Raw genomic sequence first — 107535 nt, 5'->3', positions numbered from 1 at the left:
TCTAAACTTGGAAATATAATCAGTTGATGTTTATTCCAAGAGTGAAAAAAAAGAAGGCAGGTAAAAAAAAGTTATCCTAGCCCCCCTAATTAAAAATCAAATGGTAACGCCCTTAAAGACAAATAAAAATGTGTGAAAAGGTTGCAACTACTGACGGCCAGTTTGCTTTAACTTCTTTACATATATAGCCCATATTAATGAAATATTTTTCTCGAACAGCTTTGTTACGGAATGCGAAAAAGCACATGTAAAATAAAAGAAAAGAACCTAAACTGACTGATCAGGACCACTATTAAATTTTGGAAATTAATATTCTTATTTATTTAGATAAAACTCTCTATTGGATAATTTTATGAAGATTGATTTATATACAATTATCATTCACAGTAGTCTTTTACAGTTTTTTTTTAATATCGAAGCACATTGCTATTGTCCGTTAAATGATATAGATTTTTATAATTAGATCATCGAACTTTGATTACCCAAATGGCAATAACTATACATGCTAACCGGCTAAACATTCGAATTCGAGTTATGTCCCTTTTGACGTTTCCACACAATTTTTACATTTGAGTCAATGTGAAATTACCAGAAACACTGTTCACAGAAAGTCAACTATTTGACGAGTATAAACATGTTTAATCATTAAAATAGGCATGAAATTAGCTGTAAGATACCGTAACGGCCTTATCTGTCATAGTCATATTTTGTAAGACTTCGAACGTTCATGTCGTTTGCGTTCAAAGTTTTCATCGGATATGTTTTGTACTACCCTGTATCAATGCTGAACCACGAAAGGTATGTACCTACAAAGTCTTATATTATAGGACTATGTCTGTCAGTGCGATATGGTGGCAATATAACACAAGAAATTATAATACATCTGTATAAAAATTACTTTTGAAATGAGGTGGTATGATTCCCAATGAGACAATTGTCTTGAACATGCATGAAATATTTGCCACTGGATGTAAGGCAACATACAATCCAATGAACAATACGCATACTGCGTGGTCGGTTTTGAAAGGACCAGAACAGGACAAATATGATATAATTCAATTGAGAAAACCAACGGCTTAATTAATAACGGAACAATTTACGAAAACACATTTGGCAGACATGAACCAACAACACCACAAAACTGCAGGCTCCTGACTTGCATGGACTAGAACATATACGATATGACGGAGTTAAACATGTGTCTGAGCGCTCAACCATCCCTGTACCTGGGACAGTGGCGTTGTATCACAACATATGAGAATAAACTATAAAAATCAGCTGAAAAGGCTTAATTAACTCGTCATCAGATCGATACAAATAAAAGCATCACTCAAACAAATACACACAGAGAACGTGACAGGGTATATGTATATCGTTCAATCATTAGGCAGCAACCATTTGATTTTCTGGGGGGGGGGGGGGGGGGGGGGGGGCTATAATTTTTTTTTGGAAAAAAAAGTTTGTTTCCAGTTTTTGGAGAAAAAAATAAATTGTTTTTGATTCTGAGAAAAAAAATTTGTTTGTTTCACCCTCAGCTGCCACTATATGTAATGCTAAAATTGAAAGAAAAAAAATGTTTTCGACTTATCGCGGAAAAAAAAAAATTGTCCAGAAAAAAAAACCCATAGCGCCCCCACCCCCCCCCCCCCCCCCCCCCCCGCCCCCCGAAAATCAAATGGTTGCTGCCTTAATGAAAACAAAATAGACCAAAAAAAATCAGAGAGTACTTGCAATTACTGACAGCTAGCTGAAAGCCAATAACAACTACTTAAAGAATAATTTGAATAAGACTGAAATATCAATCAGTACACATCCAACATCTCATGAATTTAGAGTAAATATCCCATTTATTGCAATGGTCAGAGAAAAAATGATCTCGTGCAATGCCAAACTATAATAGGTACAATGTATAGAAAGATTGTGGCATCGTGAAAGTACGCATGTGTTATATCTAGTATGTTTTCAATTTGCTGATAACAAAATCAATAGGTATACATAGAAAAATAATATTCAAAATTTTAATTAGATCTTAATATATATATGTATAACCTTTACACACATTCGATAAAACTGTTGATTAGTCTTGCTTGTCTCTGACAACATTAGCACTGGTTTGATAAGAAACTGTTATGTAGGTTTATTTTAATTAGTGGAACTTCAATTTCACTTTCACGAAATTGTCCGACTGATTTTCCTTTATAGAAAACGATAACAGACTCCAACATATTTAAAATCGTACTAGGCACAAAATAACCCAAATTGTACGCTTAAACGATGGGAAAATAAAATGTAATCTTTAATTAAGCCCAATAACTAATAAGGTTTACTGAACTGGTGAGAGTGTGTTTATTCCTCACTGGCTACAGATTCTAGGGGAGGGTTGATATCGCGCCAAACATGTTTATCTACGCCGAATGTTTGCGCTCGTGAGGAACCTTTAACCTTTGGTATTCTTGTCTTTTTTCTTAATTTTGGTTTATTTGCATGTTTAAGAGTTAAGTTCATTTCGATGAACTAGTATATATTATTGTTTAGGGTTCCAACTGAAGCCTGACTCCGGCTACGGGATTTTTTCGCTGCGCTGCAGAACCATTGGTTACTGTGGTGTTTTATGTTCTGTGGTCTGATTGTTGTCTCTTTTAAAAATCCACGTTTCGTTTCTCTATTCTACAAAGACTGCATATTTTATGAGTGTATTTGTCAGCGCAATGTATAATTATGGCTTTATTTAGCTTTTCATAATTACTCAATAAATCATTTAGATTGGTGGAGAAAGTCTTAGCAACAGGAAAGATCACTATAGCTCAAATATCTGAACCACTTAGCCATCGATGTACCAGTTACAAGATATGCTAATGGTAACATACATGGGTTTTTCGTTGTTGAGAGCTGTACAGTGGCTTATAATTGCTTAAAACTACCTCATTTACATTTTGGTGGACTGGATAGCTTTTTGTCATTGGAAATTATACCCCATCTTCTTTTTTATATGTCGTAAACCGCTGAAGAAATTCAAATAGTTATAAACAGTAGAGTTGTAGCAAATTCATCTATCATTTAGTTTAGTAATACATTTGTAACGTATAATGTTTTATGGGTAAGGGGTTTGTTGGTAGCAACTTCTCATACATTTGTGGTTTGCTTGTCATTGTGTCGCGGATGTGGGTATGTCTACATGTAAAATTTTTTACATATTTATGTTTTTGTTTATAAAAATTTAATTTTGTAAATACTCAAATCTAAAATGCAGAACTTTATTTTTATTTTTTATTTATCAACTGTTTTTTTAAACATGAGAATATGGAGAACAAAACACTTTTTTTTTTGCTATTGAACAACTATTCCAAAAACCATCTGAAAAGATGTGAACACTTTCTGGTCGATGTATGCTTTGAAAAAGCCAACCCCCGTATAGTAAACACCCCTATGCAGATTGACTAACCGTGAAACAATTTAAAAGAGAAAAAAACCACATTTATTTACATTGCAACAATACACTAAGACTTCAAAACATGCATGACAACCATTTGGTATTTTAAGAAAACTTAAGTTTCTTGATACTATAGCTACAGGACCATATGGCTTTGGACATGGACTTATAGACTTACGTGTTTGTGAGTTCTCAATCTTCTCATCTTCATGTTAAAGGATCATTTCAAAGTTGTGCCTGCCGGTTATAAGTTTTCTCTTTAATAGTACAATCATAGTATTTCATAGAGTCTGGATAGGGTTTACAGAATAGTATATCATAGAGTCTGGATGGGGTTTACAGAATAGTATATCATAGAGTCTGGATGGGGTTTACATAATAGTATATCATAGAGTCTGGATGGGGTTTACAGAATAGTATATCATAGAGTCTGGATGGGATTTACAGAATAGTATATCATAGAGTCTGGATGGGGTTTACAGCATAGTATATCATAGAGTCTGGATGGGGTTTACAGAATAGTATATCATAGAGTCTGGATGGGGTTTACAGAATAGTATATCATAGAGTCTCGATGGGGTTTACAGAATAAATAATGATAAAAAATGAGCAGAATAAAGGACAATCGAAATAAACAATAGAGAATAATGATAAAAAAAATGAGCAGAATAAAGGACAATCGAAATAAGCAATAGAGAATAATGATAAAAAATGAGCAGAATAAAGGACAATCGAAATAAACAAGGGAGAATAATGATGAAAAGAAGTGGCGGAATTGCTTTGCGGAGGATGCATGCATAACAGGAGATGTTTAACGTCCGACAAATCGGTCTAACTTGCTAATATCCGAGTTCAAGTGTTTGTCACAGTTTTTAACCTTAATTTGTTCTACTTGTTGATTTGAACATCTGTAAAAATACAGTTGTCTCAGATGAAATACGTACACCCGTAAACAATATGTTTGCCTGTTTGACCTAAATATCATCTCAATGCTCATTTAACCTTGTCTTAATTACCACAAAACAATCAGTAATTATCATGGCAAATGTCTGATTGAATCTGATAAACTTAAATTGGTTACGTTATATCTCGATTTAAAATCTCTTTGAAGTGGCATTGCTGTAAGTAAAATATGTAAATAAAACATAATTATTACATCAGGCAGACATATTACAGGTCAGGGTGCAAATAGTGACGTCAGTGACGGGAGTCATGTATGATATTGCAAAATTATTGGTCACCGGCAAAAATTGAAGCATCTCAAATGCGAGCTTCACATAATTAAGTCTTTTGTCACGTTTTAGAGCCATCATCGATTTAAAAAAAATTGAGAATGGAAATAGGGAATGTGTCAAAGCGACAACAACCCGACCATAGAGCAGACAACAGCCTAAGGCCACCAAAGGGTGTTCAATGTAGCAAGAAACTCCCGCACCCGGAGGCGTCCCTCAGCTGGCCCCTTAACAAATATACATAATTATACTAGTTCAGTGTAAATTGACGTCATACTAAACTCCGAATTATACACAAGAAACTAAAATTAAAAATTATACCAGACTAACAAAAGCCAGACGCTCCTGACTTGGGACAGGCGCAAATTTGCGGCGGGGTTAAACAAGCTTTTTTTGAGATCTCAACCCTCCCCTATACCTCGAGCCAATGTAGAAAAACAAACGCACAATAATACGCACAGAGAAACTCAATATATAAAAGTATATTTAATGTATACATTGCGTGTCAAAGATAAGTGCGTTTTGGTTATGATATTTCTGAGTGTCCTTTTATTGCAAGCAAACATATTCTGCCAATACACGTCATGCGCGAGAATAGTAAAATATATATAGTAACTGTTTCGGTTGCGTTTAGGTGTCAGACCACCAATAAAAAATCCCTATCTGTTCAACCAAATTATGCAATTTTCACATTTTTCTAAATATGTTACCTTACGTTTAATTCAAAATAAACCAGGTATATCGTGAATTGTACATGTATTAGCTTTCTACATGTCAAGTTTCAACCTACCTCTAAAGTCTTATAAGAAAAGTCTGAACACAGGTAATACCAAAATAACTCCTAGTTTCTGGCAAATTTGAACTTAGTATACAATGCAGCGAATTGATCCTGATATTTTAATGCAAACTCATAGACAAGTAAATTTTGGCTCAAAATGGTTTAAATGTTTCTCTTTCATAAAATGTTTCATTTCTGTAAATTTGTTGGTTACTTTAAGTAAAGAATGACACCAACAGCACTATTTTGTAACAGAGTAAGGCTACTTTTACATAGTACGTTCTAAATTGGAGGGCGTAATTGGTGGTCTGACACCTTTACATTTTGTAAATGTATAACACTGTGTTTTAGTTTGTTACTGTGGGCTTATTTCAATTTATGACTTGTTTTTTTTTTTGCTAATTTGAATTCTGTTTCTGATGGCCTGATTTATTTGCTTCCTTTCTAATTTATGTTTTTTGTCTACGATTTATATTTGCTTTGGAGTTTGTTGATAATTTTGGTGAATTGTTTTATGTTTTTGTTTGTATGGTGTATGCTTATATGTACTGATTGTATGTAAATACAATTCACTTACTTTTATTTCAACCAGATCGAACCTCTCATGCACCACTACGTATATAGAGACACACTATGAAAGAAAATAAAAATGGTATTACTAATGTCTTGTAATCTTATTTTAATTGCTACACAAATGTCTCAAGAAATTTTATTGAACATGTGTAAACTATTGAAGGAAAAAGGGTTCTACTCTTTATAAACTAGATTATGTATATAAACTAATCAAAATCCTTTCATCTTATATCCGTCGATATTCTTTTTAATATTGCATGTTATACATTTAATTGAATTTGTAAACATGAATGTACCCAAGGAATGATATTCAAATTGATTATGATATTAAACCAGTTAATCGAGCAATTTGATAGTCTTCTTTGACAGAGTATGATAGCCTACATTCCCTGCAGTGAACAAAAAGCGAATTTCAGACTTATAATTAATATTGAAATTCGGACACTCTAATATGATTTAATTGATATTCGCGCTTTACAGGGGATATGGGCTCATATTCTCTGTGTGAAAATAAAGGCAACAGTAGTATACCGCTGTTCGAACGTAATAAATCGAATGAGAGAAAACAAATCCGGGTTATAAACTAAAACTGAGGGAAACACATCAATAATTAATGGAAACAACGAAACAGAAATACTAGTTAAGGTCAACAAAAAAGCAAACGAAAATGCAACACAATTACTATTTTCCTGACATGGTACAGGATATTTTAAGAAAACATTGTGGGTTGAACCAGATTTTGTGGCTACCCAAACCACCCGCTTTTATGGCAATGTTAAATATAACACTAAAATGATAACATCACATGGAAGGAATACAATACAAATAAATGAAAAAATATTCAGGATAGAGAAATACACAAATTAACAATACAGTAGATTATTACGACATGCTAATAGTTATTAAAGGTACCAGTCTTATAATTTAATACGCAAGACGCGTATTTCGTCCACATAAGACTCACCAGTGAAGCTCATATCAAAATATTTATAAAACCAAACAAGTTAAAAGTTGAAGAGCATTGAGGATCCAAAATTCCAAAAAGTTGTGCCAAATACGGCTAAGATAATCTATGCCTTGGATAAGAAAATCCTTAATTTTTCGTAAAATTCAAAGTTTTGTAAACCAGAAATTTATAAAAATGATCACATTATTGATATTCATGTCAACACCGAAATGTTGACTACTGGGCTGGTGATACCCTCGGGGAAGAAACGCCCACCAGCAGTGGCATCGACCCAGTGGTTTAAATAGTTATCAAAGGTACCAGGATTATAATTTAGTTGCCAGACGCGCGTTTCGTCTACATAAGACCCATCAGTGACGCTCATATCGAAATATTTATAAAGCCAAACAAGTACAAAGTTGAAGAGCATTGAGGATCCAAAATTCCAAAAAGTTGTTCCAAATACGGCTAAGGTAATCTATGTCTTGGATAAGAACATCAAATACGGCTAATGTTATTTGCCTGGGATAAGAAATTCCTTAGTATTTAGAATAATTCATACTTTTGCAAACAGTAAATTCATAAAAAAATGACCATATAATTGACATACATGTCAACACAGAATAAAAACGAACACGTAAAACATCCTCAGCACACAAAATCAGCACAGCAGAACCACGCATTGTATGATGTATATAATTCAAATTAGCCTAACAGATCAGTGGAAAGAAAACGTTAAAAAGTTTTTTTTTCATTCTTTGATTTTTTTGTGAACTCCAAGATTATAAGATGCCCTATATCCACTGCTTCCGAATTAAACACCTGTTTAGGCTTACATTTTCATATAAATTTTGCAAAAACTATGTTGCTGCTGCTTATGACAAAGTCACATTGCATGCTCTTTTGTAAATGTTTAATTTTTTTAGGCTCCGTTTAGTAATATTTTGTTCTTTATTACTGCTTTTTGTTGATGTCACGACCCTATGTCGGCTCTTAGCACTGTTGAGGAAGGAAAATTATTGAGAAATGACTATGATACAAAAAAAATCCCCCCCCCAAAAAAAGACGTTCCTGCAGTTTGATTATAGTTATTTTTCTGTGGGTGTCCATATTTGGTATTTAATAATATTCAATCCCAAACTCAATATCAAGTTACAGACCAACACAATGCTTAATTTAATTACTAATATCTTTATCTGTATACACACTATTTCATTAAAAAAGATAGTACGATTCTGACTCTAGATTATATTTAAAATACATGATTTTAATCCCTTTTGTCAGTAAAGACATAACACAATTATTAAATAACTGGTTAACCAAATCTTGTTTGTTTAAGGTATTAATTCAGATCAGTTTAAATTAAGAACGGTTCTTTAAAGGCGTACCCGTGTGAAAATGTGTATTACTGATTTTTGAAACGGTTTTATTTTTATGAAAAATCTGCAAATTGAGATAGACTTTTAAACAAATATAAATTTTGAATTTTGAATTCGACATTGCTTCATGTACATCCTCCCTATCACATGTTTTGAAATATATTTTCCTCTGTTTCATTTTCTAACCCGGATTTGTCTTCTCTCATTCGATTCATCACTTTTATACAGAGGTATGCTACTGTTGCTTTTTTTTTTAGACATTCACATGTCTGGTAGCTTTTTATTTTTACCTATACTGAGTGCAATTTGAACCAATTTCTTATGACATAATGTCACCTATGTCTGCGTTGTTCAACTACATTTCATTATTCCGTTTGAATGGTTTAGGTTAATCTGTAATTCATCACATGATGTATAGTGGAAAGATGATGGAACACCTTGCAGATCAGCTGGTCATTTTGTTAGATTATATCAGGTAAACTTATATAAAACTACTATAACTACGGAAATTGTGAACCAATTTTGTTGCTGAAGGCAACCTTCTGTAAAGTGTGTAACATTGGTTTAACTTCAAAACAAGAGTTGTAATCCACCCACATAGCTGCACAATCGATCTGGAAACTAGTAAAATTGGTATCAAAGGTAGTAAAACATGTGAGAAGAGCTTGTAAAACAACTCCAAACCTTTTTGCAAACCAGTATTGTGCCAGAACTTCTATGTTGACATGACTTATCAATGATATGGTCATATGAATAGATTAACTGCAAATTAGTTAACAAAACTTTGAATTCAAAATACTAAGGGTTTTCTCCTCCAAAACAGATTATGTTTGTTTGTATTTGGCAAAACCTTTCAGACATTTGAGTCATAAATGCTCTTCAACGTCGTATACTTTATTTAGTCTTTTTGATTTTTGATTGGATTGTCACTGATAATTATTTGTTGTTGTCTTATTAAGTAAACTCCAAATGATGTTTTATCCATATCAGAAAAGTAACGTCTGAGCTTCTTTGTTATTGTTGTTTTGTAATTTGTCTTTTTTTATGTTTAATTGTGTATCTTGTGTTGTTCTATTTTGTCTCTTAGGTTGTTGTTGTTATTGCATAGTAATGTTTTGTAGTTGTTGAATTTCTCTTTAATTTGTTGTTGTTTCAGTCTCTTTGTTGTTATTGTTATATTATGTCTCTTTTGTTGTCTAAACAATATAAGGCAAATAAAACAATAACAAGACACCATTACAAAATTAATGAATTTTATTTACATTATGATTGAAAAAATAATGAATAAATATTGATAATTATTATTTACACCATATTGCATAGTCTACATGTGAATGTATATTAAGTCTAAAAATATTTCAACACAATCATAAACTTTTGGCATTGTATCTACAGCTTTGAAACACACTCGATATAGTCATTCCGCAGTAAGTTAATCACAAATGAAATTATTTTAGTATATTTTCTAATCTACAAATGATGACAAAACAAGCAATTTCAAATTTAAAAACAGAAAAGGAAAAAAAAAGGTGTATTTTACGAATTTTTGTATTTTCAAATAAAGGAACTGACTTTTTAGTTTAACATATACAGAGTAACAGAGGTAATGTTGGTAATATTTCAAGTATTACACAAGAACATTGAAACCGTGAATAGAGGACGCCTGGCACAGACAACATGTATAGTCAATAGAGTATTTTTTCCATTGAAGTTTACAAGAATTTTATTACAACATATCTTTTTTTAATAAATTGAGAAAGGAAATGGGGAATGTGTCAAAGCGACAACAACCCGACCATAGAGTAGACAACAGCCGAAGACTTCTTCTGCAACAAACAGGAGATTTATAAAAGGCTAAACACTGTTTACTTTCTTTTCTTAAACTTATAAGTATATTATAAAAAGAGTATCTCCGACGCATAGCTAGACCGAAATCATCATACTCTTTCCATCAATCTTTTTCAACAATCTTACTTGTAGCAAGTTCTTTGGAATCATTTCACCCCCTTTAAAATGTAAAATTCTTGAATTAACCACAATCCAAACCCTCCTTATATGGACTTTTTATTATTTCGCCTTGTAGTTTGATACAAATGATTACGGATACTATATATAACATGATTTTTGTTTTGTAAAACAGACTTTAACTGACACCTCTGAAAGTAATTAGGAGTAATTTGAAAAAAAGGTTATTCTTTTTTTATGAAGAAAAGTCATTACTCTTAAAAGATAGTGATATACATTTAAATGATATATTTACAATTATGAATCATTTACTGTTTTCTTTGAGATCAGAATTAGTTTATGCAAGTAAAAAAAATACACACGTGAAGCTGTTCAAACAAATGTGTTACTAATTACAATATGTTCTTCAGGAAGATTGAGGATCAAAATGGGGATTGGATTATAATCTTTTCAAATGTGTACTTTTTGTTACCTATAGTTATTTTGCACAAGTTTATGAACACTTGTATTTTTCTCTGTAGTGCTTGAACAAACATAATTAACAATCTATATGCAGTGTGAAACCTTTAGAGAATGATGAAATGTTTCCCTTCAAGATGAAACAAAATGTGTTTTAAGATGAAATACATTATCATATCTTATCACTCAAAAGCTTCAAATGATATCTGTAGTATTTAGTTAACAACTCCCACATCAAAACAAAACCTACATTACGTATGATAATAAACACAATATTAATTTTTATAGAACATATTTCTTTAAGCCATGAACATGCATGATGTAAATAAAATACCAAGTTGCACACATAAATGAACGATAGAGGCTAATGTTTCTTGAAAAAGGTATTGAATTGACAAGATATCATATTGGTAAGAAAATTGTGTACATTTTTTATAGTTGGATATTGGCAATAATGTATTTATCAATTTTAGATTTGATACTGTAATTACACACTTGAACACAAATCATTTCCTTTGTGCTGTGTACATTTTTTTTTTAGTTGAATATTGGCTATAGTGTATTTGTCAATTACCAAATTAACACTGTTATTACACACTTTAATTAAAATTGTTTCCCTTTGCCAATGACTACCAACTTTTGACTCCGGATTTTCTATTTTTTCCAAGGTGGTGGTAGGATTGCATAGTAATTAGTCAGGTAGGATTAACCCATGAATAAGGAAAAGCAAACATATAATCGGTGAGTTTTGTTGGGAAATATTACTATTTCCAAAGATTTTGTCGTGTATAGAAAACATCAAATAGTTAATTGACCCCCTAATTTGTACCAATCAAAAGCTTGATTTAACTTCTTTGAGTTGCTGTTACTTGACCGTGTACAAAGGTGTCTTACCACAGAGAGAGAAATCGGTCGAAAAACATAAATTCCAGAGTCAAAAGTCAATAATATGAACAAAACACTATCGTAGACTTAATCTTAATCGGACTAAATTTTGCTTTTCCTATTGCTCTTTTTTTGTACAATAAAAATAAAAGTATATATATATATACAATGTACAGAAAATACAATAAATTATAGAACTATCACAGATTCGGACCAGGTCTTGCTATAATTCGACATTGCAGAATCTATTGCATTTTGGGTAATATTTTCAAAAGTGTACACCAAAACGTCATGATTGGTTGAAAACGGGCAAAACCATAGACATTGAACCAATGTCGTGACGTTGTTTTCATTTTGGGATACGAACAATGAAATAACCCAATAGTCCTTTAGATTCTGAAACGGCCATGTTAATATTTAACTATACATATACAAATGGGTGCAGTCATAACCTGTACAGAAAGTTAACTTGATGACCAGACATATTTACTGATCTGACTGATCCAAAAGCTACACAAGTTCAACTTTAAAGCAGACTGTTCCTTAGGCGTTAGTAAAAAAAAAAAGAAGATTACGGTCAGGTTTACAATTGAACATTTTTTCTCGTTTGTTTGGTCTAAATGTATCAAGTTAACTTTCAAACTGACAAAACGTCTTTTGTGCAGGTTATGATCGCATCAATCGGTACGGAAGTTTAATTACCCGAAACGTTATTTTTAGGTTATTTAAGACAAAGTTATATAAGCTTACAACCGGCATAAAGATAACACAAAACAAATTCAATATTATAACTTAGTAAGCAGCTTTCAAAAGTGTTTTATTGCAAAGTCTAAAATGACCCTTTTGTCTCTCTTAGGGATGGGTTGTTTTGAAATCATTATATTTAATATACGGGGCTCTTTAACATATTGCTATATTTTACATTTTCCATTATTTTGTTATAGCCAAATTTGTGCGTGAGATCGGCGCAGTTGATTGAGAATTATCTGAAGCATTTACTTAATACTATGGATTCATTTATTTTCGTGGGTACCAAATTTCGTGGATAAAAGCAAATTTGTATGTTCGTGGATTTCTAATTTCATGGTTTTGCAAACTATTATTATTATTGGAATTTGTGCATTAAAACATGTTTATACTATTAATTATTTTTTTGTAAAGATACATTACATGCTCACTTGGCACAGAAACCATATCTTTTATTTTGTGTCGCCAAAAATATAAAAACAAATTCCAATTATGATTCGACCATTACATTTTCGGGTACATATAATAATTTTCAAACCAGTAGCCAATATTAGATGTATCAACAAAATTAAGTTATCACAGAGCGATACTTTAACTGTTATATATATATAAATCTAACAATAAAATACTGACAAAAAACTAAACAGCTGTATAAATACTATTTGTTAATAAAATAATCAAACAACTATAAACAATACATATAACGCAAAGATCTATAAATAAAGCGGACATAAATATAAACTCTTGGGGAATGATATATAAAAGTTAAACAAAAAACAACAATTAAGATGGAAAAAAATAAACGACACCAGAAAGGAGAGTTAAATGCCAATTGCACTAACCAGAATGGTTTGTTATGCCCTTCAGTTAAAATGCTGTTGAAATGAAAACTGTCAATCTCTTAAAGAATATACATATTATATATTCTCAAACAGCCAATGCATTACATCTGTGCCGAAAAACAACCAATCTGTACATTCATTTTACCCTTTTTAAAATTTACAAAAAGTTGGAAAAATCGTATTGGTTTATCACCATAGTAAAAAGATAAGATAAATATTCATCTTCATTGTGGGTATTTTTCAGATACACCACCTAGTATGTGATTTTTACTTAATATTCCCGACTAATGGGGATGAAGTCTTAATCATATATAAAACTTATTATTGTAACAAAGGACACCGTACCGATAACAAATAACACTGGCAAAAAAAAGACAATAACTATTTCCTCTTATATTTTTTTTTGTAATAATGTTTTACTACAAATATGCATGAAGTATTTTGTAAGAGGACAAACTATTGTTTTTATGAGGGACCTACAGAATTTCGTGTGGACGGAATATTCATATTGATAGGTTGCCGCTCTGACTTTATCATTTCTTGCGATAACAAATTTCACTTTTGTACACAATTTAATCCAGGATATTGTTGGGCAAATTTTACAATGACATAATATCTATTTTCAAAATTCACCTGTCTCCCATCAACATCGCGAATGAAAGTCCATAATAAAGTGTTTGATGTAACAAGTTAGGATTCTGGAATGTCTAAGACTAAAAATAGTGTTGGGATATAAAAAGAAAAAAAAGAAAAAAAAACGAAAAAGCGTACCAAAAGATTGAATACATCTTTAAACAAACGAACATTATGGTTTACGTTTTTAAAATCCAATTGAATACTAGACATAATTAACGCTTTAATTAATCATTCTCCAGAAAAATTGAGAACAAAAAAGTATATCATATTCTGCATTTCTCTCCATGTTTGTCGATCAAACCCAAATGAAAATATTGTTGTAAAGAATCAGGCTAAAAGCATTTTAATGTTATTATAGCGTTTTATAAGACATTAACCGATATCTATAGCCAAACAAAATTCATTGTTACTTATTGACGACTTAAACAGCGTGAAGTACAATTTATTTTGAAGATTACGCTTTTTTCTAGTACACTTGTTCGATACCTTTATGCATTTATAATTTCGTTCGCTTTACGTCAGAATAGAAATGCACTGCATACGTTTGATATTGTGTTACATGTTTGATGTTTTAAAAATGTTCAATACATCCCCTGAAGTAACATGCATTGTCTAACAATTTTTAAAGCTTACAAATCAAGATGACATAGTTATCTACCATGGAAATATCTACAATAAAAAACGGTGCAAACTTAAATTATAGATATGTGTAGACTTTACGCAACTTTCAACATATGAAGACTTAGAAATTAAAAAGTAAAACCCACCCAATTTCTAAACATTCTTTACACATGAGACAAGGAATAAAACTAATTACATATACTACTGAATATCTCTAGCCAGTTAGAGTTGCGTTCATTTTTTTCTCGCCAAGAGTGTTTTCTTGATTAAATTTCAAAGCACTCAAACGAGTCTTTCTAGATTGTAGATACTATTTAAAGACAATGTGGGGTCTAGTATAACGCCAAAGAGGCAGCACCCTAATTGCACAAAGCCAAAAATTAGTGGTGAAAACATATTTTTCTACAACTTTATGTAATTTAGAAAAACTGATCGCTACCTTATAGTTATTATCAGAATACACTCGTAGTTTCTATGACAGATCTGCATTCGGAATTTGATAGACATAAGAAGATGTGGTATCAGTGCCAATGGGATAACTCTCCATCAAGTCACAAAAGTAATAGGTCAAAGTACGGTCTTTAACACGGAGCCTTAGCTCATAACGAACATTAAGCTTTAAATGGCCCCAACAATTAGTAGTATAAAACTATTTAAAAGGGGAAAACCAAATGTCTGTTCTAACCTGTATACATATTAAAAAGGAAAACTATTGATAACTGCATAATTGTTCTAAGGCATCAATAGTTATAAAGTAGTCACTTAAACAGAACTTCGATTACACTAAAAGGTTTTGTAGTAAATGATTGATTTCGATGTCTTAGCTATAATGGCATATAATACTCATTTGATATTGAACTGTTGAAAAATAGCAAACACGATATTGAATGTTATATGTATAATGAAATCATCACATGATGAAATAATGAAAAATATTTTTGGCAATACAGTATAGCACATATATCTGGGGACACACATAAACACTGATCCATTCAATCAAAATCTAGTTCACAACCTTATTTTCTAACTACATGTATTAAAAACAAAACATATATTTATATATAGAACAAAAATGGAATAGCAATGTACGTAAGCATGTATACAGTACATACATTAATCGTTGTACTTATATCATTACTTCAATGGTTGGTTTTTGGATAAACTTGCATGTTTCTATTCCATATTAAGACAGATGTCATAATATTCAATGAGCAATTTCTTAACAATTTCATGCGATTGTCTAAATATACTGAGCATGATATTCCGACTCAAGGGACACTCAATTACTACTGAAATTTTGGAGTGGAGCCTTGGTTTCTAAAATTATTTTCACCAACTTAACGTTTACTATATTCAAGTGCCATATACGTGATCAAGCCTTGTTTCACAATATTATTATATTTTACTCGCTTCGGCTGTACTTGAGCTAAGGAAATTTTCATGTTGATATATAAATTTTATGCTAATTACTAATCTCTGATTTGAGATGCAATATCAGTATGAATTTGTTTTGGCACAATAGTTAAATCAACTACTCTGTATCATTTTAAATGAAATGGGTGAATGTTTATCATGGAATATAAGTCATGCTGCTATCTTGCTACTCATGAACATTTTTCAATGATGCATAGTTTAATTGCTGCAACAATGTTTTGGCATTGATCATGTCTGTGATTAAATACCTGGAACTAAGATAGTTCAACCAATAATGAATTCCCCCTAATTGCCCATAATTAAAAATAAAAACTAAACTGTTATGAACATAAAATAATTAAAAAAGGAAGAGATAAACAAATATATGAGCAAACAAAACGCAGACTAATCTTTTTCCTCCAAATATTATTTTGCTTCAAAGCGGTTGGAATCTGGTCCCATCATTCGAGTGCACCATATCATACCAATTCAACACTCTTATTCTTATGAATGTTATTGTACATGCATCTTATAAGGCACAATCGTATGAGTTAAGTCACCGGACATACTCTTAAACGGGACGGCATTCTGTTAGTGAGATATTTCTCACTTAGTTATATCACGTGAAATCAATTTCGTTTTTATCTAGTAAATTTGATTAAATCACACTGAATCTGCATTTTCAATGTTGCTGTTATCGTCTGCGCTTTGTTTATATTTTTCTAAGAAATCTCGGTATAAATATCTGATGACCTCTGAAGCTATTACGTCATTGGCATTGTTACTTATTTGACGTAATACGAAAATACCATCCTGTTTCAAGAAGTCCTTTACAAAGTCTGCTCTGATTCGTCTATCAGAATCAGTCTTTTTGTGAAGATCGTTGATTTTAAGATACTTTCGTATGTATGAACGCCGATGATGAGGCAAAAGGTATCCATAGAGATTAGTCAAACAACCAAAACCATTTGCAATGGCAATAAAAACCATCCAAAACCACAGAAATATAAATATTTTTTCGTTGAAAAGATTAACAGGAAGCACACATTGTACAGTCCATCGTTGTAAATTTGTCATCTGACGAATTTCGAAATCACAGAGAGTAACACGTGGGAATCTAGGAGAATAGGTCCAATCTTCTCCTTCATAGAGCGAATTTAGAACTTCAAATCCGTATACACTGTATTTTGATCCCATAAATGAATTCATCAAATACATCATTACAATCGAGTTTACCAAAAATAATATCTTGTATACCATAGCCACTGTTGTTAGATAATTTCCAAAATGACGTCCGCAAAGAAAGAAACAGACGTTTCCTATCTGCGTACGCAGGTTCGGACAAAGACCGGCCCTATGTGGTGAGGCAGATTTCAACCACTGTCCCATGTATTTGGATATATGCTTCAATTTCTTTTCCCGATCCTCCGGTGCAAGGTATTGTGTATCACGTGCCATCCCGTTAATTTTATCTATGCTGATCCCGGAATATGAATTAAGAACTTTGTATATTAATCTGGGAACCTTATAAAACATTGAGCATACAAGAAGAATAAGTGGAACCCATTGATAATATGTAAGTTCCTGTTCTCTACGTTGGTCGTACTGAGCAGGGATTTGATTCTGCATGGGAATATAATAAGTATTCGAAACCCAGCATACGAAATTTGTATAATCGACTCGATTTTCCGTAAAGTCTGTCGGACACCAACATTCTATTGGATCGCCGACATATTGACTTGTACTCACTATTACCGTAAATATCACTAATAGCATCACAGTATATTTGTGATTTAATCTATCGATGAAGTCATCGTCGTATGTACCTCGTATTCCGACAGCTTGACCGGCAGTACCTAAGACATGGTCTAACCTAAATAAAGAGAAAATGACAAAAGTTAGGAATATAGATAGAAAACAAGAGTCTAATTAAGTTTCATTCGTGCTTATTCTATCGATCAAATAAGAAAAATATAAAATGTATCGAAGAAGCTTGATATTAACCAAAGACAATTTATGCCAAAACAATTACAAATTTTCTACTACCATTTACCAGTTGTATGATTCGCACTTTTTAGAACAATTACTTTGATCACCGATTCTTTATAACTTTACATTTATATTCTGGGTACTTTTAAGAATAAGTTCTCAGCCTGCGTAATAAAATCCGTTAGATTCTGAAACGAACAATATAATTTGTATTTGATGTATTTTGTGCACACTTTCTTTTCAAGAGTATCATAATGAACCTTTTTTATGAATGCAATGCTAAATCAAAACCCATAGAGTTAAATAAATATCTACATTAGCGAAGGTTTTGGCGTACTTTTAAAAAATCAATCACGGTGATTATTAATACAAAATTGTCATTAAAACTCCTAACTTATAAATCTTGTAGAAATAGAAGTCTTCAAAATACGATGACGGTTTAAAACTAAGGATGTAATTCTGTCTTTATATCATTTAAATAGCAAAAGATTAACTTACCTAGCTCTGAAATAAAAAATTAATAAACAAAATGTAACATACAAATACGGTAAAATGTCGATAGTCACAATCAAAATTGACAAAGCTGTTAAATTTTCGAAAAAGAAAAAAAAATAATTATAATATAAAAACCAATAATTTCAAAGAATTTTTGGCATCTTCCTTTCTTTTTTATCTATCGAAGTTTCACAGATACTCGTATACATTGAAAATGATCAAAGAGCACACACTAGGCACACACCATTTATAAGACAAGCTTGTTAATTCAGCAGAAATATTTAGTTTTGACAATAGTCAATCAAATGGTTAGATTGGTGCAAGAAAATGATTAACAATAAAGCACACAATTTCTAAATAACCTTAATTACATGACTAGCACATGAATTTTTAAGAAGGTTGATAAAAAATCTATTGGAAACACCATACTTAATACTGTGGATTCATTTATTTTCGTGGGTATCAATTTTGGTGGATTGAAAATTGTTTGCTTTTTTCTGGATTTTTGATTTCGTGGTGTTGCCAATTTCTGCTTACAAAGCCTAAAGAAAATTTTAATAATGAATCCACAGAATAGTGTTTTTTCTCAAACCCAAATCTACACCAATAAGGTAACACGTAGGTTAATTTACAATTTTACAGTACAGTATTTGAATTGGATATGACTTTATTTTTAATTTTTATTTAGATCATCACTTGCTTTGGGTACTGATTCGTGTCATCCAGATAAGCGGCAACAGTTGGTCCTCCAAGTGTCATTCCTGTAAACAAACAAGACCAGGGTATACACAAATGTTACTAAATAGAGATCTGCCTTACCACTTAGTAGTTTAGTGTATGTGTTGATATTGGATTGGGAATCCAGTTATTGCATTTACATGTAATATTAATCCCTTTGCACCTTGAATGCGAGGACTCATACACAGTGGTAAAATACACATGTTCAGAAATCGTTATCGATAAAGATAAGAAAGGAAGCTTCAATTGAATAACTCTACAATAATTATGCTCATCAAAAAGAAAGTTTACATATGGTTTATTGTCCAAAAAGGACAAACGAATTAGATGGAGACGATACCCAAAGAGATGCGAAAGATACCAAAGGGATATTCAAACTCATTAGTAAATTCAAATAAACTGACAAACTCAGGGGTAAAATAGAAAAGACCAACAGATAAACAATTGTGCATAGAAAACATGGTAAAGTAAAGATTGATCAACATACACCCAATCAAAAACTGGTTTGATCTCAGGTGTTTCGGATGGGTAAGCAGATCCTGCTATACATGAGGAATTCTTCGTGTTGCTCATGTTAATTCAAACTCCTAAACGAACATCAGAGTCCATTCATTGCAGAACAACTCAATTCAATTTGATAACTAAAATTTTAAAAGTGTACGGTAATAAGATTAATTTCAATTCTAAAGATTTCGTAGAAGAAAACAACAAACATATCAACTTCAAGTAAAAGAAGCGTAAAAGCACAACATAAGGTAAATTAAGGACAAAATGAACCCTATCAACATATGTAGGAAGATGAAGCACATATTTAAGGATACTACATTGTTTACATTTATGAGTTATTTCAAAAACCTGTTGCGTTAAAATAAATGGGGTCATCGGCTCCCCATTTTCCTTTTTTTTAAATGTGAACCCACACCGTATGGCAAGTCATGAAAAATTCTGCGAGCCTTTCACAGAGATGTCTTATATCTCATTTCAAAATGGGAAGAAAAAGATACTGAAAGGAAATTATGGCATCTTTTGTAAAGTACTATTTCTCAGGATTAAACACAGACTAGGAATTTGTTCCTGCGTGTTGTATTGTTTAAGACAAAATTTTACGGTAAATCTATTTCTATATATCTGGGATATCAACCCACACCATTAAGCATGTCAAGACAAATTATGCAAGCCTTCCACAGAGAGGCCTTATTTCTAATGTCAAAATGAGAAGAAAAAAGATATTGAAAGAACATTATGGCATCTTTTACGAAGTACTATTTCACAGGATTAAACACAGAGTAGGAATGTCTTCCTGCGTGTTGTATTGTTAAAGACAATATTTTAGGGTAAATCTATTTCTATATATCTGGGATATCAACCCACACCATCAAGCATGTCAAGACAAATTGTGCAAGCCTTCCACAGAGAGGCCTTATTTTTGATGTCAAAATGAGAAGAAAAAGATATTGAAAGAACATTATGCCATCTTTTATAAAGTATGACTTCTCAGGATTCAAAACAGGCTATCAAAGGAATGTGTTCCTGCATGTTGAATTGTTAAAGACAAAGTTATAGTAAATGTATTTGTATATATCTGGAATATCAATTATTATAGCGTTTAATCTCAGTGTTCTATAATCAATGAACCGCTGTATGCGGTGCAAATATTAACAAAAGAGAAAAAAGCAGATATATAATAAATATCTATATGCATGCTAATGACTAGTTGTTCGATCCAAATTTATTTATTTTACAAAAGCTGTCAAACTGATTTATTTACGCAATAATTATATAATTGAGTAATTTGAGTAAATATTCTTGAACTTTAAAGATCTTGGTATAGAAATGATTGTCAAAATGCATTTTAGGACATAAACTCTTGGGAATTCTAAAGAATCATATTCTGCTTCAAATGAAATTTATGGCTATAGAAAATTAATAAGTCATGCAATTTAGGTGTAAATTCGTATGAAAAGAACTTTTCAAATATGGCCAGGGCTAGAAAAGTATCTTTCGTGAGGTATTCGTTTTTGCTTAATTCGCGATTAAGGCTAAATCTCAAAAGTTACTGTCCCGCTTATTTGATCTTTCAGGAAGTTCGCTTTATTCGAAAGGTTAAACTCACGAACGCGAATTCAATATTTCATAAATTTCATAAATTTCATACATTTAAAAATAAATAATTCTAACGAATGACAAGATATAACTATCCGGATATAAGTAGGATTTTTCTTCTAAATAGAATTTTGTGATTTTTTATTTTTTTTATGTCATGTTTTTCGGGGTTTTTTTTTGGTCGTTGCGTTGTGTTTTTCCTCAAGTGTTTTTCAGTTTGTTTGCTGAGTTTTTTGGTATATTAGTATTCCGCCGCTTTATATAGACAATCTTTAGCTCCATATCTAACACAGTCAGGAGCTGCTGACGGACAATCGTTAATGAAAACATTCTCAAAATCATCTAAACGCTGGGCTAGGTGTTCTCGTGAATGACAGTGAGTAGCGGGGATTCGGATTGAAGACCGGACTTTGCCGTTATGAAGATCAGGAATACAAGCGATGTCCATTTGCTTTGGGTTTTGTTATGTGCGTCTGCTAGAATCTCCATATGTCTTCTTTTTCATGTCGTCGATCGCACTGTAAATGCACCTCTCATGTAAAGCGGAAACCCCAGGTTAACTGATTAACGATAGTTGTCATGTAAATAATACAGACGTTTTTGAAAAAAAGAAGATACTTGAATGTGAAGTAGACTTTATTTATTGATACCCTGTGCTTTTAGAAAATCAAAATACAAAGAAACATATGTAATTAAGAAACGAAACATAAACTTAATTATATATTCATCTAAATTTATTTTATCCGTGTTACATTTCTTTTAACAATTTTTCTTTATCTAAATTTTAGCGAAGTAATTCTGATTTATTAATTACGGCCTTTATACTCAAAGTGAAGACATTAGTTCATTCTTCTAACTGAGAATTTTTATGTCTTTACAAATGAGTTTTCAACTACCCTTTCAAATTTTAGTATGTAGTTATCAGGTATATAAGAAAAGCATGAAAAGCAACGCTTTAAAAAGTAAATATCGATCATGCAGTGAATAAAACATCTGTAGTGTATTTGTTTAGTACTATACGTTTAAAAAATTTCAGAATATACTTATTCACATTGGTCTCATACAGATATCTGTGTGCGAGTTAAAAAGAATCTTTTCTATCCATTATGTCACTGCATATGTATACATATTGCAGGATGTCTGATTAAATATTAATAGTACATTTTAATTTATGCACTCAACACCGAGGTTAAACAACAATTAAAAATTTCTCCTGAATCTATTGAAAACACCTAACTTACGATTATCAAGTAACCTAATTTGTTTGTTCATTATTCGAAGTGTGTAAAGAGGTTTTGTAAGTGAATTACTGTTTTCTAAAAAGTATACATTTTCTTGGCATATTTTCCCAAGGTCCTATATAAGCCAGACAGTACATCTCACTAAATGTACTGTATAACTGAGGTGTAATTGACAAGCAAAAAATTGACGAACATAAGACGTAAGACCATTATAGAAAAATAAAAAAATTGATAAGTTCTTTTTCCCTATATAGAAATTAGAATCAACAAAATTGGGGAGTTGTTTTAAGCACTACAGTTAAAAAAAAAATGAAAATAACATGTTCTTAATTGCATGTTTTTCTGGATTTTCTTTCATAGGCCTTAGAAGTGTTAGAGTGGGGCGCACGTATTCGCCGTTTTATGATTTTGAGGTGTAAAACTTCATAGGATAGCCGAAATGGAAGAAATATGCCGGTAAATTCGATTTTTATAACAAATATGATTAATTTTTAAACTACGACAAAATTGCCGCACTTACCACAAAGGACCGAAAAACTGACAACGATTTGCGGCCAATTTCCTGAATGAAAAACATGATTTCAAAAGAAATATTTCTTGGTAATTCATTGACTGATTGTCCTAAATTTCAGTTCTGTACACCTTTGAAAAATGTCTGCTATTCGTCTATAATGAAATTGATTTGGGAAATTTTGTTGAAAGCTGCAGTTATTTGGGTTTAAAAAGATGTATAAAAACGGCGAATATGTGTCCCCCATTGACAAAACATCAGGCAATTTCAAACACCCTTTAATCTAACTTTTCAAATGATTATTTTCAAGCTTAAGAATATTTTGCATTTGAAGTTATCTTCATATAGAAATATCAGCATACTTCAAAAAACCTATAGACCTGAACATAAACTGTAGAAAACATAGAAAGATATGGCGAAATTGAGCACCCCACTCTACTCATATAAGTAATATATCAAATAGCCTTGTTTTTAACTTTTTTCTGTCTAGGTAATTTTACAGTTACTTGTTTAAAAATGCCCCTGACTGTCTAATGCATTTTGAACAGACAAAAATACATTCGAAAAACATGAAAACTACATATTCTTAATTTCATGCGTAAGAAGAGCTTTTTTCAGGATAAACCTTCACGAGAAACGCTTAAAGCCCATTTATTGAAAACAAAAAGATGTATAATACCGAAACAGTTGCAGAGTTAAAACAACGTTTAACAAATGCGTGATATAATAATAATTAAAATTCCGCAAAAATACGTGAATGATTTTGTCATGAAATACTTTACTTCATACAGATAAAAACGTTTTATTGAAGCATATTCCGTTTCTTGCACCATTTAAATTAAGAGAAAATCATTTTAAAAATGGCATATCGAGGTAGGTGTTGTTTTTTGTTTCTTTTTATTATGATTTATTAATCGAACATTGTGGGTTCTATTGATTCAATATAGCGGATCAATACATCTTCTTACTAGTCTGAACATAGACTAAATGGATCTTTATTGACATCAAAATTCCCGGAGTGGATAAGAATGAAAATTGACTGCAGGACTGATGATGACTAAATAAATGTATTAAAGATGTTTAAACCAACATGATCGTTTCATTTCAAAGCTGGTTTACTGGTAAAAAAAAAAGAAACGTTATTAAGATTTTGTCTAGCAGTATTTCATGTTGCGTTCATTTAAATATTTTTTGAAATACAAACACAAACAAATAAGAACCAGTTCAATATACTTAGCTCAATTTTACTCTTTCAAACTACGAAACCAAGCTTTTCCGTCAAATCTTCATGTCAAAACGATTTACGACTCATTTAGACGCATTATTTAATAGAATAAGCAAGCTAAATGTAATTTTTAAAAGTAACTCTCAGAAATCGTGAACGCCCTGTGCTGATTTATTTAAGTTTCTTGTTTTCACTTATATAAATGAAGTCTTTGAGACATATAAAACAAATTGATTGTTTTCTATTTATTCAATCAATGTTAGATAAGTAATATTAGTGCGAGGAAGAAGCATTGTGTACATTTTCGTTAAATATTTGTCGTCTTATTTTTTCGCTACATTAGTGTCAGAAGAAAGTGTGAACATAGCGACAGGACAATTTGTATGCCAAGACGATTCATTTGTCAACTTATAACTGTTCCATGACAAAATATAATTTTCTACTTTGAGAAATTTACTAAATTGCAAAAAAGAATGTATAAATATGCACAAAAAAAGGTACATCCGTTATAAAAAAAAAGAAGATGAGAAAAAGGAATCGTTTTGTTTAAAATGTTTGGAGCAAATACATCCTCAACAGCCATATTTGTTTCACTTTACTTAAATTTATTTACAAGCTCATGAAGAGGAAGGACACATTAATATTAGCATAAAAATCCTCAATCCTTTGAATTCTCGCCTAGTTTATATGTAGTTTTATATTTGCCCACCCTGTCCGTTAAGGAAGATGAAATAAAATGAAAATATTATCTTAATCACTTACATATAAGTAAAACTCCCCATGAGTTACATATCCACAACTGATATTGCATGAAGGTATCTTAAAGACAACTGTATTAACTACTCAAATAGTTTGATAATCTTTTGAAAACGGTAATGTGACATAATCACAAGTTAAACGTATAAATGCATATATTAAATGAATTGGTCTTTTTGTATGATAATTCTGATCAGGTAGTTTATGGCCTACTTATCTATGACACATACATATAGATGAGTGTTAATATATCAACCAAGGCGATTATACAAAAGGCGAGGAATTGTGTTAATTACTTGCAAATGGTTCAATGTAGCCACCTACATTTAAAAAAGTAAGGAATTTCTTTCCCCAGGAATAGATTACCTTAGCCGTATTTGGCACACCGTTTCGGAATTTTGGGTCCTCAATGCTCTTAAACTTTTTACTTGTTTGGCTTTATAACTGTTTTGATCTGAGTGTCACTGATGAGTCTTATATAGACGAAACGCGCGTCTGGCGTATTAAATCATAATACTGGTACCTTTGACAACTATTTATTTACAGTAAAACAAATAGAAGCATTACTAAATGACTTTTAGGTCCTTTCATTCGCAAATTATTAAAAAGGCATGTACATTTTCAGTAATTCATTTTGGTCATTGATGATTTCCAGATATTTGTCTATTAGTCTCTCAGTTATTTCCTCATATGACCCCCAACATTTTTAAAGTGTGTTCTACGTAGATATAACAAAGACAAGCATTCAAAAGTGATGACACATGTTGAACAATATCTGCTCACCATTCCAGAGCACCATTTTTTGGTTGGTTTCGTAAGATTAAATCTTTAGTTTTCTAGGTTGTGCTTTAAATATTCTTTTATCTTTTTTTTTGTCATGATGTTTCTCAAATAATGAGTTTAAGCAAATTATTTTTTGGGTATCTTCCACCTCTTTCTTTAAAAAAAAACTGCATTTTACAAAGATGTTGATGATATACTTATAGAATAACTAATTGAAAAATTCAAATCGAAAAAACCTTCACCGAGTGACCGAACAACACATTAATTCACGAATGCGCGTAGCGCATGAGTTAGTTATCAGTGTTGTTCGGTCACGAGTTGAATATTTTTCGATATTTGAATTCTATATTTAGTTATTCTTTTTATTACAATTGCAAATGGCTTTTTCAAAGAAATAAATGCAAAACATGTAAGGAACTATATTGTTTTTCTACGCATTCACAATTTGTTTTGATTCGCCGTTATCGACGTCTTGACAACGCCTATTGTTGTATGACGTCAGAGAGTGAAATAACCACGTTTATTTCACATGCGGTATTATAGGTTTTTATTTAACTGGGAAATCAATGTAATTCATGGCAACCAATGTAATAAAAAAAATATTATTTATTCTATCTTTAACGGTTGTTTTTATCAGGTATATTTTGATACATCCTCAGAAGAATCATACATTTTAGTAAAGGCTCCACTGTTACAAAGTTATGGAATTTTGTGTTTATAACTTGGTTATTATTACGGTACTATCATATGCAAACTATACAAATGGGATATTCATCTAGCTAAACCAAGTAAACCAACGTGTATTCGGTACATGCCAATACTAAGTAAGGAATTAGTTTTTATTCCCAGTCGTCCCTTTGTTTGATATAGTCTAGTGTCTTGTTTTGTAAGTATTCTTAAGGAGTTCCCCTTTTTGAATTTAATCTTTAATATTATTATTTTGGCTATTGCAGTTTTAAAGGGCAAGTAAATATTGAAACAAAGTGATTAACTACAACTTATCCTATTTTTTAAGAATTCCGGCTTGGTGGTTTTCTTGTTTCCTGGAAAGAATTGAGAAACAAAAATAGGTATTATTATGGATTATCTTCTTCCCAAGCTATTTAAGATTGTCTGTTATGGAAACACGATTTTACAAAATTGAAAAAAAACACAATAAATGAATCTTTGTTTCCTTTATTTTGTTAAACAAACAATCTTTTCTAAATTTTCTATGTGGATTACATTCCGTTCTGTAGGTAATTTTATTTGGTTTTCACATACCAAAAACCTACAAAAGTATCAATGATTAACATCAACTTTAACTGTCAATCAGAGGTGACAATTTTTCAAAAAAGTTATCTTTTTAAATACTTTAAAGGTATAGCACATAAGGTGTTAAGAAATCTGGCCTACTTGTAGTCTTTGCAGACAAATGAATGTATTCACTTTAGAATACAAAAGTTAATTACATAAACATTACCATACTTTAACCATATTATCCAGGAACTCAATGTCAATATTCATATTTCAGACAGGTAAGTTAAAAAGCAATTCTTTTAAAAATATATTCTCAATATAGTTTTCAAAATCATTTCCGATTGAATTTTTATTACACACCATTAAAAAATGTCATCATAAGAAATTTTAACTGAAAAGTAAGAAAACAAAATAACAGCTGTACTTTTTTACAGAGAGGCGACATAAATCAAAGAGATATTCTAACTCAAAAGTTGAAGTCAAACTACCACCGCCACGGTCAACAGAAACAATAAAAAAACAACAACAATAACACGAAATACAGTCTTCATACACAACATGAAACTAAAAACAGAGTAACACGAACCACACCTATACACAGGGGCGATCGCAGATGCTCTGAAAGGGTAAGATGATCCTAATCCACGAAGTATATGTAAGGTTTGATCAGTAACTAGAAAAATCAATGTCTGAACAGTACTTAATCGACAAGAGCACTTCATGCACATTGCGAAATTTTCTGTAAGCAATGCTTTATTAATACTCTACTGGTTGAAAACAATGTCTCAATATTATCAAATTTTGAATTCATTAATACTTTTGTCTTATCTAATTATCAGTAATAAACCTGGATATACCTTTCAAACTATTTTGTTAGATATGTAAAGTTCAAAATAAACAGTTCAAGGTTAAAGTTCATTAACTAGAATTGACTTCTCGGAGCCAGTGATATTTTTTGTCAGCCTTGCAATGTTCAAAAGTATTTTCTTCTCTGCTTAGACATTTCTGTTTTGATCAAATTTGCTGCAAGTGTCTGTACCATGTCAGGAATATGACAGTTGATCTGTTTGGGCCTTAGTTTTGCCACTTGATTAATGACTTTCTGTTTTGATTTTTCATCGGAGTTCAGTATTTTCGTGATTTTACTTTTTAAAGGTTATATTGTGCAAGAATATAATATAGTTTTATATATGATTTATTCATTTTATCTGCGAATTGGAAATCATTCATGTGTGTCATTCAAATATTCGTTTTGAAAATTTATAAACAGTGTACATTCCATTAAATTGACACAATAAGCAATAAAATGTCAATACATATTATTAACTATTACTCCCCGAAAGTTACCATATTGTGTCTTATTATAATGATGTTTCTAAGATAATGAAGTAGAAGTAAGTCATGTACAATGTAAGTGTTTTGTGTCTGTCTAGATTCTAAGTGCAAAACGACGATAAAACAGCATATATATATATATTGAGTGCAATGTATAAATCTATGTTCTAGTATGAACGTATTTCGGGTGTCATGTAATGCTTATATTTAGACATAATATGTGACCACATTTATCAAGATGTTGTCAGGGTAAAACAAAATGGCAAGACAATACAAATTCATTATTCGAAATAAAACTGACAAAACTATGACAAAAAAATGAAAACGACCAAACGTCACGAGTTGTAGACACTGTTCATGTGTCGAATATTTATATGTACTCACTACATTTGTTTTCACAAGTCATCAACCTGATGTTCAGTGGTTATCGTTTGTTGATGTGGTTCATACGTGTTTCTCGTTTTTCATATAGCTTAGACTGATGTTTTTCCTGTTTAACTGGTTTTACACTATTCTTTTTAGGGGCCTTTAATAGCTTGCTGTTCTGTGTGAGCCGAGACTACGTGGTGAAGACCGTACTTTGACCTATGATAGTTTACTTTTACAATTTTTTACTTGGATAGAGAGTTATCCATTGGCACTCATATTGCATCTTCTTACATTTATATATGTTTAAAGTTCTTTAATTACTATTCCTTAATTTGCATTTATTTTTATATATACAAATACATTGAATAAATGCTTCTAAAAGACATTCGTTTCTCACTAATAGCCAAATATAAGATGACAGAAAAGGTTAAGGAAATAGAACCAATTTTCAACCTTCCGTAAAAAGTAACTTTAAGGAACTAAGTGTAAAGTAGGTGCCAACATTATTTCACCAGACGTCTTTTAAGTGAGGGTCAAGACCGAGATAAAAATCGTACAATTTTTTAACACTTATAAGATTCATTGCTCAAGGCGTGTGTAATTAGAACTGACTAAACACATGATTGTTCAAAAATGTATGGCGTTTATCTTAAAGAATGACGTATTCATGAATACATCTGTTACACACATGTTATTGTCCTAGATACACAAGAGACAACATTTGTTTACTGATGTTCAAATCTTGTAAATTTGTTTTAAATATACAAAACTAGCGGCAAAAACTGAGGGAATAGGCCGAAATTACTGATATCGGTGGCATCAACCGGGTACAACGTGTTTATCTACATGGAAAGTTGTAGAAACTAGTATCTCAATGTAAAGAATGTCAACATGATCAATGAAAGACATTATATAAATTATGTCCCGAATTTTGAAAAAGACAGTCAAAATGATTATTTCAATAAGTGAAACGGTTCATATATTTTTTTCTTTCAAAATAAAAGTATTTCAAATGAACTGAATGGCTTACCTGTTCTTGGTCTCTATATAAACCAATTGTTGTGTTTTGCCAAAACATATGGAAAGTATCACCCTCTCTCACAACAATGACATTCAACCCATCATGTGTACACACATTCACTTTTATGTAAATACATAATGGAATAATATCTATGTATTATTGGACATGTCAAACATACCGCCATTTGTATATGAAAGATGGATGATATTGTTGGCAAGAAGTCCACGTCGATCGTAACATTTATGTATTTGAAGATTTTGGGGGTACACGTCAGAGATGTTTTTGTCATCCAATGGAGCTTTACTGACAAGATAAACTGTTATATACGTATAGTATTGTTTAAAGTTAATGATTGAAAACTTAATGTACTAGTGGTATGACACTGTGCAAACTCGGACAATAGTTTTGACAACAATTAGGATAAGATGAACTGATTGTTTTTAAATCCACAGGCCATTAGACACATTAGTATCCAAATGTAACACAATTAATTGTAATTATGTGTAAATCAGATATTGAAATCATAAAATGTGTTTAATATAAAAATTTATAAACATGTGATTAACATTTTGACAGTTTGTATAAAATTTATTGAATGCATGTAAAATCCAACAAACTTTGGTATTCGGTCAGTGATGCTAAGCTACTTTATACAAAATAAACAGGTCATTTGTTGCTCATTCCTATGGTGGGTACATTAAAAGAGGTTGGTTTATATGCAGAGGAATACACAATGAAAGAATAATTTAATTTGGTTAATAGTGTCTTATTGGACTTTTTTTATACATGTTTAATGATTTCAAGGCATCGACTTTACATTTACTATTGTCATATCTTTTGTAAAAAGTTAGAAACATAACTGCATTTTGGGGTGTAAAACTATGTTAACAAGACATATGACCAAACACAAAGCAAAGCATTACCATCATCATTTTGTTCTATGCTTATCTGGTAAAGCGTTATCTTTCCTGGATGATTATTGAAAATGTCATATTGCAGGTATCATAAGACATATAATTTTCCAATCTAATTAATTAAAGTTTTCAGTACTTGTTCTCATTTTCTTTCGCTGATCCACGTGCGACATATAAACAACCAAACGAAAATGAAGAGCAAGTGCCAAAACTTATTTTAACTAGAGTGCTAAATTTCCACTTTGAGTATTTTCTTTTCTAAATGAATTCTGATTATAATGAAGAAGGGAACTCAAACATGCATAATGTTTTCAAACACTTTTAACTAGATTAAATTCATTGGAGAGAATAAACAACTCTGATGTTATGTTTTACTTTTCTGATAAACAAGGATACATACATATACAAATGCATTCCTACTCGATTGAAAATATTGAAAATACAAAAAGGGTCTTAAAAACGTAAACGGAACACAAGATGCACAACTTGGTATGCTTCAAGAATAACTTGACCTTTCAAAACACTAAACCACAACATCTCGAGTAGCAATGACGCTTTCTTGAATCAAAACTACGACAGCCATGAGTATTCAGCAACAAAGTATGAAGGATTCGGATTGACACAAAGGCTAAGTAATTAAAAGAGGGACGAAAGATACCAAAGGGACAGTCAAACTCATAAATCTAAAACAAACTGACAACGCCATGGCTTAATATGAAAAAAAACAAACAAACAACAGCACACACGACACAACATAGAAAACTAAAGAATAAACAACACGAACCCCACCAAAAAACTAGGGGTGATCTCAGGTGCTCCGGAAGAGTAAGCAGATCCTCCACATGCAGCACCCGTCGTGTTGCTTATGTGATAACAAATCCGGTTAATAGTCTAATTAAAGTACATATGCATTCATTTTATAAGTATAATTCTGTTCTCATTTAGAAATTTAATATATTTAATATATTAAATAAGCAATCAGATATAAAATTTTACATATAAATCATCGGGGGAGATTTGAAAGTTTTATTTAAACGTAGTGTGTCCAAAACGTATGCAAATATAAGAAGTTTTTTAAAGGTATTTCGATATTGAAATATCATTTGATTAGTAATAATTTAAAGTATTGAAATTGCTATTTAAAAGGACAAAGCAAATATGACATAAACGGAAAATAATTCAGTAGGTTTTATTTTATTGTAACCTGTAGATATGTAAATATAAGAAACACCTCAAAGTTTATAATCACAAAGACACCCACATTGTCCTTTGTGAGAAATGTAGGTAATAGCCTTGACGATTCTATAATAAACACATGCTCAAAACCATTTTCACAAATCATTCCTATCAATACAATTAGTTCTTTGTCATGATCAGATTAAAATTGAATATTTTGTTTTGAAACTCACAAAACGCTTTTAAATCTGTCTTTCATTTGATCAGATGTAGTACTGAAAATTATACTTATCATGCGGTAATCTACCTACAGAAAAGTCATAATTGGCCAGACTGAATAATGATTTATATTTGATCTATTTTATCTTGTACTTGGTTTACTCTTAGTTTATTTTATTTCTTTTCGAAGAGACTCATTCAATATGAAAATAAGGCGAAGAGGTGTGATTTTCAAGAAGATAACTATTCACCAGCGATTTTAGGACGATGATATAAACAACTATTGATTATGCCAACGTAAGACACTCAACAATTCACAGATCCGACAAACATAAAGTCAGCTATAAAAGGTCGTCGTATTCATACGACAAAATGTAAAACAATTCAAAATAAAACAAACAACTAAAGCCATATGATGCTATAATTGTTTAACACAGATGAGAAACTCCAAAGAAAAATCAATTCCACTTGTCATTCCTGTTGCAGTTATTTAAGAACTTGCTTTGACTACAGACGGCAGCATAATAATCTTTAGCAATATAAAAAGCAAGTTTAGTACTTCCAACGTCTAGGTAGTTTTAATTGTCTGAAATAAGAATACCACGTATCTTAATGAACAGGTTTTCAGTATGCCTAAGTAAAACTATGACTCCAATCATTATGCTAAGAAAACATAACTGATTAAAACAAAGATCCCCGTTTACATGGGAAGAGGACCCTATTTCACTTTTCCTATGTATCAGATTTCAGTATGAAACTAGTGTTCCTTACATGTCCATTAGCCGTGTCCTTATGTTTCTGTTTTGAGCATTACTAAGAGTCGGTCACATTTCCTGTAACCGTCTATCACTACGACAAATACAATATGGTATATATCCCCGATTGAACATTAAAAAAATGCTTTGCTATTGTCAAAAGCAGATTACGTCTGCGTTTTTTTTAATCCATTTAGATACAATGGATTTTGAAATATGTTAACAATTCCATTTCAATACAATGTGTTGTGAAATCTGCATTTACGATTCCATCTTATAGAAAGGGTTTTAAATCTTCGTTTACGATTCCATTTCAATACAATGATTTTTTAAATCTGCGTTACGATTCTATTTCAATACAATGGATTTTGCAACCTCATTCTGCGTTTACGATTTCATTTAAAATCAATGGAGTTTGCAATCTGCGTTTACGATTTGCAATGGCGTACAGCAGATTTTGATCATTGTTACCTGTTTCATCTGCTTTACCGATAGTCGGTAATAGGATGTGGGTTATAAAACTCGTAAAGTACGAAAATGTTTGGTAAATATAAAAAAGTAGCAATTTTCGATATCCAGAGATAGTTATAAATATACCACATGCATTCTTCTTTTAATTAAATAGCTAAGAGAATATATGATCAGCAAAAGCTTTTGTTCTTAATATCCAATTTGTGTTTATATTATTACCTACTTTAATTATGTCTCGTTTAAACAATGTAGCTTTTTATATAACTTTGTTATGCAACTTCAGATGAAAGATGTGTTCGACTAATTTCTTAAACATAAGATGCACTTCAGTATATAATGATTCTTAAGCAATATGTCATAAAACACTGACTAAGATAACAAAAATTTTCCAAAGCAAACAATAGATCTTTGTAGCCTTTTTTCATTGCATGTAACATAAAAAGCTGTCTCTACCACACAAGTCGAGTACACAAATCGCACTGAAGTTGAGGTATTGAAGTATTATGGTCCAACTTCTCTACCACACAAGTCGAGTACACAAATCGCACTGAAGTTGAGTTATTGAAGTATTATGGTCCAACTTCTCTACCACACAAGTCGAGTACACAAATCGCACTGAAGTTGAGGTATTGAAGTATTATGGTCCAACTTCTCTACCACACAAGTCGAGTACACAAATCGCATTGAAGTTGAGGTATTGAAGTATTATGGTCCAACTTCTCTACCACACAAGTCGAGTATACAAATCGCATTGAAGTTGAGGTATTGAAGTATTATGGTCCAACTTCTCTACCACACAAGTCGAGTACATAAATCGCATTGAAGTTGAGTTATTGAAGTATTATGGTCCAACTTCTCTACCACACAAGTCGAGTACACAAATCGCATTGAAGTTGAGGTATTACAGTATTATGGTCCAACTTGTCTGAATTTAATTATTAGTTATATAAAGTATCAATTACATCAATATGGTATCGGTAATTTTATTATTTTTAAAGAGATTAAACCAAAGCATTCAAACTAATATCATTGGTACTTTTAGATTATATAACCAGGGGCCGATCCAGGGTCCGGGGATTAATTGCTTGATTGATTGGTGTTCGATGCCACTTTGGATATATTGTGGCGGTCAATGATACTGCTGGTGCCTTTTTTGTATTGTCAGAGGAAGCAGAAGTGCCCGAAGAAAACCGCAAAACAAAGGCAGGCAAGCTCACAATCTTTTTCACTTCGGATTGAAGTTGAATGCATCTGCCATATATGCAGGGTTCGAACTCACAACATAAGACTTAGTGTTAATAGTCTAATGATACAATAGTTAGACATCTCAGCCCTAGAATCGATTCGCTTTTAAACCTTTCCCAAATTATCCACTGACGTATAACTGTATTTAGTGTCAAAATAAAAAGAATGTGATAGAAAATGAGACACAAAGACGATATATTAAGATTTATGAACAAAAATATTATCTTTTCTAATAGTTGTTATCTGTGAGATGATTTCCTTTTGTGTTTTGAGCTTAAACTTTACTCTCAAGTTGTATTATCGACCATGTTCAAAAATAGTTTAGCAAAACTAATAGTTTAGGAGACGAAAGTACCAACACCCTATTACCTGTACTGTAGATGCTTTAGATAACATTGATCATAATATGTTAGTTTTTAACATATTATGATCAATGTTAGCATCTACTGTATTGTAATGACAATTGGGACAGCAGATAAAAATCTACTGTACATTATTGCAAACACAATTGATGTGAATGCGATCAGGAACATATACCCTAATTGCACTAGAAGATGTATTGTGAACATTATCTAAACTTGACACCAATACTTTTCTCACATACATCTGTACTGATGATGCATGTAAAAGAAAATAATCAGATCATCAGTTTATATGTCAAAAATAAATCAGTGAATTTAACTCGGATAAAGTACAATGTATGTTCAAAATAGTATAATAATAGTTCATCTTATGCCCTGTATAGGTTTAGGTATTATATGTCTGTACAAAGTTACAAACTTTAATTATATTTGCAAAGCAAATACATAGTTCTCATTACTATGTTCTTCAAACTTCTCAATCATTTTAATTGAAACTTGTCGTTTTGAAACTGAAACCTATTTTTTTTTATAATTTAAAACCTCCACGAATACTTATTTTTTTCATACGGCAGCCTGATTTAATACAGGTACGACTCAAATTAATTTAAAAAGCTTTTTGAAGTGTACGCCTGAAACAAGATAATACCGGGTAAAAAGTCTGTCATGTAACGCCGCAACTTCCCAAAACTAACGTTTCAAAACGTGTCAACGCCTGTTTGTTTAAATCCAAGATTTTCAAACAGATCACCCCTTCACCCTCCTCTACTACCGAAACAGCTATCAAATATAGATGTTAACAAATTATCAGAACACAATTTCACTGAATCTGCAATTTATACACTTAAGAGAATTAAGGATATAAATTGAACGGTACTGTCTTTACTTAAAAGAGGAATAGCTACAGGTACATACATATGAATGAGCACGAGAGAGTTTGGAGTTATTTTATGCATAATCAATCATGAAGGGCAAACGGGCATTGTTTGCGAAGTAACTGAAAGTTAAAAAAGAGCATCATATCAAAAGGAAAAGTAAGGAACGACCAGTTAAATCTACCATCAGTATTGTTTTCCATCTTTCTGAACAAATATCTATTTCTTTAAAGTTTAATACTCAGTTTCAAAAATCCTCATTGATATTCAACCGGAAAAGGGGTAGGAGTTCGTCCATTTGTATTTGATTTTAAAGAAAAATTAGATGAAATGAATGGTATTCAACTATCTGAAGCTGTTTGTGTACCGTTCATTATATGTTTACACTGTCTTAAATCCAGTTCGTCTTTGATTGTGGCCTTTATCTTAGATAGGTAACTATCATCAGCACTAGTATACATAAAATTGTACCAGAAAAAAAACTTTCAAAAGAGGGACGAAAGATACCAGTGGGACACTCAAACTCATAAATCTAAAATAAATTGACAACGCCATGGCTTAAAAAGATAAAAGACAAACAGAAAAACAATAATACACAAAAACAACAACATGGAAAAATAAAACTAAAGACTTTACAACACGAACCCCACCAAAAACTGAAGACTTAACAACACGAACCCCACCAAAAACTAAAGACTTCACAACACGAACCCCACCAAAAACTGCAGACAATTTTAACAATGCAATACAAAATGAAAAAAATAAGGATAAACAAAATATAAATTACTGAAACAACTTAAAAAGAATAAACCGGATTGTTATGCAAAGACTGCTCACGTTTATTATAAAATTACATAGCAATTATTTTGTTTTACGATTCCTTGTACAGGGTTGAGCTCAATATTGTAGCTGCTACGTAGTCCTACGTAGATTTTGACTATTGAACGTGTAGCTATATAGACTAGTTGTTACATAGATATTGATAGCGGCTACGTAGCTGCTACGATATTGAACTCAACCCTGCTAACAACATTGGACGTGTGCAACATGTGATGCAGAACAAACTTACCTTTCCGGATCACCTGTTTTTTGTTTTCTGTAGTGTTTGTGGACTATTGTTTATGATGTCGTCATTTTCAGGTGTTTTTTTCAACGAATTTGACAGCTTTTTCTTTACTTTAAATATGACTTGATTCTTCTTTCGATATATCCTGCCTCTTATTGATATAAGTGACGTATGATAAGACTAAGATACGGTTAGGATTGTATAAGAATACGACTTGCACGCAACGAATTAATGATACAGCAATAGAACTGTCTTGAAAGCTATGCCATTTTGGTAGGAGAATACAAATTTCAAAAACTGTTTTATATGTTGTGTATTGTGTCATATCGAATGTAACAGTTGTTTTTTACTTTTGTATTTATAGGTCAGAAAAATTGTATGACATTCGAGAAAAAAAACCACCTCAATAACAAGAAATTTATTAAACTAATATATGATTGTGCTGTTTCCGTCGCTCACATTATTTTCAATTTTGAATTCAACATTATTCAAGCGCTATCAACAGAGCTGATTTCATGCCACTTTTCCCTTACTAAATAATGTATCATAGTTGTTTATCCTGTTTAAACAGTCTTTTATGTATTTTTTTCTTTTTTAATTTTACAACAATGTTAACAATATAACACGAACCTTGTTTTCGGTTTTAATGTTCCTTCGCCGTGGCCATACACTTCCCGAGCTCGCATTTTACAGAAATTCGAAAAAATAAAAACCCTTTCCGTCGTCCATTTTTACTCTTACGGAATTAGATAATTATAGCGTATTCGATTTTTCGATTACAAAGAGCTATTCTGTATCTTTATACACAGAACAATAGCTAGAAGGCACTTTTAGAAACAATTCTTCTAAACAAAAAGACACTATTAGTTCTATGTCAATATTTGTTTATCTAAGCGAAGTTTTAAAGTAATGTATTTGTAAATGAAAAGGTAAAAAAACTTTAAATATTGATACATTTTACAGTGGTCGATCTTTCCATTTGCTTTCTAATTTGAACCTTCAAGAAATATAAATGAAGTAGCTACAAGGACAACAGTATGAATAGGCATGAGTTATTCAGTCAAATTTTAATATTGAATTCTTATAAGCAAATGAGATTTGATATTAGATTTAGACAAATGATTCATTTAAGTCTTTCATAATCTGTGAAAAAAATGGCTGAACGTAAAATTAGTACAGTAGGTTTGGCGCTTTATCCGATCACACACCAAAAAAAAAATGGGTTCAGTTTTAGATGAATAAAAAAAAATAGGGTTACCCAAGTACACGTTAATACTGGTGTCCTATGCCATGAATTTGCTAGTTGTTGATTCTTATGATATCTTTATATTTTTGTCATCTTGAAAATTTGTGGTAAACAGCACTGTCTTTGGTATTATCTGTTTCACTTATTCACAGTTAATTTACTAGAGGTGATCTAGAGCTAGACATATGGAATGAACACTCTGGTTGTAATATAAATGATGTGTACTTATCACTAGAATTTACCTCCTCGAATGACACGACGGGTTCTACATTTGGAGAAGGTACTGCTTACCGGAAGTCTGTTTTCGTTGGATAGTTGCGCAATCTTTGCTTTTCTGATTAATTTTTTGTCATTGTTGAATTTTGTTTTCGTAGTTTTTGTATTGTTCATAGTGTTATTATTGAAATTGTCAATTTGGCTCTTCCTTCTTCTTTTTACTATTAGCTAGGGATAGACTCAAGATGCATATTACCTCTAAAAGTTGTGTTTTTGTTTATGATTTCGCTATCTTATTGAGGTTGTAAATGAAAAGGTAAAAAAAACTTTAAATATTGATACATTTTACAGTGGTCGATCTTTCCATCTGCTTTCTAATTTGAACCCTCAAGAAATATAAATGAAGTAGCTACAAGGACAACAGAGTGAACATTAAGGTTCGTGTTATATTGTTATATTGTCTTTTTTCATGTATTTGGTTTTGATGTTATATTTGTTATTCTCGTGGGATTTTGTCTGATGCTTGGTCCGTTTCTGTGTGTGTTAGTTACATTGTAGTGTTGTGTCGTTGTTTTCTTCTTATATTTATGCGTTTCCGTCAGTTTTAGTTTGTTACCCCGATTTTGTTTTTTGTCCATGGATTTATGAGTTTGAACAGCGATATACTACTGTTGCCTTTATTTATATCCTATATTTCATTTGATCCATGCATAGATACAATTCAGTTTGCCAAACAGATCTTCGCTATAACTGTTTAAAAATATATACTAGTATCTGTACTCATGTTGTTCTTTCATTTATTTTAACATGTTATCTAATTTCCACATGTCCTAAGCATCTGTGTCTATATGTATGTAAGTAGCATTGATAATTTTTTTTTTTTTTTTTTTTTTGCTGAACCAAGTTTTAAAAATTATCTTATACATCGCGATAACACATGTATACATTCGTCAAAACAAAGTTTTACGCAAATTGGTTAAATTTAGCATCTAAAGCAATTGATACCTTCAATCAAACTATTTTAAAATTTATTTGTAGTAATTAGTTTGCTGAGGTATATACTTCATAGCGTGGTATCAGTCTAAGGAGTATGATAAGATAAAAACAAAAGTACTTCTTCTTGGCAACAAAATGTTGTGTGATTATCTTGAAATATTGATATTTAACAGAAATTTAATGTTTTGATGTTATTTTCTTAATATAAAAAAAAATAAGATGATGTGATATAACTGATTAATAACTGCCAATGAGATAACTTTGACATGGATATAAACAAGTATAGTTAATTGTACGGCCTTTAACAATGAAAAAAAAACAATACCGTTTAGTCAGTTCGTACATTATTTGTAACAATTTTCCACAAATATACGTTTTAATTACCTTTAAAGAACAACGACACGTGTTTTTAGAATAACCATCATCAGATATGCTAAGATAATCGAAGTATTTCAAATATTGCTTTATTTAAATATATAAATGAAACTTAGATGAGGATCGGAATAGGGGCCGGGGATAAGAGGTCTTCGTTTTTTAAGGATATTTTACTCTGTTTGGCCAATTTTTCCTAATTCTTATTTTTTGTCCGTTATTGCTTATTCTTCCTATTCGATTATCCCATAATTCTCTATTCTTTTTAACTTTCTTGCCTATTATTCTGATTTCTGTAAACATCGTTAAGACCCCCTTTCAAGCTATTGAACCTGGTTATTTGCAATATTACGATTTTTCTTAAAATTAACAAATACACAAATTTGAATGTTATTGTTTCAGGTCGTTTGTCGTCTTTGAGAATAAGTAAACATTTAATCAACCATGCTTTTAAATTTTCCAATGGCTGACCTTATTTTAAGTCCATAACCATAATGGGTCTATTATGGTATGATTTTAGCGGTTCAATGGACTTGTGCAAAGAGCAATGATTTATAACTATTATCTATTTCGATCCAAAACACATATTATTGATTTTTTTTCACAAAGGTCTTAAGTTTGAATATTTTCCTTTAGAACTAAGGACAAAAGCAACATTTACAAGTAATTTTGTAAAGCTTTCAAACATTTCAAACAAATATTGGCCCTTAATGTACAGAAATAAATATGCATTGATATTTCTCAAATCTGAGTTATTTTGTTGGATAAGTATACATTCTTTATGATTATTATGTAAACATCAAAATTGGTTTTAGCATAAATAGATATACATGTATACACAGCTTTTGTAAGGTTTGAAAAACATGATATATATTCTAGCCAGGTACGAACTCAAGACAAATTAAACTAACAACAATTTTTAGAGTAAAACATTCATAAACCACGTTCCCAAATTATTTATTTAATTTTTTTTTTTTTTTTTTTTTTTTTTTTTTTTTTTTTTAAATTTATGATTTGTTATGGGACACCCTCCATCTCCCCCAACGATTTGGATAAAACCATAGAAGAGTTTCAATTTCATAATTACATTATTATATTAAAATGTTTGGACCTACTGTTTCTCTTTTAGAGCAGTTAGTTTTACAAATAAAAAATAAGGAAATAATCAGACAACCCCACTGTGCCCTAAACTAAGAAAGTGGGAATATATATATATACATAAATCTGTGACGATGAACTGATCACTGCTAACGTTGATGATTAAGGAAAGCACACGGATCATTATTAACACTTGGTATGCTATACATGTGTGTTCATGTTAATGTGTCCTTATATATTTATTCAATTCTTTTCTCAAGTAATTTAATAAATCGCTTTTTAAATTTTCCATTATATCTTAAATTTGCCGCCTTGATCTATATTATTATCATTACATACAATAGTTTCTTCTTAATTGAACCTGAAAACCATTAGAATTAAAACCTTTAAATGTATTTTCCAATACCGATTAACTTTTTGTCATAAATAATTCTTTAATAACTGGATTGCAAAAATATATGATATGTAAATATTTAGTTTATCGAGATGGGATCATACTAAACAACTGGTATTTATAATCCTTTTTTATCCTACTTGACTACATATGTTTTCTGAGTGTGATTCACATAAATATTTATCCTCTACATTGTGAAAATTCTTAACTTCTTTCTAAATACAAAGTTCAAGTCCAAGTAGAATAAAGAATGTTTTCAAATAGCCATACTATTTTGCCTTGACTTCAGTTTATATAACCTCTTTACAACACTGCAAATTAAAATAGAATAAGATGTGGTATGATTGCTACGGGAGCTACCATTTACTCTTGTTTTGTTTTAACCTATTATGTGCCAATTGAATTAATGTCTTCGTCAGTTCGTATAAGTATAATGCCCCCCCCCCCCCCCCCCCCGAAAAAAACAACAACAAAAAAACAAACAACAAAGAACATAATTGTTTGAATTTGTTTCCCTTATTACACCAAAATCTTTAAAAAAAATATACTTATTTTGTCTGTTTCCTTTTTTTCACACATTGTGGTCTATACAAGTGAGAGGTTTAGCTAACTGAAAAAGGCGTTTTCTAGATCCGAAAAGGCTCGCACCTAGTCAGGAATGTTACAGTTGTCCCATTCGTTTGATGTTTTTGAGTTTTTGATTTAATAAATGTCTTTCTGTAAAGAATTATCCTAAGAGTTCGGTATTTTTGTTATTTTACTTTTTTCCATCAAAAATTTCTTGCATTATATACAACACAGCTGGAATCAACAGATAACCAAACATATATTCAATACTATATGTGTGTTCAGAGCACCGTTAATGTTTCGTTTCTTTCATCTTATAGAAAAAAAACTGTGCAATCATTAGTTCATGATAATTACGAGAATGCTTGCTGACAGACTGCAGGTTGAACGATCAGATTGAATTCTTTCATGTAAATATAAAGTCAATACAGTGGCGGTGAAAACTTTTTATAGCGTTGGGATGGATAGGACATATTGCACAATTAAAGCCTCTATATGAGGAATAAAGCCTCTTTATGAAGTTGATACGGGGTTATATCGACACAAGAGAATCATATTGACTGGGGACAAAGTCCAAGGTCGATATGCTTCTCTAGGTCGACATATTTTCGTATTGACCTCAACCAAAGGCTACAATTGGTATATTATCAATCAATCACGACTATTGCACGAACAATGTAAAATTGGCGATGTATTTTAGTAACAAGCTGCATCCCCATTGCAATATACTGCTTTTGACTACGAAAAGCGTAACACAAGATCAATTGACGTGTAAACTGAATAAGTACAAACGAACATATAATGAAGTCTTAACGTATCACTAATCCTTCAAAATATTAGATTAATAATATGCAACATAGTATATGAAAGAAAGTCTCTAGGACCATTTAAGTTTTCTCTACTTTACATGTACAAGCAGTTAGCAATCACCCCTAATTGTTCAATTTCCACGGCTATGGGGTAATATAAATTCTAAACGCTCTGATCTATATTTTATTTTAATTAGATGATCTTTCTCATTTATACATAATTATGTTTACCTCTTTAAACTAATGTGCGTGACTAAGTTTTGATATTTCAATCTCATCTTCGGTCCAACAATACAAGACTCTATCAATCCTATGACATACTATTTAAATGAGATCACTCAAGGTTAATTGTAATGTAACATGAACCTATGTCAACCTACGGTATAAAGATGCTATCAGTACATTTAATTAGGTAAAGTATACAGTTTTTGTGCAATAAGGTATTAATAATTATCAAAGGTTCTTGTTGGTATTTGAATTTCAGACATAGTCTCTTAAAGAGTTAACCCCCACACATAAATGACTGAGGACTTCATTAACAGATGTCCGTTTTACGTTACAAATATATAAACTCTTTGCTCTTTGTTTTGTTTTAATTTTTTAGATACAGACAGACATTTATGTTTTTACATAGAATATTACCATTGATATTATCTACGCATGGAACATAAAAGAGGATGAAAGGATGGGGCCGGGTAGTTCATTTCTTTATTTTGTATAACATCTTTCTCTCTTTTTTTTTACCATATTGCCCATTATTCTCGTAGCACTTATTATTCCCTACTATTCTCTATTCTTTATTGTTATTGCCTATATTCTTAACCTTTCGTCGTTTATTCATTATTCTATAAACCTCACCCTGACCCTCATGAAATTACCATAAACAGAACAAAAAATTATTTTTGTTCTAAAAAAGAACGTTGTCCTCCTAAATTATTCCATATTCGTCATCGATTAATTTGCATTGAGAATACATATATCAGGGACATAAATCATATAAAGCCTCTCCTCTTGTCCATGGTTCTAAAACAGTTTCGTTTGAAATATGACTTACGGTTAAATATGAAAATACATACATGTATTTGGTGAACTTAAGAGGAAAAAAAGCCTCTTTAAAAGGATGAATACATGAGGGTTTATGGATATCAACCCAAACCGTAAGAAGAGCTCAGAATCACCTCGGGTCTATGTATACAACTTCGCAATCTAACAACACGAGGTATCAAACAACAAAAATACGAACACAAAGAAATACGTGAGCCAACAGCGAGAAAAGGGCATAGGTTGAACAAATTTGTAATAACTCGGCCGATTTCAGATTGAGAGAAGCAAAGTCCTTCTAAGTTTTCCGATTTAGTTTGAACAAAGATGCATAGCAACGAAAAATCACGTGTGATCTGAATGTAAAGTACAACATACCATTGGATTATTAACAAATATTTTTTTTCATCCTAAAGAATCTAACAATAATATAAAAGATTGGAAAAAATATTGATTTAGTGTTATGTGAATAATCATCGCCAACTAAAATTACGTAACTGCCTTTAGTTAAGACATCAAACCAATTGAAAACAAATTAATATATTTATTTATTTGTTTATGAAATATGAAATACCTGTAAATCAAATCAGGCACAAGCATTCCTCTGCCCATTTTTTTTCCATTTTATTAGCCATCAAGGCAATAAAACTTAAGATAATGTTGTGATTAATCAAATTTCTGACCGGTTTTCTAGTCGATTAAAGATTAGTACTTCTGTAAAATATATCTAATAGTGTTTATGTCTAATATCTGTGATTGTTTTCCACATTTTGATATTTGTATAATGTTTATCAACATAGTATACTTTAATAAAATATTAAGACAACCAATTTTGTCAAATAATAGTAATTTAAAAACATTAATATAAGTATATAGATGTTCAAGGACAGGGCATCTTCTAGTGAATGCAAATTCCCAATCTTACATGTAAATGTTTATGAATAAGTGATATCTTAATAAGCCATCAACTTCAATATACATTTCAAACTGACTGGTCCGTCAAATGAAATATATAATATGCAACCGGTGAATATAGTCGCAGAGTATTTTTAAAAGACCTTTCTCTGAGCTTATTTTATTCATATTTGACCTTCAGTTAATAGAAATTCTAGATTATAAGTTACTGAACATCCAGTGGCAAATATTGCATGCATGTTCAGGACGAAAACAAATTAAGGGAGCTACCATTTGATTTTTATAGGTGGGGGGGGGCTAGGATGAAATTTGAAAAAAATAGGCAGGACAGGAATTTTGAGTAAAAAAAAGGCAGGATAAACTAAAAAAAAAAGGCAGGACTGAATAGAGTGAAAAATAAAAAGGCAGGACAGAGATTACAACTAAAAAAAAAAATGCAGGACAAAATTTTTCATCCTAGCCCCCCCCCCCCCCCCCTAAAAATCAAATGGTAGCTCCCTAACAATGAAAACAATAGGCAGATTAATATCAATAGAACCCATCCGTGCTGAAGGTCGGCGAGATTTGGACTTCAACTGGAAAATTAGGATGAACGTGATAGAGACATACATTTTCCTTTGCGACAGGACACCTACAGACCCCACGTGAGTTGTTGAAGTATTATTAATGTACAGAGAGCGTCGTACTCTCTTTACATGAGTCATCGGACTTAACGTCCGCATTCTGATCGGACGTGGCTGAGTACTTGTACATCACATACAGCTAAACAGAAGTCCCACTTCGGCAAGGGTTTTACTACCAGTCGGAAGAAGACCGAAGTGGCTATATTTCTGTTCCTCACTCATACTCACACCATAGAGCAAAGGTGAGAACGCTGCTTTTTAATGATCCGTAGTTAGGTACTGGGGATAGTAATAGATTCTGCAGGTATACAGTCTGACCAATTTGAGATTCATAACATTATTTTACTACGGGTCGTATGAAAACCTCATTTTGATCCCCAAGTCACACTCTTGGAATGAACTTGGACGATTTATTCTTGAATCTAATGAGTCGTTATTAGAAAGATGCCATGAAGATGATAATTAGAGAACTACTCCAAAAAACAGTTGAAGCCTCTTTAATGACGCACTTGCTAATTTATGTACCTGTCTGAATATTTTGAGAATTTGCGGTTAATGAGAGTTCAGATACTTAATTGACAGACTCTGTACAAGAAGACTTTTATGTTTTAGAAGTAACTAATGAGCTGAAGACAAAACATTATGTAATATTACTTAAAGCATTCTAACAATTGTTTCTTGGAACAAACACATGATTATCTTTTCAAAATAGAATGTAAAACAATGAAAATAGTGCTTTGTTAGTTTTGTACTTTTCTGAATTGACCCTGAGTTTAAACCGAAACTGTTGAAAGCCAAGGGTGTATAAATATTTGATACGGGTATATGCTAGAAGGCACAACTTGCCTAAGCGAGATGAGACCTTTAATTTGTCCTTAAATATGTCTCAATATTAACGAACAATTCAATAAAGGTATGCTATAAATGATGTCAGTACCAAATTACTAATAGTAATTATTTCCGAGGTTTTATACACTAGAAAACTACCATTCCACCCGCAGCGGTATCAACCCAGAAAAAAACTTGAAAAATTCATGGGTAAATCACATTTATATTTAAACGATAACTTAGACAGACAACTCCAAACCTGGCATTAAGAGAATTGGTCTTTGAATAGGCACATGCAGGTTGAAATGAGCACCATACCATGCACAGTGAATGATTGATTGTCTGTTGCTTATTGCACGTTCAGTGGCAAATATTTGATGTATAATATCAAAAATATATTAGCAAGTACATGTATTACAAAATGTACAGTTTGAGTCGGTTTTAAGCTCTTTACAAAACAGGTAAAATATCTGTCATAGAATTGTTTTAATAAAACATATCGCATCTCCTTATCTTCTTAGATAGAGAGTTATCCAAGCAGTTTATAAGTATTTGGAAGAAATTTATACAGTTTCGATGTAAGCTAACGGACATAAACACACGTGCACATATTTTCATTGATGACACTTATGAGAAGCATATATATATGAAGTTCACTGACCCTTGTCCATTAAAAAACAGACATCTACTTAACACAACATCTGATATGATCGTTATCTTCATTTCCTCCCTACTGGTCCCATCAAACAATTATATATCATTAACAATATCATATATTTCCAATGACCTTGACATCATATTATTAAAACATCAAAAGTGAATGAAGCGATTAAAAACAGTAGGAACAGCTCGATTAGTTATCAATATTGTAGACAGCAGACGACAGAGGAAGCATTTCATACATTCTTTTCTTTATCGTTGATCTCGTCTGATCATGATATATCGAGTCGTTATCAGATCCTTAAATATCTATCGAGACGATGTCAGATCATCTAATAACTAACAAATCGATTGACGACCACTGTAAAAATATCGAGTCGATATCAGATTATTCAATACCATCAGGTTGATGTCAGTTCAATGAATAACTATCGGGTTTATAGTTCATGTCAGATCATTCAATCAATATTGAGGTTGATGTCAAATTCTTTATTATAACGAGGCGGTATCAGACCATTCAATAAAGCCATTCAAAACCTATTTGCTCGATATTTGACCATTCAATAACTAATCGAGTCGATGTCAGATCATATAATGCCTACACCATCGATGTCAGAATGTTCAGTAAGTATTGAATTGATGTCAGACCATTCTATAACTATCGAGTCAATGTCAGACCATTCAATGAATATCTAATCGATATCAGATCATTCATTATCTATTGAGACGATGTCACATCATTAAATAACTAGTCTACCAAATCGGTGTGATAGCAATGTATAAGTATCGAATTGATGTCAAATCATTCAAAAACTATCGAGTCGAAATCAAATCATTCAATGAATATCAAGTCAATGTCAGGTCAGATTATTTATTAACTATCGAATCATAGTAAAATCTTCAATAACTATCGAGTCAATGTCAGATTATTAAATAACTATCGAATCGATGACGATTATTAATTAATATCGAATTCTTGTCAGATCATTCAATAAATATAGAGTTCATGTCAGAGCATTCAATAACTATCAAATCGATATAAGATCATTCAATACTTTATAACTATTGAATCGATATCAGACCATTCTATAACTATCGAATTGATGTCAGATCAATTTCAAAAATGACTACTGAGTTGATGTCCTTCATTCAATAAGTATGAAGTCGGTGTAAGGTTATTCAATGACAATCAAGTCGATGTCAGAACATTCAATAAATATCGATTCGTGTCAAATAATTAAATAACTATTGAATCGATATAATATAAAAATGAAGATGTGGTATGATTGCCAATGAGACAACTGTCCACGAGACACCGAAATGACACAGACATTAACAACTATAGGTCACCGTACGGCCTTCAACAATAAGCAGAGTCCATACCGCATAGTCAGCTATAGAAGGCCCCGATATGACAATGTAAAACAATTCAAACGATATCATTCAATATCTATCGATTGTGTATGACCTGCAACACATTTCTATCGATTATATCAATTTGCGTCATTTCAAATGTACCTTTAGAACGTGCGTTTTACGAATGATACACTGTATGATAGAATTCAATTACGTAGTGATTTAATGGTATTTTGAAACACAATTTGAAAAAAAATGTTTCTTTCTTTCTTTATCGTTCTTTCTTTTCATTTGCTTTATTTCACCCTTAACATATTGCTAACAGATGACGTCTTTTGTTGAACTTGTGTACTTCAAAAGAACAACGTTTTTACATATGAAATTTGCAATAACAACTCAAGAACATTAATTGCATGAGAAAAAAAAAACCCATATACTTCCGTTTTATTGGAATAATCTACTTGAGTGAAAATTACTTTAATGATTGCAATACGAAACGTGTCAAGGCTCTTTCATTGTGTTTATGCATTGATCACTTAAATATTTCATTCGTCACTGGTTCAAATGCAAGAGATAAAAGCCTCAGCGAAAGAAGAACCGAATCAAACAGCTATAGCCTCATCAATATGTAATTACAGAGAATACAAAACAGACGTCTTCTATCATATCTTATGAATTGTTCAAAAAGGTCAAGCTGATTTCAACATCTTGTTTTAATGTACTCCTTACGTCAATGGTGTAATGAAACGATATAATGGTTTGCCTCGCATAAATAGAGGATTTTGCATGATAAAGACAGACTGAAATTTTCACGTGTAAATATCTAGTGGTTCTAAACGTTCAAGGAAAAGCCCTGTTTGGGACATGAATTAAACTTTCTCAAATAGGGAATTTTTCTAAAAGCAAAGGTACAGAACAGTGATACTATTCAAACGAAAGAAAAGGGAAAAAGAATAATATTTTAGCTTAAATATATTCGATCCAATATACTAGGACTATAGCAGTTACAATATAAAATCAAGAACAATTTAAAACCAAAAAATACTCATTATTAGTACAATATTTTTTCAATGTCTCAAACATTTGAAGAATATAGAATATAAAAGCAAGAGAAACCTGAAGCAAGAAATCCTATTCACCTTATTTTTTACCAAAGTATAGTCGATAAAACGTTCATTATAGATTCTATAAGTATGAATATTAAACTAAGAGAAATCCGAAACAAAAAATATTCATGATATGCATCAACATACCCAATGAACCAATTTAAAGACTATATATACAGAAATACCAATATAAAACCAAGATAAATCGGAAATAAAAATAAACATAATTATCTTAAAAATATAACATCACATTTGATGCGTGTAAATATATTCCATGAACCAATTCAAAGACAATAGAAATACCAATATAAACCAAGAGAAATCCGAAATAAAAATAAACATATCTTCAAAATATAAGATCTCATTTGATGCGTCAATGCATTCGATTAACCAATTCAAAGACATGAAATACCAAGAGAAAACCATCCGAAATAAAAACATGCCTATCGTTAAAGTATAACATCTGATTTGTTGCGCGTCAATATGAATTCCATGAACCAATTCAAAGACAATAAAAATAAAAATACAAACCATAAGAAATCGAATATAAAAATAAACAACGTAAACGTATAACAACTTATATATGATGCGCGTCAATATGCTCGATGAACCAGACATATAGATATACAAATATAAAACCAAGAGAACTTCGAAATAAAAATAAACATATCGTAAAAGTATTACATCTCATTTGATGCACGTCAATATACTCCATGAACCAATTCAAAGACAACGATAAAACCAATATAAAATACCAAGAGAAATCCGAAACTAAAATAAACATATATCGTAAAAGTATACATTGTGTAACATCTCATTTGATGCGCGTCAATATATTCGATGAACAAATTTTAAGACTATAGAAATATAATATAAAACCAAGGGAAATCCGAAATAAAAATAAACATATTATTTGATACGTGTGACTGTCAGTTTATTTTATGAACCAATTCAAAGACAATAAAAATATCAAAATAAAACAAAGAAACCTGAAACAAAAACAACACATACATGTATCAACAACACAATACATCAACACCTTCGTCCAGAAGAACAATTGATTTGACGGTTTTTTGTGTTGGTACATACTGCAATGAACCTGATGTTAAAAATAAACACAAAATAGCGTGAAACTATTAAGAGATAGCATATCATAGAGCCAGAGGTGAGAACGCTGCTTTTTAATGACCCGTAGTTAACAGGTACTGGGGATAGTAATGGATTCAACAGGTATACAGTCTGACCAATTTGAGATTCAAAAATTGTCAGTCGGCAACGACTGCTTTAGAACACATTGTTCCAAAAACGTGTATTTATTGATTGCAGCGACTCTTAAACATTTTAAATGTTACAGCTTTTTTTACGCTTATACAACAAATAGCAAATACAAAATTCAAAATTCAAATAAGATAACAATTGTAAGCTCAAAACGGTCAGGTTGTAATGGCGTTTAGTGGAAGATATCCCAAAATGTGTAGAAAAAATAGACGAGGATGAATACCAAACATTTTTTATGTCTAGATAGAATGAAGCTTGACACATAGTTCTTTAATTAATTGGATGATTTAAAGAAAGGTTATAAATATTATTATTTTTATCTGACTCGCCATTGTTTATATACATTGTACGTCTAAAAGTTGGGTCATTTTATTGCAATTACATGTAAAAGCATTTGATCGTATATAAACGGGTCAGCAAATTAATACTCATATTGTCAATAAACTTTTAAATGACCGTTGCCTATAGAAGAGTTAAGAAACATAATCCATTTAAGCAATAGGTCAACCATTACTTAAAATATATACTATATAAACAGACTGACTTAATAACAATTCTTAATTGATTTTCTCATACAAAAAAAAACCAAGTTCTTTCCTTAGACAAACACATCAGAACCATATACATGTATATGGCTGGAAATATATTAATTCCAAATTCACCGAGTCTATGCGTACCAATTGTTTACGCGAAATTAATAAGCAAATACTAATGCCTAAGGAAAGAATTAAAAAAATGTAGAAAAAGTAGGGTCTCTCAGCAAGTTGATCTTCTTATGGTCAAGCATATAATAAATGTAGGATTTCGAAAATAAACGAATGGAATATTGGTTAAATTATGCATTGCAACTGATTTTGTTCATTGTTGAAGATTGTAAAATGGCCCTTTTTACTTGTAACCATTTCATTTTAACTCTGTAATATTTGCGACTGAACACTTAACAGGAATTTACTTAATCTTATTTATCTCAGTACTGTTCACCAAATCCTGTCCACTTTAAACCATGCAGCATAAATGTAATAACAATCTTTCTGTTTTAAGAGTGTTGCAGAAAAAAAATTAGAATGAAAATAACACTAAAAATTTCATTTATTTTATTCAAGTGAAATGCTTTTTCTTGATTTGCCTTCATTGGGAACACTCAAAGCCGAACATATAAAAACCAAAATGTATAAGAACCAAACCAGTGGGAGAGCCAATTGCAAAAACTGAACTTATAAAATAGTCAAATTCATCTAATGTCAACCCAACCAAAGAGTAGAAAACAGCCGAATGCCAAAAACAGAGTCTTTAACACAGCGAGAGTATCCTGCACCCGATGGCGACCTTCAGCTGGCCCCTAAGCTAAATATATACTAGTTCAATGAAAATGGACGTCAGACACAAACTCCAAAACATAAAAATGAACTGAAATTAAAATAAAAACCACAAAAGACTAACAAAAGCAAGAGATTCCTGATAAAAAATCAACAAAAATCTTGATCAACAAACATGCATGTAAATGACAAGAGAAAGTCAATAAACATATTGATTAGTATAAAGTATATTATGTCTGCATTGATCTTTCTCTGTATATAGTAATGGAGTTTTACGTCACACCGTGATGGATGTATGACGATGTATTCAAATTACACCATAGAATAGACAAATCTAAGACACAAAACAGGTGAAAAGTGTTGTGTTCGGTGTTAGTTCAAATTTGATATAAAAAGCTGTTTCAATAGAAGTTTTACACTTTTATCATAAAATAAACATACTTCATTTTTTATTGAAGTAATATTCGAACATTACATACATGATTGGTTCTATTGTCAAAAATAGTTCCAGTAAGATCCAGTAAGATCCGACAGATTATGAAAAGACCCTGCAAGAATTTTTTAATAACAATCAACAAAGTTAAAAAAAACTTTCCAAAACTTTCCAAAAAAAACATGATATGTTTTAAGAAGAAGAAAAATCCCCCTTCCTTTGAAGTTTAATGGTCGTTTCTTTATTATTTTCAATATAATATCTCATAACTAGTATGTTTGTTTCAAACATAGCAGCACATAACAAAACAAGTATTCAAACAAATATATTGCTACCCTTGCAACCAGATACTTTTAAATTTAAAGAAAAAAAATATTTAATGTTTGAATTATCGGAAATAAAATTATGATTGAAAACAACGCACCGAAAGACGCAAGCCATCATGTACACTTAAATTACAGTTAATAACATTAAGATAAGTTTTGATAAACAAAATCCATCACGTGCATTTTGTAAATTCCACTGTCGTCTGCAACTGGAAGTCGTTATAGCTTTTATACGCGTGCCGCCACGCGCTCAGACGATAAACGATGTAGTAAAACAGTTTTCTTGAAGAGCTTATGGGCAACTGAAAAAATATGAATCACTCAACTCTTATAATGATCCACACATGTCGAAAGTTGTAAAAATCAAATGTGGAGATGACAGGGATGCGAAGGTTTGAATTTGTTTGATGAAACTTCGACAAAAAGCACGTGGTTTGATCAAAGAATTGTTGAAATAAGATACATTATGGTGCGTTGGCTTATAGAATTAATATAATAATGAACGTAAAGATTGTTTTTGTAATAAATTGAAGCTAGACGCGAGGTAATTCTTATGCTCTTTGATGTTTTAAAAAGTTGCAGTACCTTGCAATTATAAGGAAATGCATCCTTCCAAAATAATTGACATATTACGTCATAAAATCACTTCTTGTGTCTCATGTTACAGGACGACTAATTGATTTTGACAGGATACCTTTTCGGGGAAAGACTGTTCATTTTCTTCTGTAACAAGGAAGCCTTATGCAAGTTTTTTTTTTACCCCCCCCCCCCCCCCCCCCCCCCCCCGCCGCCTTCTTCCCCCTTTTTATTTATTTTATGAATCGATCTTCTCCACTCAAAAACAATATTTTCGTTGACTGTATTTTCCCTTTTTCCAACCCCTGTTGCCGGCCCCGTAAATGAGATTCTTTGCATTACGTCCAGTGGCAAATATTTCAACCACATTCAGACCAAACAACAATATATTATATACCTGGAGTTGAATAAGGTTGAGGCGAAATATTAACAATTCGAAAGGTATGTGTAAAAATTGAACTACATTCAGTATCAAAAAATGAAATTCTTTATTCTGTCGAGTTAAATGGAAACAAAAACGTCCAACGTTGTTTACGCTTGTTTGATAATATCCAAATATATGTAATGTACATGTAACAGCAATAACAATTCATTATATAACCTTTATATTTGAAGAAAATTTATATTAGAAAAACTCTTTCAATTTAGTAACTTGTGACAGGTGAAGTTTATGCAGTAAATGGGAGAAAATTTGAATGATCTGAACCAGTGCCCCCCCCCCCCCACCCTTTTTCCCTTTTGTTTTTAGGGCAAAAGATGTCGACAACACCCCCTATCACAATCTCTCTTTGATGATACTAGATCTAAAACGAGATACTGCATATCACTCAGTTTTGAATATCGAATGATATTGAATGAAAATGCATACTGGACTCTTGTTAATACCAGCCTGAAGGTGCAAGATTTCACGACTTCATTCAATTTGACTTGTTGAGAAGGCTATATGAAAATCTTTTCATTCTCTGAAAACTGGTCCGCAAGTTCTATGCAAATAGCTTGTAATTAAAAAATATAACAGAGGAAAACAGCTATTTTAAAACCTGATACCTATTTTCTCCTTCACTGAAAGGATATATACATTTACTTGTCTTCATTGATGTGTTGATTTATGTAAACAGGTGTATACAAATATTAGCTAATTAGTGAGAAAAGTAGCCATTCCATTCAAGAGTATACAAATAAAAACTGTAGACATCGATAATACATATATATTCTATGGTTTCAGCAAATTTATTTAGGAAAAAATTGAATGAAATTTGAATTTATTCAGAAGTTTGTTTAGTAGAACGTTTCAATATATCCGGGGTAAATGAATATGAAAATCAAAATGTACCTAAAACATTTTCTTTTGACGGAATATCCGTCCAACATTTGTTATTAAATGTACTTTCCATAGTTCCTAAAATAGGATACAAAGAACTTCAGACTATTATAAATTTAAGATTATCAACACAATTTAAACACTACTTTTTGTTTGTTTTACATGTAACAATTTTCAGTTTTTTTAATTCAAATCCGGGTAAAGGAGGTCAGAGAGATTAGCGATCAAATTTCATTTTAAAATATTTCAGGTGATCGTAGGTGCACAATTCAAACAATGACTTGTAGCCTTTTACTAAGAAAAACGTTTGAATAAGATACATGGGAAAAACAAAAATCATTATTTCAACGAATAAAATCTCTCAAGGACATGTCAACGACGAGAAATAACTGAATAAGACAACCTGAGAGAAATAAGATGGCAAATTAATAAAAAGAAAACAATGCATTTTTATGAGTTTAGGTTGGGAATGCCACCTTCAACTTTTAACATGTAGTATGTAGCAATCATTAAGCAACCCTATTTAGAAAATTATAAAAAGCAGACTTATAAACTACGACTGCATATGTGCTTAAAAGACATGAATATAAAACTTGACAGTATCAATGAGTATTAGCGTTTTGTAAATAAAACGCATCCTTAGATATAGGAAGATGTGGTGTGAGTGCCAATGAGACAACTCTCCATCCAAATAACAAATTTATAAAAGTAAACCAGTATAGGTCAATGTACGGCCTTCAACACGGAGCCTTGGCTCACACCGAACAAAAAGCTATGAAGGGCCCCAAAATTACTATAGTGTAAAACCATTCAAACGGGAAAACCAACGGTCTAATCTATATAAAAAACGAGAAACACGTATAAATTTTCAAACAGAGATCCAGTCGCTGACGTTATAACATAATGTTATGTGCATGACACTTAAGATCTGCACATGAATATTCAAGCCCATCACATGCATAAACAAACTTAAAAAGAAACATTCCTCCCTCAAACACTTCATTTACACACTTTTTATTGTCTTGGAGTGTTTTCATGTTTTTGCAATCAATTATATAAATAAATGCACACATGCATGCAAATCAAATTGCACAACTCAATTCAAGACGGTGATATTATTCTAGATAGGACACGTTTGCCAAAACTTAAGAACCCATGTAAACATAAGAAGTACTTCGATTGATCTGATTTCAGACACGTTGTGATTTTAATCTTCCATATAAGCTATATAAACAAACCTTCAATGTCAAGAACAGTAGATTGCATAATTGAAAAATGCAGAGCTTATAACAAAACATTTTACTACTGTATATACATTCTAAATACCACGATCTGAATGAATAAGAATATAAGGTATGAGTACCAGGGCAATGAGACAACTCTCCATCCAAATCACAATGTATATAAAAAGTTAACAATTAATCTAGTTGAAAGTACGGGCTACAACTCAGAGCATTGACTCACACCGTACAGCAAGCCAAAAAAGGGGCCCAAAATAACCAGCGTAAAACGATTCAAATCTAAATACAAAACGAGACACCTATGAACCACACCAATAAACGACAGCAGCTGAACAGCGGACGCCTTGGTCTGGCTTTTTGCTCTTGTTGCTTTAAGCCTTACATAATAATTGAGGTAAATTTTATATACCCACAGTACACAGGAACCGACCTTTATACCCTTTTCTAGATTTACATTCCAAGGAATAGAGGATCATCTAAAGGAACAAATTAAATCTCAATCGAACGGCTTAATCACGACACGTGCATGTAATTAAGCGGCATACTATAGTGTCATCCTATCACTTTGAACTTGTCTTACACGTGCACTGACAAGACATTTTAACCTATGTACATGTGTTATTGTCAAGCATGATTTCGTTATTTTAACGATCACCAGATGCTTAAGCCATTGCAGGTAAGAAAATATGTGTAGTGTATTAATTAAACATTCAATGCTTCGTTCAAAACTATTGAACACAAGCATGGATGTCTGCCGGGAACTAGCTTATAGAAATAAGAAGATGTGGCATCGTTGTCAATAAGACAGCTCTCCATAAGAGACCAAAATGACACAGAATTTAACAACTAAAGGTCACAATACAGCCTTCAACAATGAGTAAAACCCGCTGAATTCTATAAATTAGTTTGTTGATCATAAATATAATGCTGTAATTAAACAACAATTACATTGTAGGTGGGTAAATTTAGTTGAGAGAACTATACAAACAATATTTTGCAGATAAAATGGTCTAGTTAGAGGAAACTGGTACAGAATGTGAAAGAAGATAAAATGGTCTAGTAAGAGGAAACTGCATGGTACAGAATGTGAAAGAAGATAAAATGGTCTAGTAAGAGGAAACTGGTACAGAATGTGAAAGAAGAAAGGAATACTATGCCATGACCGAGGAAACTGTTTTATTGTACTGACTCAAAAGAAGTTATTTTTTCTTTCTCAAAACGGGAACAAAAGATACAATGTACATCTATAATGTACAACTTTATCACGGATCTAAGTATGAGATATAGATTTCTATTATGTATACAGTTGTGATGTTTATTTTGCTTCCCTATATTATATCTTGTCATAATTTCACAACTTTTGCACGTATCAGCACAGTAATAGCAGTATGATGTTTATCCAATCTGAACATTTGAATTCTTTATTACACAATCTTGTGTAGATATATACACCAGATGTTCTAACATAGATCAGGAAACAATGAATGAATGTATTTCTATAAATATGTAACATGTCGGAGGTTAGATGAGGTTATTCTGTGACATGTTAGTCGTGTATTCGGTTGCACTAAGAGAATTTGTCCTGAAAATGGAGCAATGTACTGTAGGAACAAGATGCACATAATCAGTTATTTTGCATTTTTATTTTATTTTCAAAAACACCCAATCAATAATTGTGTAAGATGATATGTAGAAATATGAAGATGTGTTATCCTTTTTAAATTGGATAACTCTCCACAAGAGAACAAATGACAGAGAAATTAACAACTATATTTCACTGTAAGGCCTTTAACAATGAGCAAAACACATACACAATGTGTGTTTATATATTGAAACACGTTTAAATTGTTGATTGATTCAATAGATTTCGTTTTTTTTTAAATCAGCTAAAATCTCGTCTATCTCTCCCTTCTGTCCTATTGAAAGAGGTGGAAATATTAAACTCTTTATGGCTCCTCGCATGAAGAAGTAAATTAGAGAAGAGGCGGGAGATACCAAAAGGGAAAAACAAAACTCATTAGTTTATAGAGACCGGCGAATCATGGCAAAAAAATTGAAGCGAAAAGACAAACAACAGTCTACATAACACCACACAAATCAAAGACAAGGCAAAATAAAAGAAAGACCGTTTTAAATAACATTACACATATCGCACAAGAAATATTTCAAACGTTTACAGTCGCACAATCTTGCATTCATTTTTCTCTCTAATTCATTTTACTTGAAATAGTTAAGTTTCAACGTATACATTCTTTTATATATATATAACTGAGAAGGACATGTGCTATTTGAAGTTTTATAGATATTTTTAACGATTTCATTTATTTTATATCTCAAAATATATCTCCGTCAATTTGTCTTTTCTCTTGTAGTAAAACTGTATAGGTGTTCAATAAGGGGTTAAACAAACAGAACAAAAATCAATTCCGTAATACTGTTTATAGAAGAAGTCACTTAATAAATATTTTTTTCTTTTAAATATGAACAAAACAATTTTCAATAAATAACAGAAGCAAAATTTGACTAGACTATGGCGTGATCAATGCTGAATATTATGAATTTATTTTAGATATTAGTAATTATTTTCAATAGGGTTTTTCATGTGCAGTACATTTGACATTTTCATATCAGAATAAATGCGTTTTTAAGTATGTTTTTACAATACATATTCAATATCATTTTCCACTGCCTGTTTACCAAAATTGCTTTGTATACTACCTGCATTTTTGACAACTTAAAAAATTGAATATGAGTGCTATAAATTCGTACTTTTTAAGTTAGTTATATAAATAATAGAACATTTAAACTACACGTTAAAATTTGCAGTGTAATTGTATATGTGGAGTTATACAGCTATAAAACTATGCGTGAAAGAGACCATTGTTAGTTAGATTTTTAAAAAGAAAATTAAATACAACACACATAAGTTAGTTACACTTCTATATACACTCAGAAAGTACTTGCCAGTCAAAAATGGTCATATTACTGCCCGTCTCAACACACAAACCGTTCCCCATTTTGGCAGTTTAGTTTATTATCACTAACTAGTCCTTAAAACGAAAAAAAATATAAAAAACTCAATCCATTTCAAACTTTTACTTCCACTGTTTGTTTTATGTATATAAGAATTTGCTAAACATAATTCTCCCGCCAGATGGCACTACTGCTTCATGGATGATTGAGCTATGTGTATTGCAATAGTTTTTTGTCTTGAGGGAATCCCCTTTGTTCGGGATCATTGATCACAAAAGCAGGAATTGGCACGTATCAGAAAAGAATTAAACATTATGGTTAATATAGTTAAGATATTAAATTTTTGTACTTGAATAGTTTTCTTTATGATCGTTTATATGCCGAATCTAATATATTCTTTGTTCTGATTTAAATGGCGTTTATCTTATTTAATATCTATGTATACATTCATCAAAATCAGATATGCTGGAAAATTGTAAGGTCAAATTTAGATTATAAATTCTGTTATCTGAGGAAGACGATTGAGGTAAATTTTTAATTTTTAATATTTGATTATCTGTATTGATAATCAATTCAAATATTACTCAATATAAGTTGATTCTGAGTCTATTCTTCTAACGTAATATTGTCCCACATTAATGTAAACAAAACAATACTTCAAGTTTGTCAATTAAGATAAAGGAGAAATATCATTTACGAAAAAAACACGCCTTGGAAAAAGATAAAAACAAAACGAAACACACAATTAGAAATGGGGGATTTTCTGGTAGGGGAAGAGGTTTCAGAAAATAACCTGAATTGGAAACAAATCTTGCTCAAGATAAGTAAAACTAAAGGTCTAAAATGCAAACACACAAATGATTGTGTACCAAAGAAAAGTAAATATTCTTGCATCGAAGCAACTGAAAAAATAAGTATGAAAATAAAAGTTCCGTCCACTGAAAATTCCCCTTTAATCCTTCCCCATTAAATATCAAATAGTCGTCCCCTAAAACAAGAAAATAAATGTAGACTCTTTGAGTAGAGAATCAAATTCATGATGTCTTCCTATTATCATAAAAGCAATTTTAAAAGTCCTTGGAAACCATAACTATAAGGTCCTCGTGACTGATTGCGAAATTCTTGTTTGTTTTGGGTAGCTCGCTGATCTTTGACATCTTTAATTTGTTAAATGAAAGAAAAAAATATACTTCTTTACAAATCGTCTATTGATACCTACTTTTTTTTACCATCAAAATTGAACGCGACTGTTGGTGTTAAACGCCATTATTAGCACGCTAGGCTATACCATGCATGGCGGCTACTTTATTGTTAATGATCTATAGCGGAGTACCTTCTTGTCTTCACGCAGCATTGAATATTTTTTGGTGTTAACACGCCACAGACTGATTCTTTAGCTTTATCGGGGCGGCTCGTTTTTGTTAAAGAAGGAAGGCGGACCACCTACTGTTTACATGCAAGATTGAAGGATTGTTGGTATTAAACGCTAACCTCAGTTTGTTGGGGGCTTTATTTTTTTATGTTAACTGAGGGAGATGGATTTACTACTTGCCTACTTCAAATTAAAACAGCATATGGCTGCCTGATTTTTTTTTAAGTTATTCATATAAGGTCATTTGAAAACTGGTCTAATATATAGCCTTTCCATATGGCCTACATTTGTACATGATGATTTATTTGGAGCCGTATTTCACATTTCAGCTAAACTAGATATAGGGAAAACGGTAGTATTTAATTTTCCCAGCATTAGGTTGGCCTTTTGTGTACCCAAGGCAGGTGAAGGAAGTCAAATTAGGAGCACTGTGATTGGATGTAAGGGTACAATATATTTTTTTATTTATCTATGAATAACTGCAGTGTGTATATTTACAACATAAATTTTGAAACCTATTGAAATATTTTGTAGAGAATTATTTGAAAAGACTTGCAAAATTTTACAAATTTGGTGCAAAATGACGGTGGGCATGGATAACATAAACAAGCTCCGTTGGAAGTTGGTCATGACACTATTTGGCTTTTATTTTTAAAACACAATAATAAAGTACTAACACAACATAACTGTTTTATCAAGGTTTTTATCTTAAAAAGTTGTAAATTTAGAAAATGTTAATATTGTCGCCTATGGCAGAATAAATAGTACCGTTTTTCCTGTAGTAAAAACATGTGATCGTCATTATCGGAATAGAAAACCGAATAAAATGCATAAGGGACAATATTTCCGTTTTACAACATACATTTACTATCAGCTTATTTTAAAGAATTACACGTAGTTATATATTAACATTGAATACAAGCAGTACTTAGTCTATAGTCTATAATATCAATTACGGCGAAGACATTAGTATAATTTACACAAAAGTATAATTTACACAAACTCATTTTGTTTTCTAAACATTATGTGCTATTTGCAAATCTTATTTTTATTTGTTTTAAGTTATGGCTTTTTTTCTCTTTTTTTTTAGGGGGGGGGGGGGGGGGGGGGGGTGCTGATTGTCATATTCTTTGTTTTATTCGTTGCCTGTCTTTTTGTCAAATAGCCCCAGAAAACATTTTGTTAAGTAAATGAAGCGGAAAGTCGTGGAAAGTAACAATTGGTTTTCTATTCCTCTCCTTAGCGTTGTTGTAAATATTTATTGATCTATAACAGTTTGATTAATTTTAGGTGATAATATTTAATGCATATAGGAGAAAAAAATTAACAGTGAATTTCGAAGGTTTATGTATCTGATATAATATCTAGAAATTATAACCCATGCTTTGCTACCAGTACAAGAACTTTTAAAAATAAATATTAAACCACTTCAAGTTCCAATTCATGTTTAAATGAACTTTTTTTTTATGCCAGAATTGCTTACAGATTTCTTTTAGTCGACTTAAGGCATACAAAGTGGAAAGAAACATTATTCAAACATAAAAGAGTTGTTTTATAGTTTTTGAAGAACTATTATTATATCTTATCAATCTTTTATAACAAGACTTAAGCGTTCAATAACTGCATATTTTTAAATTACTAGGAAAGTATTGCGAGCTGTATACACGATCTTTATTATATTGTTAAAAACGTTTCTATGAATAAAAGAAAATGTGGGATATATACCAATTAGACAGTAACACAACAGTTACCACACACCCCGTAAAAAAAAGAGGAAAAACACAAAAGTTAGATAAATAAATTAATGAATACAGATATGTGATCGCAAAAATGTTACATATATACATGTATTGCAACGCATGCTTGTACTTGTAGGTTACTATAAAAGTAAAAAATTAGGTGCTTACATGTTTTTCGTATAAAACAAAAGTTTTCGATATACAGTTGTAGTTCTGTCCTCCGTGGACAAGATAGCAAGATTAATTAGTTCTTTAATTTAGTATTCATCTTTATAACCTCTTATCAACATTTACATGTAACAATATTGGAAATTCACTTGTCCCATTGTATCTTATATTTCGTTGCACAAGTGACTGTAAATGGATGGGGGTCTTCGTGGGGTCTTCATTTCTGTATTTTGGATTTTTTTAAGACAATTTTCTCTTTTCTTTATTTTTGTTGCCAATTGTTCCTTTTTTTGATATTCTAGCACCTTAGTATTTTCTTCTTTTCTTTTATAACTTACCCATTCTGCCCTATTCATTAGTAAGTTGGTCTGTTAATCTATTATAGTCTGTAAACCTCATTCAGACCCCTCTTGCATGCTACATTACCCCCTTGACTTTGATTTACGATGCTAGTATTATACATTTGAGTTTATTTATATCTTTTTTTCTGTAAGACATAAAAGTTTTGTAAATTTACGATTAAAAATTATGTAATTCTTTTAAGCATTTGATTTTATTATATGATAATCTATTCAATGCAAAACAAATATCTTTAGACAATTTTAGTCTATAAATATTTATATTATCTAAGAAGAATTACCTCTGGCGATTCCCTTTCTAAACAATTGTATGTACCGCTAACAATATTTTGTAGGAGCATATCATGTTTCGATGGGGCCGTGCGTCCGTCCTTTCCAAATAGGGTCAACGTTTGGTTTTAAGGTAGTTTACTATGAAGTAGTACATGTAGTAACATCAAATGATTTAAAAATGTGTGTTTCGACAGTGTTAAATAAATGTCAAGTGTAAGGGAGGCAATCCAATATTTTTGTTGTATGTAATTAAGGTCTTTCCTTTTACAAAAGGGAAAGACCTTACTGTATTTCTTCTGTTTATTATTATTAGGTCTTTCAACCTTTCAGTTGAAAGACCTATAGGTTTTGTTCTGATTATTATTATTATTAGGTCTTTCAACCTTTCAGTTGAAAGACCTATAGGTTTTGTTCTGATTATTATTATTATTATTAGGTCTTTCCACTTTTCCGTGGAAAGACCTATTGGATTTCTTCTGATTATTATTATTATTATTATTATTATTTTTTTTTTTTTTCTTCCGCCTAATTTGTTTCCTTCGCTGTTTTTTTGTTTCGCAAGATGTCGTTTAGATTTTTGGAATATGATATCGAACAGTTTATACGCTTTTGAAACCAACTCGTTTAAACCGAATACTTTCCCAAATAAGAGTTATCTCCCCGAACACTGTTTTTCTTGTTATCTCTAAGGCTTCGCAACCGTATAAGAAACCGACAAATTTATTTTTCCAAATTGCTCGTTATATCCTTAGGATGTTCTGTTTTATTTTGACCGAAGCCGTATATAGATTCCATATGACAGTTATCCCCCCTTTTATGTTTGATATAAGAATTTGCATTTCTAACTGGTAAACCATAAGTGATAGAGACCTAGGGTCTTTTGATTTGAGGTCCTTGGTTCAAAAAAATGAAAATAAGGTCAAGGTCAAAGGTCAAGGTCATATTATAAATTTTGATTTTGGCTTATTTTCACTTATTTTCAAAAGCTGTATAACTTATCACCAAATTATTTTTACTAAATTGTTAGTTGCGACATGTCTAAACTTATAAATTTTGGTTGAAAGGGTGCGTAGACAATAAATGGGAGTTTTCGCCCCTCTTTTGTTTAGAATTATACGTAAAGTGATATTACTCATAAACCATACATATTAAGGAACTAGTGTCTTTAGGTTTGAGATCCTTAGTCTATGACCTTGGAATTGAGGTCAAGGTCATAGGTTAATTGGACGTTCTAGATTTTGACCTTTGCTCCAAATTCATATTTAGACATCATAAAGTCATAGGAACTGACATATCAACTGAATTTTTAATATTTTCACATCAAAATATGTTGTAAGTGGTGGAAAGACCATCAATGGTTCTCTGAACAATTGGTTTTTAATTATTTTTTTTTTTCTTCCGCCAACTTTTTTTACCTTCGCTGTTTTTTTGTTTCGCAAGATGTCGCTTAGATATATGGTATATGATATCGAACAGTTTATACGCTTTTGAAACCAACTCTGCTTAACCGAATACTTTCCCAAATAAGAGTTATCTCCCCGAACACTGTTTTTCTTGTTATCTCTAAGGCTTCGCAACCGTATAAGAAACCGACAAATTTATTTTTCCAGATTGCTCGTTATATCCTCAGGATGTTGTGTTTTATTTTGACTGAAGCTATCCGGAGACTCCATATGAGAGGTATCCCCCCTTTTGTATATGATATAAGTGATATGCATTTCTAACTGGTGAACCATAAGTGATAGAGACCTAGGGTCTTTTGATTTAAGATCCTTGGTCCAAAAAAATGAAAATTAGGTCAAGGTCAAAGGTCAAGGTCAAATTCTAAATTTTGATTTTGGCTTATTTTCACTTATTTTCATTAACCTTATAAGATATCGACAAATTATTTTTACTAAATTGTTAGTTGCAACATGTCGTAACTTATAAATTTTGGTTGCAAGGGTGCGTAGACAATAAATGGGAGTTTTGGCCCCTCTTTTATTTAGAATTATGCGTAAAGTGATATTACTCATGAACCATACATATTAAGGAACTAGTGTCTTTTGATTCGAGATGTTTAGTCTATGACCTTGAAATTGAGGTCAAGGTCAAAGGTTAATTGGACGTTCTAGAGTTTGACCTTTGCTTTAAATTCATATTTATACATCATAAAGCCATAGGAATTGACATTTTCAACTGAATTTTAATATTTTCATATCAAAATAGATCTTTATTAGTTGAAAGACCTTCAATTGTTCTCTGAACAATTGGTTTTTAATTATTATTTTTTTTTTCTTCCGCCAACTTTTTTTTCCTTCACTGTTTTCTTGTTTCGCAAGATGTCGCTTAGATTTTTTGAATATGATATCGAACAGTTTATACGCTTTTGAAACCAACTCTGCTTAACCGAATACTTTCCCAAATAAGAGTTATCTCCCCGAACACTGTTTTTCTTGTTATCTCTAAGGCTTCGCAACCGTATAAGAAACCGACAAATTTATTTTTCCAGATTGCTCGTTATATCCTCAGGATGTTGTGTTTTATTTTGACTGAAGCTATCCGGAGACTCCATATGAGAGGTATCCCCCCTTTTGTATATGATATAAGTGATATGCATTTCTAACTGGTGAACCATAAGTGATAGAGACCTAGGGTCTTTTGATTTAAGATCCTTGGTCCAAAAAAATGAAAATTAGGTCAAGGTCAAAGGTCAAGGTCAAATTCTAAATTTTGATTTTGGCTTATTTTCACTTATTTTCATTAACCTTATAAGATATCGACAAATTATTTTTACTAAATTGTTAGTTGCAACATGTCGTAACTTATAAATTTTGGTTGCAAGGGTGCGTAGACAATAAATGGGAGTTTTGGCCCCTCTTTTATTTAGAATTATGCGTAAAGTGATATTACTCATGAACCATACATATTAAGGAACTAGTGTCTTTTGATTCGAGATGTTTAGTCTATGACCTTGAAATTGAGGTCAAGGTCAAAGGTTAATTGGACGTTCTAGAGTTTGACCTTTGCTTTAAATTCATATTTATACATCATAAAGCCATAGGAATTGACATTTTCAACTGAATTTTAATATTTTCATATCAAAATAGATCTTTATTAGTTGAAAGACCTTCAATTGTTCTCTGAACAATTGGTTTTTAATTATTATTTTTTTTTTTCTTCCGCCAACTTTTTTTTCCTTCACTGTTTTCTTGTTTCGCAAGATGTCGCTTAGATTTTTTGAATATGATATCGAACAGTTTATACGCTTTTGAAACCAACTCTGCTTAACCGAATACTTTCCCAAATAAGAGTTATCTCCCCGAACACTGTTTTTCTTGTTATCTCTAAGGCTTCGCAACCGTATAAGAAACCGACAAATTTATTTTTCCAAATTGCTCGTTATATCCTCAGGATGTTCTGTTTTATTTTGACCGAAGTTATCCGGAGACTCCATATGAGCGTTATCCCCCCTTTTGTATATGAAATAAGTGATATGCATTTCTAACTGGTAAACCATAAGTGATACAGACCTAGGGTCTTTTGATTTAAGATCCTTGGTCCAAAAAAATGAAAATTAGGTCAAGGTCAAAGGTCAAGGTCAAATTCTAAATTTTGATTTTGGCTTATTTTCATTTATTTTCATTAACCTTATAAGATATCGACAAATTATTTTTACTAAATTGTTAGTTGCGACATGTCGTAACTTATAAATTTTGGTTGCAAGGGTGCGTAGACAATAAACGGGAGTTTTCGCCCCTCTTATATTTAGAATTATGCGTAAAGTGATATTACTCATGAACCATACATATTAAGGAACTAGTGTCTTTTGATTCGAGATGTTTAGTCTATGACCTTGAAATTGAGGTCAAGGTCAAAGGTTAATTGGACGTTCTAGATTTTGACCTTTGCTTTAAATTCATATTTATACATCATGAAGCCATAGGAACTGACGTTTTCAACTGAATTTTAATATTTTCATATCAAAATAGATCTTTATTAGTTGAAAGACCTTCAATTGTTCTTTGAACAATTGGTTTTTAATTATTAGGTCTTTCAACCTTTCAGTTGAAAGACCTATAGGTTTTGTTCTGATTATTAGGTCTTTCCACTTTTCCGTGGAAAGACCTATTGGATTTCTTCTGATTATTATTATTATTTTTTTTTTTTTTTTTTTCTTCCGCCTAATTTTTTTCCTTCGCTGTTTTTTTGTTTCGCAAGATGTCGCTTAGATTTTTGGAATATGATATCGAACAGTTTATACGCTTTTAAAACCAACTCTGCTTAACCGAATACTTTCCCAAATAAGAGTTATCTCCCCGAACACTGTTTTCCTTGTTATCTCTAAGGCTTCGCAACCATATAAGAAACCGACAAATTTATTTTTCAAAATTGCTCGTTATATCCTCAGGATGTGCTGTTTTATTTTGACCGAAGCTGTATATAGATTCCATATGAGAGTTATCCCCCTTTTATGTTTGATATAAGAATATGCATTTCTAACTGGTAAACCATAAGTGATAGAGACCTAGGGTCTTTTGATTTGAGATCCTTGGTCCAAAAAAATGAAAATAAGGTCAAGGTCAAAGGTCAAGGTCATATTATAAATTTTGATTTTGGCTTATTTTCACTTAATTTCAAAAGCCGTATAACTTATCAACAAATTATTTTTACTAAATTGTTAGTTGCGACATGTCGTAACTTATAAATTGTGGTTGAAAGGGTGCGTAGACAATAAATGGGAGTTTTCGCCCCTCTTATGTTTAGAATTATGTGTAAAGTGATATTACTCATAAACCATACATATTAAGGAACTAGTGTCTTTAGGTTTGAGATCCTTAGTCTATGACCTTGAAATTGAGGTCAAGGTCATAGGTTAATTGGACGTTCTAGATTTTGACCTTTGCTCCAAATTCATATTTAGACATCATAAAGTCATAGGAACTGACATATCAACTGAATTTTTAATATTTTCACATCAAAATATGTTGAAAGTGGTGGAAAGACCATCAATGGTTCTCTGAACAATTGGTTTTTAATTATTATTATTATTATTATTTTTTTTTTTCTTCCGCCAACTTTTTTCACCTTCGCTGTTTTTTCGTTTCGCAAGATGTCGTTTAGATATTTGAAATATGATATCGAACAGTTTATACGCTTTTGAAACCAACTCTGCTTAACCGAATACTTTCCCATATAAGAGTTATCTCCCCGAACACTGTTTTTATTGTTATCTCTAAGGCTTCGCAACCGTATAAGAAACCGACAAATTTATTTTTCCAAATTGCTCGTTATATCCTCAGGATGTTCTGTTTTATTTGGACCGAAGCTATCCGGAGACTCCATATGAGAGTTATCCCCCCTTTTATATATGATATAAGTGATTTGCATTTCTAACTGGTAAACCATAAGTGATAGAGACCTAGGGTCTTTTGATTTAAGATCCTTGGTCCAAAAAAATGAAAATTAGGTCAAGGTCAAAGGTCAAGGTCAAATTTTAAATTTTGATTTTGGCTTATTTTCACTTACTTCATTAACTTTATAAGATTTCGACAAATTATTTTTACTAAATTGTTAGTTGCGACATGTCGTAACTCATAAATTTTGATTGGAAGGGTGCGTAGACAATAAATGGGAGTTTTTGCCTCTCTTATATTTAGAATTATGCGTAAAGTGATATTACTCATGAACCATACATATTAAGGAACTAGTGTCTTTTGATTCGAGATGTTAAGTCTATGACCTTGAAATTGAGGTCAAGGTCAAAGGTTAATTGGACGTTCTAGATTTTGACCTTTGCTTTAAATTCATATTTATACATCATAAAGCCATAGGAACTGACATTTTTAACTGAATTTTAATATTTTCATGTCAAAATAGATCTTTATTAGTTGAAAGACCTTCAATTGTTCTTTGAACAATTGGTTTTTAATTTTTATTTTTTTTCTTCCGCCAACTTTTTTTTCCTTCGCTGTTTTTTTGTTTCACAAGATGTCGCTTAGATATAAGGTATATGATATCGAACAGTTAATACGCTTCTGAAACAGACACCGCGTAACAAAAAACTTTACCTTGTAAGAGTTATCTCCCTGAACACTGTTTTTCTTGTGTCCTCTAAGGCTTCGCAACCGTATAAGAAACCGACAAATTTATTTTTCAAAATTGCTCGTTATATCCTCAGGATGTTCTGTTTCATTTTGACCGAAGCTATCCGGAGACTCCATATGAGAGTTATCCCCCCTTTTATATATGATATAAGTGATATGCATTTCTAGCTCGTAAACCATAAGTGATAGAGACCTAGGGTCTTTTGATTTAAGATCCTTGGTCCAAAAAAATGAAAATTAGGTCAAGGTCAAAGGTCAAGGTCAAATTCTTAATTTTGATTTTGGCTTATTTTCACCTTTTTTCATTAACCTTATAAGATATCGACAATTTCTTTTTACTAAATTGTTAGTTGCGACATGTCGTAACTTATAAATTTTGGTTGCGAGGGTGCGTAAACAATAAAAGGGAGTTTTCGCCCCTCTTATATTAAGAATTATGCGTAAAGTGATTTTACTCATGAACCATACATATTAAGGAACTAGTGTCTTTTTATTTGAGATGTTTAGTCTATGACCTTGAAATTGAGGTGAAGGTCATAGGTAAATTGGACGTTCTAGATTTTGACCTTTGCTTAAAATTCATATTTATACATCATTAAGCCATAAGAACTGACATTTTCAACTGAATTTTAATATTTTCATATCTAAATAGATCCTTATTGGTTGAAAGACCTTCAATTGTTCTTTGAACAATTGGTTTTTAATTATTATTATTATTAGGTCTTTCAACCTTTCAGTTGAAAGACCTATAGGTTTTGTTCTGATTATTAGGTCTTTCAACCTTTCAGTTGAAAGACCTATAGGTTTTGTTCTGATTATTATTATTAGGTCTTTCAACCTTTCAGTTGAAAGACCTATAGGTTTTGTTCTGATTATTATTATTATTATTATTATTAGGTCTTTCCACTTTTCCGTGGAAAGACCTATTGGATTTCTTCTGATTATTATTATTATTTTTTTTTTTTTTTTTCTTCCGCCTAATTTTTTTCCTTCGCTGTTTTTTTGTTTCGCAAGATGTCGCTTAGATTTTTGGAATATGATATCGAACAGTTTATACGCTTTTGAAACCAACTCTGCTTAACCGAATACTTTCCCAAATAAGAGTTATCTCCCCGAACACTGTTTTCCTTGTTATCTCTAAGGCTTCGCAACCGTATAAGAAACCGACAAATTTATTTTTCCAAATTGCTCGTTATATCCTCAGGATGTGCTGTTTTATTTTGACCGAAGCCGTATATAGATTCCATATGAGAGTTATCCCTCCTTTTATGTTTGATATAAGAATATGCATTTCTAACTGGTAAACCATAAGTGATAGAGACCTAGGGTCTTTTGATTTGAGATCCTTGGTCCAAAAAAATGAAAATAAGGTCAAGGTCAAAGGTCAAGGTCATATTATAAATTTTGATTTGGGCTTATTTCACTTATTTTAAAAAACCGTGTTACTTATCGACAAATTATTTTTACTAAATTGTTAGTTGCGACATGTCGTAACTTATAAATTTTGGTTGAAAGGGTGCGAAGACAATAAATGGGAGTTTTCGCCCCTCTTATGTTTAGAATTATGGGTAAAGTGATATTACTCATTAACCATATATAATTAAGGAACTAGTGTCTTTAGGTTTGAGATCCTTAGTCTATGACCTTGAAATTGAGGTCAAGGTCATAGGTTAATTGGACGTTCTAGATTTTGACCTTTGCTCCAAATTCATATTTAGACATCATAAAGTCATAGGAACTGACATATCAACTGAATTTTTAATATTTTTACATCAAAATATGTTGTAAGTGGTGGAAAGACCATCAATGGTTCTCTGAACAATTGGTTTTTAATTATTATTATTTTTTTTTTTCTTCCGCCAACTTTTTTTACCTTCGCTGTTTTTTTGTTTCGCAAGATGTCGTTTAGATATTTGAAATATGATATCGAACAGTTTATACGCTTTTGAAACCAACTCTGCTTAACCGAATACTTTCCCATATAAGAGTTATCTCCCCGAACACTGTTTTTATTGTTATCTCTAAGGCTTCGCAACCGTATAAGAAACCGACAAATTTATTTTTCCAAATTGCTCGTTATATCCTCAGGATGTTCTGTTTCATTTGGACCGAAGCTATCCGGAGACTCCATATGAGAGTTATCCCCCCTTTTATATATGATATAAGTGATTTGCATTTCTAACTGGTAAACCATAAGTGATAGAGACCTAGGGTCTTTTGATTTAAGATCCTTGGTCCAAAAAAATGAAAATTAGGTCAAGGTCAAAGGTCAAGGTCAAATTTTAAATTTTGATTTTGGCTTATTTTCACTTACTTTCATTAACTTTATAAGATTTCGACAAATTATTTTTACTAAATTGTTAGTTGCGACATGTCGTAACTCATAAATTTTGATTGGAAGGGTGCGTAGACAATAAATGGGAGTTTTTGCCTCTCTTATATTTAGAATTATGCGTAAAGTGATATTACTCATGAACCATACATATTAAGGAACTAGTGTCTTTTGATTCGAGATGTTAAGTCTATGACCTTGAAATTGAGGTCAAGGTCAAAGGTTAATTGGACGTTCTAGATTTTGACCTTTGCTTTAAATTCCTATTTATACATCATAAAGCCATAGGAACTGACATTTTTAACTGAATTTTAATATTTTCATGTCAAAATAGATCTTTATTAGTTGAAAGACCTTCAATTGTTCTTTGAACAATTGGTTTTTAATTATTATTATTATTATTATTATTTTTTTTTTTCTTCCGCCAACTTTTTTTACCTTCGCTGTTTTTTTGTTTCGCAAGATGTCGCTTAGATATATGGTATATGATATCGAACAGTTTATACGCTTTTGAAACCAACTCTGCTTAACTGAATTCTTTCCCAAATAAGAGTTATCTCCCCGAACACTGTTTTTCTTGTTATCTCTAAGGCTTCGCAACCGTATAAGAAACCGACAAATTTATTTTTCCAAATTGCTCGTTATATCCTCAGGATGTTCAGTTTTATTTTGACCGAAGCTATCCGGAGACTCCATTTGAGCGTTATCCCCCCTTTTGTATATGATATAAGTGATATGCATTTCTAACTGGTAAACCATAAGTGATAGAGACCTAGGGTCTTTTGATTTAAGATCCTTGGTCTAAAAAAATGAAAATTAGGTCAAGGTCAAAGGTCAAGGTCAAATTTTAAATTTTGATTTTGGCCTATTTTCACTTATTTTCATTAACCTTATAAGATATCGACAAATTATTTTTACTAAATTGTTAGTTGCGACATGTCGTAACTTATAAATTTTGGTTGCAAGGGTGCGTAGACAATAAATGGGAGTGTTCGCCCCTCTTATATTTAGAATTATGTTTAAAGTGATATTACTCATGAACCATACATAATACAGACCAAGGGTCTTTTGATTTGGGATCCTTGGTTTATGACCTTGAAATTGAGGTCAAGGTCATAGGTTAATTGGACGTTCTAGATTTTGACCTTTGCTTGAAATTCATATTTATACATCATTAAGCCATAGGAACTGACATTTTCAACTGAATTTTAATATTTTCATATCAAAATAGATCTTTATTAGTTGAAAGACCTTCAATTGTTCTTTGAACAATTGGTTTTTAATTATTATTATTAGGTCTTTCAACCTTTCAGTTGAAAGACCTATAGGTTTTGTTCTGATTATTATTATTATTATTATTATTTTTTTTTTTCTTCCGCCAACTTTTTTTACCTTCGCTGTTTTTTTGTTTCGCAAGATGTCTTTTAGATATTTGAAATATGATATCGAACAGTTTATACGCTTTTGAAACCAACTCTGCTTAACCGAATACTTTCCCATATAAGAGTTATCTCCCCGAACACTGTTTTTATTGTTATCTCTAAGGCTTCGCAACCGTATAAGAAACCGACAAATTTATTTTTCCAAATTGCTCGTTATATCCTCAGGATGTTCTGTTTCATTTGGACCGAAGCTATCCGGAGACTCCATATGAGAGTTATCCCCCCTTTTATATATGATATAAGTGATTTGCATTTCTAACTGGTAAACCATAAGTGATAGAGACCTAGGGTCTTTTGATTTAAGATCCTTGGTCCAAAAAAATGAAAATTAGGTCAAGGTCAAAGGTCAAGGTCAAATTTTAAATTTTGATTTTGGCTTATTTTCACTTACTTCATTAACTTTATAAGATTTCGACAAATTTATTTTACTAAATTGTTAGTTGCGACATGTCGTAACTCATTGATTTTGATTGGAAGGGTGCGTAGACAATAAATGGGAGTTTTTGCATCTCTTATATTTAGAATTATGCGTAAAGTGATATTACTCATGAACCATACATATTAAGGAACTAGTGTCTTTTGATTCGAGATGTTAAGTCTATGACCTTGAAATTGAGGTCAAGGTCAAAGGTTAATTGGACGTTCTAGATTTTGACCTTTGCTTTAAATTCATATTTATACATCATAAAGCCATAGGAACTGACATTTTTAACTAAATTTTAATATTTTCATGTCAAAATAGATCTTTATTAGTTGAAAGACCTTCAATTGTTCTTTGAACAATTGGTTTTTAATTATTATTATTTTTTTTTTTCTTCCGCCAACTTTTTTTACCTTCGCTGTTTTTTTGTTTCGCAAGATGTCGTTTAGATATTTGAAATATGATATCGAACAGTTTATACGCTTTTGAAACCAACTCTGCTTAACCGAATACTTTCCCATATAAGAGTTATCTCCCCGAACACTGTTTTTATTGTTATCTCTAAGGCTTCGCAACCGTATAAGAAACCGACAAATTTATTTTTCCAAATTGCTCGTTATATCCTCAGGATGTTCTGTTTCATTTGGACCGAAGCTATCCGGAGACTCCATATGAGAGTTATCCCCCCTTTTATATATGATATAAGTGATTTGCATTTCTAACTGGTAAACCATAAGTGATAGAGACCTAGGGTCTTTTGATTTAAGATCCTTGGTCCAAAAAAATGAAAATTAGGTCAAGGTCAAAGGTCAAGGTCAAATTTTAAATTTTGATTTTGGCTTATTTTCACTTACTTTCATTAACTTTATAAGATTTCGACAAATTATTTTTACTAAATTGTTAGTTGCGACATGTCGTAACTCATAAATTTTGATTGGAAGGGTGCGTAGACAATAAATGGGAGTTTTTGCCTCTCTTATATTTAGAATTATGCGTAAAGTGATATTACTCATGAACCATACATATTAAGGAACTAGTGTCTTTTGATTCGAGATGTTAAGTCTATGACCTTGAAATTGAGGTCAAGGTCAAAGGTTAATTGGACGTTCTAGATTTTGACCTTTGCTTTAAATTCCTATTTATACATCATAAAGCCATAGGAACTGACATTTTTAACTGAATTTTAATATTTTCATGTCAAAATAGATCTTTATTAGTTGAAAGACCTTCAATTGTTCTTTGAACAATTGGTTTTTAATTATTTTTTTTTTTCTTCCGCCAACTTTTTTTACCTTCGCTGTTTTTTTGTTTCGCAAGATGTCGTTTAGATATTTGAAATATGATATCGAACAGTTTATACGCTTTTGAAACCAACTCTGCTTAACCGAATACTTTCCCATATAAGAGTTATCTCCCCGAACACTGTTTTTATTGTTATCTCTAAGGCTTCGCAACCGTATAAGAAACCGACAAATTTATTTTTCCAAATTGCTCGTTATATCCTCAGGATGTTCTGTTTCATTTGGACCGAAGCTATCCGGAGACTCCATATGAGAGTTATCCCACTTTTATATATGATATAAGTGATTTGCATTTCTAACTGGTAAACCATAAGTGATAGAGACCTAGGGTCTTTTGATTTAAGATCCTTGGTCCAAAAAAATGAAAATTAGGTCAAGGTCAAAGGTCAAGGTCAAATTTTAAATTTTGATTTTGGCTTATTTTCACTTACTTTCATTAACTTTATAAGATTTCGACAAATTATTTTTACTAAATTGTTAGTTGCGACATGTCGTAACTCATAAATTTTGATTGGAAGGGTGCGTAGACAATAAATGGGAGTTTTTGCCTCTCTTATATTTAGAATTATGCGTAAAGTGATATTACTCATGAACCTTACATATTAAGGAACTAGTGTCTTTTGATTCGAGATGTTAAGTCTATGACCTTGAAATTGAGGTCAAGGTCAAAGGTTAATTGGACGTTCTAGATTTTGACCTTTGCTTTAAATTCCTATTTATACATCATAAAGCCATAGGAACTGACATTTTTAACTGAATTTTAATATTTTCATGTCAAAATAGATCTTTATTAGTTGAAAGACCTTCAATTGTTCTTTGAACAATTGGTTTTTAATTATTATTATTATTCTTCCGCCAAACTTTGACGAAGTTAGCAGCCCAAACCGTAAGACGTGTCGCTTTCATGTTCACACTTTGTATCGGTGTCATGAATACCTATCTGGAACTCACCCTGTTAGTCGAAATATTTTGTCGGTTCGGAGTAATTCCTCCGAAACCAAAAAACCTTGTTATCGTTCCAACACCGTAACCATAATAGGTAGAAAAAAAACAAAGGGTGAAATTTGTTCAGGACCAGACCCCAGTTCTTCGTTACATTTGGATCGAAAAGATTCAACGACTCATTGGTAGGGTTATGCCCCTATGAAAATTAACCGGTGTCGGTGGACCACCAAAACTCAGAAACCGTAAGTCGTAGAGACCTAGGATCTTCACCATTCATCATCAATTCTTGTATCTTCGAAAAATATCTCAAGGTCAAATTTGTATGTTGACCTTGACCTTTGACCTTACACCTTGTTTTGGATTAATCTCAGCAACCATTATACTTACAGAAGTTTTAAATAGTGGAAAATGTTTGGGTCATTACCGCGCAACTTTGTTACATTTTGACCGAAGAGATTTGACCTTTTTTTAAGGGGCATAAAGCCTGTTTTAGGTTTCTGAAAACACAAAATCAGCTTTTTCTATATAACCAAAGGTCCTAGACCCTTGGGGTCTTCAGTAATGGCATTGGGGACTAATGACCTTGCCAAAGGTCAAAAGGTCAAAGGTCAAGGTCATGTCCCAGAGTGCGAATTTAGTGTTTTTAACCTTATATAAAGGATTTTTAGTGTGTTTTCGAGCTTTTTAAGGTTGACCTTGACCTTTTCAATACATTCTACGTCTGTTGGATTATGTATTTTACATTACAAAAGGAAAGACCTCTCAATTGTTCAAGAACAATTGACAGTTTAATTTTAAATGTATTTCTCATTTAAATTGATCTTGGATCTTATTATATGTAGCATATTTTTAAAGCTAACATTAGAGTATTTCTATAATGTGCATGCTTGATCTTAATTTCTATTAATTGCGCATGTACAGCGCGTGATTTAATACGAAAGACTCCAAAACGGGGAGCAAAATAAAAGGGTATATTGGTCCTTCTATTGCAGGTAGCTGAGGGCAAAACAATGTTCCACCAAAATGTTATAGGCCATAATTATTTAATACATTTTAGGAAACAAATACTACATTTTAAGTCATGTGAGAAAAAGTATAAAAATATTTGATGAAATGTAGGAAGAAGCCTTATTTTCTGCATGTCTAAATATCTTTGAAAGATAAGATGTCATTTTATAAAAGATTTTCCCGAAAACAGGTCAATCTTCACTATGTTTGTCCCGTCGCACATACCAAACAGTATCCTGTTGCTATTGTTCTCAGTTGTTTAGCTAGACTAAGTTATAAAACCAGGTTTTTAATACACCGTTTCCAACTTAAGAAAATGCCTGTACCAAGTTAGGAATATGATTACCCATTCGATTGCTTAGTTTGAGTTTTTGATATTGCCATTTACTAAGAAACTTTCCGTTTTGAATTTTCCTTGGAGTTCGGTATTTTTGTAATTTACTTGTTACCTCAATCAGATGAGGTCAACTTCTTGGCAATACAAATAAAAAAACAACAACCTTTCAAGTTCAGTCCTTTAAACATTAGTTATAAAAGAACAAAATAAAGAGTACGTTTTGTTGTAAGTACCATCAATTTTTCACAACTTGATTTTAATACTTTAATATATCTTATATTTAAGACCGATTGAACGAGAAAAAAGAAGCTAAGTTTTATATCACAGATATAAAAACATACTACAATGAAAATAAAAAATACCGAACTCCACGGCAAATTAAAAAAAGGCGCCCAAACAACAAACTGACAAAACCAAGTGCTATCATTAAACTGATTATGTGACACATAATTACTATATCACAGACACGCATTCCTCGAAGAAAATGGTGTAGTAAACCTGGTTTTATAGCTACATGTAGTTAAACATCCCTCTTGTATGATAATTGTTTTTAGCTGCGTTGTATTGACAAAATTGAATAACCAAATCAGTCAGACATAATACGGTAATGCGAAAATGATTAGGATCTAGCAGCCAGAAACTGAGTAAATCTACACCACTTACATGTATTATATAAAACAACTAACTAAACAAATTCGAACAGACATACATGTACAGATTAATCCAACAATGACGCGAATATGCCAGATTAAAAGTTTGTAACCCAGACGCGTTTTTCGTCTACAAATTAGCTGTTTAATCTATAAAAAAAGTAAAAGCTGCAAGTCCGATTTTCAAAAGCCAGTAAAGACACCGATTCCTTACACAGAAAGTAATCATAAAAATAGCGGGCTATAGGTATGAATATCTTCTCCGTCTTACGCTGTTCTATGATAGTGGAAGATTTTAATAACACCTCACGTAGAATGTTTTAGCTTTTTCGTCCTATACTGTTAAGATAGCGAAACATTGAGTAATAATTCAATAACACCTCACGTAGACTGTTTTAGCTTTTTCGTCTTTCGTTTTAAGAGAGAGAAACCTTGAGGAATATTTTAACACCTTACGTAGAATATTCGTATCTTCCCTTGCTGACACTAGTCTATGATAGAGGGACGTTAAAGAAGAAAGAAAAAAACACACCTTACGTAGAATGTTAGTATCTTTTCCGTCTCAGCCTAATCTAAGATGGCGGAAACGTATGGAAGATTTGAATAACTTCTCATGTAGAAATTTTGTATTTTTTCCGTCTTACACTGATCTAAGATGTCGGAAACGTATGGAATATTTGAATAAATCCTCATGTAGAATTTTTGTATTCATCCCGTTTTCGTCTATTCTAAGAACGTTATGGAAAAACACCTCACATAGAATGCTTGTATCATCTTCGTCTTATACTGTTCTAAGAGAAGCCTCAAGGAACATTTCAATACCAGCTCACGTAGAATTGTTGTATCTTCTCCGTCATACACTGAATATAAGATAACAGAACTGTATAAATTGTTTTCAATAAGTACTCGCGTAGAATATTTGTATCTTCTCCTATTTACACTGTTCTAAGAATTAGGAACCTTATGGAAAATTTGGATAATCCTCCGTCTTATACTGTAAAACATTTATAGAAGATTTGAATAATTCCTCACGCTGAATGTTTGTATCTTCTCCGTCCTACCCTGTTCTAAGAGCGGCACATAATAGAAGATTTCATTAATTCTTCAAGTAGATTATTTTAAGGTAAAGTTTTTACGCTCATCTGCGAACTATTTGCAGTTTCTGCAATAATCCCTTCATTTTATACTGTTCAAGATACTGCAATCTTTGCAATCTTATTTTTGATTTCAACAACTCCTCACGTAAACTATATTCCTGTGCAATGTCCACGCTTATATGAGCTCTCTTTATAGCTTCTGTAATGTTACCATGTCTAAAAAAGAAATCAGTCTTAACCATGTAATAAACAAGCTTTTGTACGGTTGGTAAATTGTCAAAATTATTTTCCAACATTTCGATGTACAGACTGGCTTTTGGTAAGTCAATCGGTTTCTGATGTATCCTTTCAAAATATTCACCACAGTTCAGACTAAGACGTGTAATTAGGGACCACGCCAAGGCTTTGTCTTCAAGAGATTGTCCGCCACCTCTCTCAAAACTTTCAAAATATTCCAAAGATTTGTGAGCCATTTGCAACGCTTTTTGAGGTCTGCCTAATGCAATATAATACCTGGAAAGGTCAAAATATAAATATCCGATAGAATCATGTATACGAACGTCATGGTCACTGAATCTGAACATAAAACTGAATCCATGCTGTAAAATATTTTTCATTTCAATTAACTGCTTTTGCTTGAGCAGAAGCCATGTGCTATATGTAATGATTTTACATAGTAGTCGGTATGGAGAGGATGTGGCTTCTATCATTGTTATTGCTTCTTTCAGTTGGTACTCTGCTAGAGCGAACTTTTCGGAGAACAAAAAATCACATCCTAATAATGCATGCAAATAACATTTGTGGTCTACAGTACTACATCCACTAGGTTCCAAATCAGTTCTTGAGTTGACAAACTGATTTAATCTTATCATATAAGTGTTCTCTGTCCAAAACATTCCTGGTCTTTGAGAAACTGTTTCTTTAATACAAAATATCAGATTTATCAAGCGATCATGCAAATTAAAGTCTTCTCTTGATATACATTGTATTGTTCTAGTCTTTACCCATAATTTCATTCCATTTTCTATGAATACACCATTATTTCGAAAAGCTGGAAACACTACTTTGAACTCACGATGGGTAATATCTTTTAGAATTCCGAGTGCATACTGTAAATTCAGGCATAATACATATTCTTTTGATTTTTCATCGTCACTATTAGGTGTTATTTTTGTTTCGAATTTTCCTATTATCAATCCAATATAGCTGTAAGACAAATCTGCATTCTGACTGGAGATAACATTCCCGCTGTCTCCTGGCTGAATAAATGAACAATTCTTGACTGGTTTCACTAGAAAATGAATATCTGTATGTATATCGTTTTCTATGTGCTCTTGTTCCGTTGCAACCTGTGCAACTCCAAAATGAACTGTTCCTGTCTCATTCAGACCTTTTGTTCGGACAGTTGAACAATACAACTTTTCCGAATTGCACATGAATAGTTTACTATTTGTGTTCCATTCCACGAACACAGTGGTTAAGCATAGGTTATGGCAAACGTCAACGTCAATTTCAACAATGCTTACATCGTGGTTTATATTCATTGAACCAGTTTCTATTACTTTTCCAAATTTTACCAAATCACAATTTCCGTCTCTCAAATAAACTAACATATCACTAGATTGTGATGTGACGTGTTTACTTGTGACACCATATAAAGTATGGTCCTCTGCAGCTAGAAATATGCCAACTCTACCATATCTCTCCATACTTGACTCGTATTGTTTCCTACATTTATCTGAAAGTGATATAGTTGCAATGTTTTCATTTTTTATTATCATTTTTCGTTTCCTATTTCTTTTTTTTTGTATTTGTTTTTTTTTTTAAATTTGTTTTTTTGACGTTTTGTATAAAAAATAGTTTAAATATTTTTCAAAACACCCCGGGTACAGTGTCACCTTAGGTTTTTTCGACACACTATTTTTTTAACAGTAACAGACAGTCAACATGCCTATCTAGTATTATCACTAGTATCAGGGCATTGACACGAACTTCTAGCTATAAAAGTAAACGTTATATTTACAGTACCATTTAAAACTAATAACTCGCGCAGGAGACACGAATATATTCCACGCCCTTGCCATGTAAATGAGTCTTAATTGGAAAATTACCGATAGATATGTGAATATTACGCTGTAAAACTTAATTATCGACCAGGCTTAGTGCTTCAAAAATTAAGAACAAACGCATGCAATTGACAAGGTAATGTGACAGCTGGAGGATTGCATCAATGTTAGACTAATCTGTGGAGCTCGTATGAAAAAGTAAAATAATAAAAATATCAAATTTCAAGAATATTTCAAATATAAAAGTCCCTTATCTAATAACAAAATCAAAATCAAATGGAAAACAATGTCATAATCTTGACTTTGTAAAGGTGTCAAATAGGTTGCTGAGCACTTAAAATAAAAGTTCAGAAACGTTGTTCCTAAAACTGACAATGCAAAAAATACCCGAGGAACTTGATTGATTGTTTGTTGCTTAACATCATATGGAAATAATTCCTTGCATGTTCAGGGCGGAATCAAATTAACGAAACATACAATATGTATGTTCGGCAACAAAGGCCGTTCGGAATGAAGGTCGGGACATGTAGACGGCCACAAGCAAAATAAGGGTATACAGATTGTTACAAACATTTTGTGTGCGACAGTCCATCTACGGACCCCTTACTAGGATTCTCAAAATGCATAAATCGCGGCATTCTCTTATCACGATACCTGCGAACTTGTACAGCCTGCATGCACAAACAAACGATCACACCATCTTGCAAGGGTTTATTTATCTGACGGTCGGAAGAAGAACAGTGCTATTCCTCAGTCACATACCCGGGTAGAAATTACATATGTATTTTAAATACTTCAACCAATTATGATAGAACTGTATATACTTTGTATAAATACTTTTAGATAGAATATGATCATTTTATTCAGCAGTATGTAATCAATGAAGTTACAATAAATTGTAGAAAAACTTACTGATATTTCTGTAACTTTATGTCGGTCATTTTGTGATGTATATAATTACATAATATTTGCATAAGACATGACTTGTTCCTATTTATATAATTGTTTATAAAAGTTATTGTTATGTTAATATTTCAGAAGGTAAACTTCCACATGTAGATCTAGTTACAATGACTCAAGACCAGAATAGTGACATATGGATTTCCCAGGTTTTTTAAAGAGGCAGTTTTTAAATTTAAATTATATAATAAGTACGATTAAAAATCTATCGAACGACAATTCGTCTCTTTAATGAAAACTATCTCGGCTATATCATGACGGTTATGTTTGGTTCAAAGAGAAAGGCGGAGTACCTTCTTGTCTACATATAAGATGGAATGAGTATCGGTGTTCAACGCAGCTATCAACTATCTCGGCTATATCATGACGGTTATTTTTGGTTCAAAGAGAAAGGCGGAGTACCTTCTTGTCTACATATAAGATGTAATGAGTATCGGTGTTCAACGCAGCTATCAACTATCTCGGCTATATCATGTAGTTATTTTTTGTTTCCGGAGAAAGGAGGAGTACCTTCTTGTCTACAAATAAGATTGAACGAGTTTTGGTTTTCAACGTAGCTACATGTATCTATGTCAGCACTATTGGCTATATCATGACGGTAATTTTATTTTAACAGAGGAAGCCGGAGTTATCAGGAGAACAAATCTGAGCTTTTAAAACAGTAAAACGTGAACGCACTGTCAATCCAAATTCCGACGTATAATCCATCCAGATCCGCAAAAAGGGAAAGGGGGTGGAGGGGAAGGGGTTCCCCCCTTTTTTACGATCAATGCATTTGAATTTGGACATATGGTTGGCGCCCCTCCCGCACCTTTATCCCGGGATGGGACCCCCCTCTTTTTGAAAATGACTGGATCCGCCCCTGATTTGGTTCTGTACATTAGAGTTGAAGGTAATAGCGAAACGATATTTTATTTCGATAACATTATCTTGTAGTAGAAAAGTGTTTGGAAAGTTGCAAATGACAGTATACTGAATCGGATTACAGATTGGTACCATTTTAGTCTCCTCCAGATCTTAATATTATGCTACCCTCTTTCATATTTTTTCATATCCTTCTCGTCTTTTTAGGCGTAATGAGTTTTTTGAGCTTAGTTTATAGATGATTTTGTTTTCACCAGTCAGTTCTGAACTGAAACTATACAATTATTTCTGATGCTTAATTTAAAATTTTAGCAAAATAATGTCTTAACATTCATTAATTTGGTTGTACAATATATAAATGCTTAACTTCTGACATTTCAAAAATGACACTGAAAGAAATTCAATGTGCTTTGATCTAAACAAGGCATACATTTCAAAAAGATATAACTGTAATCAATTCGTATTTGTGTATTTGCTCGAGTCATTTGAATTTGATGAAACGTTTAGACAACAGTCTAAATTGTGACTTTGAATGAGAAACCCAACGTCTTAACGGCCTAAATTTTGCCCCGGATTGTGCATTAGGGATTTCTGATTTTCAATAATCATGGGATTTGGATTTGACTACACAACCACATTTTTATATTCCTATATTTGTGTTTGGTAATAAATTTTAGAGCCTTCTTTCACATCCCCATCTAAACAAGCTATAGTAAATGCCGTGTGGCCATCATTAGAATATTAGAATAAAACCGACGCACATAAGGAAATTAATTCCCTTTTATGGACAACAACAAGCATTTACTATCAGCTGATTTTAAAGAAGTACACGTAGTAACAGATTTTTAAATTTTATCGTAATTACCAGATAAAACTTTAAAAATTACTAAAACATATAACAAATACCATCTTTTTAAATACTAAAAACTGAATACTAGTATTTCTATAGCCAATATAATCAATTACGGTGAAGACATTAAAATAATTCATATAAAATACATTTTGTATCATATATTCGGCTCCCAAAATTTTATATTCTATTTATTTGTTTTCATTTATTTTTGAGGGGAGGAGGAGTTATTTTTACTTGTTTTATTCGTAACTATTTTTTCTTGTCAACCAGCTCAGGAAAACGTTTTATTGAGCATTTGAAGCAAAGAGTCGTCATTGGTTTTCTGTTCTTCTCTTTTGCTCCATGTTTTTTTTGGAAATATTGATTGTTCGATTGTTGTTTGCTCAAAGTTAAGTGATAATACAGTTTCATAATGCCTATTCTGTAGGAGTACAAATAAACAGTGAATTTAGAAGGTATACGTTATACAAAGTTGGTCGTCGAAGTTGGACATTCATTGATAAAGATTGATATGGGCATTTTTCAATAGAGACGTATTTTATTGTCCTAGCCACTTTAAAAAAATGTGTTTGATCTTTGCAAATTATATTTTGTGCAGTCAGTACATTGAATTAGATTTAACATTTTTAAGCAAAGAAACAGTTTATTTTTTAGAGGGATTGATAAGATATTGACTCCTGAATGGTCCAAAACAACCAAAATGGCATGTCCCTAGACCGCCTGTTCAACATTCATACTCTAAAATATCGTAAACAAGTGAAGAAATTAATGTTTTTTTTACTTTACATAAGTTCTTTAATAATTTAAAAGTATGTTCAGAGCCAACATATTCTAATAAACAGCTTTCAATATAGGTTTTTTAATTTGTGTCCCTCACAAATTGTCCACTACGAAACGAAGTCATTAAAATTTGCCAATAAACAGTTTTATAAAATCAATGTAATTTTTGTTTGCAAGAGTTATAAACATTAGGGTCTTACAAAAGAAGTGATGCTTTTATAACGGCAATTAAATTGTTGGTAAGAAAAATTGAGCACATCAAATGGACCAGAGTGATACCGTATTTTTGATAATGTCCCCTACGAAACGGGTAAAATCTCCTTCAGTATCTGGTTTTGAAATTATGAAAAAAATATCAGTGTACAGCTTGATAAATGCTTTGATGAATACAATCAGTCTTGTTACTATTGCAATATAGGGATTGTGGGGTAAAAATAAAGCATGCGAATACGTCCCTTACGAAACGGTCCCCTACGAAACAAGTATGGGAGAAAAACGTTTCGTAGTGGACACTACCACTACCATGGAGTCTTTTTTTAATCTTTTTTCAATTATATTCGTGCAAAACAAATAACAAGGGTTAGTTTCATGTAATTTTTATTATGTTTTTATTAACATATAATAGGGTTGATGTCAACTACGAAACTTTTTGTGCACTACGAAACGGTTTTGTCACTGCGAAACGCATCAAAATGTCCACTACGTAACAGGAGTTGAACCTTCATATGTAAAGTACTGTCTAATCTTTATCGATAAAAATGATTTTCTAATTCAGAAACAAAATGATATTTTTCTAGTATTTAAAGTAAACAAACTGGAATGTCTATAGGAAACATTTAAAATTGCAAAAAGTATGTGTGTTAAGAAGAAGTTTCGTAGGGGACAAAAGTCCCCTACGAAACAGTACACAAATTATGAAAATAATATCATTTTAAAGAATATTTAAGATTGCACTTTTTGTTTACAAACAGGTCTATTATAGAGGTATTCAAAATAACTCTTGAAATTAAATTTTAGACAAGTTGATTTTCCATTTTTTTTAGGTCTGAAATGTACGCTTTTATTGAAAAACGCCCATATATCGAAAATGGCTAACATTAATTGATCTTGATATCATACTAGTATCTAGAAATAACTGATGATTACTACCAGTAATAGAACTTCTAAATGTGTTCCTTATAAACCACTTCAAGTTCAATTCATGTTTAAATGAACCATTTTTTTTATGCCGGAATTGCTTTCAGATTTCTTTTCATTAACTTGGGGCATTCAAAGTGGAAACAAACATTATTCAAACATAAAAAAGTTGTTAAATAGTTTTTGAAGAACCATGTTTTATCGATCTTGTATCACCATACTTAGCGTTCAATTAAATGCATACTTTAAGATAACAAGAAAAGTATTGCGAGATACATATTAAATTAACAACCTTAACTTTAAAGCTTATAACATTTTATGAATAAAAAGAGATGTGGGGTATATGTTAATTAGATAGTTACAATGTAATGTAATTTGTCCGACTTTTTGTAATATTTTTTTGTTATACTTTTTATCTCTTTTGCCATTTTTTGTTCTTTATGTTTCAGCATTCTAATATTGAAATGACAAAATGACCGGTTCTCCTATCCTTGTCGACCATCCTTTCAGAGGTTACTATCGAATTTATTAATGGTATATTATAAATTAAATATGCATGCGATATTTGCCACTGGGCATTAAGCAAGACGAAATTCAATTAACAAGTCGATACTTTTGTAATGGTTATGCAACCGTTGACACCTTATATCACTCATTTTTGTGTTATGACAGTGTTACATATCAAGTGTAAGGGAGACAATCCAATATTTTTTTTGTCTGTCTTTCAAGACATATTTCTTATCTACGTTAAGCTTGAATCTTATTATGTAGCATGTGAATCTTTTTTATAATGTGTATGCAAAATCTTGGTATCTTTTAATTACACATGTACAGCACACAACAGAGATTGCAAAAACAGGGAGAAAAGTAAATGGTATAATTGTTTCTACTTTAGTAGGTAGCGGAGCGGCAAAATAAGATGCCACCAAAATGTTATAGGCCATTCATGTTTTAAAAATTCTAGGAAACAAATACAACATCTTAAGTCCTGTAATGTCTATAAAATTACCGCATAAAATGAAGGGAAAACCCTTATTTTTGCTTTATTAATTATCTTTATAAAAAGATGGCATTTAAAAAGTACAAACAAAATGCAATCTTCGACATTTTTCTTGTCCCGATGCACATTACAAACTGTATCTGCTGACAATGTTCTGCAGAAAAAAATAATCAGACGAGTTCAATAGCTTGGGATGAAAATGAATAAAACATTTTAAATCAGTACTTTAACCTCCACTAAACCTGGAACAGTGGTGTAACAACACAACATAATTATGAAAATAACCTTTAAATTTTAGTTGAAAAGTTGACCTCACTCTAAACCTTGGGCAGTGTTAACGTTGTAACAACACAACATCTGGATTTTCTTTTCTAAATTAGTTGATAAGGGGAACCAACCCTAAACCTGGGATAATGGCGTAACTGCACAACATATGCAAAAAATTGTAAATATCATTTGAAAAGATCATAACTCATCAGATCGGCACAAGGTAGAGAAAGCAAGTAATATAAACACAAATCGGACGTGACAGTATTTGTACGCCAACAACAACAACAAAATCAAAAAGACACTACATGTAAGTACATATCTGGGAGTATTCACAGTTACTGAAGCTATCTAATACTTTTACTTTTTTTTTTATCAACATGATAAGTGCAATGGCAAACATTAGATATCGACATATTGCAGAATCATGAATGATTTTTCATTTCCTATCGTTAATTATCCATTATTAGATGGTCACGTTCCCTTGTCACCATCTTATGGTGTTTATATATCTCAACTTGTACGATTCGCTCGTGTACGTAACGACGTATTATATTTTAGCGAAAGCAATTTATGTATTACTGAAAAATTATTACACCAGGGTTTTCGATATCACAAACTAGTAAAAATATTTACCAAATTTCATCATCGGTATAAGGAGATAATTCGTAAATATAACTCAACATGTAGACATCTTATACGTTCAGGTATTTCATATCCAATCTTTTATGGTAATATTCTTTACAAAGCACAAAAATGTCAGTATTCACCTCAAAAGCTTACAAAACCTTTAAACAGACTTATTAAGAAGGGATATAGTTACGATACTGTTGTCAGGTCATTAAAGATTGCATATTTTGGTTTTAATATTGATTCACTTATAGGGTCTTTGCAACGGAACTAAACACATTTATTTTTTTAAAACAACAGTTGTTGGCATAACACGGGTTATGTTCTTCTCGTATATTTTATTGTAGTATGATACTAAACCTCTAACGAGAGGGATTGTGCATGATATTCACATGATGAAGACATAATCTTTCAATCAGTTTAATTGAGGTCTGGAGCTGACTTGTCAGTTAACTGCTAGTAGTCTGGTGATTTTCATGTATTATTGTCATTTTGTTTATTTTCTTTTGTTACATCCTGACATCGAACTCGGACTTCTCTTGAACTGAATTTTACTGTGCGTATTGTTATGCGTTTACTTTTCTACATTGGCTAGAGGTATAGGGGAGGGCTGAGATCTCATAAACATGTTTAACTCCGCCGCAATTTTGCGCCTGTCCCAAGTCAGGAGCCTCTTGCCTTTGTTAGTCGTGTATGATTTTTAATTTTAGTTTCTTGTGTATAATTCGGAGTTTAGTATGACGTCCATTATCACTGAACTAGTATGCATATTTTAAGGGGACAGCTGAAGGACGCCTCCGGGTGCGGGAGTTTCTCGCTACATTGAAGACCCATTGGTGGACTTCGGCTGTTGTCTGCTCTGTGGTCGGGTTCTTGTCTCTTTGACACATTCTCTCCCCATTTCCTTTCTCAATTTTATTAAAATATATTGCTAACTTCTTAATTTTATTCGTAAGAAGTTCCTGTATGAGGTCAGCCTCATAAGAATAAAGAAACAAATATGTTGTCAATCAAGAAATCAAGCATCTTGATAATATCAATTACAAAGAATTTTAATATGGCTTTAATATTGATTCACTTATAGGGTCTTTGCATCGGAATTAAACACATTTATTCTAAAATAAGTTGTTGGGCATGACATGGGTTATGTGTTCTTCTCATATATTTCATGATGGTATAGTACTAAACCCCTAACAGGAGGGAATGTGTCAAAGAAGACATAATCGTTCAATCAGTTTAATTGAGGTCTGAAGCTCGCATGTCAGTAACTGCTAGTAGTCTGTCGTTATTTATGTATTATTGTCATTTTGTTTATTTTCTTTTGTTTCATATTCTGACATCGGACTTAAATTGTTTTAAAAAGTTTTACTGTGCGTATTGTTGTGCGTTTGTTTTTTCTACATTGGCTAGAGGTATAAGGGGAGGGTTGAGATATCAAAAACATGTTTAACCCCGCCGCAATTTTGCGCCTGTCCCAAGTTTGAGATATATAGCATGTTTTAGCCCTTCAGTTTTGACCAATGGTGAAGTTTTTGATTTTAAAACGTTATTTATTACTGATCGAACAAGAATATATGACCTACTTTTTATATAATTGATTTACAAAACATATTCAAATTAGCTCTTTAATCTGTATTCCATTAAAAAAAAACCAACATCCGATGATTCAGTTAGTCAAACCATCGGTTCATTATGCAGAATGTAATCGTTAAAATAGTTAGATGTATTCATTATTTTCTTCATCTTACATTGGTCTAAGATTACAGAACCTTCCGGACAATTTGAATATTTCCTCATGTAGAATGTTTGCATCTTCTCTGTCTTACACTGTTTTAAGATAGCGCAACCTTACGGAAGATTTCAACAATTCTTCACATAGAACATTTTCCTGTGACATTTCTACGCTTATCCGAGCACTCTTTATAGCTTCTGTAATATAACCTTGTCTATAGAAGAAATCAGTTTTAACCATGTAATAACAAACTTGTTGGACAGTTGGCAAATTGTCGAGATTACGTTCCAACATTATTATGTACAGGCTTGCTTTTGATAAGTCAATCGGTTCCTGATGTATCCTTTCAAAAAACTCTCCACAGTTTAGACTTAGACGTGCAATTAGGGACCACGCCAAAGCTTGCTTCTCAAGGGATGTTCTCCCATCTCTCTGAAAACTTTCAAAATATTCCAAAGATTTGTAAGCCATTCTTAAAGCTTTTTGTGGTTTACGTGTTGCAATTAGATACCGTGAAAGGTCAAAATATATATATCCAATAGAATCATGGATGCGAACGTCGTGTTCTTTGAATCTGAGCATAAAGTTAAATCCATGATATAAAACATTTCTCATTTGAATCAACTTCTTTTGCTTGAACAGAAGCCATGTGATATAAGTGATCATTTTACACAGAAGTCGATAGGGAGAGGAAGTGGCTGCTATCATTGTTGTTGCTTTTTTCAGTTGATGCTCTGCAAGATCGTATTTTTCGGAGAATAAAAAGTCACATCCTAATATTGCGTGTAAATAGCATTTGTGATCTGCAGTTACACATCCACTGGGTTCCAAATCGTTTCTTGAGTTGACAAACTGACTTAATCTTAGCATATACGTGTTCTCAGTCCAAAACATTCCTGGTCTTTGAGAAACTGTTTCTTTAATACAAAATATAAGATTAATCAAATGATCAGGCAAATCAAAGTCTCCCCTTGATATACATTGTACTGTTCTTGTCTTTATCCATAACTTCATTCCATTTTCTTTTAACACACCATTATTTTGATAAGCTGGAACTACTGCATTCAATTTCAAATTAGTGACATTTTTTAATGTTTCGAATGCATGCTTTAAATTTAAGCATAACACATATTGTTTTGAATTTTCATCTGCACTTTTAAGTGCTGAAGCTGTTATTCTATTTTCGAATTTTCCTATAATTAATCCAATATGCATGTAATATGTGTAAGACACATCTGTTTTCTGAATGGATACAACGTTACCACTATCGCCGGGTTGAATGAATGGATAGTTAGTAACTGGTTTCACCAGAAAATAAACTTCTGTATTTATATCGTTTTCTGTATGCTCTTGTCTCGTGGCAACTTGTGCAATTGCAAAATGAACTATTCCTGTCTCATTCAAACCTTTTGTTCTGACAAATGAGCCATATAAATTTTCTGAATTACACATCAACAGCTGACTTTTTGAGTTCCATTTCTCATTCACATTGTTTGAGAATAACTTATGGCAAATGTCAACGTTTATTTCAAAAATGCTAACATCGTGGTTAATATTCATTGAACTAATTTCTTTTACTTTCCCAAATTTTACAAAGTTCCTATTTTCCTTCCTCAAATAAACTAACATATCACTTGATTGTGTTGTGACATGTTTACTTGTGACCCCATATAACCGATTGGTTTCTGCAGCCAGAAATATGCCAACTCTGCCATAACTCGCCATTCTTGACTATCGGTTGATCTAAAAGTGATACAAATGTGTATACCAATATATTGATTCTTTCTATGTACTTTCTCTTTAGTCCTTGATATTTGTTATTAAAGTTTTGTTGTTTACAAATTTAATAACTATACAGAGTAAGAGGTTTGAAGGTATAACTTCCAGTTACAGAATGTAATTTTTGTTGGCTTCACATATTCATAAAATAACATCTAAAATTTTTACTGGTTTCAAGATTTTCTGTGATTTGAATTATATAGTTAGGTTTTGACATTTAGATGCTTTTAAAGCAGGATATATTTGCAGGACTCAAGTTGTGATGGGAACGATGAGGTGCGATTGTCACGCTTAAGTGTGAAAGGCAGCCATTTGTCCTATAATATGGATATATGATGTAGTGGTGATACGAGTTGGTTCTATGGAAAAGCGATTAATAAAGGATAGATCTCATGTTCCGACAAAGAATTTTACATTTCAACGAGTTGCAGTAAAACAAACCTAAATCTGCTTACATTTACTAACGATCATTCTTCTTCATTGAGCTCATGCATAGGAGTCCAATATATTTGTTTATGTGTTGTATCGTGCCAAAGCACTAGGTACTTGATTTTTAATAGCTTCCTCGTTTTCCTGTATTCAATAATTTGAACCAGTTGGTAAGGGACAATACGGTATAACCTGCATATAGCGTCTATAGCGGTTAATTTCTAAACGCATGTATTATAATAATTTAGAGTATGAGTTTATTTTTATGTAAGTAACGTTCGTATTCTAAATTCAGCTTATTCAGTCATGTGGAAATACGGTGTCTATTGCCTTTTAGTTGCAGCGGTTAATTATACACTCATTATTAAAGGTTTTTGTTATCCATTATATTACGTAGTGTATCACTATTATATCATTTGAATCAATTTCTATTTTTAAATGTATTTTGTGGTTAAAATATATATACCTTTTGCGTTAAATGTTGTTTGTATATTCGTATTTTGAAATAATGTGCAATAAGTCCCACACAATCATGAAAAGACATTCTTGTGATATATAACAAATGACTTACTAAATGATTTTTCGTAACACATAAACATGTTTGAAAAATAACAATAGACAATATAAAGTCAAATTGAAACTTATCTTAGTTAACATCGTATTGTTATATTCTACTGTATCAACTTATTTTGATAAATTATAATTATATTAACTATAATAAAAAGTATAAAAACTTACTGATATTTATGTAACTAAGTATCGTTCCTTTTATACTGTATACGGAAGCATATAGTGATTGCTTGTGAAATTACATGGTTCTATTTTTAAATATTCAAAGCTATTGTTCTGTTCAGTTACATAATTGTTATTATAAAGATCTAGTTGCAAAGACTCAAAAATAGAATAGTAAACATATTGATTTTTGTGGTTTTGTTTTATGAAACAGGGAAATTATCAATAGTATAAAGACTGCAGTTAGAAACCCATCGAACGATAAGTTGTCATTCAGATTAAAATCTTATATTATCCACACTTATGTTTTTTAGTTTTACTGTATATAATCATGATAATAGTCTAGTATTTTTTAATTTTATCTATTTTGTGTAACCGCTATATCATATACACTAAATTAATTACCGATCTTCATCCAAATGTAAATCTGTAGTAGTAAGTATTACTTAGTGTTGAATAATATGCAGTACATTTAAAATCAACACATATACATGTTATACTGTCTTAAATAAGGTTCGAGTCATCACAGAAATGAAAGTACTTCTGAGAGATACAGGTAGGACACAGGAATTTATTAATCAAGTATTCGAAGAAAGTAAAGCAATATGATTTACAAAACAAAATACCAAACCGGGGGAGTTTTTATATCTTTTGACTAATGTTAGAAAACTATTTCCTGAATATATTCCCTGCTTTTTATCAATACTATTAAATTTGATGCGACTGTACATTTCATACAAGTGAGAGGTTTAGCGCTATAAAACCAGGTTCAATTCCCCATTTGCTACATTTGAAAATGCCTGTACCAAGTCAGGAGTATGACAGTTGTTGTATATTTGTTTGATGTGTTTTGTCATTTGATTTTGCCATGTGATTAGGGACTTTCCCTGTTATTTTTCAAACATGTTCCATAAGTGTGGATAACATTTCCGATTAAATTTTCCTCGGAATGCAGTATTTTTGTGATTTTACTTTTTAATCGTTTAAAAGAAGAAGATGTCAAATGGTACATACATTGTCGATTATAGTTTGACAAAAGAGGGACGAAAGATACCAGAGGTTCAGTCAAACTCATAAATCGAAAATAAACTGACAACGCCTTGGCTGAAAATGAAAAGGACAAACAGACAAACAATAGTACACATGACACAACATAGAAAACTAAAGAATAAACAACACGAACCCAAACAACAGTATGGCAAGAGGAAGAGAAGTACTAAACACTAAATTGAAATCTAATGTTGTGTTTTACGAACATAATATAACAAAATATCGATGATCACATAGGGTATGCAGGTGTCTCGGAATGACAAGTAGTTGCTTTTGCACTATTAAATCTCGTTTTTGTGTTGTCTATGAAAGCAAAAGCCGTATTTAGTGAAAGTAGGTAGTACTAAGGACAAACTATGTGAAAGTTTTGACATATATATGCCATGAAAATTGTCCGTTTAATTTTTACTACAGAAAAAGGAATTATGCAACCTGAAATTTGAAATTTCCGAAATATATGAGGCTTCAAATGTTGAATCACGTTTCTTTAACATCTGAAAATTTTGGTCCAACCCAGACGGTAAACATGCACATTGTAGCTAACATTAAAATATTCCAACATGCATTAGGAAAGCCACTCATAACAAAATCTAAGAACATAACATTCCCGACCGACCGATCGCCCAATGTTGGTCAAGGACACTTTGCAAGATTGGCATACATTGAAATACGTTTTGATTGAAAACAAGCTGTTTGAATTAGTGACAAAGTAGTTTAACGAAGTTTAAATCTCATAAATATTTTCACAACATGCAAAGAAAGATAACAAAAACCAAGGACATAACCTAATCATCACACTGATTCTTCGACGGGGTATAAATAAACTCATCTTAGATACCCGGATTACAATTCTGTATTTGAGCCAGATGCTCGTTTCGTCTACTAAAGGCTCATCAGTGAAGCTCGAATGAAACAGTTAAAGAGGTCAAATGAAGTACGCAGTTGAAGAGCATTGAGAACCAAAATGTCCTTAACGTTTTGCCAGATACAGCTAAAGTAATCTATGAATAATGTAAAAAAGCCTTAGTTAAAAAAAAAATCAAAGTTTTGTAAAGACTACTCGGCTGGTATTACTATCGGGTAATAAAAACTCCATCAGCATCGGCATCGACCCAGTGGTAGTAAATAAACTCATCATAGATACCAGGATAAAATTGTGCATTTGCGTCAGACTCGCTATTCGTCTACTATCGACTCATCATAAGACAGAAAGAATAATGATGAATTGACAACGCAACGACAAAAAAAGCAAAAAAAACCAAAACAAACCCAAAGCATGGAAAACGACCAAAAGACCAGAAGACAAACTACAGTATGCATAACCAAACCAAGAATATTTAAGACATAGTAACACGAATCCCAACAAAAACCACGGTTTAGAATGAGTTAGAGAATCTTGTTCAACGTATACAATGTATTATTTCTTTAATTGTTATCTGGTATCGGCCGTTCCTGACTGCAGGAACGACCATCCAAGGTATATTTCGGTCTTGAGATATACTCGGGATCACAACATTGGCGCTGCGGGTAATCAGCGGGCAGTGTTACGTCTTTAAGGGACATTTTTTTTTTTTTTTTGCCGTGCAGGTAGTGTACGGCAAAAAATAGTAAGGCAGGAGGGTAAGGTGATTTGGTTTATTCCAGCGTGGAATAAGTCATTTCAGGCACTCGTGGAGTATTTTGGAGGAATACTTCACGGTTGTTTAGGAGAAAGGATTGTGCAAGTAGACGTCAGGTTACCTTGCTGACCCTGAAGGGACAGCTGGTTACCAGTCACCGGTAACTGCAGACCAGAAGGACGGGTTACCAGTCAACAAGTTATTGTTTTGTTTACTTCTGATAACCGCAGACCAGAAGGACGGGTTACCAGTCGTATTGTTATTGTTATTGTTTTGTTTACTTCTGTTAACCACAGACCAGAAGGACGGGTTACCAGTCTTTGTTTTATTGTTTTGTTTACTTTTGTTAACCGCAGACCAGAAGGACGGGTTACCTGAAGCATTAGTATTTGTGTTATTAAATAAATAACTTGTGGTATTCAATGTGTGTTGTTTGTTGTTTTTTATTCTTCAAATAAATAAACTTTGTTATAAATTGTTGTTCATTAATTTACAGTTACAAATGTCGGTTGTAAACCTAAACACTTGTAGCTTTCAAGAGTTACTCCAGCTCCCAGGTATAGGCATAAAAACTGGGGAGCAAATAATGGCCATTAGGGAGAGCAAGGGCTTGATGACCGAATCAGACTTGGCCACAATCTCCCACTTACGACTAACAAGGGGCTTCTTATCCAGGCTGGACTTCAGCCCAAATGGAGGTGGCCACAATATTGGGCCACCACCTCAGGCCCAAGACAGGCATGGTGAGATGTTAGACATGGGACACATTGCCCCACAGGGCACACTATCCCAAGTACAAGGCCAAGCTGCATTTAGGCAAGAAGCATGGCACAAGGGACAAAGTCCCGGGCCCTTGGAAGGGCCCAGCCAGATGGACTCTACCTTCCTTGAATATAGTTCAAACCCCGGGGATGCTAATGCTAGACCTGAACCCACAGGGAATTGGAATGGGGACTACAGGGAACAGTTACAGAAAAAAGAGTGGAGTCATCATGATATTGGTGACCAAAACCAAGGTAGTCCCTCTCACCACATGTACAGGGGTAGTATTGGGAACAAGCCGGATTGGCCAGGTAAAGACAGTGCGTGGGACAAACTAACCCCGAACTATTGGGGCACACCTTCACACCCCATTGGTCACGCAAGCAACTATGAAGGTCAGGGGTCAGCACCCTGTACCCAACCAGCTTACACTGGTAGGGGACAGTGCGAGATGGCCTGCAGTAAGTATGGCAAGGGGCAAGACAATAAGGGTGCGGACACAAGGGAGACCCCATCTCATGACAATGGGGATAGGCAACCCAAGAACCAGCATAATCAAGGGTATACAGCGGTGCTCCCACAAGGGGTCACCGCAGGGGTGGGCTATGGACAACAGGCCTACCCAGTACCATATAATGAGGATAGGCCTATAGAAAACACAAGGGGACCTGACAACAGAGGTGGGTCACGAGGAACTTTAGGTGGCATCTCTAAAGTTACCAATGCCCCCAAAAATATTAAGTATGACGGGAAGGGCAACTGGCTGGCCTTTTTCATAGAATTTGCAAGGTATGCAGAAGTTTGTGAATGGGGTCCCCAGGAATGCAAGAACCAACTTTGCTGGTGTTTTGAGGGAAAAGCCAGTGAATATTATGCCCTCATAACAGAAAGAGACAGCGAGGTGAGTTATAGGGAGCTTGTGGAGAAGCTTCACAAGCGGTTTGGTTTCAGGCGCTCCCTGAGACTGCCCAGGTCCAGTTTAAAAATGCCCGGCAAGCCCCTGAGGAGTCTCTCGAGGACTGGGCTGATCGGGTGTTGTCCTTGGCCACCAGGGCATTTAGAAACCTCCCTGACGATTACATGTACGAGCAAGCCGTAATGCGAATGTGCCAGGGCATTGAAAACAAACAGTTGGGAGTGCAAATCTCTAACCTTCAGCCCCAAAGTATTGAGGAGGCCATAGATAAAATACGGCTATTCCAACATAACACACAGGCAATATATGGTAAGCCAAATAGACGTGAGGTTAGACAGGTAACTGATGGGCAGTATGAAGTCCACCATGAGGCCTTCCATGAGTATCAGGGGCCCCATGTAAGGGATAGCATGGCCCTTGAGAGGGCCCCATTCAGTACATGGAAAGTGGAGTTGGAAAAATCTGATAAGAAGTTTGAAAACAAACTTGGTCAAGTTCATGAAAAATTAGACGACATGATGGACCAATTCAAGCAACTCCCCACAAGCCCCATTGCAGAAAGCTGCTTACCTGGCATACAGACAGGGACAGAAAGTTGCCATCACTGTGGGGAGAGGGGCCATTCCAAAATGGAATGCCCAAACTATAGAGATAAGTCCGTCTCAGGGGGTCTCTCCACTGATAGAGGACCTCCATGGGAGGGAGTGTGCTACCATTGTCTTAAGCCTGGACATATTAAGAAGGACTGTCTGGATTTACAGGAGAGGAATAGAACTGTTACCTCCACAATTCAGTCAAGCAGAACAGCAACAGGACCATTACACTTAAACGGGACTACTCAGGAGGCCGGAGTGAGTCCCAGCAAATGAAGTTTGGCCTCTCAGTAGTTGAGTCTGTACCCCAAGGCATAGTAGCGGAGGTAGATATAGTGGGCCCAGAGGTAGGTGCCAGGGATAGAGAGGGGAACAGAGAACCTAGAGTGTTGGTGAAGGTTAGAGCAGAGATGGAGTCAGAGCAGTGCTCCAATTCTGACAAAGAGGCAACTCCTTCAGGCGGCTTGGACTGCTACCTATTAAAATGTCTCTGGAACATATTGGGGCATGGTGCACCGGAGTTGGACCACAACATTCTTCCAGGTGGATATTTGTTGGTTGAGGAAATCCTTAAAAGGGACCCAGGCTTTGACGGGTACTCCTTACCTGATATTCATAAACTGATCAATGTTGATGTGGACAGGAGGTTCACTTTAATAAAGGACTCCGACAGTGGTTGTTGGAAAATAAGGGCCAACCAGGGGTATTCCTTGATGGTGGATACCCCAGCCATACCATTAGAAGAGAAATGTGAGGAACCCCAAGGCAACTTATTTACTGCAGCATTGCTCACAGGCGACCAGGAGGGTTCAGTAGCCAATATTATGAGGGAACCCATAGGAGCTATTTTTGCAGTTGAGAATCACAGTAGCATTCAAAAGGTTGATGCCACAACAGAGACAACTTTGGCAAGTGATGAGGAGGCCCAAGAAAGTTGGGACTCCACCTCAGACGGTGAGGCACATAGTACTTTGGTAGAAGGGGTCAGTGATGAGAAGATAGTCACAGTGTTTCCTACTCCTGTTGTTGACGGAGGAATGACTGACAATACTGAAAACAGTCATACATCCCTCACTTTTGAGGACCCTTCCTCAACAGGAGAAACTGACAGAAAAGCCGCAACAGAAAGCAACAGTCCGCTCAACAATGAAAAAGTTATAGCTTTCAAATCTCCTGTCAACCAGGAATCTGTATACATTAATCCAGAAAGCCCCGATTTGAGATTGGGGCTACTTTTCAAAACAGATAATGTAGGCACTAGGTATTTCAATCAGCAGCAGCCGCCACCAGTAGACAGTGGGACGTCAGTGTTTTGTGTGAGCACAGTTAGATCCGGTCCCAACAGAAGACAGTGGGACCCTGGAATTCCATACCTAAACAAAGGTATAAATACAGTGCAAGTGAGGAAAAATGAGACCAGACTCTTCACGACAGAGAATGGATCAGCACAACCTCCTGGGTCCAACTATATAGTGGACATGCAACCACTTAATGGCCCGGTTCTAGTTTGCATAAAGACGGGGAAGAGTTGGCATACGATCCAGACTAGAACAATTCACAGTTGTCTGGGTTCCCAATTTGTTGGGAACCCATTGAACTATCTTTTAATTAATCAGTAGACCCATGGATACAAAGGGTTTTTAAAAATTGTTAGGGGGATAGGGTATATACTTTTTTAAATTGATGCATATTTTCTCTAAATTTGGTATAATTCCGTATTTTATTGATTTTGGGCGACAATCACAGGGCCCCCCTCAGTAGAGGGGGCCTTATTAATAAAACTGGGGGGAGTGTAGTATCCGGAGGGTTAGTTTAAGGTCATCAGACAGACCATCTAGAGATGTCCGAAGAACTATCCAGAAACCATCCTCTTCCGGTTGAAACTATTAATGGCTATACAGCAGACGAATTCACTAGAAGAGCAATCGGCCGTTCCTGACTGCAGGAACGACCATCCAAGGTATATATCGGTCTTGAGATATACGCGGGATCACAACAATATCATGGATATATAGAAACTGTAGTTACAATAGGAAACAAAGGTATCCTGTTGTAAAAAATGTTTCTTTCTTCTTTTAAATTTCCTGTAAATAAATCAATCAAAGTTGGTTTTAATATTTACTACGTGAACTTCCAGATGTGTTTTAAGACAAAATTACACGTCATGATATTCAACAATAAATAACAAATGCAGAAAAAACGAAATTATGCAATCGTAATGTAAAAATGATAGCCTGGATATCAATATGATATATAGAAACTCTAATTACAATAGGAAACAAAGTTATCATATTGAATACAAATTGTCTCTTTCTTCTTTAAAATTTCCGTACTGTGAATAAGTCAACCAAAGTTGGTTTAATATGTACTTCTGGTTGTTGATAATGTTCTGAATGGTCTGTATTGATCATTGGTATTGTAGTCCTTTTTAAACTATCATATCCCGTAGGGCCAAGTGAACTTTTCCCATCACTTTGCGTCCGGCGTCCAACGTCGTCCGTCGTCGTCCGTCGTCGTTAACTTTTACAAAAATCTTCTCCTCTGCAACTACTGGGTCAAATTAAACCAAACTTGGCCACAATCATCATTGGGGTATCTAGTGTAAAAATGTGTCCGATGACCCGGCCAACCAATAAAGATGGCCGCCATGGCTAAAAATAAAACATAGGGGTAAAATGCAGTTTTTAGCTTATAACTCAAAAACCAAAGCATTTAGAGCAAATCTGACAGGGCAAAAGTGTTTGTCAGGTCAAGATCTATCTACCGTGAAGTTTTTAGAAGAATCGAAAAACCCGTTGTTAGGTTGCTGCCCCTTAATTGGTAATTTTAAGGAAATTTTACTGTTTTTGGTTATTATCTTGAATATTATTATAGATAGAGATAAACTGTAAACAGCAATAATGTTCAGCAAAGTAAGATTTACAAATAAGTCAACATGACCGAAATGGTCAGAGTTGACCCCTTTAGAAGTTATTGCCCTTTGTAGTCAAATTTTAACAATTTTTCATAAATCTTAGTAATCTTTTACAAAAATCTTCTCCTCTGAAACTACTGGGCCAACTTAATCCAAACTTGGCCACAATCATCATTGGGGTATCTAGTTTAAAACATGTGTGGCGTGACCCTGCTTACTAACCAAGATGACCGCCACCGTTAGAAATAGAACATAGGTAAAATGTTGATTTTGGCTTATAACTCTAAAACCAAAGCATTTAGAGCAAATCTGACAAAGGGTAAAATAATCTATTAGGTCAAAATCTATCTGCCCTGAAATTTTCAGACAAATCAGACAACCCGTTGTTGGGTTGCTGACCCTGAATTAGTGATTTTAAGGAAATTTTGCAGTTTTTGCTTGTTATATTGAATATTATTATAGATAGAAATAAACTGTAAACAGCAATAATGTTCAGCAAAGTATTTTTCTAAAATTTTAGTATTCTTTTAAAAAATCTTCTCCTCCGAAACTACTGGGCCAAATGTAACCAAACTTGGCCACAATCATCATTTGGGTATCTTGTTTTAAAAATGTGTGGCAAGACCCTACCAACCAACCAAGATGGTCGCCATAGCTAAAAATAATACATAGGGGCGAAATGTAGATTTTGGCTTATATCTCTGAAACCAAAGCATTTAGAGCAAAATCTGTCTGCCCTGAAATTTTCAGACAAAACAGACAACCTGTTGTTGGGTTGCTACCCCAGAATTAGTAATTTTAAGGAGATTTTGCAGTTTTTGGTTATTATCTTGAATATAATAATAGATAGAGATTAAGAGTATACAGCAATAATGGTCAGCAAAGTAAGATATACAAACATGTATGCATGAATAAAAATGTCAGTTTACCCCTTAAGGAATTATTTCCCTTTATAGTAATTTTTTAACAATTTTCATAATTTTTTGTAAATTTTTAGAATATATTTTCCACTGTAATTACTGGGCCAAGTTCATTATAGATAGAGATAATTGTAGCAAGAAGAATGTCCAGTAAAGTAAGATCTACAAACACATCATGATCACCAAAACACAATTTTGTCATGAATGTATCTGTGTCTATTGTCTAATATGCACTAAGACCAAGGTGAGCGACACAGGCTCTTGAGAGCCTCTAGTTTTTTCTCTTTCATTTTAAATAGATGAAAAATAATTTGATTTACCAACATGTATATTTGTATATGGCAGTCCAGAGGGTGGAAAACTAAAAAATGTTGATATAACTGCAAAAACATTATTGTTCATAATGCATTAGTAAAATATAAAGTTATGAAATCACATAAACACTGAACTCTGAGGAAATTAAAAAAAAAAACACATTTGCAAAAATTTAATACAAAAATGTGCCATAGCGTAATAACACACTGACGGGATTTATAAGTACAAAGCTACGTCATATGTGTCAAAAAAACCAAAAGGCATATAGACAAAGAACATTATCAAACATGAAAGAGAAGCATACTAAAATAATCATAGAACAAAAACACAATGACGGGATGAATAAATACAAAAGTTGTAAATTTAAGGCCACCGTTTACCGCAACGAGAATTGAAGGTACTCCTTAGAAAGATGTTATGGTAACATCTAGACTATATTTCATTCTGTAAAAAGATGTTTGATAACTTAAGGTATCCGGTCTAAAGAAGGAATAAGTGCCAGAAAATGTTTGTTAACGTTAGAAATTATAATATTTTTGGCGTTATTTGCCATTCTCTATTGCATATAACTATTGGATAATTTAATCAATATTAATCGACTTCCTAAATAATAATGCAATCATGTAAAAGGTAGAATTGTTTTATTATTCTATTCATTTTTTTCTTTTAAAAAGATATTGAACAATTGTGCATAATTTCAAAAGTATTAATATACCCTTTTCATTAAAATATAATATTCTTGTTTTTATACTTGTACATTTTAAAAGTTATTTAATCACAAGTTAGTACTGCACAATGATATGATATTGATTCTGCTTTTGCACAATGAAAAAGAAGCTTTGATGTTTATTATTATCTTTATGAGATTATTCTTTAATTAAAAATATATTATTCAATAAAACTTTAATCCTTTAATCACCAACTGTATAAAACTTTTCAATCGCAACATTTCATTTAAACTAAAAATAAATGTAGTAATTTCAGGTTTTGATAGATGTATTTATACCAATAATTGTAAACCGCGTTTAAAAATATGTTTGCAAAGAACTTATCTGGTTAACAGATAAGTGCGTTGTATTTTGCGCTACCATCTACATGTTAGATAAAAGAAATTCTTTGTAATTTTGAATGATCGATATACGTGTTATGTAGGCTTATATAACATGTCCAGACGAAAAGTACGTATTAAACATTTGTCTTTACAAGCTGAATGGAAATTAAAAGTTATTTTATCTGAAAATTAAATCTGACAGTTGTTATTTATTCGCTTGATGTGTTTGAGCTTTTGAATTTGCTATTTGATTAGGGACTGTCCGTTCAGTTTTTTTTTTGTACTTTTATAAACGATAGATGGTGTTTTATAAACACGATATAAACTCATAATCATGCATATGTAAAGTAGAAACTCTAGTTACAATAGGAAATAATGCTATCATGTGGTAAAAACTGCTTAAACTTCTTTTGAATTTTCGTATGTAGAACAAAATCCCGGAGTTTCCAATAAACAAGCACTCTGTTGCATGTTTCTATGTCGTGATTTTTTTTAGAATGAAACGACTTCCTTAATACAAAATAATCAAATCATATTGGACGATATGTTTGTTTCTTTTAGTAATATATTGATCCAAGTATTGTCAAAAGCAATATACAGTTGCAGATTTGTAGTCAATGTCAAACATATAAACTTACTTGTGCTTTTGAACAATGAAAAAGGAGCTTTGAGTATAACTATTATCTACATGAGACTTGTTTTTAATTTAAAATAAATTTTATTCACAAACTGTATCAAACTTATCAATTGACACATGCCTTTTAAACAGAAATAAATGTAATAAGATATATTCTAATAAATGTAGTTATATGAGGGATTGTTTACTGTGTTTAAATTGAATAATGATATCAAATTGAACAGAAACTATTGATCACAAATAGGCATTGTACTTTAAGCTACCATCTTAATATTAGATAAGATAAAAACGACTTTGTATATAAGTGATTTGTTGATAATAAGTATGATAAGTTATGTTTGATACAAAATAACATGTCTCGATATATATATATAAGCTTTTCAACAGTTCGTTACACAAGTAAGGAAACAGAAAGTTTTTCAATCTTATTGTGAAAATAATGGCCTCTAGATCAATGTTATCCATCAATTGTATTTTATAAACACTAGATATTTCATGTAAATGTAATGTAGAAACTCTAGTTACAATATGATACAATGGTGTCCTGTTGTCTCAAAATTGTCTCTTCTTTTTTAAAATTTCTGTACTGTAAATAAATCAATCAAAGTTGGCTTTAATGTTTACTTAGTGAACTTCCGGATGTTATTTGGAACAGCATTACATGTCCTGATCTTCAACAATAAAGTACAAATGCAAAACAAGAACGAAGTTATGCAATGTTAATGTGCAAATGATAACCTGGAGATTAATATGACATATAAAACTCTAGTTATAGTAGGAAACAATGGTATCCTGTTGTCAATTTTTTTCTCTCTTTCATATTCTAAATTTCCAAACTGTAAATAAATACAATAAAGTTGGTTTTAATGTTTTCTAAGTGAACTTCCGGATGTTCCGAATGTTCCGAATGATCTGCATGTGTTCATTGGTATTGTAGTCCTTTTGAAACTATCATATTCCTTTTTCTTTTCTCAACAAACATCTTCTTTTAGATAGGTGAAAAATAATATGGTTTACCAACTTTTTTATTTGTATATAATAGTCCAGAGGGTGGGAGAATTAGAACTGTTGATATTACTGCAAAAACATCAGCAATTATGAATGAGTAATTAAAATAAAAAGTGGAGGAAAAGTAAAATCACAAAAATACTGAACTTAGAGGCAAATTAAAAAAAGGAATGTCCCTAAATAAAACGTAATATCAACACATCAAACGAAGGGATAACAACTTTCATCTTCCTGACTTGTTACAATCATTTTCTTATGTAGAAAACGTTGGATCAAATCTGGTTTTATAGCTAGCTAAATATTTCACTTGTATGACAGTTGCTTCAAATTCAATTATATCAACAACGATGTGTAAACAAAACAAACAGTTCAGTGTTTGTCGTTTGTTTATGTGTTACATATTCGTTCATGTTTTGTACATACATTAGGCCGTTAGTTTTCTCGTTTGAATTGTTTTACATTGTCATTTCGGGGCCTTTTATGGCTAACTATGCGGTGTGGGATTTGCTCATTGTTGAAAGCCGTACGATGACCTATAGTTGTTAATTTATGAGTCATTTTGGTCTCCTGTGGCAAGTTGTCTAATTGACAATCATACCACATCTTCTTTCTTTTCTAGACATAGGACTTTCAGTGTTTGTTCATTTGTGTTACTACGTCTTTTGATTTAATTAAGCCATTTCAATTGGTATTTTATAGTGTGTATTTCTATGTTGTGATGTTACACAGTTGTTTCAAATAAGGGTGAAGGTTTTATACTAGGGATGGCAACGAGTAATCGAGTACTCGGGTACTCGCTCGGAAGGCCGAGTACTCGAGTACTGTTTTAGTACTCGGATAATCGTTTGCTGTTATACATCTTGAGATATTTATCTGCTCATTTCCACTCTCTTTAGTTCCGTTGAAATATCCCTTTCGTTATACTAAATAAAATCATTTTACAACATAAATATGTTAGTCCTTAGGTTACTATTTGTTATAGAAGTACCAGCAACGTCCTCTCCTTCCGAGGGAATGTTTTCATTTGCACGGCTTGAAACAAAAAATAGAAAGTCAAACAGTCTTTCGTCTGAAACTGTTGACCAGATCATATTTCTGAACAAGAATAAAGTGACCTACGGTGAACCCTACGCAACTGATTAGAGACATTGTTAACGGTGTTTATACACGGATCAACACTTACATGGATTAATAATTAACTCATTACAAGCCGTAAAACTTACTTTTGTTCGTTAATCAAGACTTCTATGTAAACGTGATTGGTATGAGATGTATATCTAAATTAATTTAATTACAATTTAAAGATAGGCGAAAGTACGAGACATTCAAACTCAAAAGTCGAAAAAAAACTGACATGTCTATGGGTTCATGAACACGTACACAAACAATAATTGCTATTATGATAGGTTATTTGTAGAAACGGTAGTCGATAATTCATTGTTTAATTGACACAAAAAACAGAGGAACAAGCTATCATGGTTGTAGTACATTTGTCTTATGTTTATGAAAGGTAATAACCAAAACACTGCATTCTACTTTAAATGATCTTAAATCTAAGCTTTTAAATAGACGTTTAAGATTCATCCGAGTATCCGAGTATTAACTTTCAGATCTTTTGACATCCCTATTTTATACCATTAAAAAGTTTAAACCCGCTGCAATTGTTTGAACCTGTCCTAAGTCAGGAATCTGATGTTCAGTAGTTGTCGTTTGTTGATGTGGTTAATAAGTGTTTTTCGTTTCTTTTTGTATAGATTATATTGTTGGTTTTCCCGTTTGAATGGTTTTACACTAGTCCTTTTTTGGGACCCTCTATACCTTGCTGATCGGTGTGAGCAAAGGCTCCGTGTTAAAGACCGTGCCTTGACTTATAATGGGTTACTTTTGTAAATTGTGACTTTGATGGAGAGTTATCTAGTTGGCATTCATACCACATTTTCCAATATCTAAATATGTCAAAAATAGGAGTACAGCAGTCAACATTGTGTTATAAATTAAATCACTACAAAATAAACAAATATGTAACAAAGAAGCACAAAAAGGCACATAGACAAAGAATATTAGCAAAAATGAAAGACAAGAATACAAAAATTATTATAGAACAATAACACAATGACAGGATGTATAAATACAAGAGAATGAAATGGAGTTGTAAATTTACGTCTAGTGTTTACAGCGAAGAGAATTGTAAGTCAATATCTAGAATATATGTCATTCTGTTCAAAAATGTTTGACAAGTTTAGGTAGCCGGTCTAAAGTCGGAATAAGTGTCAGAAATAAGTGCGAACTTTAAAATTTGTAATATTCTGGGCGTCTTATGCCATAAACGAGTATTGTATTCTCTATTGCATATATAACTATGGCATGATGTGATAAAAATTGAATCGAGTTCCTAAATACAAATGCAATGATCAAAAAGGTAGAACTGTTTTTTTTTGGTTTTTTTTAAAAAGATATTGAACATTTGTGCATAATTTCAAAAGTATTAATATACCCCTTTTCAGTAAAAAATAATATTCTTGTTGTTATACTTTATATTTTGAAGGTTATTTAATCACATGTTAGTATTGCACAATGATATATTAAAGATTCTGCTTGTGAACAATGAAAACAGGAGCTTTGATGTTTATTATCATCTTTATGAGATTATTCTTTAATTAACAATCTTTTATTCAATAAAACTTAAATCACCAACTGTATAAAACTCATCAATTGCAACATACCATTAAATCAAAAATAGATGTTGGTACAACCTTAAGTATTGACAATATTTAAACTATATTATTGTATTCCCTATTGCATATAACTATGACATGATTTAATAAAAATGAATTGACTTCCTAAATACAAATGCAAATAAAAAAAATGGTAGCATTGTTTTATTATTTTATTTATTTTTTCTTTTAAAAAGATACTGAACAATTGTGCATAATTTCAAAAGTATTAATATACCCCTTTTTAGTAAAAAATAACATGAATAATATTCTTGTTTTATACTTGTACATTTTAAAGGTTATTTAATCACAAGTTAGTACTGCTCAATTGTATAATATTGATTCTGCTTGTGAAAAAAGGAGCTTTGATGTTTATTGTCATCTTTATGAGATTATTCTTTAATTAACAATCTTTTATTCAATAAAACTTAAATCACCAACTGTATAAAACTTATCAATTGCAACATTTCATTTAAACTAAAATAAATGTAGTAATTATAGGTTTTGATTGTAAAGAACTTATCTGGTTAACAAGTGCGTTGTATTTTTTCAGTACCATCTACATATTTGATAAAATAAATTCTTTGTAATTTTAAATGTTCAATAATGTGTTATGTCTTTTGATTTTACAATTTGATTAGAGACTTTCCGTTTTGAATATTCCTTGGAGTTCAGTATTTTTGTACTTTTTAAAGCGATGGATGGTATTCTATAAACACGACATAAACTCATAATCATGCATATGTAAAGTAGAAACTCTAGTTACAATAGGTAATAATGCTATCCTGTGGTAAAAACTGTTTAAACTTCTTTTGAATTTTCTTATGTAGAAATTGTAAAACAACCCCATTTCCAATATACATGTACTCTGTTACATGTTTCTATGCCGTGATTCCTTTAGCAGGAAACGACTTCCTTAATACTAAATAATAAAATCATATTGGACGATACGTTTGTTTCTTTTATAAATATATTGATCCAAGTATTGTCAAAAGCAATATACAGTTGCAGATTTGTAGTCAATGTCAAACATATAAACTTACTTCTGCTTTTGAACAAAGAAAGAAGGAGCTTTGAGTATAACTATTATCTTAATGTGACTTTAAAAAAAAAAATATTCACCAACTGTATCAAACTTATTAATTGGCACATGCCTTTAAACAACAAATAAATGTAATAAGATATATTCTTATAAATGTAGTTATATGAAGGATTGTTAACTGTGTTTGAATTAAATGATAATATCTAATTGAAAATATATTATTGATTACAAAATAAGCATTGTACTTTTAGCTACCATCTTAATATTAGATAAAATAAAAGCGACTTCGTAAATGTGATTTGTTGATTATAAGTATGATAAGTGTTTTGTGGGTCTCCATATATATAGGACTTTCATCAATTAATTACACAATTGAGAAAACAGAAAGTTATTCGATCTTTGTATGAAACGATGGCCTCAATTTGATCCATCAATGGTATTTTATAAACAAAAAATATTGCGTGTAAATGTAAAGTAGCAATTATGTTAACAATAAAAAAAACTGTTGTATCCTGTTGTTTTATTTTTTTTCTTCCTTCTTTTAAAATTCCGGAATGTAAATAAATCAACCAGAGATGGGTTTAATATTTATAAAGTCAAGTCCGGAATGTAAATACATCTACTCAAGAGTTGGTTTTACTATTATAAAGTGAAGTTCGAGATGCTCCTAGTGAGATCATTGGTATGGAAGTCCTTCTGGAACTGTAATCATACAATACTTTTCTTTTCCTAACAAACATCTTTCTATTAAAA

General features: G+C 32.1%; 3 protein-coding genes across 5 annotated transcripts in view; all 3 read right to left on the bottom strand.

The window, feature by feature from the left end:
- Positions 1-9574: 9574 nt before the first annotated feature.
- LOC139502742 (innexin unc-9-like) lies at positions 9575-58706 on the bottom strand. 3 transcript variants are annotated; one of them, XM_071292305.1, is made up of 3 exons: positions 29721-30008; positions 19091-19151; positions 9575-17779 (listed from the first exon to the last, which is right to left on the bottom strand). In XM_071292305.1, exons 2-3 carry the CDS (start codon positions 19147-19149, stop codon positions 16570-16572), a joined length of 1269 nt encoding a protein of 422 aa, XP_071148406.1. In that variant the 5' UTR covers positions 19150-19151; positions 29721-30008; the 3' UTR covers positions 9575-16569. The 3 variants fall into 3 exon arrangements, with proteins under 3 accessions (XP_071148406.1, XP_071148407.1, XP_071148408.1); XM_071292306.1 differs by lacking the exons at positions 19091-19151; positions 29721-30008 and adding an exon at positions 58474-58706; XM_071292307.1 differs by lacking the exons at positions 19091-19151; positions 29721-30008 and adding an exon at positions 24971-25090.
- Positions 58707-88180: 29474 nt separating this feature from the next.
- On the bottom strand, positions 88181-91321 carry LOC139502703 (uncharacterized). Its single transcript, XM_071292255.1, has 2 exons — positions 91248-91321; positions 88181-90044 (listed from the first exon to the last, which is right to left on the bottom strand). The coding sequence occupies exon 2, from the start codon at positions 90024-90026 to the stop codon at positions 88392-88394; it is 1635 nt and encodes a 544-aa protein (XP_071148356.1). The 5' UTR covers positions 90027-90044; positions 91248-91321; the 3' UTR covers positions 88181-88391.
- Positions 91322-104994: 13673 nt separating this feature from the next.
- Positions 104995-107535, bottom strand: part of LOC139502891 (mesotocin receptor-like) — a 14039-nt gene continuing 11498 nt past the window's right edge. Inside the window, exon 6 of the mRNA XM_071292555.1 lies at positions 104995-107535. This exon is cut by the window's right edge and continues 157 nt beyond it. Coding sequence (XP_071148656.1) covers positions 107406-107535 — 130 coding nt within the window. The 3' untranslated portion in view covers positions 104995-107405.

This window comes from Mytilus edulis, chromosome 14 (assembly GCF_963676685.1).
Source record: "Mytilus edulis chromosome 14, xbMytEdul2.2, whole genome shotgun sequence".
In the NCBI taxonomy this organism is placed as follows: Eukaryota; Metazoa; Mollusca; class Bivalvia; order Mytilida; family Mytilidae; genus Mytilus; species Mytilus edulis.
This window is presented reverse-complemented; position numbering and strand designations above follow the sequence as displayed.

What these genes read in the sequence shown, in the direction of transcription:
- LOC139502742 (XM_071292305.1), bottom strand. Translation starts at nt 19,149, where the DNA reads ATGACACTTGGAGGACCAACTGTTGCCGCTTATCTGGATGACACGAAT. An exon ending in GACACGAATCAGTACCCAAA is followed by an intron (nt 17,780 to 19,090) that starts GCAAGTGATGAT and finishes CTCTTTATTTAG; the next exon opens with GTTAGACCATGTCTTAGGTA.
- LOC139502703 (XM_071292255.1), bottom strand. Translation starts at nt 90,026, where the DNA reads ATGGCGAGTTATGGCAGAGTTGGCATATTTCTGGCTGCAGAAACCAAT.